The 144,179-nt window shown below is 36.5% G+C and overlaps 2 protein-coding genes and 1 long non-coding RNA gene across 5 annotated transcripts in view; 1 reads left to right on the top strand and 2 right to left on the bottom strand.

The window, feature by feature from the left end:
* Nucleotides 1–41,147: 41,147 nt before the first annotated feature.
* On the bottom strand, nt 41,148–129,546 carry HIBADH (3-hydroxyisobutyrate dehydrogenase). Of its 2 annotated transcripts, none has more exons than XM_039342002.1 (8): nt 129,374–129,546; nt 116,669–116,829; nt 113,828–113,937; nt 111,494–111,615; nt 64,285–64,418; nt 59,856–59,932; nt 46,453–46,609; nt 41,148–43,677 (listed from the first exon to the last, which is right to left on the bottom strand). In XM_039342002.1, the coding sequence occupies exons 1-8, from the start codon at nt 129,453–129,455 to the stop codon at nt 43,528–43,530; spliced, it is 993 nt and encodes a 330-aa protein (XP_039197936.1). In that variant the 5' UTR covers nt 129,456–129,546; the 3' UTR covers nt 41,148–43,527. The 2 variants fall into 2 exon arrangements, with proteins under 2 accessions (XP_039197936.1, XP_039197937.1); XM_039342003.1 differs by having other exon boundaries at nt 129,297–129,436.
* On the bottom strand, nt 62,343–64,278 carry LOC120307331. Its single transcript, XR_005556493.1, has 2 exons — nt 64,052–64,278; nt 62,343–63,964 (listed from the first exon to the last, which is right to left on the bottom strand). It is a non-coding gene; the product is annotated as an uncharacterized LOC120307331 (long non-coding RNA).
* An 11,587-nt stretch (nt 129,547–141,133) lies between the features above and the next one.
* The window catches only part of TAX1BP1 (Tax1 binding protein 1), a 53,168-nt gene continuing 50,122 nt past the window's right edge, over nt 141,134–144,179 (top strand). For both annotated transcript variants that reach the window (XM_039342001.1, XM_039342000.1), the window contains exon 1: nt 141,134–141,289. The gene's annotated coding sequence lies outside the window, so the exon portion shown is untranslated. The remainder of the gene's footprint in view (nt 141,290–144,179) is intronic.

The raw sequence follows: 144,179 nt of genomic DNA, 5'->3' as shown, positions 1-144,179 counted from the left end.
TATCTATCTATCTATCTATCTATCTATCTATCTATCTATCTATCTAATTTTTGATACATCTCACTCTTCGAGTGACTCTGGACTGTTTATTTATTTATAGCACACCTTTATTAAAACTTTTCATTCGCATTGAGGCCAATAGAAAGCAAAATTATAACTTGCATGTCATTAAACCTTTATCGGCATTTTCCCCACCCATTCACCAATTTTCAATGGAGAGGAAAATGTTAATAAAATTATCAGAATGGTTGGTTGGTTACAAGATGGTTAAGAGATGTGTGAATGTCCTGACTGTGACTGCATCAACATGTTTCCAGCTCTCTGCAGCTTCCCTTATTTGTCCCCCTTCAGTTATGTCTTAAAGGCAGATATGATGGGGAAATGCCTCACATGCAGTTTTCTATCATCACAATACTGGAACAGTTAAGAAGGCTGAAATATGGTCAAGGGAGGGAGGGAGGAGGCTGCTTGGCATTTTGCAGCAATGGGAAAGGATCAAAAATACCTCCAAAAGAAATCAGAAAAAGCAATGAAAGCATTCCTACAATAAGACAGAAAAACATGTCTATTTTGCAGGGGAAGAAAATGTTGAAGCAACTGAAAGATAAACCCAATTTATCAATAAATCATTAGCAGATTGGTATAATTCATTAGCTTAATCAAGGGCCATCTTGGGGAAATAAATCCAATAATTCATTAACCTGATCAAGCACTATCTTGGGGAAATAAATCCAAGATCCTAACTTACTTCGAAAATGTTCTGGCTTTCAGTAGGTGTTAAGGATTCTTTGGTGGCCTCCCAGTCTATGTCCCAGACAATATGACACATTAGGCTTAAAACAATTGTTTCAAAATATTCACCTATTTGAAAAGTTAAGAATAAAAATGTGTATTAGTTCAGACTGTATAGGTTCTGCATTTTGTTCCCAAAATGGCAAAAATGTGAGACTTAACATTTTGCAAATGTCATAGCAAATGAAATTGAATGGTCTGTATTGCTTAAAGTAGTAACTACAAAGATTTAACAAATGTAATAATTTAAGAGTTAAATCTTTAGCAGTGAAATTGTGCCATTGTGCATTGCACAATGCTTGTCTTGCATCAAGAGTTTATGAAGTTCAAATGACATTAGAGATAACAATCCTCCCCATCATGTCTTTGTAATTTCAAAGATAAATTATATTTCTTATTTATTGCTTTGTCTCCAGAGGCAGTTTTGTACTTTTACCTTCAAGACACATTTATAATCTAATTAACAGGACCTTTGATTAATTTTCTGACTAATTTAATTACTTAACATTAACTAATTTCCTGCCTCTTTGTCTAAACAGTTGCAACTGTCACTAGAAAAAAAATCAGTATAATGGTAAAATATTGTCTTTTCAAATGTATTTTTGTTCTTACAAATATGCAAACTTAAGGGAGGAAAGCATATTCAGCCTTGCTTCCAGCATTTTAACTGCAAACTGGTCTACATGCTGGTCTTGCATTTAAATTCATGAAAATTCCTTTTAAGCAATGTCATGTTTGTAGGAAAACCATTCCACAAATTGCTTGTGCTTACTTCTAAACCAATAGTCCTCAGTGGTACCCAGCAACAAGACAGGGGACACTAAGGCTTAGGAACCAAATATGACAGAGAATAGTAAAAATAGTATGTATCTGCTGGAACAGTTGAAGTGAAGAAAATAAATATAACAAATCTAACAAATCTAACAAACCCCATCCTGTCTTTTGGACATGAATAAAACCCAGTACATCTCATTGCCTAATTCATCAGATCCAAATTGTCTCTACCTTTCCCAAGCAAAGGGAAATCTTTGAATTAAAGTCTCTCCCCCTCCCCCCCATAGATCATTCCCCCCCCCCCAGGGCAACCTTTACAAGGAAATTGCAATCTCCAACCTTCCATCTTCTCATCATTACATCTCCTTTAACAACGGGCTTTCTCAGCTCTGCTTCCCTTCTGAAAAGCCCATTTTGCCTAACAATAGAACTAAGCCCAGTTTTGACAAAGACATGCCTAACTTTTTCAAACTGGCCAACCAATTAGATCCTTCAGCTTTTTTTGTCTCTATAGTTCTCAACTTCTATAAAAATCCTTGTTGTTCCACTTTATCCTTAAAGGTTTGTAAGGAATCATGAAATTTTCCGGATAATAGATGGGATATAATTATTTGCAGTAAATAAAAAGTCTAAGGCTTCCAACTGATCCTTCCCCATACAATTTACCTTATCTATGGTTTAGAGATAGAAAAAGGATGATAGTTCAGGCAGGAAAGAATCAGTGTCCTGTCATGTTAAGGGAAGGAGAAGAGGAGGCACATTCAGATTTATAAGTTTATCTTATTGTAATGTTTTTAAAAATAGTGATGGCTTTTGGATCTTTGATTTCTAAGTTTTATTTGCCTTGGACAATCTTGCATCGATTTTGCAAACCACTAAGGTTACCTGGCAACATACAGATGTGACTCTTCACTACTTTTTTCTGGGATTTAAAAAAGATAGTCTGTTTGACAGCATGAAAATTTTGGGTGGTTTGCAATCCAGATTCAACTCTGCTTAGCTTTTTTTTTTTTTTTAGATCAACTAAAGTCAGCTGGGGGTACCATATGCTGAGACCTTAAAACACATCCAACAATTGAAAAACAAGCAAAGAAACAATTGAAAAGAGCAATCCAAAACCAAGGGACAAATAAACAACTGTGTAAAGTATTCAGATTTACAGGAAATACCATTTTCAGATGAGCAACAATTAATTTAAATGTGTAAATGAATTATGTTCCTTTTGTCTTTTTCTTCATTCGTTTTTAATGATCTGAAAACTCAGCTTCACAATTTAAACAATCTCCTCTTTTTCCAAATATAAGTTATAATCAACAAATATATACTGAGCAAGATGATGATGATGATGATGATGATGATTTTGCAGCCCAAAGCTCCCTACTATCTCATTTACTTAAGTCTGTGTTACAGACACAGTGACTACCATAATCAAAAGAATAAATTTTGCAAACCTTCCGAATTTATGCATTTGGGAAGCAAAAAACAAATATGCTGTAGACCCAAATTTTGTCATAGATAAATAGCAAGCCCAGGAGTATTTAGAGCAACCTTGCAACATCCAATGAAATGTCAGCTTAATATGGCAGCGTGATCATTTATTGTCAGCTAAGCCTGTCATCATTTACAGCCATCATTGGAAATATTGCCAATGATTGATACTGATGGCAATGATGATTACTCTTACAATAAGCTTAATTAAAATAATGAAGTACTCCTGCACGTAACTTGGTTGGTGCTCAGTCAGGATAATGTATAAAACAGCGCAAGGAAGTCACAAGCTCAGGGAATGCTCATATTTTAAAGCTGACAATAGAGAAGCCAATAAGATGCTGCAGGTTCTTTCCATCCATTCCCCATATGCATACATGTAAACATAATTGCTAAAAAATGCACAACTAGAGAACTACATCAATATTAATCTCATCGCAACAAAGCTTATGAGTAGTTGTGGATTGCTGTGAACTAATGTCAGTCAGCAGGTTCTCTTAAGAGTTTCTGGGCTGGCATTTTTAAAAGCAGATTTAATGACAACTAAAAGTGCTTTAGTTTGAACAGCCAACATACTTTGGTTCCCAAAAGTACAAAGGAACAGCAGAGATATTTGATTCCTCAAGTCTAAAGTAAATGTGAAATTAATTATGTTAGTACAGGGTTCCCCAACTTTTTGGGAATGGGCTTATACTCAGTAGTGTGAATGTCCCCCCAAAATATGGCAGCCTTTATCATGTATTCATGGTCACTATCTCATGTTCCCCTCCTGTGAAAATACCACTGTGGTGGGTGGATGGGACATGTGTCTACAAAACTGCTATAATTGTGAAAAAGAACAATCATAAAACAATCTGGTGAAGATAAAATAATAATTTAAAAACTTGCTGAAAAATCTATTTAAACTTTAAATCTATATTTCACTAAGGTAATATTAGTAAGAATTACAACTATTTTTTTTTATTGAAAGTTTTATAAATTTTACAAAAAAACAAAAACAATACAAAACAAAAGACAACATATACAAAAAAAAAACTAAACATTACATATATATATAAAAAAAAAAACCCCATCCCCCACCCCTCACAAAAACCCTCCCTTCCCCCCCCTGAGCTTCCCAGAGCAGAATATAGGCTTAATTAAAAATTAAGAAATAAAAATAAAAAATTAAATTAAAAAATTTATATTTATATATATATATAAAAAATATCTATATATATATAAAAAAATAAAACTTATAAAAAAGCTATGTGATATTTTTGTATACCCAATCTAAATTGCATAAATTTTATCCATTTGTCCCAAACAGCAAGGAACTTCTCTTGCGTTTGTTGCTTTAAGAAAGCCGAAATCTTTGCCATTTCCGCCAGATAAGCTACTTTAAGAAACCATTCCTGCAATGTAGGCAAAGATTCCTTCTTCCAATATTGTCCTACTAACAGCCTAGCGGCTGTAATCAAATTTAACATCAATACAACCTCCTTTGTATCACAATCTGTAACAATGCCTAACAAAAATAATTGCGGAGTAAATTTTACCCTCCTTCTAAAAATTCTCTGGATATTCCACCATATTTTGATCCAAAATGCTTTTATCTCTCTGCATGACCACCAAATATGATAATAGGAAGCATCCTTATAACCACATCTCCAACATTTGGGTTGCACGTCAGGGTACATAAGAGACATTTTTTGTGGATCAAGGTGCCATCTATAAAACATTTTATAAAAATTCTCCCTAAGGTTCTGTGCTTGTGTAAATTTGACATTTCTCACCCAAATGGTTTCCCAAATGTCCAATGAGACTGGGACACCAAAATTCTGCGCCCATCTAATCATACAATCTTTAATTAATTCCGTTTCTGAGTCCATTTCAACTAATACCCCATAAATTCTCTTGATATGGGTTTGTCTTTGATCCTTAACTTGCTTAATAAGATTTCCATCTTCTCTAAGAAAACCCAATTTACAATCCACCTTCCATTTATCTACTAGTTGCCTATATTGAAACCAGGAATAAATAATATTTTCTTGCGCTAAATCTTCCCGTATTCTTAACTGCCAGTTTTGCCCATCCCATCTAAGTAACTGACTATAAGACACCATGTCCATTTTTACTCCTCTTTTTATTCCTTCTATCGCATGCCAAGGTATAGCCCATAATGGAACTTTAAAATCACTTTTATAATATTTTCTCCAAATCCTAAGTAAAGAAATTCTTAAAATATGAGATTTAAAGACCCAGTCCATTTTTTTATTAAATATTAAATAGGCATGCCACCCATAAAGTAAATCCCATCCCTCTAAATGAAGTATCTCAGGATTTGTCAAATTTACCCAATCACTGATTAGTGTTAAAACCACCGCATCGTAATATAATTTCAAATTTGGTACCTTAAGTCCACCCCTCTCACGGAAGTCTTGCATAATTTTAAACTTAACCCTTGGCTTTTTCCCTGCCCAAATAAATTTATTAAGACCCTTCTGCCACTCACTTAAATTAATCTCATTTTTCAAAATCGGTAACATTTGAAACAAAAAAAGAAACTTGGGTAGAATATTCATTTTTATCACTGCAATTCTTCCCATGAGGGATAATTGCAACTTCTCCCAATTCTTCAAGTCCTTCTGTACCCTGACCCACAACCTTTCATAATTATTTTTAAATAATTTTACATTAGAAACAGACAACATCACCCCCAAATATTTTACCTTATTAACAATCTCAAAACCCGTCAAGTTAGCCAAAATCTGCTTCTCCTGACTAGACATATTTTTAGGTAAGATTTTAGTCTTATTTACATTAATCTTGAAACCCGAAACCAAACCATAATGATGAATCAACTGTAATAAGTTTACTGCAGAATAATCAGGTTGCGACAAAGTAACAACCAAGTCATCCGCAAAAGCTCTCAACTTATATTCTTTTTTGTTAACTTCTATTCCTTTAATTTCCTGAGACTCTCGAATTTTGATCAATAATATTTCCAGTGTTAAAACAAACAACAATGGCGATAAAGGACACCCCTGTCTAGTACCTTTCTCTATTGTAAAAACCTCCGACAAACCTCCATTAACAATAAGTTGTGCCATTTGTTTTTGATATATTACCGTAAGAGCTTGTAATATCTTTTCGCCAAAATTCATTTCTTCCATTACTCTTAGCATAAAATGCCAATTCAATTGATCAAATGCTTTTTCAGCATCTAAAAATATGAGCCCTGCAGGAACTTGGTTGTTCTTGTCTAAATATTCTAATAGATTAATAATTTGTCTAACATTATTTTTCATATACCTTCCTGTTATAAACCCTGATTGATCTTTATGCACAAGATGATGCGCCACCCTCATAAGCCTATTTACCAAAATTTTTACAAATATCTTATAATCCACATTTAAAAGAGATATAGGCCTATAATTTTTTGGTAAAGTAAGATCTTGATCCTCCTTTGGAATCAATGATATAAAAGCACTACGCCATGAAGGAGGAATCTCTAAACCCTGTAAGATACCATTAAAAAGATCATTTAATGGTTGGATCATCTCCTCCATTAAAGCTTTATAATAAACAGCTGTTAACCCATCCGTACCCGGTGCTTTCCCTAGTTTCAATTGTTGAATTGCTGAGGCAATTTCCTCCTTAGTAATTAAACCATTAATTTCATGTTTCTGATCCTCAGTCAGTTTAGGAAAACTTGCCTCAGCTAGATATTTATTTATATCTAGCAGTTGCACATTAGTAGATTTGTATAACTTTTGATAATAATCAAAAAAAGATTTTTTAATCAATTCCTTCTGAGAAACTAATTTACCCTTGTAATTTATTTTCTCTATTATTCTCTGTCTCTGTTTCTTTCTTAATTGATAAGCCAACCATCTCCCAGGCTTATTAGCATTACAAAATGTATTTTGTTTCATAAACAATAAATTGGTTGCCGCTTGATCTGCTATCAACATATTAAATTGTGACCTTAGTAACTTTACAGATTCTTTAATACTTTCATCAGAAGGATTTAAACTCAAGGCCATTTCTTTTGATTTAATTTCATCTTCAAGTTCTCTACGTTTCTGCATCTGCTTCCGCTTATGACAATTATTCATTTTTATCAAAACACCACGCATAAATGCTTTACCTGCATCCCATACCATTGACATTGAAGTCCCCTTATACATGTTCAAAGCAAAATAGTCCTTTAAACACTCCTTTAACTTTTGAACATTCTTCTCTTGTCTGAACAAATTTTCATTAACTCTCCAGGATCTCCTTTCCTCTTTCTCTTGAGTCAGCTCCATCCAAACTGGGCTATGATCCGTCAGTGATCTAGGAAAAATCTTTACATTCTTTACTTTATTATACAAATCCGTAGTAATCAAAAAAAAGTCAATTCTTGAAAAAGATTGGTGTCTATCAGAAAAAAAAGTGAAATCTCTCTCCTCTTGATTACATTCCCGCCAATAATCCCTTAATTCCCAGTCTTCCTTCATATCAAAAAAAGCTTTAGGTAACCTTGCTTGTTTAAGAAAAGGAGAGGAACCTTTCTTGTCCCTTTGTATATCTAAGACACCATTCCAATCACCCATTAATACCACTGATCTATAGTCAAGCAATGTTATTTTTTGATGTAACTGCTTATAAAATTGTTCCTGTTGTTGATTTGGAGCATAAAGTCCCACTATAAGTACTTTCTTACCATATATACCAAGTTCAATCATCACATATCTCCCCTGGGGATCTGATTCTACCAGACAAGCTGGTAGGTTTTGTTTAACATATATAACAACTCCCCCTTTCTTCCCAGGAGCAGAAGATATAAAATGAGATCCCAAACGAGCATTGACTAAATATTTCTGATCTTTAAGTAAAATATGAGTTTCCTGTAAGCAAATAACATCATTGGTATGTTGCTTCAAATAATAAAAGATTTTTTTCCGTTTCTGAGGAGAATTCAATCCATTAACATTCCAAGTCAAAAACTTTGCCATCTCCCTTGGCACGCAGCCTGGAGAAGACACCATCAAGATCTGAAAGAGCTGCATGTGTTGCATAACTCTTGGGTCTTGCTCCTCCCACCGGCGATGATGCACTTCCAGAAGAATTCTCTTTAGGCTCTTTTTACGTTGCTCCTTCTCTTTACGCTTATAAGCTGCACGAGTCATCCTCTGCTCTTTAACCTCCATCTGGCGTTGCCTTTCAGCTTGTATCATCCCAGCGGAAACCAAACCTAATGCCTCAGATTGCTGCTCGACTTCCTTGCCACTCGGAGATTTCTGACCAGATGGAGTTGAGCCTGCACCCAGGACCGAAGTATAAAACTCTCTAGCTTTGTCAACTGTATTCAATCTGTAGCGTGTCCCCGCATGGCTCAAAACAATACCCATCGGAATTTCCCATCTAAATGGCATCAATCTAGCTTTGAGCTCATTGGTTAAAAAAGCGAAGTCTTTCCTGCTTCTTAAAATTTTGGATGGGATTTCCTTTAGAATGATAACATCTTGGGCAGCAATCTGAAATCTTTTGTTGTAAAAGGCTTGTATAATCTCATTCCGCAGGGACTTCTTTGTAAAATAAATCACCACATCTCTAGGCAAATTCTTCTGCTTAGCAATCCAGGAGTTAAGTCTATAAATTTTTTCCACTTCTCTATGTAATTCTCCTTTATCCATATCCAAGGCCACTGCCAGATCAGTAAGGACCACCTCCACCAAATCTTGATTCATATCTTCCTTGAGGCCTCTAATCCTCAGGGCATACTCCATCTGTCTGTACTGAAACATCAAAATATCTTCTTGTGAGGACTCCACCTTCCTTTCCACATCTTGAATTTTATCATCAAAGGAATCAACTTTGTTTTCCACTTCCTCAAGCCTTGCATCGAGCTTAACCACCACAGTAGCCAAGCCTGAAACTGCTGCAAGTATATCTTGTCGTAAATCATTATTATTTTCTTGCAATTTAGTCTTTATCCCCGTTATCTCTTCTTTAAGATCAGATTTAATTTCTGATTTAATCTGTGAGGCAAATTGCTTCATTTCCTCTCTCATTTGAACTACAATCTCTCCCATTATGCCTCTGACCTCTTGTGCTGAAAGTCCAGGCAGAGGGGGGGAGGGTGGTGGCTGAGCCGGTGGTACATGTTTAGATTGTTGTTGTAATTGTGCAGTGGAAGTTATAGGAGAAGAAACAACCTTAGGTATTGAAGCAGGCTGCTGTCTCTTTGAAGCCATTTTAAAAAGCGCAGTTCTCACTTCCCTTTCCCCTCCACACAAGAAGGGAGGAGGAAAGAAAAAGAAAAAAAATTTAAAAAGAGACAAACTATAGTCCTTGAAAATCCAGAGAAAATCCAAAGAATAAAAGATAAAAGAGCAAACAATTCAAAAGAAAAAATTCTAAGCCAAAAGCAAAAGCAAAAGCCAATCCTTAAAAAGGGAAAGTAAAACAAAAGGGAAAGGAAAAAAAAACTCCGACACTTTCAAAACGCCATCTTAAATCCTTTCACTAATATAACAAAGAAAAGGAGGAAAAATAGTAAAAATCAAATAATAAAAAAATAAACACCTAAAGTATATAACAAAAATCCTTTAAACTGCTCCGTCCGTTTAAAAATTACTCACCAAAATACTATAAACACGGAGATAGAAGCGGCGGTTTCTTTTGCTTCCTAGGAAGCAAAAACAGCTGGGAGGCGGAGATCAGCAGGAGCTCCGAGGGAACACTCCTTTCACCCCCTCTAGAAATAAATCCAGAGGGGGTTTAGGGGTTCTACCTCTATTCCTGCGTTCTCTGTCCCTTCCCTTTGCCCGGGAAGGGAATTCCGAGCCGCGGGCCAGCTGATGCGCGCTGTGCTCCGCGGCTCTGACACTTCCCCAGCTGGACGGCTAAAAGATAGCCGCCATCGCCGTCGCCTCGTACCGGAAGCTCGAATTACAACCATTTTAATAAGAACAGTAAAATCTATGAGATATAAAAATACTTAACTGATTGTGACTAAAATGCTATAAAACCTAAATATAATTTAGGGATGGGTCTGCATCAGATCCCCAAATTATTACTTTGAAGACATCATTTTATTTCCCCAACAGAAAATCCATGCCATGAAACACAAAAAACGATTGTTCAAATAAAACTATTTATTGATAGACATGGGTAAATTACAAATACCACTTATTCAAGATCATCACAGACTTTTGCTTCTCACTAATGTCATGCTGTGAACACACACAAACAATCTACTTATTGCAGCTCTGCAAAACTTTGAAACATGCTTTGGTCTCAAAAAAGCTTTGTGTAAAACTACTTCAGAATTGCTCTATGAAGCAATGCATTCCTTTGCAACTCTCTAAGACACTCACTTGGAAGTTAAAGTGGTTGGAAGAAGAAAATTTTGTTATTTTGCATAAAATGCCTCACTGAGGTGAATCACTGTTATATCACAATATCTTATAATTATTAGTCATTTCTTTTTCATACACACACCCACACAAACACACAGGCAACTACCACAAGTTTGCATATATGATAAAGACAGATTTTCTCCTCATATGTTGGTTTGTCTCATAGTCTCACTAATTCACATAATTGCTTTCTCTGGCAATTTGCTTGTTGATATAATTTTTTTTTTTTTTGCTTTCTCCCCTCACTAGAAACTCAGCAGTTAATATACTTCCTCCAGTGGTTACGCTGGATAATCCCAATATACCCCAGATCATCCACATGCTTTGGTTCCCCTGCTGCCATTTCCATACAGTTTGATTGTTTCTTTTTTTCTGATCATTGAGGAGTGCTTCAAAGAGAAGGGGGTCTTCCAGTTCTAATCAAACTTTATTGTAGAGGAATGCTTCTAAATTGACACGTGTCCTTTTATGCATCCTAAGTAATAAAGATGGCAGCCTAAACAAAGTTGTGAATAAATGTAGAATTGATAGTCAAATTAAAGAAATTAGAACAATGTTTAGTGGGTGGTTCACATGGTCATTACACTGGCTATTTGCAGCTATTCCAACACCTATCATCCCCAGGCAATATGGCCAAATATTGAGAAACATTTGAAAGATACATGTTCCCCCATCTCTATCTTACTTTGGCAACCTATACTTCTTGTAATAATGGATTATAGAAATCAGTTCTCTGAAAATAAATAAAAATAAGAATATTAAGATCATATGTTATTCTGTTTGATGGTACAAAATTTACTGCTCGTGTTCTTGACCCAGAAGTGTACTTTATGCATATGCTTGTATGAATTTAGTTAACATGCTATATCAATCATGTCTATGCTTACATAAATTAGCAAATCAGAGCCACAATATATCTTAGACATTGATTTGTGGCCAAGTTGTTAGTTATAAAATAAATATATAATCAGTGTATACAATCTCTGGCTCAAAAAGCATTCAGCGTGCTATCCTGAAATTTGTTATCCATTTTAAGAGCACAGAAAAAACTCTTATAAGGTGCACAATATGGATAAAATGCATCTAGGATTGGCTTTTAAACAAAACCAAAAGGATTTTTCATAAATTACAGAAAAGCCTCATGGGAAGCTCTGTAATTATTTACTAGATGCTATTTAATCAGTGTTAAATAATCAAATGAAAGAACTGAATGTTTAATATTTAAATTGAATCAGTTAATTTATACTATAATTGACATCTCATTGTTCTAGAGCTAACTATATTTAGAATAGCCATCAATATATAAAATCATTTAAATCTGCTAAATAAAATCAGTAACTACAACAAAAGAAGCAGATACAAATAGATGTAACTCAAATTATTGATGTTATTTTTAGAACAGTTCTTCCTTGTAATGGCTACAAAGAGAATTAAAAGACTGAAGTGCAAATAATGAAGATCAGCTTGATTACATGATGGGCTAGGGATTCCTATAGGTCAGGGGTCCCCAACCTTGGTCACTTTATGACTTGTGGACTTCAACTCCCAGAATTCCTCAGCCAGTCATGCTGGCTGAGGAATTCTGTGAGTTGGAGTCCACAAGTCATAAAGTGACCAAGGTTGGGGACCCCTGCTCTAGGTGACAGAGGGAAAATCTGCAGTTACAGAACAGATCTTAAGTCATGCATAGCCTATACCTAAATATTGGACAGAAGATCAGCCTTCCATTTCTACTTACAAATGTCCACTTCTTGAGCACTGAAGGGGGAAATTATTGCATGCAGGTATAGTGATTACATTACTGGTATGTCATCAATTCAATTTTAATATTTTGCCTTGATTTCACACACATCTTTGATTTGGTCTCACCTATCTATCTGGACAGCACATTTAAGGAAAAACAAAGGATTTGGATATGTCGAATCCAACATCTACCATAGCTTTTGCAATAAGGAAAATTCATGGAAACTTGCTGGAGATGAACTTATTTAAATTCAGTGAATATGCTACTAATATGGACTGACGGATCTCCATTATGATACTATTTAAATGGTGAGAGAAAAGCTCTTTGTTATTCAAATATCCTACATTTTATTACTTTTACATTATTTTGTGGGATGGGGTTTACAGGAAACTAAAATTAGTTTAACAGTGCCTATAATGAGAAGGAACTACCCTGGGGAGGCGGGGAAGAGATTTGACAGATTGAATGAAAATGGAAATAAGAAGGTGGGGCTACAATCCTTTATGTTATGAGGGATCAGACATTGGGTTAAAGCCTCACCTCAACATCTTGGAGCCACAGAAATTGTGTGTCCTCCTCCTCCTAGCCTAGGGCATGAGATATCCCTTATGACTTCCCACCAATTTTCACAGTTGACATTTCCAATACTAAAACCCCCCTGTACCAGAATGATGTAAAACTGGGCACATGGTGATTGGTTAGGCCAGGGGTAGGCAACCTTGGCTTTTTTATGACTCGTGGACTTCAACTCCCAGAATTCCTGAACCAACCATGCTGAGGGAAGTGAGAGGTTTCCAAGCTGAGCCATGCTGGCTCAGGAATTCTGGGAGCTGAAGCCGATGAGTCATAAAAGAGCCAAGGTTGCCTATCCCTGGATTAGGCAAAGAAAGTCTGTGGATCCTATGGGCTACAATGATTCTTCCCCTTGTTGTGGTTGCTTATAACATTTATACTATTCCTAGAGCTGCTTTAAATGTATTGAATTCCTGGTAAACTTTTTGTTAGTCCTTTTGGGGAAAAAATACAGTAGGATCATGAATAACATACTTCACTTTCCTGAATTCTAACATGCGGTCTGTCTGATGATAGGACTTGTCATCAAGTGTTCCACCACAAGTTTACTAGCTGTAATGTGATTGTGATGCTGCCACCTTGTGAACAGGAGAAACAGCAGAGCAAGTAGCTTTGATAGGGAAAATCAAACATCTAAAACAATGGTGACCTCATTTGATATGTCTTTTTAAATACCATGGACAGGACTTGTAAGAAAATAGCAAAATATTGCATATACTGGTGAACACTAACAGAAGACAAGTTTCATAACAGGGAAAAGAACCAATCAGAAGAGAAGATGTGGAGAAATCAAAGCATCAGGGACAGAACAACCTGCCTCCAGAAGTGGTGAATCCTCCAACACTGGAAGTTTTTAAGAAGAGACTGGACAGCCATTTGTCTGAAATGGTACAGGGTTTCCTGCCTGAGCAGGGGGGGGTTGGAGGATGACCTCCAAGGTCTCTTCCAATTATCATTAACATTATTATCATTATCATCACCATCATCATTTATTATTATTGAAGTGAAACGTTCCTAGTGTAAATAACTAGAACTATAGAGAAGTCCTTAAAAGAGTTTATATCATAGATCTAAAAAATTGTTTCCTCAGGAGTACAGAAATGTTTTGTAGGGCAGGAGTAAGAAAAGCTACCCAGTCTTTCCATTGAAAGGCATCACTTGAGTTCTACACTTAGCAGATCTTTCTAAGACTTAACTAACACCTTTTCAGCCAAGATATTAATTAATAGTCTGCCACTGAAGCATGGTGGCTCACTTAAGAAGTAGGGTTAAACAAACTTAACAGAATGTGTGACCCCAATAAAAAAAATCTAATCTGGATATGCTCAGCTAATAGAGTCTCCACTGTGATATTTCAAAAGCAATCATAGCCGTATTAGTCCATTGGGAGCAAGATTTAAATTTAAAGGACTAACAAAATAATGCAAAAGGATGTGGAAACTTTCCAGTTCTCTGAAAAGTTTTATCAAATAAGAGTACTGGAGAAGTTGAAAATATCCCCATCCTTTTTTTTATTAATCTGATTGATCTTAATTGACATCTAACATTTAAATAGAAACATAGGAAAGGGCAAAAACACTTGCTTTGTGATAAATTGTATGCTGGAAAAAAACTTGTTTAGAGAGAGCGTTTGCGTTCCAATTAATCAACCTGTAAGTGTCTGTCGATAGTAGAGTATACACACTGTTATAATCTGCTACTCTATGCTCTGTCTTATGTCTAGTATCCAATAATGGGTTTTAAGAAAATAGCTGTCCGCTTTTATTGAAACTAATCAGAAGGCTTGAAGAAAGAAAATAACTCTTACATTACTGCAGCAGTTCGGGGTTTTTAGCATTCTTAAAACTCCTGGATCAGATCAAATTTTAAAAAACTTCATTGATGAGTTCAGCCTCATTTTTGAAATACGGATTAGTCAGAGGACCGTGAATTCAGCATTTCTAAGTAATGTTGTTCCATTGATTCTCAGCCCAGTTGGCCTTAATTTTAGACAGATATTAAAATATATATTTTAAAACTTTACTTTAAAAATAAGAGTCTTTTAAACCTTTCAAAAATAAAAGGCACAGCTTGCCTTTTGTTCTTTTAAACTTTTGTTCCCTTTTTAAGAATCTTTCAACTTTCCAATTAATGCTCTTAATTTTCACCTTGACCTATTCACTGTTCTTTCCCAAATTTCTTTTGCAATTCAGTCCTTTCTCAATATATGACCAACCCACCTTAATTTACTTCTCTTCTATTGCCATTCATTTTTTTATTCTATCCACCTTCATTTGTACCCCATTCATTCAGAAATGATCCAATCCTTCTTGAATCTCTTTCACCTGATATATTTCTTGTGTTCCACTATAATCAAGTTATATATCTATGTTTCCTCTGACACATCCACTATCATTTCCAGTATGCAGAAATATTCTCTCATACCTAGTAATTTTTGTTTCTTTCTACAAATACACATTCTATTCATTCACTTTGTCACTATTTTTAGATGGAGATTCTGTGCCTAGCCCTCTTCAGCTGCTTCCAAAAAGTTTTAATTGAAATTGTTAATTTTTAAATCTCATTGATATTAAAAGCTAAATCAATGGACTCCTATTAGCCATAATTGCAGTAAATCAATGAGGCTTAACCATACCTAATTTATTTTCACTTGTTTTAAATTTGTCTCCCAAATTAATGAAATCTAGATCTATCCTGTTGCATCTGTCACAATACCAAGGAGAGAGGGACAGAGGGAGGGAGGAAAAAAAAGTAATACATACTTAATATGTACTAGCCATTTCTGTAACTACAAACTTATCTAATCTTATCTAATCAGCAAAACCCTAAGCCAACATTTTATTTTTTTCATCTCAAGCAAAAATCCAGGACCAGTTTCCAAGTAGAAACAAAGATGTGTTCTTTTCTTGGCTTAAAACAATTAAATTACCCATCTCTGCTAGTTTCATCAGTTTTCCCATTTTTCCTGTTTAATTTTTATGCCTGAAATTTTCTCATCATTACTAATATATCTATTCAAAACTTCCAGCATCAATATAAGCAACAAAAGATATAAGGTATATCTTTGTCTCATGCTCTTTTGAGATTTGAGAGTTATTTTTGGCTTGACCCATTTTATTGGTGACTCTTTATATAGCCTTTTGAGGAAGTGGACAAGGTCAGAGCAGAATAACAGAGTTGAAAGGAATCTTGGAAGTCTTCTAGTCCAATCAATTGCTCAAGCAGAAGACCCTATAGAGTATTATTTCAGACAAATGGTTGTCCAGTCTCTTTTTAAAAACCTCCAGCGTTGGAAAATCCACATTTCTGAAGGCAACCATTCCAATGGTTTATTGTTCTTACTGTCAGGTCCTTTGCAATGGTTGTAGATTTGACTATTGTCATCTGAAAGTCAAAGGCAATGAATATTCTCTGCTGGAATATCTCATAGCATTAGAGGAAATGTTGCAAAACTGCATTCACAGGGTTTCTTCTGGAGCAGAAACATATTTAGATAAACTACATAGCATCATGGAACCAAACAGGCAGTACAGATTCAGTGGCTACTGGGGGGGGAAAGACCTAATATGACTTCCTCATATCTGCTTCTTAAAAGATAAACCTATTTGTGCTGATCATCAACCATGAAACAACATGCCTGAACTGCAACAAAGCAATGGGTTGTATTCAGCTTTTGGACTGAAAAAAAATGTGGAAGATGATAGATTGAGCTGGATGAATCCCCCAAAAACAGGAGAAAGCAGATAGATTTATGTGACAAGTTTCCATGGTAGCTGGCAGAAAACATATGTTTAATTGCTACTTCCTGCTTAACTTTGCAATGCCTTTAAAAGCTAGGAGGCTATTGAATACTGTATATTGACTAATGAACTGTAATTTTCAATGGATCAGAAGGAGAAAATTAAATTATTGCTATGTTATGATGCACATTCAATCATATATTATTTTGACCTAGTCCAAGCTGCCTTTGAATGAGGTCTCTGGTATGGGATTCTAAAGATGCAATTCTAGGATTATGCACCCTTAGTCTAAATCAAATTTATGCTGTCAATAAATGCCACCTTTTACTAGGGTTATCAGATTTGAGCTGCAGAAATGTGGATGAACACTAGATGTTGACCAAAAGATAAAGTCATAACTTTCTGTTGTCATCTAGTGGTCACTGGTAGTTGTACTATCAGTAGCATTGAGACTGAGAATTTGAGAATCTCCATAGATGATCAATAACATAATTTAAAATAAAGCCAGTTGAATGTTCCCCTTCTCGTGCTTTATTTTATTTGCACTCTTCACCTCTTCCCTTTGCTTCAATGACTGTTATGGAGTGATTAATGACAGGTCCCTGCCCATTATACATAGTTCTTGTATGTATGTATGTATGTATGTATGTATGTATGTATGTATGTATGTATTTGATAAAAACATTCCTTAGTACAGTACTGCCTATGTTCATGCCAGGATACATACTATCATTCCTGAACTCATTTAAGCCAATCTCAGTGGAGAACAGTTTAATTGTTTAATCATATAAATTACAATCACATAATCATTTTAATCACTAGCAACGAATTAACTCCCAGTTATGGGCTCTGAGGTAACACTTATGCAAATGTTACCTCCCCTGCAAATTATTAATAGCCATATTTTAAGATTAAGTTGACAGTGACTGATTTTAAGAGGGAAGCAGTAGGAAGGTTGCATTTAGTGACCAGACTAAAAGAGGCTGCTCTTTAAAGAGATTACTTAGCCTCTCAGGAACTTAATAATTCTCTTAAATATCATAATAAAATCTAATCATTTGTCGAAGACATAATTTTAGATTTCAAAACTATAGATACACAATTTCTTCTTTTTCAAATGCAAAGAGAAGAAAAGGTATTAGACAATTTCCACACTGTCAGGGTTGTATTCCAGCATATCTTTGAGATGCCAACGTGTTTTTTTTTTTAAAACTTCATCCAATAATTTCATCAGAATATGTCTGCTATGTTTATTACCTAGAATTGAGAGAAATTGGCCCGTGGTCATTCAGTTGATTTTTGTGCCTAAGGCAGGACTAGTTTTTAGCCTGATGGCTTGTAAGCACTAAACCAAACTGGCACTCTAAAGGAGCTTTTTAATGGATCCCTTTAGAAAGATTAACTTCATCCACACACACTCACTACTATATACATCATTGTTCTATCTACTGAGATTTTATGTCCCAACAAAATCTTAAGTATATGGTTGGCCAAAGAGTGACCAACCCTTGCTTTATTTGCTCTGTGGGTACTATGCGAAGCTCTGCTGACATTACTGATATAATTCCAATTTTATATAAGATATTGATTTAGGTCCCAGTTAGCAAATATGCACTTGAGATTCTCAAGACATCTCTGTTTTTTCTTTTTCAGTCAATGGAACAAAGGAGCAGAACATTTTGTAAGTTTCGATTTCTTGTTTTTTTTATTATTGCTCATGAGTGTATTTAGGATTTCCAAAGATATTTACAAGCAAAAAATCATAGAGAAAAATATACAAAAGCAATGCCGGTCATTCTCTTAACCTCCTACTATTTTGATTGTTTGGGAGATCATGGATTAGCTAGAACTTTGACATGTATAACAATGTTAGGTTTATTCTCAAATGTATACAAAATAATTTTGTATGGTGGGCATCTTTGGTGCATAATGTAGAAATTCAGTGTATTATAATGTGTAGTTCTTAGGAGGGAAAATATTCTGGAAATATAAACTTATGGAAACTGATGAACTGTAATAATTGTAGTTTGCACAAATTGTTCTACCTTTTGGGTGGGCAAAGTCACTGTCAGTCACATGTACAAATTTCATTAGGGCAATTTTGGACTGATGTAAATGATTGGTTTTACAACCAATCCAATTGGCCTCTGGGAATTCAAGAAAAGCTGTTCCATCTACAAGATTGGCTGTTTTCACTTTGGCAGCCCTGTATCCAGATTTATAGTATTCCATTAAAGAGGAATGCATTAAACTCTGCAACTGTCACGGCACCTTGATATCAACAGAAATGCAGTGCATGGCTTTGCAGACTTGATTGATGGAATGGGTATATCACTCTAGCGCAGTGGTTCTCAACCTTTTTAATGCCACGACCCCCAACTGATTGTAAGTCAAGGACTACTCAACCGGTCGTAAGTCGAGGACTACTCTACTGGTGCAGCACCGTTTGCAGAATGGGACTTTTGGCAGGCTCAGCAGGGCAGAGACAGCCTGGACAATTCCTATTGGCTTTTGAAAGCCAATAGAATTAGACTCTATTCAAGAGTTTATTCAAGAGTCTATTCAAGCCAATAGAATAAAAGGGAGAAGCACAGCTAAGGAAAAGGGAAAAAATGGCGGACTGCATTGTTTGGCGACGCCCGTGAAATGGTCGTTCGACCCCAAATGGGGTCCCGACCCACAGGTTGAGAACCACTGCTCTAGCATCTCTCACAGATGCCCCAATATGAAAGGCTAGCAGCTTGATCTCCAGCAAAAAGTGAACACTGATTTGCATTATTGGCAAATACTTGTGATGTTCTTTACAAATATAACTAAATATCTCATTTTCTCCTCAGAAGAAGAATTTACAGTTTGCATGTGTCGTGTTCTTTAATGCAAACCTGAGCAACATTTACAACCCAGGAACAGATCCAAATGTCAGAGTAACTGTTCATACCTCATAACCCCACTGATGGCTATCTCTATTCTAGCATCATGTTGATTTACTTATTTATATCTGAGCTGGTCTTTGCCAGGCAAGAGGTAGCAAAACCAAACTGCATAGCTAATTTCCATCCCAACTTTTCATTTTCCTACTCCTTTTTTTTAACAATTCACCCTGAATCATTTGGTGCAGTTGCCAAAAGTGGACATTTCGTATTTGGGAAAACTCTTTATATGCTGTAATATCCTTGATGCTTTCTGAGTTGATGCTTTGCTTGCAGAAGTTTCATTACCCAACTAGGCAACATCATTAATGTGGGTGAATGTGGAGTTCGCTCCCTGTTTATATATAGTGGTTTGCCCTATCAGTATTATTAGTAGGGTTGTGAATTTTTCCATGATAGTTCCTTGATTAGGATATCGTTTTCTGCTTGATTGTTTGCCTGATCTTAATCCCTGCTTATCTGGATGTTGGTTGCTAGGCAGCTTTATATGCTTTTTGAGCTCTGAGAAAAATTTTATTTTGCTAATCGTTAAATCACACATTCTACTATAAAAGATCAGAAGTAGGACTAGACAGACTTGGCTCAATATATTCCTACAGTGTTCAGAGAATTTCGTTCATAATACCTGCAAGTTTCATTTGAACATATTACACTAAAACCACATTTTCTTTTCTATTTCATCTGAACATAGGGAAGCCAACATCCTTTTCATTATTCATGCCATATATAAAAGTTCATAAAGAAAGAGAGGAGTCATGTCTCTGGATTCTCCCCACTGTACATTAATTGTCCTTGCATTGTGCGCTTGCACAAGTGTAGATACACTGGTTGAGGAAATCTGGGAATTAAAGTCCACACATCTTAAGGTTGCCGAGGCTAAGAAACATTGAATTAGACTGACCAATTAACTCTTTCATTTTTGAATCTCCATGACTTCACTATAAATGTACATTTTAGCTTCGGTTTTCAGTTCAAATGAAGATTCCACTAGTTCAATGATATTGCTTAGAAATAGATATTTTTAAAAAAGAAAATATATGGAGAAATTAAATTGATGCAATCGTGTTCACCAAAGTTAAATTAAACCTTCTCCCTAAAAAGTTAGCCATGTGAAATTAATTTTGATTTTCTAATGTCATATTGATAGGATCCATCTCCATGATAACTAAGTGTTCAGTATTAGAAGACATTGGATACATCTTAAAGTAAAGAGCAATGTGTAACTAGGATTCCATTGTGTAACAGATGAATATCTAATAACACTGAGGAAACACTTTCTACATGCAATTGGAAATTAGAAATAAAAGATTAGAAAATTTGGCAACAGTTCAACAGCAAGCTGAAGGTTTTACTGTTAATGTTTCGCTGCTGGGAGACAGACAGACAGACTGACTTTATTTCAAACATATAATGATTTATGCAAATTGGTTATTCTTTGAGAATTTCTCTGCAAGTCATAAGATATTGTAACAATGTCTTACGTTATACATCAAATAGATGCTATTATGGAAGCATCAATTAAGGAATATGTGAAAGATTTTTAAGGGCCACTCAAAGTTTTAGGTTTGAAATTAGAAATTTTATTAGGCCTTTGCTTTTGCTATAACAGTGATGGCGAACCTTTTAGAGACTGAATGCCCAAAAACCACCCTGCCCACCCACCTCACCCCACTCTGCGCCCACCCTGCACCTAGCCCGCCTACCCGCAGGGCTACTCACCACCTCCAAACAGATTGCCCAGGTGCCCCAGCAACACCATGGTGGCCACGCCTTCCACTCACGCCCCGCAGCATCAATTGCATGTGACAGGGCACTTGCCCCACTGCCTAGCTGCCATGTCCTTGTCTATGCTGCTCCACACGGGCCACGCTCAGAGGCGATGCTATGGGGGGCTGCTGATGAGGAGGGGGTTGCAGGGGAAGGCAGGGCTGGGGCGATGGCACATGTGCCCACAGAGAGGGTTCTGAGTGCCACCTCTAGCATGCATGGCATAGTTTCGCCACCACTGTGCTATAGGGTCTTATTCAGACTATTCAGAGTCTAGTTTTGCTTCTTATAGGAGGACTCCAGTAGATCTCATCACTTAATTTCACCATTTCCTTGATCTTCTTCGGATATAATGCTAAACGTAGTTATAACGGTAATGTTGAGCTGCAACAATTCTTAGATACTGCTGTTAGTGTTTAGTTGAAGGAGGAGAATAAGAAAGAAGCTGATGTTTCCATTTTCAATTAATCTCAGTTCCACAATGGTGTGGGCACTTTCTACAAATAATAATTAGCCTCCAAAGGAACAGGATGGTAGCAGTAATGAGTTGTTGTTCGCAGACAGTACAACTGTTATTATGGAGGAAGGGGAAGATTTATTGTAAGATGGAATAGCATAGTGACATGTATCTTAGTCTTTAATTGCTTTTTTAATATTGCTTTTTAATGTTAAGTGTTCTTTTATTAAAAGTGTTTGGAAAAAGTATTATTATAGATTAAATTATAAAATACCTATCTGGGGGATTCCCAGACATGCAATTGAGGGAACTTTTAAGGGGACAAATTTTGATAAAATCTCGTATAAAGAATTGTTAATTTGGTCTGGTTCGAATTGGCATTTGAAATCCCTAGATGTATTAAGGCAGGAAAATATCTACAGTCATGGTTTCAATATTTACAAATAGTGGATAGATGGACTATTGATAAGAAAGAGGGAATAACATTAGAAGACAAACAATTGGTTATTCGGATTAAAAATCAGAGTCAGGCCCATATAAAAAGAATTTATAATGTTTTACTAGAGTTAGACTCGGAAACAGAATTGGTTAAAGACTGTATGATTAAATGGGCTCAAAATATACAGGAACTGATTTCATTGGATTTATGGGAGACAATTTGGACTAGAAACGTTAAATTTACACAAGCTCAAAATTTGAGAGAAAATTTTTATAAAATGTTTTATAGATGGCATTTAGATCCTAAAAAATTATCTTGTATGTATCCTAATATACAGCCCAAATGTTGGAGATGTGGCAATAAAGATGCGACATATTTTCATATTTGGTGGAATTGTAAAAAGGTAAAGGCTTTTTGGATTATGACTTGGTGGAACATTCAAAAGATTTTTAGAAGGAAGATAAAGTTCACTCCTCAACTATTTTTATTGGGTATTTTTGTGGACTTAAATGATAAAGAAACTATTTTGATGTTGAATTTATTAACTGCCGCAAGGTTATTAATAGGTTTATACTGGAGGAAAGATTCTTTGCCTACTTTAGATGAATGGGTATTTAAAGTATCTAGTTTTGCAGAAATGGCAAAAAATTCTGCTTATTTAAAGGATCATACACAAGAAAGATATATTACTGTATGGAGAAGATGGATAGATTATATTCAGAAAAAGTATGGAACTAAAAAGTTTCATTTATTTTATGAATGAATATTATAGTAAATATTATAGAGAATTTTCTTATAGGTTATTGGAGTTAAAGGTTAAGTATGATATTTTCTTTTCTTTTTCTTTTTTCTTTTTTTCTTTTTCTTTTCTTTTTTCTCATTATTATAAATCTTCTTATTATTAACCCTGTATTCTGCTCTGGGAAGTGAAGGGAGGGGGGTTGGGGATGGGAGGGAGGAAATGTGGGGGGGTAAGTGTAATATAGATAATGGTTGCTTATAGGGGTGCGGCCTGGGCACTCCCCTTATGCTGCGTTCATGGGTTTGATAGGGATGAGAGGTGAGAAAGTGTAGAGAGGAAGTAGGACAGTGAGAGGAGAGGGGGAGGGGAAGAGAGTAGGATGGGAGGTGAGAAAGAGGAGGGAAGTAGGGAATGTTTTAAGAGAGGGTGGACGCGGCCTGGGGGGAGTGGGCAGGTCGTACCAATGGTTATGAATTTATCTTATTTCAAAATTGTATTGTATTTTTTTTTAATGTTTACATGGAAAAAATAAAAAACTTTTAATAAAAAAAAGTGAAAAATGATTTGCAACCCAATATCAGTGATACTATTTTGGAGTATCACAATAAATAGGGCTGCTGTGTCCTCCAGTTCAGTTTAGAATGATCATTGTATAAATCCTAAATTGTGATTCATTTTAATAATATAGAATTAAACCATATTTATATCCTGTGTTTTGAAATTTGGCTTAGTTTCTCTAACCATAGTTAACTGGATATGTATAGGTCATTCTCACAACAGTTCATTAGTGACTATTTGAAGTATAACGGCACTGAAAATATTGACTTATGACCATTTTTCAGACTTATAACCACTGCAGCATCTCTATGGTCATGGGATCAACATTCAGATGCTTGGCAACTGATTTATATTTATGACAGCTGCAGTATCCAGGATTCATGTGATCACCTTTTGCCACCTTCTGACAGGCAAAGTCAACAGGAAAGCCAGGTTCATTTAACAATTGTATTACTAACTTGACAACTGTAGTGATTCACTTAACAACTGTTGTAAAATGGGGCAAAATTAATTTAACAAAGTCTCAGTTAGCGAAATAAATTTTGGGCTCAGTTGTGGTCATAGCTGTAATTCCAGTTGTCAGGATCAAATTCCTAGGCAAACTGCATTTCGTACAAAATGACAACCTGAAAAAAAAAAAAGGAAGCATGTGATGTCAAGCTGCTGTGCTGATCATTCTTGTAAGTTTAAACTGTGGTTTATCTGTAGTTTGCATGATTTTTGAATGAACCCCCCTTTAATTATTACAAACCATAGCCATCTGTAGGAAACCACGGGGGGGGGGGAAGAAACACATGATAAATGTGGGCCACAATGCAAAGATGGCTTTCATTCAATCTTTCATGCAATTGTTAGGAATGAAAGTCTATGCTTCGAAATAGCATGTCTTATTAACAATGGTCCACATAATTTGGAAACCAAGGAAAGGATTAAAGCTGAATGTTCTATTTCTGATTTATTTTAGATAGAAACTTTGTGATGGGGGAGTCTATCTTAACTTTGCTTCAGTTGCACTTTACCAATTATTATAGTATATTGACAAGATTGAAATGATTTTGAATTTTTTATTTTTGCTTTGAGCATAATATACAATAGCAAATACAACAAATGGGTTACTTTTTCTAGTGCCTAGTTGTTGAGCCCCTTTTAATTTCTTTGATTGTAAGGTAAACATAAGAGTATTGCTGCAGTATGAAATTCAAATCATTAGCACATAAACTGATATCAATAAATTCCATTGACAATTTTACTGTTCTTATCTCCTGTTTAATTTCTTTAAGCAAAATCCATAACATAAGCTACAAGGCAAAGTATGGATTTCAAATGATAACTAAATTATAGCCAAGAGACATTCTGAAACTCCCAAAGAAGCCATGGTAAGTAAATGTCTTATTAGAACCAACTAAACAGGCTCAGAATGGTAAGCAAACTCTTCAATTTTTTTGTCAAAGAAAATGGGAGGAAGGGAGGAAATTCATTAAGAAAACTGAATTAACTGCTTTGTGTGCGCTGGCTTGAACTGATGGATAACTAAGCCAAGCATTTAGTAAGTGTCCACTGATCTACCAGACAAGGCAGTTGCCTTGTACATCTGAAGCAATTACCTTGCATATCTACATCAATTCTATAGGATGGCTCTTTAGCTAAGCTGGATAGTGAGCAGTGGCAAAATTGCCATTGGAGAAATGTGTGTGGAAAGGGAATACACAGTGAGAAGGAACCACAACTGATTCTCCTCTCTTCATGTGGCACATCATTTTTCCAGCCATGCGTGTGGCTGAAGCCCCAAAATGTGCTGTATGTAATCTTAATAATTCATGCAGTTACCAACTGAGGGTTAATTTGAAGCAGATAAGTGTTACTCTACCAACAAGCAGGCAACTAATAGCAACAGGCTCCATTAGTTCTGAAGGATGTCTTCAATATTCTGACAGACAGATATCTGATGTTGTCCTATTTTTCTCCTGTTACTAATGGTGCTAGACTCTACTTGTGTATCTCTTATTGGTGTAAAAAGGAAGGAAGATAAATGCTTATGTAAAATGCCCATCTCCTCAGTTGGCTATAGTGAGCTACTAGGACATAAGAAATGGTATTTACATTGTTACAAAAATCGTGCAGCTACCTCATCTTGTTCTAGAAAAGAGATCAGTTATAATCCAGATTAATTATAAAACAATATTCATTTCTTCCCAGAATTAGTCTCAGTTTCAGGCTGGAAGCCTAGTTCCAGCCTGAAAATAATAGAAAGCTAATAGAAAGCTAATGACTACTCACTATACCAGAGTTCTCCAACCTCTTCGGCTTTATGGACTGAGGGGGGGGGGGAAAGAGGGGATGGTTCCGTGAGAGGGAGTGAGATATGCGTATGCCTGCATGCACTCTCCCATCACTTCTGCGGCCTGGTTCTGAAAATCTCAAGACCTGGTAGTGGCCCTGGCCCAGACGTTGGGGACCCCTGCACTATACATTACATCTCAGTTGTAGGTTATTACCCCTCCCCCCAGAAATGGAGGCAGAGGTTTACTGAAAATCAGACAAACTGCTGAGGAAGAAAAGCCTACATTGGTTAATTACATAAAAGACAGGCAGGAACAAGCACTGATGCAAATTAAAAATTGGGACTTATTAAATGTACGGGGAAAAAAATATTGGAATACTATAATGAAGACAAGAACAGAATGTTGTCAAGGAAAAGTATTATGTAGTCATTTTCAAATATATAGATAAATATATATTGATATCTTTATTATATAGATAATAAAGATAATATCTGGCAAGACTTACAACCGGAACCTTTAAAAAAAGGCAAGCTATTTGAACTAGTGCAATCAAGGCAGAAATGAAAAACTGTCGAATGATTCAAAGTGCAGATTGTGCAGTAAAGGAAACTTCAGGATTACTGGGATAATAAAACTAATGGTAAATTAAAAACTCCCTTGCCATATTTTCTAACCATTCTCTTCTAATAAGATTGGGTCATTTTTACCTTGGGGAATTTTGTTTTGATGAAATTGTCAATGATGCATATAGATTTTTAAATTTATCTTATAAGGTGACCAAGGGATGAGTATAAGTAATGACAGTATTAAACCAGTTTTCTTCAGATTTATTTTTCAAAAGTACAATAATACAATGGAATACAAATATATTGTAAACTATCCTTAAAAAGCTATATGCATAAAAAAGCTGAAGAATATAAGAAAAAATAATCAGGGGAAGAAAAAAGTGATTATACATTATATTCTCTAATATTTTACTTTAGCAAAAATGGTAAAATCATAATAGAAATATTTGAACATCATAATTGAAACCATATGGAATCATAGTGTCCAATCTTGCCTCTCCAGCAATACAAAGTCACTTCAAGGCAAAGAATTAGCCAATTTTGTTCAGACATTCTTTAGAGATTAGTACGTAGCACTCATGCTTCTAAAGGTATATGGTTCCTTCTTTGTAACAATCCAGATATTCAATAACCAAAGCTCATCATAATGGATACATTTTTAAGTTTTGGAATATAATTCAGCAGCACTTCTGTATCCTTTCATTTATTACTCTTCCAAAGAATCTGGTTCACTTTTATAATAATATATAATCAAATAATGTCTAATCTAGTGGACATGACCAAAACAAGCTGATGGGGGAAAGACAGTAACTGATATGGGATGAGGTTTGGGAAGTCTGAAGGAGTTTCCTCACCCTCCATCCTTGCTGCCCATTGGTTGGGTTAATATGTCTTTCAAAATTCAAAAATCTGGTAGGCACAAGAAAAAGGCAGTTTGAAAGATGTAGGTTCTTCTAATGTCCAAATCAGCATGGCACCAAATGATAGTGACTAGAGACCAAGAAGATGGAGATAGCCTCACTTAAAATGACCATAGAAACTGGGCCAACCTCACACCTGATCATGCCTCCAATAGACTGATGAAAGTGTCAAATATGTCTGGATAAAAAGGAAACATTCCTTGATCATCAAAGTAGTTATGGAAGACTTAAGGCTGCCTCTGATATGGCTTGGTGACCATATGAAGGTAACATTATGAGGACTTGGGAGAAAGAAAAAGTTGCTGGAAGTTTTTAAGAAGAAACTGGACAGCCATTTGTCCGAAATGGTATAGGGTTTCCTGCCTGAGCAGGAGGTTGGACTAGATGACCTCCAAGGTCCCCTCCAACTTTATTATTATTATTATTATTACTATTACTACTACTACTACTACTATTATTACTATTATTATTATTAGCCACAATTCAGTGCAAGTAAGTGAAAGCTCTGCATCATCAACATGTATATTTGTTTTTTCCTACTATCAAGTAATTGTCAATACTGTTAATATAGGATATTATTGCTTTGACAAAATATACAGAACTGTCTGGTATTTTTAGAGTTAATTCAGATGACAGAGAATGGGAGGAGATTTATAAGGAAAGCGGGGGGAGGGGGGGAGGAATGGAAGTGAATCTTTGCCCTCAGGACTAATTGACTTATGACTGCAAAATAAGGGAGGGGTTTAGCAAGGAAAGCTAGACACAAGCAAGAGAAATTCAGATTCTGGCATCCATCCATCTGAAGTGCCGTCAATCTGTTACACTGTTAATAAAGGTTTTTAGAGTAAACATTGCCTGGAAGTTCTTTGAAGTGTTTCATTAGTCGGAACCATGACAGTAATTATAACTGTAGGCATTTATTTTAGACTCAAACATTGTGAAAAATATCATGAAAAAATATAGTGTTCACTGAAATGCTCACTACTTCAGTTGTTTTGTTACTATTGAATTACAATAGATTTATTATCTGGTTAAGATTAATGTGGTGCATGGCCTTTAAAACTTTTCAGTTATCCAAGATACAGATCATACATAAAACAAAACTTTCTAAACTACCCAACTGTGGGCCCAATCCACTCTAGAGTTCATTACCATCAACAAATACTCTTGAAATAGTCTTCGGAAAGTTACAGTATATAAAAGATTAAGGTTTTAACCTTTGTTGGCAGGAAGGCACCTGTCCATATTAAAGTTATGCTTTAGCTTCCCAGTTTATCCTGGGACGATGCCACAATAGTTAGCATGTGAGAGAAAGAATTTGTATAATATACTTTTAAAAAAGGATCATTTAACTGAACTGAATATGCTTTTGAGCCTTCCTAAAAGTTCTGTGCTAAAATCTCTGGGTTTAAAAGCCAAGAAGCTGAAATAGTTTAGAAGTGGCAACAAGCCACGTGCAGCAGTAAAAAGAGCTGTTATGGTAAATAAAGACATAATGCTTCATCTTACAGGTCCTTGCCAATTACAAGAAAGAGGATGTCTGCCAAGGAATGTGTCTCTGCCTCCAATTTAGGACCATGTATCTTTCTTCTATTCTCCAGCACTAGTTTCCTTGTTTTGCTCTGGAGACCTGCTCAAATGAAGAAAAAAAAAAAGGGGGGGGGAGTCTTATATCCTTATGTAGCTCTAAAGCTAATTAGCCCCTTCTGTGTAAGTATGATGGCAGCTCATATGTAATTGTCACTGTCTCCTTAAAAGTGTTTGGCACTTCCCTCTGATGTTTGGCAAAAGCCACACATCTTTCTTCTCTATCCGTAAACCACATTTTCCCACAGTGGTCATTTAGCAGCTGGATTACAAAGATTAGAGTGCTTGGTTTATTTTGAAACAATTAGAACCCATTGTTGCTGTAGAGGTGTATAACATTTATATTGGAACTAAGTAATTAATTTCTGAGAGCTTTGCATAGGTTAGTAAGACCTGTCTCAACCATTGTTTAGTTCTTGTCTCCATTGGTGGAGGATATTTGAGTTCTAATGAAACATAATAGATCCTGGAAATGTAATATTTGATCAATCCTAATATATATTTCAATTTCATTGTGCCTAATGCAGAAGTGGGAAGTTAAATGTTCTTAATGAACCTTTTCTTTGTTACCTTCCCCATTAAATAAATGATAAAATTTATTGAATTTCAGGGAAAACTGACAAGAAAGTGGATGAATTTTTCCACTTTAGCTAGGGAAGAAGAAAAAGAAAAACTGATATAGAATCCTTAGTTCTGATTTAGTACTTAAGCACATCCACCCAATGATGGTGCCATCTCATCCAATGTTTTAAATAGCTTGTTTTGTTAGCAAAGATTGTTTTCTTATGATTGGTCTCATACACTGTGATTATCAACATATTTTGTTTTTATAAAAAGTTCTTTTCTAAATCATCTCAAGTTCTTTTTTAATAAAACACTTGAACAAATTGTTGCTTGAAACCTGCAATTCCTAGACTCAGACAGTTATCTAAATATCAATCATGAGAAAGTTGTGAAGTTCTGGTTTGTTCCAGCCACTGCAGTTATGTTGATAGAAGTCTGGCAGGGCTCTGGTTTTCTGCAATATGTTGACAAGAAAATTTTCAGGGAGTTCAATCCAGTTTCTCTTGAACTGAATTTATATTGTTTGGTTGTGTTTTATTTCTGCTTGCCTTTCCAGACTTGTTTTAGTAGACAGGAGTAGGGGTCTATAAATTTAATACATAAATAAATAAATAGTACACATATACTTTATTTGCAGGAATTCCAGGGTTAGAAATACAGTTAAGGATAGTAATAAAGTTATATTTCTGTAGACTGGAACAACCTGCACATGGCTGATAATTGATTAGTTGGAGAATGAAGAAAGACAAGCAGTTCTCCAGGCCACATGAGGAGGGCCCTACACAAAGATTAGGGGTACACCTGTAATATAGATTAAAGGGAAGCCACATAGTAAATTAGTCTAGTCTTTCTAATGAAAACTAATACCTGTTTCAATTTAGTTTAGAAATACTATGGATTAGATAATTACACAGTCTCATCCTGAACTACTTATTAGGACTCACATTATTGTCTTCTGAGAGAAAAAGAAAAGTAAGAATATGGTAATCATTGCTGGCATATTAAAAATGAATTAATAGCACAGTTTAGAATCTGGCTTAAAGTTGGAGCAATGATTTACCACAATGGAGCATACTCATTTGAGGATTGTTTCTATGCTTTCTGTTAACAGAAAGGCACCATTTTGAATGGAAGTTGGAAGAGATAATTGACCTACAATAGCATAAAACAGGATTCTTGGCTGTGCAATTTTTAAAACTGTTTCAATTTAGTTTAGAAATACTATTTAATTTAGTAAAATAATTTCTCCCTTTCCCACAATACATTTCTCTGAAAATCCACATTCAGTTACCACAGATGGTTTCTAGCAGCTGATCTGCTTTCCCACTTAGGTGAACAAAATAATTTGGATTGGGTTTCAGTCACATAGGTTTTGCTGTTTGTGTGGAGAAAAAGAACCTCTGCTAAAATAAAATGTACCTTTAATTCCTTGTCAAAGTTTTAAGTATCTTGGTTTTCCAGAAGACATGAACTTTGGCCAAGCTCTCAATGATATGTTCCTCACATAATAAAAGTGTATATTGGGGTTTAACTGACTTACTAGAAAGATGATTAAAAACAAATAACTGAATTCAACCATTCTGCACTTTATATGTAGCTTAAGGATTTTCAGTTCTCTCAGGCATGACATTCAAATTCTGAGCATGAAATTGTACAATTGTGTATATATATATATATATATATATATATATATATATATATATATATATATATATATATATATATATATATATATACTAAGGCAGTGGTTCTCAACCTGTGGGTCGGGACCCCATTTGGGATCAAATGACCATTTCATGGGGGGTCACCAAACAACGCAGTCTGCCATTTTTTTCCCCTTTTCCTTAGCTGTGCTACTCCCTTTTATTCTATTGGCTTTCAAAAGCCAATAGGAATTGTCCAGGCTGTCTCTGCCCTGCAGAGCCCACCAAAAGTCCCATTCTGCAAATGGTGCTGCACCAGTTGAGTAGTCCTTGACTTACGACCGGTTGAGTAGTCCTCGACTTATGACCGTTTGGGGGCCGCAGCATTAAAAAGGTTGAGAACCACTGTACTAAGGTGACCAACTTTTTTACAATAAAAAGGAGGACACAAATAAATTGAAGAAAAAATATCATAAAAGCTGGCTTGGCCCATGGAAGGTCAACCGCCCGCTGCGCCCCACCTGCAGCCACCCCACCAGCACCGCTGCTGTGCCGTGTAGAGCAGGCCCCGTGGCTCCCAAAGCACCAGCCATGCCGGCTCTGGCCCTGGGGGGGTAGCCCGCCATCGATACACCCAGCCTGCATCACCGCCCACCCTGCACAGTCCTGTGTAGAAAGGGCCCCTGCACAGTCCTGTGTAGAAAGGGCAGCTGGCCATTGCCGCCCCTCATGCCCCCAGTCGCAGCACTCCAGCCATCCCTGCCTCTTGTGCCCGCAACCATTATTGCCCTAGCAGAGCTGAAGATCAAGAGAAACTTACCGCTCCAGTCTCTTCCAGGTATCTTCGGAACTAACTAGGAGATGGTGTAGTTGGGTAGCAGGGAGGGGTGCTAAGTTTCTGCCAATTCGCCTTCGCTGCAGACAACTTGCATGTGCAAAGTTTGCCGGTGGGTGTTTTGGTGCGCTCAGCAGCAATTCCTACTGGCTTTCAAAAGCCAATAGGGGGAGTAGCACGGCTCATGCAAAAGTTGAAAAAAAAAACCAACAAAAAAGGTGCCGGAATGCCGTTCTGAGCATTCTATGAGAAAAAAAAAAGCCCTGCAGATTAGTCTTCAAATATCAAAAAGGAGGGCATGTAGGCGGACACTTTTCGAGGGAGGACAAAACTTACAAAAGGAGGACTGTCCTCCCTACATACATAAACTGATACAGAATGAACTTATCAAATAAGTTTATTTTTAGATAAGAATGAAAAGTATTTCAGCCTAAATCTACATAGGAGTGAAGTGTAAATTTTGATAAGCTGATTTCTAGGCTATTTTTAGTTTGCTTTCTCATAAAAGATGTAAAATGCTGTACAGTGTTGCCAGATTTTTCTCCCATTAGGCAGATCTAACTCGTGTTTTTTGTGATTCCTGATTTTGTAAGTTTTTCAAACTTTTGTAGCGTTTTTCTAAACTTAAATTTCATTACACAACAATTTAAATTTCATTACACTTGCATCTTCTTCACCAGCACAATAATTATAGCAACTATTTCAACTATGTCAATTAAAGAAGCATGCTGAATTGGCAAGATCCTGGACCAAAAAATTCTCATATTGCCATAAAGCTAACAGATTCATTATACCATACGCTTTCTCACACAAAATCTTTTGGAAGATTCTGTTGCTTTTGATATAATATAAGGAATTCTTATATTAGGTTATTCTTCAATTTCTCATATTTACAGTGCTTGTTCTGAAAACAGATGGGGCCAATGTATGACTACAGACTGCTTGTCCATGAGAAGTCCCCACTCTGAATTCCTTTATATTAAATCTAGAGAATGTTCATCTACTTCTCATCTAGCCTCATCTGATTAGCTGAATTCAGAAACAGATCAACATGCATCTATGTGATATAAAAATGGTTTAAATACAAGCTTACACATAATATGTACAATATATATATATGTAGGGAGCACAATTTCTATGGATTCCTTGAATGCCTGCTTTTCCCCTGGGTACCACCACTATATTCTGGTATCTCTTCAGATGGTATAAATCCCTTGTGTGCTACATATTGATATTTGAAGCACAAAATGCAACTGTTGAACTGAAATTTTATCTAGCTCTCAGTTTGAGAGGAGGTTACTCCATATTCTCCTACCAAGGGAACAAAGACTGTTTTGAAAATATGGGAAGTGTTCCACTATATTCATAGACACAAAGAGAATGAGTAAGTCACCAGTGTTTCATTACTCCTCAAGGAACGTCTGAGAATCACTTTCCAGTCTTATGTTTTTAATGAAAGCATTTTTTGAAGATAGCTGACACTAAACTAATTACACATATGATTTACTTTCATATTGTTATATTCAACAATAGTTAATACATTAAACCCTTTTCTACAAACTAAAATGTGTGCATGTTATGCTTTACATGTCCCATCTATCAAAAATACATAACTACTATGATTATCATTCCATGTATAATAATAATAATAATAATAGTAGTAAAGTTGGAAGGGACCTTGGAGGTCATCTAGTCCAACCCCCTGCTCGGGCAGGAAACCCTACACCATTTCGGACAAATGGCTGTCCAGTCTCTTCTTAAAAACTTCCAGTGTTGGAGCATTTACTGCTTCTGGAGGCAAGCTGTTCCACTGATTAATTGTTCTCACTGTCAGGAAGTTTCTCCTTAGTTCTAGGTTGCTTCTCTCCTTGATTAGTTTCCACCCGTTGCTTCTTGTCCTGCCTTCAGGTGCTTTGGAAAATAGCTTAATTCCCTCTTCTTTATGGCAGCCCCTGAGATATTGGAATACTGCTATCATGTCCCCCCTTGTCCTTCTCTTCGTTAAACTAGACATACCCAATTCTCGCAACCGTTCCTTATATGTTTTAGCCTCCAGTCCCCTAATCATCTTTGTTGCTCTTCTCTGTACTCTTTCACCATATTATGCTGCCTGCGAATTCCAGCAGATATATTGTCCAAATGCATTTGGTCTGGAGGATATCTATCATAGTAAGATTTAGGATAGAACCTCTTATGTTGAAGGAGTCAATTGGAGAGCCCAAAGAAAATATCAAAAGAATTATACCAAGTTTACCCATTATTTTTGGGTGCTGAAAAAACTGTGTTATTCCTCTTTCTTTATATATTTATTGTTATAGGTTTTAAACTGCCTAATTCAAAGATTATGCCACTGATGTCCGTAAGTCCAGATATAGAGGGTTTTTAATTGCTCAGAGTCTAGACTATCATTGTTCTACTACAGAGTGCAAAAGTGAATATAAGCCCTGTTGTATTATTATGATTTAAATGACTGGAATCACTGTCTTAGAATACTAAAAAAAACTAAATCAATGTGGCAATATAGTTAAAATAAACCCATTAATATCCCTCTGGATTTTCTACTGTGTGGAACAAAAAATGTAAGTGAGTATATGCTTTTAATATTAATAATTTATATATTTATGGTTTTATTTTAATTATATTGTTGGTATTCTGTTTTCCTTGGTTTGATGAAGAGAGTGAGGCATAATTTTTTTTAAAAATCACCATGAGCATGACAAACAGCAATCGGAAATGGCTGGATGACAAATTTAGTAAATAGTATCCTAGAATTATTTGAACAAGCTGAAAATGGGACTTACCAGCTTTTGTATCCCAGCTATTAATCTCAGCTCAATAGATGACTATTTTTACTTAAAGATATTAGTATCACTGGAATTAATAATAGAAACTCTCATATTTGTAATGGTTTTAATAAACCACTGTAAACCAGTGTTTCTTGGCCTCAACCACTTTAAGATATATGAATTTCAACTCCTAGTATTTCTCACCCAACTGGAGTTGAATTCCATATATCTTAAAGTTGCTGAGTTGAGAAACACTGAACTAGACAGGTATGAATCAATCATTGATCAATCAATCAATCATCAGTGATTTCTGTTCCAGAAAACGTAAGGTAGGTGTTAAAATATAACAGATCTTTCAAAAGGGCTGCTGTCCCATAATCTTCTCAGTGTTTTATGGAAATTCTCAATACACTGTATTCAGATTCTGGTCAATTCTCCATTGTTCTTTTTTAAAAGAAAATACATTCATTCTCAACACAGTATGGGATACAAATGTATTCACATGTAGAGACTTGGAGACAGATTAAAAACAAGCAAAATGAAGTCCAAGTTTTATTTCAGACAAACTATATTTAGTAAAAAATATGCTTTTAAATGTTGCACCACTGTGAAGATTTTGTGAGTTTTTGTAAATGAAAATGAATGTAGTTAAATGCAGTTAAAATAATATAAGCCTTTGACTGTTCCCAAGAACACAGTGTTGGAGAACCTAAACTGGGACATGGTTTTCTGACACAGGGAAATATTTACTTACTTATTGTTATCCTGACTTTTATTAGTTTGATAAATAATTCAAGGCAGTGAACATACTTAATACACTTAATAACTCCTCTTATTTTCCACCACAACAATACTGTGAGGTGAGTTGACTTGAAAGATAGCGATCCACCCAAAGTTATCCAATTGGCTTTTCAAGCCTAAAGTGGGACTAGAACTGATAGTCTCCTGGTTTTTAATCTGATGCCTTAATTACTAGACTAAATTGGCAATGATGTCATATACAAGTAATTTCTTGCTCAGGGGCAGGGCATATAGATCTTGGTGGGAATAATGAAGTATAACTATTAGAAACAGAACATGAATTTATTTTTTAAATGTTTCCAGTTTTGTGGGCCCATTGTTTTTTTTTAAATCAAATTAAATCAATGACTGAGAAAATATATTTAACTATACTAGCACACTCATTTAAATTCTCAAGTGGTGAACAGAAGAAAGAGTAAAATTACTTTAATGATGCATTGTAACTAAAATATCCTATCGTGTTATACATCATGGTATTTTTAAAAGTCCCTCCTTACTGAATCAAATGATAGCTTTTTTAAAAAAGTTGACAAGAGTAAAAGTGGGGGCACCGTGGTAAGTGTATTTCTTTTGCTTCTGTTTTCAATGAAGAATATAAAATGTTCAGATTACATGCCATTTCAGCTGGGGAAAAATAAAGAAATTGTTCAGCTTGGTTCTTTATTATAGCCAATATGAGGTGATAGCTAGCTGACAGGCTATAGTTTCCCACAGCTGAAATTCTTTGCATCAAAAGAGCATGTCACTGTGCTAAAACAACATGTTAGCTTCTATTTCCAAATTCCAACACAAGGTCAAAATGCCTGGACATCAAAAATCCCAAATATAAATATTCTATCAGGCTTTCTTTTAAAGCACTGGAACATATGAGTAAAATGGAAAGTAAACAATTCCAGTCTTAAATATGTCTATTTAACTTTGAGTATAATTATCTAATAGCCCTTTTTAGCTGACGGAAATCTGCAGGACATTGCACAGCTCATTGAGGCTAGCCAATAGGCTAAAACATACTGCTTTAAACAAAGTAAATCAGGGCTACTGAGTGTTTAAAACTAATCTGTTTACAAACCAGCACAGCTGGACAGGCCTTGGCAACTTCCTATAAAAGAAAAGAATCCGTTTTTATGGGCATCTGGTTGTTTCTGAAAGGGCAGTTTAACCTTGTACTGCTGCTTCAAAGAAAGATCAAAAGCATTTATTACTTCTTTTCAGGAGCGAAATGACCAATATATTAAATCTTTTTGGTACCATATTTGTATGCACTTTTTCTGCATACAATTATGTGCGTAATTTTTAAAGTAAAGACTGCAGTGTGCAATCCAAATGATGTGCTAGAAACCTCTGTGCTAATCAGTTAGAATTGTTTAAAAATTGGCCTAAACTAAGTTATCTCTCATCTCCAGATCAGATTGGTAAATGAAAATTTAATGTTTAATGGCCCAAAGAGACTTGGCTTTGTGCATATTTATTTTATGAAAACTCATCTCTCATCTTGTATTTAAGAATCTTTTAGATTTTTTTAGAATCTAAAAGCTTCCTTCATATGTACTTACTTGGTCCAAGATCTTTATCTCTATATAATAATAGAATCTGGAATCTGGACTGCCCTTTGTTTCATGATATATTTTTCTGCTCCTTTCTCTTTCAAGAAACTGCATCAGAATCTGAGTTGTATGATGTCCTGAGATTCTGCAGATGACAGGAACTCAATTTAATTGATTAAAGGCAAGTAACTGGAAAGTAATTATGATTCACACTAGACAATATTGGGCTGGCTAAATTGGCAAATAGCCAGGCTTATCATAAAGCAAATTATTATATAATTCTGTGATGTTCAAATATTTTCCATTACCCAGTTCAGGAAGGTCATTTCAACAATTTCATTTCACCTTGAGACTGAAGTTCATTTCAATTCAAATTCATACCAATTCAAATATAATCTCCTTCCTGGTTGAAATATGTATGAAATTGATTTGAAATGAAAACAAGCACTAACACTGTAACAATCTGAACAAAGAGTCATTGTTGCTCAAGGGACTTACAACCACTATGGATTCTATGGATACTATATATGATTTTTTTAAGCTACCAAGCACATGTCCAGTAATGCTTACAATGACACCTAGCATGAAATATAGCAAAACCGTATGTCTATACATTTCTGTGTATATGCGCATATTTTACTGATGTGTTCAGTGTGGTATCTAGATTTTCCAGGTATAATTAAAGAATAAAAAGAAAACAATGCCAAGTCCTGCAAATATTGTGGATTCTCCCCCCACACTAAATTGCATTGCAGTGTATGTTAAGAAGCATAATTCTGGTTTTTCATAATTGTGAAAAGATTCAGAAAAGTAGTAACATCAAAAAACTGCTGAATCATGTGCAAACATAACTATCATGCATTCATTGTGGGAAGTTTATTTTGCTTGATGATGCATCAATCTATTCACCAATGACATCTCTATTAGAAAAAAAAAGAGAGGAAAACTTGCTCCTGCTCAAATCTAACAAGCTTTCTTGTGTTTCTTTTTATTTTCTTTTGAAGGGCCAGAGATAGTTTCTTAAGAAGTCCTCAATTACCTTTCCATTCTTTTGGCTCACAGCAGATTTGAGTATCAGGCATTTTCCTGCTTGTCAGGGCAATACATTAAATGCCCCCTTGTCTGGTTAGCTGTGTAATATGCAAAATAGTCAGATGCACAAATGTCAGTCCAAGTGGAAATCTGGAGAGCTACATTAGGTCATAAAAGCAGAATTTAAACAAGCACTAGGGTCCTGGCAATAAAACTACAAAAATCACACTGTGCTGCCAGAACTAGGGCCTCAAGGGGCTTCTGTAAAATCTGGACATATTGGCCAAGAATTTGGTATCTCAGATTGCAGTCCTAGATTTTTTTATTTATTGGTTTGATTCATAGAGCAGCCCACATGTGTTCTCTTGCAGAAAAATAATAATAGGGATCACTAGGTTCTTTGTGTTTTTTCAGTAGAGCAAAAACTAAAAAATTTGAAGAGATGTAGTCTCATATAAGCGTGCATTTTTAGTACACTTCTATATATGCTTTAAATCTTACATACTGTTTTTAAAGAGATCACTCCCAGATAAGCAGGAACAGAATTGTGGTCTTATTTATTAATGTTCCAGAAGATATAATTTTACAATTGACTTATAATCATTCATTTGGTGACCGTTTGAAGTTACAACAGAACTGAAAAAAATGACTCATGACTATTTTTTACACTTACTACCATTACAGCATCTCCATGGTCACGTGATCAAAACTCAAGATGATGGACAACTGGCTCATATTTATGACAACTGCAGTGTCCTGGGGTCACATGATCCCCTTTTGTTATCTTCTGACAAGTAAAGTCAATGGGGAAGCCATAAATAATCATGTTACTAACTGAACAACTGCAGTGATACACTTAACACATGTGGCAATCTTAAAATGGGGCAAAAGACACTTAACAACTGTCTCATTTAGCAATAGAAATTTTGAGTTGAATTATGATCGTAAGTTGAGGACTACCTGTATATTATGGGTTGTCTACAAATAATCAGTTATGCCAAACAAATGAAAATCACTATTAAAGCTGTACAAAGTTTCAATATCAGAAATCATGGTCAGCATAGTATAACTGACAGAATAAATTATGAATTGCAATAAGCTGAATCCATATTATTAAAAATCTGTTCTAGCTCAGAAAGTACATAAATTTTAAATATAGACAGTATGCACAGAAAAAGATATATTTTGTGCATATTGAATTAGAATCTGGGAATGTTTACTTTTAGATATGAAGTTATTCTGAACGGCAAAATATATTTTGACAGCTTGGTTATTCATTCTTCCACAGAGTTCATAAAACATTCTTTCCAATAATAGATATATAGTATTAATGCAACAGTTACTATATACCAAGCCAATACTTTGATGTTTAATAAAAATAATACAAGCTGAAACAGAATCTGAAATTTATTCATTCTGGCATGAATCATTTCCCAAAACTGTGAACTTTACAATATTGCTTCCAAGTGTGAAAGAATGATCCAACCTGTTAATTACATGTCTAATTATATATTTAGAGAATAAATTATTCATTTTAGCAATAAGGACTAAACTAATATAATAACAACAAAATATCCTATACCAATTTATTTTAAATATGACATCTGGACTATTATTCTTCAACTGAAATTCCAGTTATTGCATATCTATTATTGCCTCTAAATTCTTCATCCATGCAATCATACAATCTTTGACTTTTTGGTTTCCAAACCATACATTATCAATAATTTATAAATAAGACCCAGCATATGTTCCATGTTACATTATAAGATTTTCATATTTTGTACTTTCAGTACTATGCTGTTTATTTGAAGATAGTGAAACCAGTCAGGTGAATTAGACTCCTGAGTTTCAGAATATATCATCTTATTAACAATCAAATCTTGCAATCTAAACTATTATCTATCTACTGAGCAAATATCTTTGTATTCTCATTGTAAAAACAAAGCAGGCAGGAGGAAGTCTGGGCTTATTTCTTTTCCTATTGGCATTCAATACCTTCCTTATTATTTCATGATTTTTTATAAATAGTTTCTGTTTGCATTAGTTGTATTTATGCAGACTGCCTGAAAGTCCCACTGTTTACATAGAGGTAGCCCAGGCATGGGATAATATTTTTTTCTGTGCTTTTGAGGGATTGATTTAACATGAACTTAAGCCACTTAATGATTTCTATGCAAAATTTTAACTGAATGATGATAATTTGAACTTTAATTGATTATATACCTCAGTATTTTGGAGTTGCTTTTTTTTCTTTCCTGATTTTGTTCAGTTACTATGATTTAAAAATTGTATAGCTTCCTTGTGAATGCTATTTACTCAAAATAAAAAGTGGAGTATCTATCATATCTTAAATAATTTGAAGTGCTGAATCTGCCTCATGAGAAATTCTCAAACAAGAGCAAACCACAGTGAATGCTGGATCAAAGATATTTAACACCATTCAAATGGTATACTTGGTATCTCTTGGTATCAGATTAATTTGTTCCAAATTATATCTCTTTTCCACCTGAAATCTAAATGTAATTCACATGTAGATTTGAATTTATTAACCTGTACTCTTAACTCTCCTGCAGGATACAGACCACACAATCCCTATCTTCATTTATAATCTGCCTCTTTTTTTCAGGTGGTCAAAAACCAAGTGAGACAAAGTAGGCCAAGAGAGTGACTGGGCCAAAGTAACCATTCTTGGGTATGAATTTGCATGGAATCTCCTTGATCTTAAAGGCTGGAATTGAAAGCTTCAGAAGTGAACCCCAAATCCCTCTACGCAATAGTTTTCCATACGTTTGCATTGAAAAAGGGGAAAAATATTTGCAGAGACATATTCTCAGATAATGTAATTTTTCTCATCTCCAGTGGAATGATTGTTGTCATTCAGCAATTGATAAGCTCAGCTTTATTTTCTGTTAAGATTGGGTACATTTTCTGGTTACTAACAGAATATATATAGTTATTCACACAAGCCTGGCTTTTTCTAAGAAAACTCAGCAAGCAGATGTTAACTTAATTAACTCTGTGTTACATGATTAGCAAGGAGAAGATAAAGAGAAAATAAAAAAGTGTTTTTCTTTAACTCCATTTATGAAATTCAGTAGTCAAAGCATAGTTTTTACTCCAGGTATCAAAAAATAAATTTCATGGTTAAAAAAAATTGCAGAAACAAGGACTGAGATTTGAAACCTTCAGTATCTTTTTATATATTTAATAAATCATGTGCTTCTGTTATGATACAATTTATGATAAAGTGTAAAATGCAGACACAGGAATAGACACACGTGTGATAAGTCTATTACAGTAATGATCTATTTTCTGAGTGTTCACATATCAAGACTAATATATGGGTATTTTCAGTTTTTGTTATTTCAGTAAACCTATTGCCACAAAACGGATGTTTCAGTTACTAAATCGTGCAATTGTGTATGTATTGACCTGGGATGGAAACATGGAACAGAACTCAAAGGAATTTTAGGGGAATAAACCTCTCAATTTACTTATGAGTGGACATGCATATGACTACACTTTTTTGTGTTAAAATGTTTAGCAGCAAACTCTACCCTATGTAATTAACTGCAATTATGCCAACAAGGCTGCATAGCCATTCTTTTTAATGAAACAGTAATACTATATCAGTATTAAATTTTGGTTTGTTTGACAAGAATTTTCCTTGCTCATTTTTTCAGTCCCTACTCCACTAAAATGACTTTGGAAATTTTTTCAAACTCTTGAAGAGTTGGAAAATGTTGACTGTAAGAAGACAGACTCTTAATCTACTATGGGATTTGCAGGGTTTTTTTTTATGATACCACTGTAGAAAATAAAGCACTTAAATTTACTTGACATTCATAGCTGATAGTATAGAATAGCTAATCATAAAACAAAATAAAACAGAAAAAACCCATGTAGTGCTTGGGAAACAAAATCCAGCCCTCCCAATAGAGTAAGAAAACCACTCCATGAAAAAGAAGTCTTCTACCCCTGTCCTATGTACCTTTACTTAACAGGCTGATCTTCCTCCCTTAATAGCCTTGTCTATCGAAATGAAAGAGGAAGCTTCACCCATTTCACATTTCCAGCATTCTTAGTTGGAACACTTTGATTGCTTACTTTCCAGAATTCTCCATGTGTTTATGTGCTATTGTTATCACATCTGTCCTATCATCTGTCAGCTCTACAGAATCAGCAGAGAACTTTCTTCAGTCTTTTTGACTCAGCAATTTTTCTGCTGCCATATTGTTCATTTTGCTCACACTTAAAACCTCACAAGAGTGATCTGAAATCACTTATATAATTATAGCTAATTATAAAAAGGATTATATAAATTTTCTATTTCTTCAGTTCTGAATAGATCATGGTGACAGTAACAAAAAAGATGAACATGTTCCAAAGTGATCCGATTATGTCGATAATTCATTACACTTTTTATAGGAGAGTCCATAATTTGTAGGTTGATCAACTGCCCTGTTAAAAGCTATGGTGATCAGGCAATTCTGATTAATGTTTATTATTTCTCTTCATGCAGAGTTTCAAGAATTTCCGTAAAAATAAAGAAAACTGGTCGCATGCTCTGTTTATGATACCAGGTGATTAATAGTCTTAAATATATTCTGTATTGTGGTTATCCATTTTAATAGTTGTAGACTGTATTTTTAACAAGAATAGAAATTTTAATGAGCACACCAATCTACAGACCTTTACGCGATGTCCTCTTGTTTATGCAAGACAGTTCTTTAATTCTCTATGTATTTTTCAAATGCATTTTTATTGGTATGAGTATGCATAGAATCTGATCATAATAAAGCAAGAAAATACCCACTCACAGTAAACCATGTATCTTTTCTTCTGATCATTACTTTAGATTCCAAAGTAGTTATTTAGATTTATAACAATACAAGATATCAGCATGTCAGTAAAGAAAGCAGGCATGAATCTTTTGAAAAGATGTGAAAATTAAAAATGTATAAAATTAAGCTAGTGAAGAAAAAATGTTAAACATGCAGCAGTTATTTTTATTATGACTTTCTAAACCCATAAGCACCAGATTTCAAATAAATTGCAAACCATTAATTAATATAATTTTTATCATTAATTCTTCATTATAATTTTGTTTTTAAAATCAAATTGAAATATTACTAAGGAAGTTCAGGATCAGTCTCTTTAATCCGTTATACTTGTACAGTTCAGAAAAACTTTTTCCAATCTAGTAGCTCCTGTCCATTTTGCAATGCAACTAAAAATCCATCCCATCTGGAGATACGAGTTTGGAAAAGGATTGTTTCAAAGTATGTATGTAAATACAAATATACTGGGTTTTCTTTAAACCCCATTACTGCATTTTTTAATAATAAAGTAAGTTATATATAAATTATTAAAAAAAATTTCCACAGTATTTGAAATGATAGGAAATCTTGGAGTTAGCTGTGACTTTAGAATACAGAAGTGGGTGAGATCATGATTCATGATCTTTGATTAAACTCATGTATTTATTGATTAATCTGAAAGAGGTTCTAAATACATGTTTTTTTTAAAGAATGTCTCTAGTTAAAAGTCAATAAAGGTTTCACCAGTTTTATTCTTCCCGTAAAAACTGGAGTACAGATGAGAAGTCTTTTTGGGCATAGCCCTTGGCACACATGATCCTGTAAATCTGATGGGCTAGGGATCCAAGTGGAACTGGAGACTTGGTGTTGGTGGCAGAAATCTGAGCCAAGCCAAGATCCTAAAAATAAGGACAATATTTTGAGTGAGAGAAGGAAAAAAGTATATTTATTACAGAATGATGCCTATTACCAAATATGACAGTAATATCAAGATCCACTGTTCCTTAGGAAATGATTTAAAAGGTTTGTGTATGAAAGGACTTAAGTTTCAATATGTAGGTAGAGCTAGAAAAATTCCTTCTGAAAATTGGGAAACTTGCTCATGGACATGCATTAGATGAAATGAAGTAAAATAATATCAGAATAGTTGGATTACTGCAATGAATTCTATGTGGGGATCCTTCTGAAGACCACCAGACGTGCAACTGGTCCAAAATGCAGTGGTACAAATTAATTATTGTTATGTAAGTTGCACTGGCCCCCAGTTGCTTTCTGCATGGAATTCAAGGTGCTGCTTATTATTTTTAAAGATCCACATGGCACTATACCTTGCCTTCAGAATATTGGTCCATCTTATTATGTCAGATAGAGTGGATATATTCCATGTCCTTTCCCTTAAATCAGGGGTGTCAAACGCAATTTCATTGAGGGCCGCATCAGCACTGTGGTTGCCCTCAGGGGGCCAGGTGGGTGCGGCCTACCGGGTTGGCACGGATAGAGTAGGTGTGGCCTACTGGGTGGGCGTGGCCAGCTCTACATTGTTCATGTGAAGGGTGCCTGTGGGGACTTAGGCAGGAGTGGGACAGATCTGAGGATCTCTGGCAGAAGGGGGTGGGACCAGGGCAAGTGCCAAGGCATGGTCCACTGGAGGAGCCTCACTGTTCCTCTCAAGCCATGCGGGGGGGGGATGGATGTGGTGTAGGCTGCCCGGAGCCCTGGGCAGCAGAGATCAAATGCCCAGCCTGGCCCTTGAGCACCTGCGGCACCAAGCCCAGCCCCACTTCCTCAAGGCTACTGCTCAAGGTTCTTCTGGTTCTTCGCTGTTTCCAGACAGCCTTGTGGAGCTAAGACTGAATGTGTTTCAGCATAGATGGCCACCACAAAATTGTACATTGGCTCCCGGCTAGCCTGGGCCAGGGCCAAGGGGGCCGTTCCCTCACTGTTTCCAGGATGGCTTCGCGGGCCACATGAAACCACTTCGCGGGCTGCATCTGACCCCTGGGCCTTGTGTTTGACACGTCTGCCTTAAATGTTAGTAGAGGTGTGCCTTCTCTGTAGCAACCCCAGCTTAGAACAGCTTCCCATCAGGGATATGAGGAGTCTAGCCTTCCATAAGGCAATGAAGACTTGAATCCGCTAGTTCTAACCATAACACAATCATTTCTGAAGAAAGCCGGAATAAGGGACTTATCTCTGAAGGAAAGCAACGTGACTGTCAGCTTCAAGGTAAATTAGACTAGGAATCCAATGTCATGTGTAAGCCAGTACTACTTTTATTGTAAAGCTACAATAACAAAATCTTCAAGTCTCCCTGTCTCTCCTTATCTTTGTCTGATATGCTTATTCAGGCTGCATTCCTGCCCTGAATCCAATCCTTTTTTATCTAATTATTGTCTTGATGGAAAACCAGCAGAAAACTTGCAGACGACTAACGTGACATTTTTTTCCAGTTAGATCCTATGAAATTTAAGTTAAGACCTGCAATATCAAAACAGGGTAATTGTTCTCATGTTGAATGTGTTCAGAAATTGGGTTGATGTAGCAAAACATTCCCATAATTACTTTAAGGCGAGATTTCTAAAAATGGCTAAAAACTGAAAAGCTGAGGTGATTTAGGAAGCTATACAAAAAGAAACACATATACTGATATGTGAATCATCTAATTTTTTCTTAACTAAGAGTTTTAGCATGGATTCTCACTCTTTTGGGCACGGTAGGCACATCTGGATCTTAGATAATCTGTGTGGATACTCTTATACAATGGCTGCTGCTTTGTGTCCCCTAATTCAAACACCCAATTTATCAAAATGTTCTCTGCTATTCCCTACTAGAAATGTCATAAGATTATCCCTGCTACTTCTGCTTATGTGGATTCTTTTAGAGGCAGACAAACAAGCATTAGCTGTAAATACCTCTCAAGCCCATTTTGGAATTTGGCATTTAGCAGCATGCTATCTTCCAATTTTATATAATTAAAACACATTTTAAAAAGTAAAAACTTAGGTGGGAAGAACAGTAATGGTGACCAAAAAGGAAAATATCTGTGGGCTTACTGGCATTCTAAAATGTTACAATGTGGACCCCAGATTCTAATATTATTAAGTTTTCTTTTCATATTTTTTTTAATTAATTAACATTTCTTGCTTTGCCATTTAGAGAAAATTCTCAAGAAACTTCCCAAGAATGTGAAATAAAAATATACACATATAAATACACAAATTCAATGTAGATCAAAGAAAAATAGCAAAATCTATTAAACATTCAGAGTGAAATCATCAAATTATATAAAAAGGCCTAGTAATATAAAAGTTTTATTTATCACAAACAAATGTAAGAGAAGACATGTTCCTTCAAAAAAAATCTAAAATGAAGATCTGTTACCATGATCCTTTTATTTTTTTTAAAGCTACTTTTTCAATATTGTATAATGAGAGTAAATTGCACTAAAACTGTGTTTTTGTGTATATGTGATATACTAAGCAGAATAATAACGGGCCACAAAATGTAAAGAAATAGACATTAATTCATCTTAGGTATGTCAGCATAGTGGATAAAATTCTACATACTACCCTGAAGTTCAGAAGGAAATACTCAAAAGAAACATTTGTTTGAAACAAAGTAACTCAGTTTATTACACCAATATATGTTATTTTTATATACATATAGATACATACCTTCGCCATAAGTGTTGTTCCAAAGCCTCCTTGATAATTATTATTAGATGGTACCCCTTCCATTACTCCTGGCACCGGGTTGTATGTATCACTTGACCAACAACGGCCTGAACTCATATTTAAGACTTTGGCCAGAAGCTTTGGGTCAAGCCCTAACCTGTCAAAGGTCAAAAGAAGAGAAGTGTTCATGTCAAAATGCACATTGCATGGATGACTTCTTTTTATATGTTGACACCATGTTGTCATTTCTCAACATTCATTGGGAGACTTGAAAAATGATCTCGAGGGATGATATTGAGAGGAAGACTCTTCTTTAAATTAAAGGTCATCAATCCTCAATACTGGTCATGCATGCTAATTATTAGATGAATTGCCAGACACAAAATAAAGATTCTTCAGAATTAATAGCTCCCTTCTATATAAGGAAATATGATTCAAAGAGTATTATCAGAAGCATAAGCTACTATATTAAGACAAAGGGAGATTCTTCTACAGTAAGCTTTCTTTTTATTAAACAGTTATTATATTCAGATGTTCAAGAAATAAGTCTACTGTGATACATGTTTCCTATCTATTCAGAGACATGCATTACAGTTCTGGGTCAACTGATGAGAAGGTTACAAATCCTGATAAAACAAAGCTTGTCCAAGCAGAAACATCATTTGTTCTATTGCTCTCACCAACCGATGGCACAAACCTCAGTGCAGTTGAGACAAACTGAAAATATAGTGAAAAATATTTCAGCAGATTAGGCTTTTCTTTTTTTAAACAATGGCATGACGGTGGCTATCAGCTTAACTGAGTGCAATTTTGTAAGAATTATACTTCTTATAGTGAAAAGCAAGAACTTTTAAAAACTGAAATATAACTAACTATATAAATGTAAACATTTTTAAAGATGGATATAAAAATAAGCATAGAAAGGAAATGTTATAGGATGCAATCCAACATATAAACCCAGAGGAAAGTAAGTGAACTAGACACCTAAATGTACACCTTTATAATTTACTTCACAAAAAAGCAATGCATTCACACTTACATCATCATTAATACAATATAGTAATGAATGGAAACTTCTTCCACCAGATTATTGTGAGAAAATAACACTTTCTTCATTTTAAAAAGATGGATTTTTCAGTGGCTATGTTTATAGCATGCCATATAAGAAGAAGCAAAGCTGAAATACTAGAAATACTAGAACAATAAATTATATTATCCCTTATTCTAACAATTTATTTCTCTACCTTAAATGTGTGTTACCTGTGGCTTGATTTCCAATTATTGTCTCCAACAGAAAATATTAATTACACCTTGCTGCTATTGTTCATATTCAAGGATACTGTTCATTGATGAGGTTGATTTACAACAGAAAGAAAGACATGATCCAAAAGAAAAAATAAACACTATGCAAAAAATTTCTGTTGTTTTTCCCACCAGTTCTGAAAAACATTCTGACAAAAAATTGCTTCTGGAATTTCCTTCAAAAGAGAGAATTTCACTGAATTGAATGGAGCATGGTATTCTTATGCTTTTTAAATTATAAGGTAGCCAAAGAGTGTGCCTGAACATTATTGTTCATTATAAACTAAAGAATCTGGAGCTTCCCTTGCTTGTCATTCTTCAATTAAATCCCCAAAGAAAACATTTTCAGATAATTTCTTCCACTGCTCTTTTTCATATTGGAAAGCCAGGGAGATTGCAGTATAACAGAAAATATCAACAGTACTAGTGTTCTTCACTACTTCTCTCTATTTAGTAAACCACCATTAAAAAATTCATTAAAAAAAATTCAGAGAATAAAAGAGAAGTCTTTTTTCAGGTGTAGAAAATTTTTGACAAATTGCAAGACAAATATAAAAAGTTCTTTTATCAAATGTCCTAAATGTTCCAGAAAACTCTCCTTGTGTAAGATGCACTAGATGAATGAAGCGTTAGATTTGGGGAAATTTCACACACCCCCCATTGTCCCTTCTTCATTCTGATAAATAGAATTCTAAGAGGAATCTTTGTGAAGATTATCTAAATAAATAGGAAGCACATACTAGTCTTGATGGATATACCTTTCAAGAGCACATTGAAATGGACTAGTGCATGTGAAATGCAGTCCTAAATGTTCAGCTCCAGTAACACAAAACAGATGCCAAGTTAAGGATGCATCCCACAAAAGGAGCCTTATCTTAAATGTATATAACACCACAATGCCTGTAACTGGCTTCCTGTTTACATTTATTTCTTTAATTTATTGACTGCCTGGCTCCAAAATGCTCTGCACTTAATAATAATTTATTAAACTGGTATGCCACCAGAATCCTAATGACTCCATATCAACACTGTTCAAGGACTTCACAACATTAGAAATATCTAGATACCCATAGTTAGACTAGTGGATTGGAATGTTAATTTAGCATGACCTGAATATTAACAAGCACTTGAAGATATCAGGATGCTTTCACTCAAGTTTGCAAATTAAGAATTTAAATGTTTGGGCATCATAATATCTCGAGAATCAAATTCTATTGTAGAAGGACTTAGACAACGAAGACACTTATACTGTATTGCGTGACTTAGCAACATGATATCTTAAGATCAACAAAAAAATTATAATAGTCTGTCAATAATGCCTGTGAACCTTCTTATTTTTACTGCTTTTTAAAGAAGGATAAAGTTCCATGACATGACCAGATCTCATGTTAAATTTGAATGGATTTCTCTAAGATTTTGTATAAGATTGAAATCTTATGTGAGTTTTCACAGGATAGGAATCTTATGAGATTTTGTTAATTGGATGGGAGGAGGGACTAAACATGCCTAAACCATATGGGAAATCATTCAATGTACCCATACATTCTGCTCATGATTAAAGTCCAGAGCACAGTGAAGTCTTCATTAGAAATCTGTATCCCTCAGCCGAACAATATTGTTTATAAGTTTGCTTAATTTAATATACACTTGAAAATCACAAGATGATCTAGATATAGTTAGTATATTTCTAATATTGGTTTCTAGAAGAAAAAGTCAAAAATAAAATCACCCAATGCAGTTTCCTTCAAGATACTCAAGACCTTCTTCTCCCTCCCTGTTGCTTTTATCTCTTGTAGCAAGTATATCATTAAAAGGAGCAAGTTGGAGGTGTTTTGCATTTTATCTTTCTGAGGATTCATCTACTGGTGCATAGATAACTGACAGCTAGAATTAAACACATATAAAAATATGTTACTGCAGAAGTCCTCTGTCTTCCACTGTGCCCATAGCTGATAATGGTCTGAAAGCAATAGAATATGCCGTAATTGTCATTCAGTAAGAGTCTATCCTCAAAAGTCATGCTTCAGTGGAGAAGACTGAGTTTCCATTTGAAATCAACAAATTAATCCAAGACAGGTATCTGAAAGGGCAAGCTTAATAGGAAGCAGCTACGGGGCTCTCAACCATGATAAAATGTTATTGCTGTTTCCCTGTAAATTGGTTCAGAACATAGAATACTTTCTGCATAAGAGCTCTATTGCTGTTCAAGAGATATACTGCTCAAGCTATCAAAACAATGACAGTCTGTCAATCCACATAATAACTTGCTATTGGACATGGCAAAAGGATGAGCATGCACACATACATTTTACAACTGCCAAGGTGTTTCATATTTTGGAGTGAGGAGGGGGAGTCTGAAGAGAAGGAGACAGAAGGAATTGGGACATAAAATCAACACTCAGCTTTTAAACACCTCATAGGACATTTTTTCCCTCCCCTTTCCCTCCCTCATGTTTCATGTTTTAGTCGTAAAATGTCAAAAAGCATGGGACCCCAGAAAAATCCACAAGTGACCAGGTTTAGACATTTGTGTTAGGATAGGGCTTCTTTTAATCATGGTGGTTTAATAAACAACAACTGGCTGAGTTCACACCTTATACTAAAGCAGACATGTCAAACACAAGGCCCGGGGGCCAGATGTGGCCCGCGAAGTGGTTTCATGCGGCCCGCGAAACCATTCTGGAAACAATGAGGGAACAGTCCCTGCTGCCTTCGCCCTGGCCCAGGCCGGCCAGGAGCCAATATACAATTTTGTGGTGGCCATCTATGCTGAAATGCATTCAGTCTTAGCTCCACAAAGCCATCTGGAAACAGTGAGGAACCAGCCCCTGCCGCATCGGTCTCACCTCCTGGGTGCATGCAGGGGAGGTGTCACCCTTTGTGAGGAATGAAGAAATGCACCATGGCCTGGAAGTGGTTAGCAAATGGCCCTTGTCTACTTCACATATCCAGCTTGATGGGCTCTGGGGGAGGGGTTTTGGCAGACAGCAGAGCGTTCTCCTCATAGCACAGAGAGGCTGAGCCAGGCGGTGCAAATCCAAAAAGAAACGTGAGGCCGCCCAGCTCCCAGCCTGCCTGGTTTCAGCAGCCAGTGGGGCACTCTTGTCACAGCACAAAGAGCTGAGCTGGGTAACGTGAATCTGATGAGAAGTGCAATGCTGCCTAGCCTCCAGCCTGCCCAGTTTCAACAGGCAGTAAGGTGCAAATCTGGTGAGCTTCGTACCGCCCTGCTCAACCTCTTGGCTCTGTGAGGAGAGCGCCCCGCTGCCTGCCGAAACTGGGCTGGCTGGGGGCTGGGCGGCATCGCGCTTCTTTTTGGATTTGTGCTGCCCGGTTCAGCCTTTTGGCGCTATGAGGAAAGCGCCCCACTGCCTGCTGAAACCAGGCAGGCTGAGGGCTGGGAGGCATTGCACAGGTAACATTGACTCTCACGCTGCTCATGGAATCCCCTCCCCAGAGCCCAGCAAGCCAGATATGTGAAGTAGGTGAGGGCCATGTGCTGGGCACTTCCAGGCAATGGTGCATTTCTTCATTCCTCATGAAGGGTCACACCTCCCCAGCTGCGTTTCTTGCCTGTTTTTCTCCCTCCCTCATCTCAAATATTTTCCCACCATTCTGTACTTAGGAAGGAAACAAGGAGGGGGAGGGTCTAAGGGAAGTCTTGCCTTAGTCCTGCCCTGCTGCCCTTTCACCATCCCCTTGCCCCCTCCTCCTGGCCTATCCTGGAGGTCTCCCATCCTATTGCTAAAGAAGCTTTGGCTACAAAGCCAGGTCTCCTCCCATGGAGAGGGAACGGACCTCCCTCTGACTTTGCCCTTGTACCCATCATAAGCAACCTGGGTAAGGAGAGCAAGAACAGCAAAGCAGCCCTGCTGTCCAGGGCTCCCGGCAGTCCACACCACCATCCAGCCCCCCTGCATGGCGTGAGAGGAACAGTGAGGCTCCTCCAGTGGACCATGCCTTGGCACTTGCTCCAGTCCCACCCCCTTCTGCCAGAGACCCTCAGATTTATCCCACTCCTGCCCAGGCCCCACAGGTACCCTTGACACGAATGATGTAGAGCTGGCCACGCCCACCCAGTAGGCCACACCCACTCCATCCACGCCCACCCAGTAGGCTGCATCCATTTTGGCCACACCCATCCAGCCCCCCCGAGGGCAACCGCAATGCTGATGCAGCCCTCAATGAAATTGAGTTTGACACCCCTGTGCTAAGGCATAAATGATTTTGAAAAGAGTTACATGGACTCATGCAATACCTTAGTCCAAATTAAAAAATCTTATAATAGGTTATTAGCATAATGTAAGAATTTAAATATTGTGATTTAGAGTATATATGGATTATTCAATAAATTATTCAACAGAATTCAATTGGACTGGGTACAAATATATTAATGCTAGTTACCTCATAGCAAACTTTTGATGATTAAGAGACATAGTTCATATATTTCGGGGGGGAGGGAGAACTACAGTGAATGTAACCATACTTACATTTACATTTTACATATAAAAGGGCAGGAATTATAAAAGAAACCATATGAAATAAAGATTCATGGTTAACTATAAACAGGAAGTTGGACTGCTTAAACATATACTATTATATCTGAGAAGCTCTTTAAAAAATTTCTCTCTATTGGAAAATTACTCTAGAATGACCACTGGGATCCACTTCTGCAGGTTTCCTGGGTTTACTGAGTAACTCCAGGAGATGAAATGGAAGAAGTGATGACTAGATGGAGCTGGAGAAAGAGAAGTTAACCTAACCAAGCATGGATTATTAGTTGAAGTTTAAGTTAGTTTTGAGAAAAATGGCCATTTTTCTGGACACATCTCCAGCATATTCTCAAAATTCTAAATGTATGCATTAGTTCCAAAATGTTGGCTAAGCCTACTTTGCAACAATTGCGATTTAAAAAGCATCTGAAAATGCTCTGAAGGGATACTAGGAAAAATATGGCAACAAGGAGACAACGTGCCCTATATTCATGTAGTTCTGAACTTATGGCTACAATTTTCATTGCTAAGGTGGCAATTGTTAAATGAATTGTGCCTCATTTGATGACCTTTTGCCACAGTTGTTAAGCAAATTATTGCAGTTGATAAGTGGATCATGCAGTTGTTGAGCAAATCTGGCTTTCCCCATTGACTTGGCTTGTCAGAAGTTGGCTGGGAGATTATAAAACATGATCACATGGCCTCAGGAGTGTGCAACTATCAAGAATACATGCCAGTTGCCGAGCCCCCAAATCTTTGATCATGTGGCCATGGAAATGTTGCAATGGTTGTTTAGTATGAAAAATGGTCATGAGTCACTATTTTTAGAGCTGTTATAACTTTGAATGGTCACTAAATTAATGGTTGTTACTAGAGAAGTACCTGTAAGTAACTTCTTACTCTGGATTAATGGAGCTAGAGGGGACTAGTTGCTACTTTACCACACTTTACCATAACTCAGGTACAGAAATTCTCTTTACAATTATTTGTTCAGTGACCACTCAAAGTGCTGAAAAAAAATTGACTTACGAACTGGTCCTGAAAGTTACAATTGCTGCAGTGGCTCCATGGTCATGTGATAACAGTCTGGGAGTTTGGCAACCATCTGCACTTACTGAACACAGAAGCGTTTCAACTCCCTCCATCCCCATCAATGCCCTTTTAGCCTCCTGCACTCTGTGGCCCCTGCAGTACTAGATGAACTTCACTGTCTTCTTGCTCTAACTGTTGACCAAGAATACCTGGCCTGGCTGTTTGGGATGCAGCTATTGGTCACACTGGGTCTTTCTGAGGCTATATGACTGAATTGGATGCAACTTACAAAGCCCGAAGAGAAGGTCTCATGTAATTATGAGAAGGCTATGCATTATTTGGAGAAAGTGTTAGGGCTTATCAAGCCTTGATGCTTCCTGTGTGCACCTCAGCCTGGCTAGGTCACCTACTGCTTTGCATTGCAGTTCAGGAGCTCCTTGCAGCCCCAGAGTCATGGCACACCAAAAAGATCCCAACCTGCTATGTATTCTTTCCCTTGCCTCCACGTGCTTATGCCACACACCTGCAACTTGCACCCAGACTGCACAGCATCTCCTTTGTCCTCCAACACCCATCTTGGTTCCCCTGTGTTCCTTACTGGGATTCCTTCCACTTTCCAGTTAACACCCTCCATGTCTGGAGTTATAGCAACTCAGAGTGCCAGGATTGCCATTCCTATCCAATGTGGCCATGAGTTATCATGCTTTATGACTGTATTGCTTAGTGATTAAAATTTGGTCCCAACTGTGATCATAGGTTGGAGACTACCAGTACAGAAATTACTTGCTGCTTAATCTGCAAGGTATAAGGGTTTTGCTAGACTGCAGTTCATGAATTAAAAGGTGCTCTTGGAATACATTACAGAAAGCAAATCAAATTGTTCTTTACATTTTATAGGTTGCTTATAACTTTGGATTTAAGAAAATAGCATACAATGCATACAATGCAACTAAAGAAATGGAACTATTGGGTTTTGAGGTAATAATTAATATATTATCAATTTATTTCATGTTTATAAACTATGGGATGGAATTCAAAGATTATTCTATTATAATTGAAGGATAGAATAGTATTATTAAATTATAAATACATCTACCCATTCACCAGTTTGTTATGATCTTAATAACTTTAAGATCCTGATAACTTCATTGACCATATTTTCCATTAACTATAAGTTTTCATGTATGAAGTGCTTTATTATACCAAAGGAAAGAAGGAAATAAATTATTCTGAAGCAATTTCTTAAATTGTTTTGTTATGTCAGATTCAACATAACTATTGGCTCCAGAACTACATAAACTTTTACCTTGTTGATGGCAGTCATTTTTTTCCCATTCTTAAGCAATTGTAATTTTAGTGCTGTTTCAAATTCATAATCATTTCCCAATATTTTTGTAGTAACAAAATGAAAACTGCAGCAGATGATATGATCTTATTTTACTATTATTTTTTCCTCAGATTGTATTATTTGGATAATAAAGATAATCTAAATAACTGTATTTACATCACTGAACCTTAAGATGTGTATATTTACAATTTAAGTTTTTTAAATTAAAAACCAATTTAAAAATAAATGCATAAGAGTTCTTCTCAGATTCCACATACTGATTTGTAGTTTTGGGTTTATCATGCTTCTAGCGGATCGGGAGATGATGATGATGATGTAGAAGCGAACTGGAATAAATTTAAAAATGCAATAGCAGAGGTAACAAATTCAAAACAGAGAGAGGGGTACCACAAGAAACAACAGTGGATGATGGAGGAAATTCTTCATCTCATGGATGAAAGAAGATCTTATAAAAATAAAAACAAAATAAAATTCAATGAATTGCAGAAAACAATTAGTAGAAAAATTCGACTGGCAAAAGAAAAGTGGTTTGCAAAGAGATGCAAGGAAATAGAAGAGACAGAACATATACATGATAATTTCAATTTACACAAAAAGGTGAAAGAAGCAGCAGGCCTCTACAAAAAGAAAACCAACAACTTAGTTGACAAAGAGGGGGAAATTATCTTAGATGAGAATGAAAAGCTAAAAAGATGGAAGGAATATATTGAAGAACTTTTTGAGGACACTACGGATGATATAGATATGGGAAGTATAACAACTGGACCAAATATCACTATGGAAGAGGTTGAACATGCAATAAAAATAGCAAAAACAAGAAAAGCCACAGGACCTGATGATATCACAGTAGAAATTTTAAAATTGCTGGAAGACAATGGGAAGAATTTTTTACTGCAGCTCTTCAATCAGATTTATGAAACAGGAAAGATACCAAATGATTGGCTAAAATCAACCTTTGTGACAATCCCCCAAAAAATAAATGCAAAGAAGTGTACCGAATACAGAACAATAAGCTTAGTGAGTCATGCCCTGAAAATATTCCTGAGAATAATTCACACAAGAATATACAACAAAATTGAAGAGCATCTAGGTAACATACAATTTGATTTCAGAAACAATCTTGGTACACGAGATGCGCTGTTCAGCATTCAAGTTCTTGTACAGCATTGTACAGATGTCAATCACAGTGTTTACATGTGCTTCATTGATTTCAAAAAAGCTTTTGATAAAATAAGACAAAGCAAACTATTATAAATCCTGAAACAAGGGGGACTAAATGACAAAGACATCCAATTAATAAAGAATCTGTATTGGCATCAGGTAAGAAATGTGAGACTAGGCCAAAAATACTCAGCTGATGCAGAAATAAGAAGAGGGGTCAGACAGGGATGTATTCTGTCTCCACTGTTGTTCAATATCTACTGTGAGTCAATCTTCAACAAGGCACTGGAGAACATCAACCCTGGCATCAAAGTAAACGGTGTTTGGATCAACAACTTAAGATATGCTGACGATACAGTTCTGCTTGTCAGTAAGCATGAAGACCTTCAGCTCCTCATCAACAGAGTCACAGAAATATCTGAAAAATACGGCTTGAAGCTTAACACTTCAAAAACCAAGATCATGGTCGTTAGCAAACAACCCGTTAATTTACCACCAATAAATTCAGAAGGAATACCACTAGAAAAAGTTGAAAGGATCATGCACCTCAGTTCTAATTTACATGAAAGCTGGGACATAACCGTTGAAGTAAAGAAAAGGATAGAAAAAGCTCGAACAGCATTCTTCAAAATGAAAAAGGTCTTCTGCAGTCACGACATAAGCCTAAGACTTAAAATCAGGCTTGTCAGATGCTATATTTTTTTCTATCCTGCTCTATGGAGAGAGTTGGTCTCTGACAGAAGGCCACCTGAAGAGACTAGAAGCATCTGAAATGTGGATTTACAGGCAGCTGTTACGTATAAGCTGGGTTGACAAGTTCAGAAATGAGGAGGTGATAAGCCGCCTGGGAAAGCCAAGGGAAATCATCAAACAATTAAAAAACAAAAATTAGAATATTTTAGACAAGTGATAGGACACCCAGAAAAATACGGCATACTCAATTTAATCCTCCAAGGAAAGACTGAAGGCAAACGAGGTCCAGTCAGAAGAACATCGTGGCTTCAAAATCTAAGGGACTGGTTAGGACAAAACTCAGCAGCACTTTTTTGTGCGGCTGCTGATAAAAACATGATCACCAACGTCCGATAACAGATATGGCACAAGAAGAATAATAAGAGTTCTATGGAGATACATCCAATCCTCCTTCATTCTGCCTATCAGAGCATCCTAAAATTGCACTGAAAGATGTCCTAAGCTGCAAGTTGCATGATGGGCATATACATAAGACTCCTATTCTTTTAATAGACATTGTTCTGTCAGTGAACAGGCATTGCAGGATATAACTTTCAGTTTTCCAAGGAATACTGTCTTAGCTCCATTTGCAGTCCCACTTTCCAGCACCTCCTATTCTTATTCCCATATAAGACCTGTCTAATCTGCCATTGGACAGTAATTTTTACCATGCCATGGATTCATGCAAAAATTTTCAACATGCACAGGCTCTGAGTATGTACTATGCTGTATTCTGCCATAATTTATTATGTGTATTGACAAATCTTATGTTGACAACTGTATCCCTCCCTTCTTTTATAAACAGAAGGTATTAACATTGTGTATTAAATATGAGCCTAAATATTCATAAAATGTATATATGATGTGTTATGCATTTAAGTGACAAAAATAGTACATTACACTCTTCAAAATTTAAAATTAAAAAAATTAAAAGATGAAGAAACGAAAAGGATTCTAAAAACAATAGACTATTTTAATTAAACAGTCTACTAACATAAACAGAACTGAACATGAATGTAGTCATATCATGATAATTTATTCATTCCAAAGAGAATTTACTACAGAGAAATTCATACTTGCAAATACAATTTACTTTTTTCAATCTTGTGAAAGCTCTATAAATTGTAACTGCTATATGAATTTTATTAGAGGAGAATTCTGTCACTTCAGAAACACACACGTCAGACTGAAAAGAAATTGATAGCAGAAGGCTTCATTTCTAGTGGGCTTTAAACTACTTGAAGAAAGTAGGTGAGTGCTCATGTGCATAAATGCACATCAAACTATTTTGCACTATTTTTCTAGTGAAGGAAATTATCACAAAGTTCTAGAGTACTTTCTTAGAGTTCAGAATCAAAGTAGCTAATTTTACAACATGGATCATTTGTGGATCAGCAGAGTTCTTCCTCCTCATCAAGGCCCACAGTTGAATTCTGCACTTTAATTCATCTATGCCTCACCCCAGCTGACACTATCATTAAGGAGAGTATGTATTTGGTATTTTACAGTGAAAAACAATGGCTGCATGTAAAAGGCACACATATGGAAAGAACTATAACTCGGTTTTGTAGACTGGGAAACATATATTAGAGATGAATTAAATTCTTGTGTAATAAAAAGAAATACAGTGGGGAAAAAAATCACAATCACTGGCATTGCAACAATTACAACACAAGTGAAGTCCGATGTGAAAAAAACTAAGGCAGAATTTAGATTTCAGAAAACATTCCTTGTGCTATAGGTAGGTCTTACAGGGTTTGTGCATCACCTAAGACTGGAATGAATCAGACCATTCAGAATTTTAATAGACTGCTGAATTCAAAGAATTAATATAAATAATGGGGAGGGAAAAATTCACCTCAAGTTACAAAATGAAAACCAAGAAAGATCCTGAATGTCGCAGTAGCTGCAAACATCAATTAAGATTGCATACGAGACTGTCAGACTTTTTAGTATTCTGTGCTAGCTGAACATTTTCTTTTATAGCTGACAATGTGAGTTTCTACTTCAGCTAAATACACTGAAGTCATAGGTGATTGATTTTTTTTATTAAGCAAACTATGTCTTAAAACTGACTATGATACAGCTTTACGATTCTCAATTACAGCAGAAGTAAACCACCTTATGGGTTTTGTTATGGCTTGTTAAAGATACGTTTTTCTACCTTACAGAAGCTCAATTTTAAAATGTAAATGATACAGGTTATTGATAAACCAATTAGCACTGATGCAAAGCAAATTCCTCTTTTATCTCAATTACAACATGACAACTTAATAGGTCAAGATAGTCTAACATCTGAGACAAGGGCAATTCAATAAAACAACTGCATCTTGATATGGTAATTAAGAAGAAATGTGAATCCATTATCCTGTCTTTTGGGTGCATGTCTGTTTCCATATATTTATAACATTCATGTATCTTTTTTAAAAAATAAAGCCAAACCAGATATTTATTCTTTAATATTCTCAGAGTGTTGTAATGTGTTCAGTTTCTAGCAAGTGGCTGAAAGGATGTGCATAAGTGTAGTAAAATCATGCTGTGAAAATCCAGAGATACCAAAAATAGGACCCAACAACAAATTTCAAATCGAAATGTATATTATATATACCCACATTTATATGAAAACAAATAAATGAAAGCAAAAGTATTTTGGCAAATATAACCAGCCTTTTAACAACAATATAACTTTTTAATTAAACACCCTGAAGTTGTTTTTAACAACAAGAACTTATTATAGCACTTTTTTTTGGTACACTCTGTTAAGACTATAGTTCAGACTATAGTTCAGACTCTGTAAGTGATATTCTTGGCTTAACTCAGTGCTGGGATTCAGCCAGTTCGCACCACTTCGGCAGAACTGGAGACTAATTTTTTGTTGCCCAGGCCCAGAAGACTTCCAGACGTGGCATCCACAGAGAACTGGTTGTTCACATATTTGAATCCCACCACTGGCTTAACTAGGTACCTTAACAGGATCAAGCTTAACTTAACCCTAATTTTGCATTCAAAAGATTGGTTCCTGATGGATTATAATACATGCATGAACAGTATGCGACCTAAACAGAGCTACATGTTTCATCTGATAATAAAGAAAAGGAGTTACTATATATATATTCTACCAAACTGAAAATATACTTTTATTTTGCAGCCCTGTAAAGAATGTCACTGTTCATTGAAATTTCTAATGTAAGAATGGTTTTAAAAAAACATGAAATACTAAACTTGTGCTATGTTGACTACTCTACATTTCTAAAACATTATTTTATATCCCTTTATATAAAAGGGTTAGTCACTTAAATGTAATCAAGATAAAGCAACCGTAAAATTCAACATACCTGATTCCAAGATTCATGGTCTCAGCAGTTCCAATCATACTGATGCCTAACAGCATATTATTGCAGATTTTTGCAGCCTGAAAATAAATGCATAACTCATAAATTTTTCAAATTTACAATAACGATCTCTCAGGAGCCTAATTTTATTAGAAACTAGTCAACCCATGCCCTGCTGCATTATTGTTTAAAGAATATTTTCTTACCTAAAAAACAAAAAACAAAAAAACAGAATGTCCAAGGATGGGCGAAAAAGTAGTGGGAGCAGAAGTGACTTCTAATATTCTACTGACTTCCATACTGAGTTTCTTTGTGAGAAACTGGCAGAGAGCATTGGAAGCCTTCCTTCCTTCCTTCCTTCCTTCCTTCCTTCCTTCCTTCCTTCCTTCCTTCCTTCCTTCCTTCCTTTCTTCCTTCCTTCCTTCCCCTCTCTTGCCCTCTTCTCCTTTGTATAATTTAACAATCTTGTGTTGAATTCCATCATTACAGAATATACCCATTCTCATTTCTATACTGTCTTAAGGATCCATGAAGTAAATCTGAATAAATCTGGATTATTGGTTGACGTCTGGCATTAAATATCCAATATAAAGATGGATTTGCCCTTGAATAGTCAGTCACAGAAGGATTTTATTAATTCCTTGCTGGAAGGGCTTCTTGGCACCAAAGAATGTCACTTGGGAGAGGCACTTGTATGGTCTGATATTTTTCTTGAACTAGTTTGCAATAGGTAAACTGAGGAATTAATTAGGTAGCAGTTGCAAATTGTCTGTTCTGACCTTTCCCTTAATACATAAAAATCATGAAAGTGAGTTCAGATTTTGGCCATGGCACCAATATCAGCAGAAATATTACATTATGCAAGCCATGCATTTTGCTTGATTCATTGTGGATATTATAACATTAAGGAATTTTTGCCAATTAGTTTGGCACATATTCTTGACCTGATATTTCCTTTGCTCCTCCAACTTTTCTTGTCTCCTCATTATGGACCCTTCCTTGTGATTCTAGAGATGCACAACACTATCCTACTCCATTTCCCGTCTTCCTGGCCACATCCTTTGATGATAAGTTTGGTGTCATCTCTTGACCATGACATCCCCTTCTCTTTCCCCATGACATAATTATGCTGATCATATTTCATTTTAATTTAATTATTTCCAGTACGATATTGTATGTTGCTGTTCTCATCAGAACAGTTTAAATTTCCTGCCAGATTCTCCATTGAGCTGTAGGAAGCTGTTAAAAATAGGATCACATGATCCTCCCGAGGGCTAGGTCAGAGCCAGCCTACCTGATCTCCAGCCCCTGAAAGAAGGTGCTGGTCTACACTTAATTTCAGAGTAGAAACAGTTGTAAAATGAAACAGGATGGGCAAAGACTAAAGTATAGTGACTAGTATATTTGTCTGACATCAGAAGGATCCAATTTCTACCCTCTCTGTAGCCATAGCATCTCACTTAGTGACTTTCTACCCAACCCACTCCCAGGTTGTGAAGAAATATAAGAGGATGGAGCACTATATTTGTGCCTTGAGTTCTTGAACAAAGATAGGATACAAATACATGTTTGTGTGCCAGTGAAGGGAACATAATGCAATAAAAATATACAAGCCTTTCTAGGCAGCTTAAAGTTGTTGCTTCTTTAAAAGACAGATGATGCATCAATTCCTTGCTGTTGGGTGGGGGAGGGAGTGAGGAATAGTAAGAGTGGTTAAGAAACTATCATATTCAAAATGAAGATAATTTTACCAAAATGAAAATTATTTCACCAAGATAATTTTACCACCAGCCCAACTACAATAGCAGTCTGAAGCAGTCACAATTTTTCAAATTCCTTCAAGAGTCATGGGTCCCAGATTTTGGAAGAATTGTCTGTGTCATCCCATTTGAGGCAGTTTTGTACACAAATTCTTGCTCTATGATGGACCGTTTTGTCTAGTTAATGCTAATAACAGCAAGAGTTTTAATATTATATAGAAGTTTTTGTTCCATAACCACTCTATAGAACACATATTGGCAATCTTTTGGGGGTCACATAAATGGTCACCTGCACTCAATTGCCACTTTTCCTAGGTTTGGGGGAGTGTGTGGTCTAGTTTTCAAAACAAAATAGGTTTTCAAAATTCTATGTCACTTAAATTAACCAATAAAAGTCATGAAAAGCTCTTGAAATCACAATTATTATCTTTTGGTAGAGGCTACCATCACTACCAAACATCTTCATTTAGAGCCTTCTTACATATGTCCTTAGGAGAATTAGCCAGTAATACTTGTATCATTTGAGCTGATCAGGCATTTGTGTCATACTGTGCCTTACCCTGACCTACTAAGCAACAAATTTTTCTTCTCTCTAATTTGTGCTGCTAGAATACGTAATTTTTGTTTTTTATTTTAGGCTTTACTAGTATATTTCATATTAGTATATTTTTATTAGTATATTTCATAAGCAACCAGAGGTATACAAATAATTTCACATTCAATTGTATCATTTTCAAGTAAAAAGAGCTGTTCTGCATTCAAAATGAATTGTTTGCATCATTTGGGAAGTGTCTTAAGGTTGAAAAAATGTTTCAAACTTAAAACAGAATATTTTATATTTGAAACACTTAAAATGCAAAACATGTTGTCTCTATAGGCAATCGTAATCTATCTAGTCAGTTTCACTCTTTCTTTTTGATTGAAAAAAACCTATTTAAATAACCACACTTACCAACTTCTGCCCCTCCTTCCCCACATATTTGTCAGGTTACCGTTATATTTTCAAAGTATGTTGCAACCTACAATCATCATTGCCATTATTGAATAAATCAGCTTGCTGCATGTCACAGTTTTCAATGGGAATTTCTATCTAGGAAGAGATATGCCTTTATCTTCATAGCTCAACAGCTCTGAACATTTTGTAAAGGACCGTATGAATGCACATATCAGATACTGAAAATATCAGGCCTTGGGCAAGGTAGAGGACATAACAATTCATTTTCCCCCCTTTTTGTGTGGACTGAGGATAAAGTAACTTTTGTTCCTTCAGAGTTGTTGTAGGTCGGGGCTGGGACCCTACCTAAATCCCATATTCTCCTGTTTGCCTATTGAATGGCTCACTGTGTTACTGGCCCATTGTTATAGGTCATCAGAAGTAAAAATATTGTCATGTGGAAGTGCCCATACTACATTCCAAACAACTCATAGAATTATAGGTTTGTTAGACTCCTATTCAAAATTTGTATTTTTCAGTGCAATTTTAACAAAATAATGTAAAAACACTGCAATATTCCCAATCTCAATGATGCCACCATTTAAGAACCAGCCTAAAATGAGTAGAGTTGGCAAGCCATAACAAAACACTGTTCATAAACTAAGTTGGGGTGGATATCCTTTGGTTATTATGACTGTGTTTAAAATGTTTTGTGGTGACAAAGCCATCAGAGCAGCAGCATGATAACACAAAGCAAATACATACACAAGATTTCAAACCTATTTTCTAGCAGGTTTTAGACAATATAGTTGGATAGTATTCTAGGGGAGACACATACGATTTGGTGCTGCATATGACCTTAGAATACAAATTTCCTATTTAATGAAAACCCAAGGAGTTGAAAACATGATGAGGTTTGATAAACATGAGTTCAGTTGTATATAATAAAAGGGACTAAGAAAGGCAGAAAATGTGCATTTCATATGTAATGTTCCACATTTTTGTTTTGGTAACTTAGTTTATTTTTCATTTTATATTATTTCAGGTTGCCAAAGGAGATGGAGACTTTTTCTTATGACAAATCACTTTGCATACACTAGTTGATTTATGAGCTACTTTCCTCAGTTTTCTTATTCATTTAGAAATAGTATAAGATGCTTTTCAGTAAATCTAAGCAAAATTATTGTTAAGTAACAATCAGAATACAGATGGCTGATATGTAGCCCTCCAGAGGCTGCTGCACTCTAATTTTAACATGAACAGTTTGATGGGTTTGAGTAGTTGATTTGAATAGTTGCAATCAAATTTCTAGAATACCACATCTACATACCTACCTTCTAAACAACTAAGTCACAAATACAACTAAAAGAAAAACAATGTGATACTTGCCCGCAGCACACTGAAAAAGACAAAAATGTCTGCAAAAAAAATGCAAAACTGCATTTTGTACATGAAATTTGCATGTGAGCCCTACAAATTCACCAGAAAAGTTTCAGTTTTCTTACCTATGCTTCAGATAAGGTGGCATTATAAACAGGGCTACAGTAGTATATCTTACTGGAAGTGGAGAGAGGATAGAACAAATGTCAATTAATTACCAGTTTAATGAAGAATTTCAGTTTGAAAGTAAGTTTCAATACGTTTGGGAGGTATTTTTGGCTTATGAAGCACATTAATGCAATGTGAAAGGGAAGAGACACTAAAGCTTATAACATGCCTAGGAATGATCTGCATTTACCTGTCCAGTTCCAACTTCTCCACAATAGACCACATTGGAACCCATACATGTGAGCAGCTCTTTTGCAGCATCAAATTCCTGCTCTACTCCCCCGACCATGAAGGTAAGATTTCCTGCACGAGCAGCTCCAACACCTACCATTAAATTAAGAATAACATAGTCATTAATGATTTTTAAGCTTCTTTTCATATCACTCCATTTGAAACTTCCTTTGTGCTTATCATCTGTATGGGAATGAAATTAAACAGCTCTCATCACTATCTTTTTTGGTCCAATCCTGTATGCATTTACTTAGATATTAATCTTTGATTTCTCTGCGGCTTACAACGATATCTATCTCTTTGGTTAGTTTAATAGTCTCTCTTTCTCTCTCTACACACGCACACATACACACACACACGTATGCATATATATACATACTCATTTACAGACACACACGCACACATATGCATATTACTACAGGTATCTTTGAAAATAGTCAAAGATGTCAGAATTTCCATTTCAGATTTAAAAAAATGCACTAGCGAGTTTATTTGTGAAATGAAAACTAATTTAAGATTAGATGATTATCATAGTAGACTGTCATTTAACAGCAGGTAACAGCAGTCCACTATGACAGTCATCTAACAGCAGGTAATGTCACTTTTTAATGGAAGGAAGAGTTTATTCATACATTCTCCTTTTTATAAGGCATTGTTACAATGGCATTTGCTATAAATGTTGTAGCCTGACCTCTTACCAATAGGAATTAAAAGTTAACAGAAGCTCTCCAACATTAAATATTATAAATAGTGTTTATCAATTACAGTTTTTTAAATTGTTCCAGAGAATCATTATATATAAGAACAAAAAAAATGTGGTAATCGTTTTTAGCTGGTTAATATTTTGATGAGAGCCAATTTGGTATTTATGAGATCAAATACCACCTAGAGTGACCTTGGGCCAGTCACTTTCGCGACCTTGGGCCAGTCACTCCTCACTGAAGTGAGGGAGCCCTAGAAGGAGGTAAGGTCAACCAATTCTGAAAAACCTTGCCAAGAAAATTCTAGGACTTTTCTAGGCAGTTTCTGAGATTCGGACAGGATTGAATGGAAGAAAAAAAAAATATTGACAAGTTACTCTCCCATCTGTCTAGCATATTTTATATTTCAAGTTGGCACAAATAAAGCATTTTTTTTAAAAAAAGAAAACTGAAGTATTTTGTTTATAAGAATTTCCAAATTTTGTCTTATTGAATTAGAGGCCTCACATAAACTCAAGGCAAACTCTCACAGTGAAGAAGAATGTATTTCTAACTACAATTAGTGCTTGATGGCATGTTATGCTGCATAAGAAAAATATCTATGATGCTCAGGATTAGGAAAATTCTGCCCCATCAGTTCAGAATTGCTGAAGAAACCTTGTCAAGTTTCTTGACTATTCCACTTCTATGCTAAGTCGAAAGATGCTGCTGCTGCTGCTATATGGTGGATTTATTTTTCTCAACTCAGTTCATCTTCTTTGCAACTAGGCCAGGAAAAAGCCATTCTATCCAGTTTAGGGCAATATCAGACAGACATGGTAGATATAGTACACTGATCTGTCCTACTATTTTTACAGCAATGTTTCCCAATTGTCAAGCTGCATATACCAGAAATACTATATGAAGTGAGGAAATCTAACTTCAAACTCTACTAAGAATATGATTCATTAGTTAATCTGATCCTCACTCTACTTAGCTGAAAGTTTACTGGGAAATAGAACAAAATTGTGCATTGTTTTTTAGAGGAGAGGGAAAATATTAATCAGATAAAATGAATAATATATATATATAAACTATATATATATATATATGAGTTAAATAGTGATCCAAGGTGGAGAACACACTTTTCTTTCCACCACAAAAAAGTATTATATCTATAGATTAGAAATTCGTTCTTTAGTCTCAGAACTGAAATAAATGCCTGTGTACCCATAGAGTCATTGCTTTTCCACAAAGTTTCTGAGTTTTACAAACTTAAATTGATGTATTCACTGTATTGTTAAATCACCAAAATTCACAATTCTGCATCCGAACTTCTCCAATCACTCTGAATCTAGAGGTTATTCAATTACTTACAGCAAAAGGGATTGTTCTACTTCAAAGTGCTGGCCAACTTCTTTCAAGCAGTCTTTTTTAACATGATAATGGTGTGTGAGAAGAAATGAGGTCAATGAAAAGCCCGAGATGAGATAGGTCTGCAGCAATAACAGTACACACAGTTGTCAACTGGCCCTCCCACAGAGAAATGAACAGCTTTCAGTCTGCTGGGGCACATAGTATAGATCTAAGATATGAACTGGAGATAGACAGGCAGATATGACTTGAGTCTTATAGTTGGCAATTTCTGGCTCTAATTAAGGCTTTCTAGTATCTGTAATAAAACTATTTTATCAAAGAACTGTGTACTTGAATCTCTGCTTGTTTGTTTTCACATTCAAGTAATGGTCTGGCTGAATGAAGCCTGACAGTTAGCCAGTATGCAATTTCCAGAATTTTAAAAGAAGCCATCACAGGGTATACTATTTGATGAAAATCCAGGATTTAATCTTTGAATTTATCTTTATGCTGCGTGCCTGTGTACTGATTCTTTATTATAGGTCTTGCTACAAACCTTCAAGTTCAGTGGCTGTGGTATTTTTAGTTGTGGCATGCTATCATTAAGAGGGAAATGAATACACTGAGCAGGACTGGAAATGGACATCTGCAAGGAGGAAAGCTTAACGTTATCTCTTCCCAGGCAATCTTGAAGAGATTAGAAATCTAGGATATGGCCAAATGCTTCAATTCTGCCTGCTCACACAGCTCTAATAATGGTCCCCAGACCCAGGGAAATGCTGTGTTTTGATTTTTTTAAAGACTTATCCATACATCCATGATATACAAAACATGCCATTTTGAATAGCATCAGTCCCATAGGATATTTTTTGCACCACAAAAATGAGGCTGGAAGAATGGTTAACTAGGTGGTTAGTTGTCATGTCCCAACAGGTTTTTAGTGTAAAGGATAAAATTTAAGCAGTATCAGTAATAAGAACAAGAGGGGGAAACAAATTTAAAAACCAACATTCAGCTCTGGTCGTTAGAATTCAGCCTTTTCCTCTTCTCCATATAGCAGATTTTCCCTGTGGCCACTGGTGATTTTCTGATCATAAGACATGGAGCCATCAAATAGCGCCAGTGACTTTCCATGTCCGTATCTAAGCTCCTTTTGCTTAGTCCTTGGACAGAAATCTGATGTCAAATTACTAACCCTCCTCCATATTATTTGGCAATTGTTTTTGCTTTATGAAGATGCTGCCCTAATACAATTTTTGAATTCTTTTTAAAGTTAATGGAAAACATTTGCTTTTTAATATAAGTGACACAGACAGGAAGAGAGAAATAAAATCCTAGGCATATCATGACAGCATTTATACAATAAATGACCAATCTGTAGAATAAAAGTTATTGGTGTCTAAGTCTCTACTTAACTATAAGAATACTAATATATTAGTTTTTTGTTAGGTTGATAACTCTAGCCCCCCCCCACCCCCTCAAATCACCTCATCCAAAAGACTGCTCATCTGTCTATCTAGCAGTCAGAGAAAAAATGGCATAAGAATCACAGAAGCTAAACGGAAAGGGACAGTCTTACAACAGGTCAGCTGGAACCCAGTAGGTCATTGACCTTTCAAAGACGATTTCTGCATACAACATAGGATGTTCACATAAGAAGGTTTCCATTTTTCTCATAGAAAAACACTTCCCCATGGATAACTTTGCTTTCTCTTCAGCCTACCTCAATAGCAGATTAGTAATAAAAAGGAGGCCCCGTGATAATGACATATTTCCAACAAATATTATGTGGGCTTTAAAATGTTCCTAGGAACAGATTTTGTTAAGAACTATCAAATTGTATTTAAAATTAACATGTCAATTTTTTTAGCTAGTTTTTGGAACAAGTCAGCTTGTCAAAATTCATCATGGAAATTTGCTTAGGTATTTTTTAAACAAAAGCCCACATTAAAACTAAACTGGAATGATTTTCTGATCCAATCTTAGGTCATACTGATTTTCCTATTAATTTTAATCTTAAAAAAAGAAGTCACATACATTAAATTCCACCTGAATTGTTTTCTTGGAAAGGCAATATCCATAAGTCTCTTTTGAAATGGGCTGAAATTTTTTTTTTTGTCTAGTTTTGAGCATACATTTGTTATAGGAAAAATCAAGAAATAGAAATAAATTTTAATTTTTTGCAATGCTAAATAAAGGGAGATTAAAGAAATTCTCTTTGCTATGCTTGTGGAAGCCAAAGAAAATATATGATAGTGATAACACTTTTGCAAACAGTTTATTAAAATAAATATGATGTTACTATTTATAAATAACAACCTATTCCTTTCTAAGTGCTATTGAAATTATGTCATTACTTATCCAAACATTTTGCACAAGGAAATCAACAATGAAACATAAACACTGAAATGAAGTATTTAATATTATGCTTGAGGAATTAATGTGTAATATGGTCTAGATCTAATCCTTGCTTACACATTACTAAACTGTAAAATACATTCATAAGTTCTTTTAGATTCCAATGTGGGATGCTATACATTTTGTGCTGAAAACAGTATGATCCAAAACACTATTTAAAGGTTATTTCATTTTTCCAGTAAATCATTAAATGTACAAACATGTACTAATATGTGGTTAAATGTTTTAAACAGTCTTCCCTAAAATGAGATAAAGGAGAGGGCTAAGGGGACCAGGCTGCTGTGGGAACTACCTTTAAAATGCAATTGTTTTAATCATTTTCTACAGATGCCGCCTCACAGGGTCTGCTGTCATAGGGACCATTTATGACTTGTTATGGTGTCTCTATTGTTCACCAAAGACATTCAGCTAAAAAGGGGACAGCTGGGACAGAAAGCTGCTACCCAAAAGAACAATATAATCCTGTGAAAAGTAATCAACAAATTTAAGAGTGTTAATTAACTTTACACTTTATCATGTTCAATTAGTTGTCTTTTCTCAGAAAAGATTGCCGTGCACAATCGGTTTAGAGCATGCCATGTTTGATTTGTAAGTGATCACTGTTTCAGTTTCAAAGTCGATATCAGCCACTCTCTTGGGTTTTAGTGATACAGATGAATGGCTCTACACATGTTTCAGAGGTGATTTGGTTTAATGTAAAGTAGCACAACATAACCTCTTTAATGTATGGTAGTTTCACACAGAAAGAAAACCAGCTATTTATGCTCGTCTCATTTGGACATTTATGCAAAATTTCTAATTTTGCCATATTATGTACTATGCACAAACATGCTTTTTACATTACATGTAATCTGCATTACCTTTAATAATGGCAGCAAAAATAAATGTTGAATAGTTACACTAAGCACTGCAGGTATAAATATGATGGTAGAGTGGGACTTTTACATTTCTAGGATAAATTTTTAAGTCTAGAGTTCTTCTAAGAAATTAGATTCATCAATGATTATAGTCTCTTTCTACCTATTTCCTTTACTATAGCCTTGCTGCTTGCTAATGGGACATGAGAAAACATGACAAAGTGACGATGTATTTTTAATGAACACCAACATTTTGTCAGTGCTGACAAGCAGGGTTGAAGATTATAATTATTTTTCACTTCGCTATTATGGCCAAAACTTTAAAAGAAAAAAAAAATATCTTCAGAGTTTGTACTAGCACTGTGAAAATATGTCATATCATTAAAAAAGCTGCTAGTTATTGCAATTAGCTATCAATGGGACACATTTGTATTCCTCTAAAAACAGTGCTCGAATTATATTCAGACAAAAAAGTAGCCAGTTGAATATTTCCATTATATCAAAATATATAAAACATAATAACATGCAATTATAATTGTTGACCAAATCTTTCTCCTAGGAGAAATTAGTAAGCTTCCAATCAGAAAAAGTAAATTCTGAAAGCTAACAATTATGTAAGTTAAATATTTAAGGGAGAAAATTGTAGTATACTTCTATAAGACCTGCAGTGACAAATGCAACATCTGATAGTATTAAATTTCTGCAGAAGATCTATAGGGAAAAAAAGAGAAGCAGTCAATAGATCTTTAAATTGGGTAGCAATAATTGTTCTTCTATCCCAAGTTGGCAGCTGCTACATTTGCAGGCTTGGTTCATTATTTACCCATAATGACCATCAAGCTCCACTCAACGTCAGATCACAACAACTGTCAGCAGCTCTTTTAATTAGCCTTGTTTGAATTCAGATAAATATCACAATGGCCCAACTTTTGTTGAAAGAGCAACAGAGTACTGTAAACAATGAGCTGTTCTGGCTTTAGATCTATCCACATGGAGATGCCTAAGGAACTATGATGTGGAAGCAAGTTTAATTAAATCTCATATAAAGAACAGTGAACACAAGATTTCCATAATAGTTCTTAGTGTTCAAAAAGACTTGTATTTCAATTCCCTCTATGTACTGTATTATATATAAAACTAAATATTCATAACATTTTCCTTTAAAAAGCATAATTATCAAAATTAATTAAGAAATAAAAGAATTAACTCGTCTATTTCATCTTGTTAATTCTCCTTAGAGATCATAATCTTTACTGTATGATCAGCTCCCTTTCTTTGTGCTCATGCCATCAGGATAATGATTTCCTTACCAGTGGCGACACAACACAAATTACGACTGTGTCACCACCACAGACCTGGAGAAAACAAACATTTGCATAAAAGTATGAAAGGCAAAAAAAGAATATTATATGTCAGTTTGAGCTTATGACATACTGTCATGTTAAATCTATAGACAAGTATCTATAGCTGAAGCATGATAATGTAGATATATATATCCTTTGCTGTAATAATAGCACCAACCTGTTTTCCATTTTAAAAACTCTTTTTATTACCAGTACTGGTATTTCTCTGGGAATTATGGGCCAATGCCCACTCTATTATATAACTGCAGCTTAATGGTGATCGGCTTCTACATCACCAATGTAAACAGTGCTGTAAAAAACCATCTACAAGTCAAAATGTAGCCAGATTTTATCAAGAACTAACCAGAACTTCATTGCTGATTTTCTAAGTAAAAATTCTAGGGCATATTGCTTTAAAATCCGGCACTATTTGTATTCTGTATTCCAAGAATAATTTATGTAAAGCTAAAATTTAGGTTACTGTTTTGCAATGGGTAGCTCAAACAGGAAAGTGCCAACTGTCATTAGAAAAAGCTGCATAAACGTGCACTCCTATTTTATAGTCCTCTAGTACATTTTTCTACTCTATAGGGGGGGGGGGAATCTAGGATCATTATGAGACACTTCAAAGAATTGGGGGATTTGCCTTGCAATCATCACACCATATTGTAAGCCTAAAAAAACATAAAACTTGTCATTCAGTTTAGTGCTCATGGGAGGAATAAGAATGTAAAGATTTATGCTTCAAAATAAGGTGATGAGTGGTCGTAAGAGTTGAAGTATTTGAACTTGGCCATGGACATAAGTGGGAGAAAAAAAGTAGAGAGGGAAGCCAACAAAGCTGCACGGGAAGTTAGTTGCATCTTGATCCTTGGAGACAGAAAACAGATCTAGGGAATGAAATATTCCAAAATTAATATGAGCCCAAAAAAATAATTCAGCAGAAGAATAAACTCTTCATCGTTGTTCTAGATTCCAGAATACTACAAAAGAAAACTGGCAAGATATTGTAATATATACTACTCATCATTACCACATTAATGAAAGGACAATTTATAAGGTAACATACTCTATCCTGGTCATGTTAGATAATGGTAAAAAGAAATTATAGCACTTGAAAAGTTACTGGATAGAGTAAGGAAAGCCAAGAGAAATGGATATAAAATTATTTTAACTAGTAAATGAAAAATCTCTCTGGACTATAATGATATGCTATATTAGAACTGTACTCTTTTGTATTCTCCAATCATGAAAGCTGATACTAAAATACGAATTAAGTTGATATTATTATTGTTATTGTTTCAACAGTCAAATCACAAAACGTGGAACTAGGCTATATTTTACAGCTCCAAAAGCATTCAAAAAAACCAAAATATTTTCCAAGAGTAGCAGAATTAAAAAAAAAATTCAAGCTAAACCTTGCCAATTAATGCTGGCTACACAAAACTATTTTAACAAACATATGCAGTCATCCAGAAATATCCGAAGACCAGATATATATGCATGTTGATAGCTTTAATATTATTTTTTTCAGCAGCACTTCTACAAATTACTTTCACAGTACTTCAAGGATTTAGTAACAAAACTTCTGAAAGTGAAACTGATAGAAAATTTTTACAATATAAGCCCAGAGAGTCCTCAGCTAACAATCCTAATTGGTACTAGACTTTCTATTGCTAAGCGATGAGGTGAAACACAATATGACTGAATCACTAAGTAATAGGAGGTTAGGTAATCTTGGTTGTGTTTGTTAGGCCAGGACTTAGACATTATTAGCAAGGGCTTCATGCTTCTCTTGCCCTCTTTGCTTCAACTTCAATTTCCCCATTCATCAATTCCATCTCTGCCCTTTCGGCCGCCTAACCCTCTGCTGCTCCATGCTTACCTTCACTATTTTTATCCTTCTGCTGCTGCTGCTGAAGGAGGCCTGGCCCTTTGTGAGATAGCTGCTGCCAGTACAAGGTCTTTTTGAGGCCTTTTTAAGGACCAGTAGGATGCGTCTCATCAGCAGCAGGAAGAGGAAGACAAAAGGTTGATGGTGGTGGTGTGCAGGATAGCAAAGGGCCAGACAGATGCCAAGGCAGCAGGGGCAGTGGAATGAAGTGTAGTCAAAAGAGCAGAGATGGGACGGATATAAGCAGGCGGGGGAACTGAAGTGCACCTTGTGGTCATAAAAGTGGACAAGCTGCCAAGTGTCAAAATTCAGATCCTGTGACCACAGGAGTATTGCAATAGCCATAACTTTGAGGACCAGGCAAAAATAACATTCATTCAGTGCCATTGTACAACTCCTGCAAATGGGAAGGGCCTCACCTTATTATACTGCTTTTCACAAGTTTTGAAAACCTTTTCCATTTCTGATACTCATTCTCCTTTCTGACATGCCTTACATCAGCGATTCTCAACCTGTGGGTCGCGACCCTTTTGGGGGGTGAACGACGCTTTCACAGGGATTGCCTAAGACCATCAGAAAACACATATTTCCGATGGTCTTAGGAACCGAGACACCGCTCCTCTATCTGGCCGCTGCTGCTGCCCTCCTCCTCCTCCTGCGGCTCCTCCAATCTAGGGCGCCCTTCTCCTCCAACAGCGCCTACTCCTGCCACTGCAGCGCCATCGTGCGTGCCCCCGACGCCGTCCCAGGCCAGCTCAGCTGCGTGGGCAGTCGGGCTGAGCCGGGTCTTAGCCACTGCTGGTGCTGCCGCTGGACTGCTCCGCCACTGCCGCCACTGCTGGGTGAGCTGAGCTGCGGCACCGAGCCGGTCCCCATGCCTCCTGGTTGCCCAGCTGCGCTCCGTCCCCAGCCGCCCTCCGTGCCGCGCCGGAGCTTCCTCCACGCCGCCCAGCCTGCCTCCCTCGCCGTCAGAGACCACCTTGGCCTTCTGGAGCCCAGCATGGCCCTAGGGCTGACGGGCAGGAGCGGTTCTTTCCCAGCTCGCTGGGCTCCGGGCCTCAGAAGCAGCCAGGTGGCAGCGATGCCCGCATGTGTGTCGGAGGCCAGCCGGCTGGGCCAGGAGGGGAGAAGCAGCAACTTCGGAGCGGGAGCTGGCACTCCTCTCCTTCCTTTCCCCTTCAATCTCCTTTCTTCTCCATCTCCTTCCTTTCCCCTTCAATCTTCCTTCCTTCCTTCCTTCCTTCCTTCCTTCCTTCCTTCCTTCCTTCCTTCCTTCCTTCCTTCCTTCCCCTTCCCTCTTTCCCAACATTTTTGAGCAAGGAAGAGTAAGTTTCTCCAGTGAGCATTTCTATAATGTTTTTGTGATTAATCACTATGCTTTAATTATGTTCAATTCGTAACAATGAAAATACTCCCTGCATATCAGATATTTACATTACGATTCATAACAGTAGCAAAATTACAGTTATGAAGTAGCAACAAAAATAATTTTATGGTTGGGGTCACCACAACATGAGGAACTGTATTAAAGGGTCGCAGCATTAGGAAGGTTGAGAACCACTGCCTTACATTTTTCCTCCTTAGTCAATGAATTGCAGAGGGAGAATCATTCGTGGTCTACTGAAAAAAGGCTCTTGAAACTGTATTTCATTAGATAGCTTATTCTTCAACTTGTGAACATGATCAATAGCACGGTTTGACAATGAATTCAAAGATACTATTCACTTAAAATATGCAAGGTTCATGTAAGTGTTTGCTTATCCAAAGTTTTCATTAGTTTAGGGAGCAGCCTTATCATCTAACACAGGAGTGTCAAATTTCTGGCCCACAGGCTGGACGCATCATGCGGAAGCTGTGCCCACCCCATTGCTGGGAATGGCAAAACTGTCCCGATTTGTTGCACGACGTCACGTGACATCGTGAGTTTGACATGTCTGATCTAACAGATATTCTTATAAGCAACTGCAGTGCTCTTAACTGCAGTTAAGAGCATTGCAGTTGTAACTGTTCACTAACTGTTTTTCTGAATTGACTTTTAAACCATTTTTTGCATGGGTCTGAATCCAATTGAATTTACTAGCATTATGTGTACTACCAGAAACTTCACAGATGCTTAAATAAAATTTCATATCAAATTATCAAACACACACAAAATTATATTTTTCTGAATGGAAATGCTTAAGCTTTATCTACTCAATTACAAAGCAAAAAGCGGCTTTTATGGCCAAACATATTTAATCTGTGCATCTTTCCACATTAATTTTAATCACAATATTGAAAAATTCATGTTGTGGTTTATCATTCGAAATCCAATCTATCATATCAATCTATCATATTGAAGATTGTTTTTTATATCTACCCCATCATATTTTTAGTTTGTATACATTTTATTACATAGTGAAAAGTCCTTTTTATGTAAAATATTTCATTGTAAAAAATCTAATTTGTTGATAAGGGAGGATGCTGCATTTGCTGGGAACAGAATCAAGAGGGTAAGAAAGTTAATTATTTCCCATAATAACTAATTATGACTAGATAAGAGAGTCTTTGGTAATGACCTACTCTATGATTAAAGGCCCACATCTCAAGAAATATAATAATATATGAGCATAACTATATATGCAAAGTACATGGGACTTAACTTGTCAGTGAGTGATTAAATAGGAATTCATAATTAGGAAAGTCCACTGTGTAATTTATTAGCTTTTTTGACAGGTCTGGTTCATTAAAGGTTGATTGCTAAAGACTGACCTCTAGTGGCAAAGTAATCTCTGATGGTAGTTCGTATTTCTTTATGGAGAAACAACTCCATATAGTTAGCATTTATCTCCCGAGGGAGTGAATAAAAATGATTAAATCTGTATATTTTCTTCTGAGCATTCAGATCAGTTTTTGATACTGCAATCATACAATGAATGCATTAAGTATTTTATTTCAAATAATAAAAAAATCATTTATAAAATTGAGTCGTATTGTTTGACTTCCAAATAATAACCATATTCCAAAATCCATCCATCCATCCTATATAAAGCACATAAAACATGTCCTTAGCTATAAGTGGATGATGCTATTCTTCTTTCACATATTAGATTGAGCTTCAAATGCCTACTTGATGCATTAGTTAAATATTACCAAGAATTTCAATTACAAATCAATTGCAATATGTGAAAACTAATTTTCTGGATGTTGGGGGAAAAAGTTAAAAAAGTAGAACCTAAATATTCAAGATCATGTGATAACATGGAACATTTTAGTTATTTCAGCATTTTATTTAGTCATGCTCTATCCTGGCAACATAATCGTAACACAACACTTCTAACAGCAACATATACTATGATGGCTTTGCTTCAATATTTTTATTTAAAAAGATTTGTTCTTGGAGCAATATAGATTTTTAATGCAAAAATTGCATCTCAAATTCTATATGAAGCTCCAATTTGGATTATATTTATTAATACAAGCAGTTCTCATTGAACGAGGAACCAGAATTTTCACTGCTAAGCAATGTCACTATAAGATTGCAACATCACAAGATTGCATTCCTTAGCAAATGCAATCCCTACATTTCCCAAAGTTATTGTTAACTGAAAACCTCTTTGCAGCTTCCTACCAGCTTCCAACAAGCAAGTGGAAAAGCCAGCAGGAAGTTGAAAGTCCTAATTGACTTGCAAGTAGGCTCTTGAGTCTGCCTGCCGGGTGCAGAGCGAGTGTCACATGGCATGAGAATAGGGCAGGCTTATAGTGGCTACTTCAGGTGGGAGTGTGCGAAGAGCTGATGTGACATGACACAAATGCAGCAGAGGTGGCTGCTGCAGGATGCATGAGGGGCAAGAGCAAGACCATCTTATGGAGGCTGCTGGAGAGTGCACAAGGGCTGAAAAGGCATGGCGTGAACATGGCTAGCTGATGCAGGATATACTGTTTCCCCGAAAATAAACCCCACCCCCCAAAAAAGACTTACCCTGATTTGTGGGGTGGGCCCAACATAAGCCCTACTCCAAAAATAAGCCCTAATTAGGACCCCGCCCACTCTGTCCCACCTGGCTGTCACAATGGGGCAGTAGGCTGCATGACACATTGCGCCATTACCGCCACGAGGCAAGGCAGAGGGGGAGAGGATGGAGCTGCCCCATGCACCCCGCACCTGCTTCCTTCAGCCCCTCCAGCCAGCCATTCCTTGTTCCCTTTCACTTCCCTCCCGAGCCGGACTGCCATGCTACCGTACGGATGATGGGCGGGGTAGGCCTGATCGCCCTCTGCAGTTAAAGGCTCTACTGCCGCTGTGTACCACTGGAGGGCCTTTCTTCATGCTTTGTCCCTCTGATCATCTGCCCAGCACAGCCGCTTCCTCCTCCACCACCAACTCTCCCGTGGTTTGTGCCATGACAGCGCAAGCCTCCCGTGGCCTCCTTCTGCCAGCCGTCCATCACCACCACTGGAGAGAATGGAGAACTGGGAGGGGAACGGCTCTGCACAGCGATGCAGGGCAGGGAAGAGCATTCGCTTGCCTCCCTGCATCGCCCCGCGTCTCCCTTCTCCATTCTGGAAATGGCAGCCCCGTTTCCTGCCGCTTCTCCTCGTGGTGTTATTATAGAGCTAGGAGTACCATCGCCCAGCTTCTCCCTCTTCCTGAAAGCAAAAAATTCAGCACTACCCTGCTTTCCAGCTCCGGCGCATTTCTGTCCTGTTGCAAGGAAATGGAGTTTATGAGACTAAAAAAAATTCAGTCAGACCTTCCAACTTTGCGAGATCTTTTTTTTTTTTTTTCACAAGAAAAAAAAGGAAGCAAGGAATGGCCTGGTTGGGGGGGGGAGATGAAGGAAGTGGGTGCAGGGTGTGAGAGACAGCTCTACCCCCACCTGCCTCGCCTTGCTGTGATGGCAGTGGTACGATGTGCCGTGTGGCCTCCTGCCGCAAGCGGCCGCAGAAGTAGGCAAGCAGCCATGCTGGCTCCTGCTGGATGGGATTGTTGGTGCCGCTGCCACGAGGCGAGACACATATCACAGAAAATATAAGACACCGCCTGAAAGTAAGATCTAATGCCTCTTTTGGAGGCAAAAATAATATAAGACTGGGTCTTATTTTGGGGGAAACAAAGTAGGAGTGCATATAGCACTGTAAGCATGGTGGGGTTTGTGGTAGTTGTTGTAGGATGCAGAAGGATGTTCAAGGGGTGGGGAGGAAGGGCACAAGTGCAGTGGGGTTAGAAGTGGTTGCTGCAGGGTGGGGCAGACTTACTCAAGCAGTTTCAACTTTCCCTGTCCACTTGCTCACTGACTCCCTGTGGAAAACTGGTAGAGAAGGATGCAAGTGGTGACCATGAGATGGCAGGACACTGTAACCTCTATAAGCACCAACCAAGTACTTTGATTGTGATCATGTGATCAGGGGCTACTGGGACAGTCATAACTTTGTGGACCAAATGTAAGTATCACTCAATTAGCATCACTGTAACTGAATCAGCCGTTGTTAACTGAGGACTATCTGTAATAACGTAGCCCAATTTCAGGTGAAATTTTAAACATCTTTTTAAATGTACTAAAACATGTTACTTTCCTGGAAAATGGGCAATGCCCTTTGAAAACAAAAGCTTGACTAAGGACTATTAAGTTTTGTTGCAAATATATGTTTTTTAAAATAAGGAAGGATTGCTTCAGAAAATATTAAATGAATCTTTTGTAGATATGTGGGATAGATAGTCATTGATATATAACCTCAATTGAACACAAAATTTCTATTGCTAAGCAAGACAATTGCTAAGTGTGCTTTGATTATGTTTGTCGCCACATATGTTAAATGAATCATTGCAGTTGTTAAGTTAGTAACACAGCTGTTAAGTTAAACTGACTTTGGTTGTCGGAAGTTGCAAAAGGTGCAAAAGACCCAGGCATACTACAACCATCATAGATACACGCCAGTTGCCAAGCATCCAAATTATGATTATATGACTGTGGAGGATGCTGCAATGGTTCTAAGTGTAAAAGACAGTCATAAGTCACATTTTTTTTAGTTACATAGACACTTTGCATGGTCACTAAATAAAAAGTTGTAAGCTAAACTTCCATATTTACCTGTAGCTTTTGAAATTAATTAGATATACATTACATCTCCTTAAATAGCTTAATAATTTATATTTAAGTAAATACAGAATAGTCTTTGTGCCATCAAATATGCTATATGGTAAATTTCAAAAAGTCCCCATCTCAATGATTTTATCTCTATAATGCTATTGATCTTGAAACAATGGGTCCTATTTTATTGTACTGTGAATTTCATAAAAGTCGTTGACAGGATGTTATTTGGCCCAGTTTAAAATCAAAACCAAGAAGAAATATTTCTGAATATTTCAAAATTTTATTTATAGATGAAAATACTAAAATTACAGACAACAGCTATATTTTTAATAGTATCTATAAAAACAAGATTTTTAGTAATACATCAATGTAGGGGTTTTTTAAGCATATTATATAACATTTGTCAAATATTTTGGTAAAATGTTTTATCTAAAGCTAAATTTTAGATTATATTTGAAATTTGTTATCTGATTCTTTAGTAAATTAATAGTACACAGAATTGTATTTTGGAAAGCCAATGTAAGAGATTGCCATGTTTATTCCCAATTTACTAGAAATTAACAAAATTATTTAATAGAAAATATAAAATTTATATTAATAAAATTAACAGAAAATCAATTCTATTGTTTAATAGAAATATCATAATAATTTTGTAGTTTCAATTTAATTTGAGTCTTCTTTGTATAAGTATTTATACAAATAATTCTTCCTGCAAGAAAAGATTAGCTTGGTTTCAAAATGCCAATTCCTTCTTTTTTAATGGAAAAGGTTAAGATAAGCCGAGGTGGCGCAGCAGTTAGAGTGCAGTACTGCAGGCCACTTTAGCTGACTGTGTTCAGCAGGTCAGCGGTTCAAATCTCACCGGCTCAAGATTGACTCAGCCTTCCATCCTTCCAGGGTAGGTAAAATGAGGACCCAGATTGTTGGGAGCAATGTAAATATATATATACATTGCTTACTGGTGTATACCGCTTAGAGAGTGCTTGCACTTAAAGCGGTATATAAGTCTCATAAATAAATAAATAAATCAGTTGCTACTTTTCTACACGTAGCAATAACAGATTGATTTAGCTAGTCTGCAGCAAGTCTTGTATGAGGATTTTTAAATGCTATCTGTGCTGCTTCTTGAACTAAAAGTACTGCTATTGACAGGACAGTTTTGATGTGTTCTTAAAGATGAAACCAAGATATAAATGCTGTGTAAGTAGACACTTGTTACTCTGGAAGTGTGCAAAACAGATGGGTAAAAGTTCCAGTTGTTTTTCATGATGATTTAATGTACTTGGCTGAATAATGAGTACTGCTTCCCACAGCAGCTGAATCACCATTTAATTCTATTATCTTAAATTCATGACCCACCAGCATGAAATGTCAACCTGATTAATCTCAGCTCAACATGACTGACCTCAGGAGAGACAACGAAAGCCTGCTAGCAGAATATTGTTATTAATGATCACTTTGTTTTCATTTCTACTGGTCTCTCTTATTCATATCTAAAATAATGACATTAGTAAAGGAGAACTCTAAAAATAAATATCTAACTGAAATTTTCTTTTAATTCTAATTAAGTGGCAACACAACATATTGTAGGTACTGTAAATTCATTTGTTTGAATATAATGGTTTGTGATTATCACTCACTAAAATCAAATGCATAAAAATGTGGAGAAACTAGAACTGCAGCTAAAATTAAGAGTACTGTACATTTTTTCAGCTGAAGTGAACTCAATATATAGCATTGTAAGTTATTTTACATGAGCTATAGTTAAATGGATGTTATTGTGACAATGAAGGGCCCACTGCTTAGTTGCCATGCAAGATCCAAAGTGAAGGTCCTTGGTGATCTCTGACCCTGGTTATTTTGCAAACATTTCATTAACCAAACTATCATCAATGCATTGTAGCCTGTAATTTGCATGAATAAATCACAAGAACTGTTTGGATGATCATTGGGACACTGAGATCACTAGATGATCTCCTGTCTGTCTGCCCTCAATCTGCAAATAGTTCAGCTTTGTACATAAGTAGCTTTATGGGTGATAACAAACATCTTTAGTTGTATCTGGAAATCTATTGGAAGGCAGTGCAACTCATGAAACAATTACTATACCATACTGAAACCATAACTATCTATGCTGCTACATTTTGGATCAATTGTGGTTTTGGAAGATGTTCAAGGGCAGCCCCAAGTAGATCACATTGCAATATGTAGGAGATAACAATGGCACAAGTAGCCATGTTCAAGCTTTCCAAGAGATCCAGGAATGAGCATAACTGGCAGACAAGATACAAGTTTGACAAAGATCTAGTTGGTTACAGCTGCCACTTGGTCAGCAGTTGTGATCACAAGAGAACTCCAAATTGTACACCAATACAATACACCAACAGCAATTCTATTGAGTGTAATGGCAGAAAGATCTGAAATCCTGAAGGCTCTTCAGTTTTGTCTGGATTAAACTGAAACAGATTTATCCTCATCTGGATCCCATAATACCAGACACTGAGAAAAACCCTGATGCATCTCTTGATCATCCTGATATAGAGATATACAACTGGATATATAATCAGTACATGGATAATAACTAACTGCATATCCAATGGCTTAATGTAGCTGTGAAATAGAATTGGCTATGGGATCTGTTAATAGAAGTAGAAAGAATGCTGAGCCTTAAGGAAAGTTACAAAGAAGAGTCTAAGGCTAGATCACTTCCCATTTACCAGCCCTATTTGGAACAATACCAGTAGGAAGCAGAAGAACCAATGTTTCCCCTAATCCTAGCTCCCAAAGACAATCCAGAAAGATACCATGTTTGATAATATTGAGGATTTCTGAGACATCAAGGAATGTTATACTACCCCAATCCTTGTCCCGCTAAAAGACATATACAAATGCAATCAATGCATTTTAGTGATATCTGGTCTGAAAGCTGACTGAAAAAGGTTCAGTTAATTTGTTTCTTTTTCATCCTTGGAGTTGTAAACCAACTATCTTCTTAACAACTTTCACTAAAAAGGGAACATTAGAGACAGAGTGATAGTTGTCTAGAACCATTACATCCAGAAATGGTTTCTTGAAGAATAGATAGATTACTGTTTCTTTAACAGCTGGTGAAGTGTCATGTTCCCTCAGGAATCCAACTGCACATCAACTCCTGGGTGATCAGAACCAATCAGGAGGGTCATGAATTTAACACATTACCATACTTACAGCTTCAAGAACACTGTCTGCTTTATCAAGATCCTAAGGCTTGAAATCTTTTCAGATAACTACGCTAATCTATATTGTCAACTCCAAGGGATAGTCGGGAGTCCAATTGAAATAGATCTGAGCAATTTTCTGACAAATCCCTTGAGCAGCACCCACAGTGGTTCTGTAGATTTTTCTTGAGCCCAGGAAGAAGACTATCCTGAATAGGACTTCTGGCTATCTATCTGCATATGTGAAAAATAATTATGTTTTGCTGGTGTTATTACAATGAAATAATCCTTAACAAAGATCCTTATTTGTGTGCTCCAGGGGTCTCTTCTACCACTTCAAGTTCCTCTCAAAATCAGAAGGCTTTCTGAGATGTGTACAACTGAATCCAAGGCAAATGTTGCTCCTTCATTTAGACAGCAAGCAAAGCCTCACTTAAAAGATTTATCAGAGTCTCAAGAATGATTCTAGGTTTCCTCTAGAATCCAACAGGGTCCATCATGCACCTGGACAATATTATCTGTGGTCTGTTAATACAGTATCTGTTTTAATAAAATCTATCCTCTTAATATTTATCCAAGTTTTCATGTTCTGTGCTATGGCTCATTCAGGTGAATTTTTAAATGTATGTCCTGTTGGGTCTAGATTTCCGGTGTTAGAGTTTAAAGAATTATTCTTTAAAAAATATTCTTTTAAAAAGGTAGTAAAAATCAGAGTTCTACATGGAAACAACTTGAAGGCAGAGTATTGCCATCTAGATTTGAGCACTAAAAAAGGTTCCTGCAATGAATGCATTTATATAGATATAAATCTTCATATCATGAAAATCAGAGACTTTATTGTCTATTGTAAAAGTCAGTCCTTCTGTTCAGCAAAATATAATTATTCCATAAAAGAATGTAAGAACCAATATTATAAGTAATATTCTAGGAATCCATGTTCATAGGGATTGGCTTAGCTACTAGAAGAGTAGTTTTACTGAACAACTCAAACAAATTGCTCTATTTGGCAAGCAGGGTTGCCAAATTTGCCCACTTTCAATAATCCCTATTTTTCTACAAGAATATTGCACAGGACAGATGTTCTAAAAAATAACTTTTAAAATGATTTACATGAAGACAAACTACAGCAGTTTGAAACATAATCGCCACCATCTAATACAAAGAATAGCATCCATCATTATATCCAAATTAAAAAAAAATTATATCAATTCTAAACTTTGAAAAAGTAATCTGTAATTGTGATGGAAAAGAAGGGAGTTTGATTTATTTACAAATATTGGTGCTCGAAGAGAAATTGTATTCTGCATTATATATAATGTATACATTTAATACTGCATTATAATGTTTTCTAAAACAAACCAAATTGTCAAATTGATATCAGTTACTGAAGAGTTAAACACAACATATTTTAATCTAAGTGTCTAAACTAACCTGCATTCAAACTAAGAATGTTAAATATCAATATATTCTGCATATTTTTCATTAAAATAATGAAAAACAAGAGGTATAAGACATTGGTTGGTTTCCTGATTCTGTTCAATCCAGATGTTTTCATGGCAACTTAGCAATAAAAAAGAAATGAAAACTATTGATTCATATAACATTCCAAGTGAAAAGGGATTACAAGTAAAATTATGGAAGTTTCTATAGTTTAGAAAATATTTTAAACATTAAAAAACATTTTAATCACATAGACAAATGTTCTGAAAGAACTTAACTTCCATTTGGAAGTTGATGAATGGAATGGGACAATCATTTATGCAAGCAACAGCTTTATTATCTGTAATTTCCTAAGAAAGCTGTATAATTTTTTTACTTTGAACCTATTATATTATTTCCACAGTACCATCTAATAAGGGACCTTATTAATACTATCTAATAAGGGACGCTGGAATGTGCAATGTGCAGCGGTGGCCAAAAAAAATAATACAGAGGTTCAGAATTTTAAAAAAAGTGAACTATTAGTGCCCCTTTATAAATTCTTAGTAAGATCACACCTTGAATATTGCATTCAGTTTTAGTCACTATATTACAGGGGTTCTCAACCTTGGCAACTTTAAGATGTCTTAAAGTTGCCAACGTTGAGAACCCCTGCTATATTACAAAAAAAGATGTTGAGACTTTGGAAAAAGTGCAAACAAGAGCAATTAAGATGATTAAAGGCATGGAGACAAAAACATATGAAGAATGGTTGCAGAAATTGGGTAAGGCTAGTTTAGAGAAAAGAAGGACTAGGAGGGACATGATAGGAGTCTTCCAGTATTTGAGGGGCTGCCCAAAGAAGAGAGGGCCAACTTGTTTTCCAAAGTACCAGAAGACAAGAAAAGAAAACGGATGGAAACTAATCAAGAAGAGAAGCAACCTGAAATTAAGGAGAAACTTCCCAACAGTGAGAACAATTAACCAGTGGAACGGTTTGCCTTCAGAAGTTGTAGGTGCTTCATCACAGGAGGTTTTTAAGAAAAGACCTGTCTGAAATAGAATCAGGTCTCCTGCTTGAGCAGTGGTTGAACTAGAAGACCTCCAAGGTCCTTTCCAGTTCTATTCTGATTAATTCTAAGCAGTTTTGGTGAAAGTGCAATATATGAGAAAACCCTGAAGATATAATTTAGCATGCCTCATAATATAAACACATTGTCAAAATATATTAACTAAAAGTGAAATTAATTATGGATAATAAGTGTATTGAATATATTACCTGAGAATATGTTTTAAGAATACTAATATAGTATTTCAAATAAAATCAAACACAAAAATGTAATAGTTCCTCTTAGCATTTCTTCCTTACCCCAATTATAAGTATGTAAGTATGGAAACTACTTCAATAGTAAAATTTACATCTCAGCTGGTAATTTAATAGTAAAATTTATCATCTCAGCTGTCTCATGAATTTCCCTATATTAAAATAGTTATAGAATGTACCTTTAAAGCATTAAAACTGTAATGGATAAAGAAAAATGAGCTATGGGTTTTTTAAAAGTTTGTATAGCAAATATTAAAACATAAACAATTTGGGTGTTCCTCATTTGCTTATTAGAACTCACTAATGATAGTTCTCTATTGAGTTTATCTCATATATATATATATATATATATATATATATATATATATATATATATATATATATATGTTTTCTGAGGTTTTCGCGTGTGTTTGTATGTAGGTCTTTGGTTGTTCGGGTTTTCTCCCGCGTAAAATTGGAAGTGTCTTGGCGACGTTTCGACGAAGTCCCATTCGTCATCTTCAGGCTGGTGTTTTCAGCTTCGTGCTTCGAGCAGCAATGTGTGGTCTTAGCTGTTTCTTCCTTTTAACTGCCAGTGGGGGTATGAACTGATTGGGTGGGAGCTTGGCTGTGTTCTGATTGGGTGGAGGTGTGTTCTGAATGGTTAGGGGCTTGGCTGTGCTCTGATTGGCTGGGGGGTTGGCTGTGCTCTGATTGGCTGGGGGAGTGTTCTGTTTGGTTGTGCTCAGGTTAGTCTGAGTTGCAGAGGGGTTTAAGATTTTGGGCTGCCTTGCTATTTTTTGGCTTCGCGTTTGTGGTCGTGCCTCATTTTCATGGAGGGTGTCAGTTTGCTTCATGTATGGATTGGAGGGCTTTAAAGTGGCTAATGATGCAGCTCTGGTCTGGCTTCTGGTTTGGGGTCGTGCCTCATCATCGGTGTGGCTTTGGGTTTGCTTTTTGCGTGGATGTGTGGTGGTGGCATCCTGTGTGGTTTTTGTGAGTGTGGGTCTGGTATCATTTTTTGTATTAGGGAGTCGTTTGTCAATAAGGGCGGGTTTCCAAATGGCTGGTAGGCGGGAGGTATCATCTCGCTTGTTCATGCTGTGTGGGCGTTTTTCTATCTCGATGGCTTCTCTGATTATTCTGTTATTAAAATGTTCACTTTTGGCAATGGTTCTGGTATTTTTAAAGTCAATTTCATGTCCTGTGGCTTTAAGGTGTTGGACCAGGGAAGATGTTGGTTCCTCTTTTTTGACTGAGTTCTTATGTTCTTCAATGCGTGCACTTATTCTTCTGTTGGTTTGTCCGATGTATGTGGTGGGACAAGTGGTGCATGGGATTTCGTATACTCCTTGATTTTCTAATTCAATTTTATCTTTGGGGTTTCTAAGGATGGTGGATATTTTTCTGTTTGTGCAGAATGCTGTTTTGATGTTGTGTTTATGGAGGATCTTACTGATTCTGTCTGTGGTGCCTTTTATGTATGGGAGGAGGGCTTTGCCGTTTTCTTGTTCTTGTCTTGGATTTTAGTGGGGGTTTCTTTTTGGATTAGGTTTGTAATCTTATTTCTTTGGAATCCATTGGATGTTAGTACATTGGTGAGAGTGTGTAGTTCGGTTTTTAGGTGTTGTTCGTCAGCTAAGCGTTTTGTTCTGGAGATGAGTGTCTTGGCTACAGAGTTGATCTGTGCTGGGTGGTGGTGTGAGAGAGCGTGCAGATAGCGGTTTGTGTGTGTTTTCTTCTGGTAGATGGTGTGTCCTAGGGAGCCATTGGATTTCTTGTAGACTAAGACATCCAGGAAGGGAAGTTGGTTGTTAGCTTCTGTTTCCATGGTGAACTGTATTTTGGGGTGTAGGCTGTTGAGGTGTGTGAGGAAGTTGTCCAGTTTTTCTTTCCCATGTGGCCAGATTATGAAGGTGTCGTCTACGTATCTGAGCCAGAGTTTGGGTTTGTGATCCGATTTTTCTAGAGCTTGGGTTTCAAAGTGTTCCATGTAGAGGTTGGCAATGACAGGTGAGAGGGGTGATCCCATGGGTGCTCCTTCTGTTTGTTTGTATTTTTGTCCATTATAGATGAAGTATGTGTTGGATAGGCAGTGGTTGGTCAGATCTAAGATGTGTTTGGGGGGGTTATATTTGTTTTGGATAGCTGTCAAGGCTTCTTTGATAGGCACTTGGGTGAAGAGGGATATGACATCGAAGCTCACGAGTAGGTCGCTGGGCTGTAAGTTTTGTTTCTTTATGATCTCTATAAACTGGAATGAGTTTTTTACGTGTGAGGTGATGGATTCTGCATAGGGCTGTAGTTGTTTGGCGAGAAATTTGGCTAGGTTTTGTAGAGGTGAGCCTATGGAGCTGACTATAGGTCTGAGTGGGGTTCCTTCCTTGTGTATCTTGGGGAGACCATAGAGTTTGGGGCATCTGGATGATTTCTCTCTGGGAATGATTCTTTGCTGGATCTCTTCGCTAATGGGGGAGGCTTTTATTTTGGATCTGGTGGTTTTTTCCAGGTAGGTGGTGGGATCTGTATTTAGGGGTTTGTATGTGGAGTCTTGGAGTAGGTTGGTTAATTTGGTTTGGTAGTCAGATGTGTTCATAACCACCGTGGCGTTGCCCTTGTCTGCTGGTAGGACATCCTCCATGAAAATGAGGCACGACCACAAACGCGAAGCCAAAAAATAGCAAGGCAGCCCAAAACCTTAAACCCCTCTGCAACTCAGACTAACCTGAGCACAACCAAACAGAACACTCCCCCAGCCAATCAGAGCACAGCCAACCCCCCAGCCAATCAGAGCACAGCCAACCCCCAGTCAATCAGAGCACAGCCACGCCCCTAACCAATCAGAACACACCTCCACCCAATCAGAACACAGCCAAGCTCCCACCCAATCAGTTCATACCCCCACTGGCAGTTAAAAGGAAGAAACAGCTAAGACCACACATTGCTGCTCGAAGCACGAAGCTGAAAACACCAGCCTGAAGATGACGAATGGGACTTCGTCGAAACGTCGCCAAGACACTTCCAATTTTACGCGGGAGAAAACCCGAACAACCAAAGACCTATATATATATATATATATATATATATATATATATATATATATATATATATATATAATTTAAATTCACTGTGTATTGATAGAATTATAATTTAGTGTTACATGTCACTGGAAAAAGCAATTATGCTTGGAAAGTTAGTGGTAAAAGGAAATCAGGTTGCCAAAGAACATTGTGGCTCGACACCATCAAAGCTGACACCAGCCTGAGCATAGAACAACTCAAAGTAGTGCAGGATCGGAAGACATGGAAAGATCTGGCTCACAGAATCACCAAGAGTCAGACACAACTGAAAGGGCTACATCATCATAAAAAATACATAATGGCTATATTACTTCTGAAAGCATACCAAGGATGTTAGATGATTCCCAAAGTATTTTTGTGTAAACAAGAAAACAGAGGGAAATGTCTTCACTTTGCAGGCATAGAGGAAAAGCTCTTCAACTTGCAGGAATCGCCTCTGTAGACTCAAACATGGTAAAATGAAAAAAGAAGTCTCAGCAAGTCTTTTTATTTGTATCAAGAAAAGTGCATAAGAATTATATTGTCAGGGGCTCCACATATCACCATGGGTGATCATCCTCTTGGGATGATCCGTCATACTTACTTCCTTAACTTTCTGCATTTTTAAACAGACTTCTAATGAAAAGAAATGAAAATCCACATACTTCAAAGTGAGGTACTAGCCATCAACATTACCTTAGTTTCAATAATATTTGGATGACCCAAATGTCTTCTTGAACAATAAAAATGGAAATACACCACCTGCCCTCAAGAAGAACAAAAGTAATTAAGAACAGCACAAATGTGTTTGGGAATAAAGGAGGTTTGGAGGAAGTGATGCTTATTATTCTGGTAAAACTATTTATCTACTTTCTAGCCATTTATCTACTTTCTGTAATAGCTATTTTGTGAGAATATCTAGAACGTATTCTGATAATTACAAGTGGGTCAATAACTACATTATTGTTATAAACAATTTTACACATAGGTTCTATAAATGAAAACATTTTGTTGATATTATGCCTGTTTCTTCTTTAAACAGAAAATAATACCGTAATTTGAGATTGCATAAGAAATCTGCTTACATTAATTACAGATTACTTACTAGTTGAAAAGTGGAAAATTCACATTCTCATATTTTTAGATTGACTATCCTTTAAAGCGGGGAGACAGGAAAATAGTCTTTCAAGTGAACATGTAATATCTAATGACATGACCAAGCTATAATTTAGCAAGCCAGCCAAATAAATTTCTTTCAAATTTAGTAAAAATAACTACATTCAATTGAACGTATAGCAAAAGGCTATGCACTCGAACATCTTTTAATTAATTATACAACATTAGTAGCAAAAGTGAAAGAATTCTAAACTACAAGTGGGAACTGTGACATGTTATAACGCTGAGTGCTGCTGCTGAAGATAATTGATATTCCCTTTAATTTGTCACTATGCATTCTTTTATGGATGAGCTTATATATTTGTTTTATTTTCTACAGCAGAAATGCATAATCATTTTAAGCACTGTACTTGGCCTTTCAATTGTGTGCTTGGTCTGCACTCCAAAAAAAGTAGACAAAAACAGAATATTAAATAAAATTTCATATTTATATTCATGTTCATATCCAACTTTAACCTGACTAGTCTCCAGTTACACATATAACTTCTACTTTCTATGCCATTAAATTTTACAATTACAATGTGGCAATTACTTTTAAGATCTCCAGGGGGGGTATTGATTACATACCTTTTGTTCTACTATAAAAATTTAAGCTGAGAAGACACTAAATTGTATTTGCATATGGGTAAGATTTTAAAATATATACCTTAATTTCCATTTTGAAATTTCACAATCCTGTGACATTATGGCCTCTAAATGTTATGGTACATGTCCCGCACTATTTCGGTAATACAAAACATGTATTTGGTCAGAAGACAAGGTTATGCAAATACTAGCAATAGGTGTGCTTACTGCCAGAAAGGGCATAAATGTATCCTATTATCATACCACAGGGATAGAAATTGTTATACAACTAAAGCAGTTAGAACCTAAAAATGGGAAGTTCTCTGATTTTAGACGCCATACTTGGAATGGAATGAAATTTGTTCAAGGTTATAATGCTTTTTAGGTTCAGTTCTTCCTTCTTATACTGGCTAATTTCAGTACATGTCTTCAGTACTGTTTCATTGAGGTTTTTAAAGATGCATCTCAGAGAGAAGGAAATAACCATATACTGAAGAAATAGCAAGAGAGGAAATGGAGAGATATTCTAGCTTAGTTATTATAACAAAAATGTAATAGATTTGCATCTTCCTTCCCTTAAGGCAGTGGTTCTCAACCTGTGGGTCGGGACCCCATTTGGGGTCGAGCGACTATTTCACAAGGGTCGCAAACAACGCAGTCCGCTATTTTTTCCCCTTTTCCTTAGCTGTGCTACTCCCTTTTATTCTATTGGCTTTTGAAAGCCAATAGAATAGACTCTCTTGAATAGAGTCTAATTCGATTGGCTTTCAAAAGCCAATAGGAATTGTCCAGGCTGTCTCTGCCCTGCTGAGCCTGCCAAAAGTCCCATTCTGCAAACTGTGCTGCACCAGTTGAGAAGTCCTCCACTTACAACCGGCTGAGTAGTCCTCGACTTACGACCGGGTGGGGGTTGCGGCATTAAAAAGGTTGACAACCACTGCCTTAAGGTGGCAGAGAAGATAGATTTCTAATTTAAAATGTTTCTTTTTCAAAGAGTGTCTAGGAAATAAGTGATCATCTTGGATTGATTTCTGAATAAAAATATTGCTTTCATTTATTTAGTTATTTTTATTTATTTATTAAATTTGTCAATCATCTTGCCACTAGGCAATTCTGGGCAGCTTACAACATTGAATATGTGTCAATATTAGATGTTTGATTCCTTTAATCTTCATGGGCTCAAAGTTGACTTAAACTTCCATTCTTCCGAGGTCAGTAAAATGAGAACCCAATTGTTGGGGGCAATATGCTGACTCTGTAAACCATTTAGCAAGGGCTGTAAAGCATTGTGAAGCAGTATATATGTCTATATATGTCTATATATGTGCTGGAGAAGACTCCTGCGAGTCCCTTGGACTCCAAGACGTTCAAACCGGTCAGTCCTAGAAGAGATCAACCCTGACTGCTCTTTAGAAGGCCAGATCCTGAAGTTGAAACTCAAATACTTTGGGCACCTAATGAGAAGGAAGGACTCACTGGAGAAGGGCCTAATGCTGGGAAAGATTGAGGGCAATAGAAGAAGGGGACGATAGAGAATGAGATGGCTGGATGGAGTCACTGAAGCAGTAGGTGTGAACTTAAATGGACTCCAGAAGATGGTAGAGGACAGGAAGACCTGGAGGAACATTGTCAATGGGGTCGCGATGGGTCGGACACGACTTCGCAATTAACAACAACAACAACATATATGTCTAAGTGCTATTGCTATCCCAGAGATCTGGCTAAGGAAAGAGAATAATTTGTCTCACTCAACTGTTACCAGGTTAACCTATCTAAGGTTGGAGACTGGGGAAGTAGAGTGATAGCTATTAACAGAAATCCCAGCTCATTAAAAAGATTAGCAGATTGTTGGAAAACTGCCAAATGTCTTTTGGAAGCTGCCTGTAACTCTTAGACACTGGGATAAACCATCTTAATGGGCTCTGCAGAGAGTTTGAGTAGCCATAACTGATATCTGGTCCAGAAAGTGACCTGACCATGCCAAAGAATTTAGTCTAATATTCTCTATACCTAGATTATAATTCAAGCACATCAAAGTAAAAATGAAGGCTAATATGTGCTCATCTCTATGTATTGGGTCACATATTATTTGGATTCATGTAAATTCATTGTTGCCATCGAAATCTCCCAGTTTAGTTTCCTACTTTTATAGTTTCCCACAGTTTCTACCCTAATACCTTATCTTCTATCATTCATTTATTTGAGTGTTTTATAAGAACAGCATGCAGAATTACCAAAACAAATTTTAAAAGCATCTTAGCTATTGATGAAAGGAAAAACCATCTGTTAACATAGATCAGTATTCTACAAATTATGGATCTTTAAATTTGTTGGGACACATCTGTAGGGCACCATGTTGAAAATAGCTATTACAGATTGTGTAGTTCTGTCATTTTAATATATACATATTATTCCTGGATCTTAGTATCTCAAGTATACCTAGCAACTCAGTCACCTTAAATTAGTCTTACATTTGTTGGTACAGTTTGATACTGCATAATAAAAAAAGGGGGAAATGAAGGGGTGCTTCTAACAAGAGGAAGAGGAGGAGGAAAAGGAGGTAGAGGAGAAGGAGAAGGGAAAAAAGTACATTTTAAAAATAATAGTTTCGTTCAATGTTCATTAAAACTTTACTCTTACATTTACAAGCTGGAGAAAGATCCAAGTCTTGACATTATAATAATGAAAATATCATCATAAAAATGAGAAAAACAAATAGTTCAGTTTTTTCAAAATTAAACAGCAAATGAAATCTCTTTCTTGAGAATTACAATAATTTTGAAAAAGAATGGGAGGTATATAATAAATTAGGAGTGATATTTAGCATGCACACAAGAAGTTTTCTCTATCTTTGTTCAAGCATTAAAGGCATTTTTGGAAGTTTGTCTCTCCTGTAAAAATAACATCAATAGAACAAAAACAGATTTCTGAAGCATTTTAGCAAACCTCAGAGGCAATGTGTTATAGTTTCTGCTGATAGTCCCTGCAGGTTCTGTAAGCTGACAAGCAGTGTACAAACAGCAATAACAAGAAGATAGGCTGTCGGAAGCCACCAGCTGGCCTGCCAGGGCTTTGCAGCTGAATGGGGCAGCTGACAACCTGGATGTTGCTCACCATGCTGAGCTACGTACCACCCAGCTGCTGTGTAGTCATGTCCATCTGGAGATCTCTAGCCAGACAAATCTCTATGCCTGTCAAATCCCCTCAGTGAGCCTTGTTATGCAAATTCAGTTACTCAAGTGTACCCCATTAATGCTCCTTGAGCCAATCTCACACTGACAGGGGCACTCACTTTTTGACTGACCAAAATATCTCATTTATTTCCGCTTAACAGTGGGCTTTATTAATAAAGTAGAAGTGTCAAAGTCCACAATAATGTAACATCTCTATAATGAGTAACTGTTCTTGGGAAATGATCCTATCTTCCCCAAATGATATATGAACTGCTAAACCCACAGTTAGTTTATTATATACGTGGACTTAAATGTACACATATTGCTGGCAAGAATATACCATTGGTTGATTTAATTTAAAAAGTTTAAAATAGGGTTATGTATTAATTACAGCAATTCAATCTCAAATCATCTACTCAGAAATAAAACCTTCCAAGTTAAAAAAAAAAAACACCCCACACTATAGACTAAAAATATGCATATAGTCTCTCCTGAATCGATTTCTTTACATTACAGGTGGTCCTTGATAATGGGACTATAATGAGGCCTGCCCATCAGTCACATATTGCAACATTAAAGCAGCTTAACCATAAACTTCATCCCTGGTCTCCCTAATGAATCATTAAACAAATGTGCAGGTTGTTAAGGGGTGCCTCAGGATGGCAGAGGCCCTTAAGGCCTAGCACAGGCCTAGAGCCATCTGCCCTGGCCCTTCCAAGACCTCCCCCACCTCCAAGATGCCCTGTGCTCTGCTTCCTGCCCCCCTTCGGTTCCCATAGGCCTTTACCCACTCCCAGTGGATAAGGTTTAAGCAGAGTTTAAGTCTGCTTTCCCACCATCAGGTCAAACACTCTCCTCTTCACTAACCTTTGAACAGCTTCAGGGCCTTCCAGAGGGCTGTAATGGATTGCTTCACTACATAACCACATGGCATGATTATGGAACCGGCCATCACGTTTCCAGAAGCCAAATTGCATTTTGACATTGCCCCACTGCTTCTGGAATCACACCATGTGGCCATGTAATAAAGTGATTCATTTTACTGCTTTAACATGATTTACAGGGCTGCAGAAGCTTTCTGCAACTTTCAACTTCAGCAGTGCTGGGTAGATCTCATTAAGGCAGCAAAACCAACCAGTTTTTCTGGCAGCCACCAATTTGTCTACACCCAAAAGCAGATCGGACAAAATGTCATCCATGTTCAAGTTGGCCTAGGCAGCCCAGGGATCCTTGGCTTGACTTCTTTCCCCCAGGATGAGGTCTGGAAACTTCAAAAGGTAGGTGCAGTGGGTGATGAGCTTGTGGGAATAGGCCCAAGCTGCTATTGGATCTGGGTGAGGTAGGGGAGAGGGTGCTGCAGTGTCCCTTTGGCCAGTTGTAAGGGAAGTTGCAACCCTTGTAACTTTGAAACAGGGTCAAACATAATTTGTGGGCATTTATTGTTACTTTGAACATTTATTAAGTGGCCTGTCGCATCTCTAGGACTACCTGCACAAAGAAAGGAGTCTCTAAACAAAATGTTTACTGACAGAGACTAATGGCATTTAACCACAGTGTTGCTTCTGGTTTGGAAGTAGACATTAATATTAACAATATGTCAGAAGACAAAACATTTTATCTATTACTTGTTTACAATTTATTTGTTTAAATGGCTAGCTAGAGCTTTTATTACAAAAAAGCCAACAAATAAGTGTGCATATGCAGAGATTTTGTGTGTGTGTGTGTCAGAGAGACAGAGAGAGAGAGAGAGAGACAGACAGACAGACAGACATAGAGAAAGGTCAAGTCTTTAGAAACAGACTCAAGGATACTAAAGCCTGAAGCAGATTATGGATGGGAAAGGGATTCTTGTTTGAAGAAACATTACTGATTTTTACTCAGCATGCTATTTGACTGTGTAATATAACCATAATGGATTCATCATAATGTCAGTTTTGGTTTGTGGAAGTAAGGCAACCTCAAACTTATATTACTAAACTAGTTTGTGTCAAATGAAAATAGTATTAACGATGTTGTATGTGATATAGGCAGAGTTCTGCTGTTTATTAAAATGTAAAAAAAGTGAAAGTATTCTCTCCACTATTAAACTGTTTTGATAATCTTTATGCTCATGTTAACACTCCATCCTGATATACATTCTGATACTCACAGACTACAATTTCATTTGCTCCCATTTGTCCTGTTTTCTCCCAGTTGTGAAAACACACATTTTTCCAGTTTTTCCAGAAAAGCTTCAGTAATACATTTATTAGTGAAGAGCCAAGAAAATGCTACTAACAATAAACAAACAACTGACGTGGAAAGAATAAAAATGGAAATAAATGCTGTAATTAAAATCAGATCTTTCCGAAATTACACCACTGAAATGTGGCAACAGAAGTGCCAATTTTGAGGTCCTATGCAATTAGAAAATAGTGTGTTAAGCCTGTAAATTATCTTTAATCCCCTCAAATGCTTGAAAAAAAGCATACAGAAAGGCTAGGCTCATTCCCTTGTGACATCACTGCATAACCAGTCAACATATCCTTTTCAAAGCTTGGAAAAAAAGCTTCATCATTACTAAACAAAATGAGCTATTTCCCTGCTGTCAAGGTAAAACCTATGGAGTTTAAATGACAAAATATTGGGCCTGGACTTCTAAATTGGATTCATAGCCTACATGATAATGACGTTCACTAGGTAACTTTGGGGCTATCACTGTTTCAACTTTACTTATCTTAGGGAATGGGATACTATCCTACACAAAAATTTTAAGCATTTTTTAAAAAGAGGAAAGTAGGATTCTAATGAAATAACACAAGTATATAAGGCACCAGTAGTATTTGAGGTTCAAACCAGGAAGTCAAATGAATGTCTAGGGTCATTAGTAAAAAGTCCAAGCCCCACCTATAAAACTTGAAAGACTACTTGTAATATCATACTGTATAAAGACGATGTTCTATTTTAAGGTCTTCTCTATTTGAAGAGCTACCTTTCAGAATTTTTTTATTTTTTTATTTATCATATTTTAAAATCACCCATCCCCCCTCACAGAGTGATTCAGGGTAGTGTACAGTTAAAATATCACACCATAAAACTAATCTATAAAATGCATCGGGCAAGGATAAATTAAAAATCAGTATGAAATTTAGTAAAATAGCAGGGGAAGGCTTTCAAGGAACTCACCAGCCCCATATCTGCATGCTCCTATGTGAGTGAGCCTTAAGCAAAGCCAGGGGGTGGAGGCTGGCCTCACTTCCAGGGGGAGAATATTCCACAGGCAAGGGCATTAGCAGAGAAGGCTGTCTTCCTGGCCCGCGCCAGTTGGAATTCTTGATAGGAACTGCAACATGCTTTTCTTGCCTGACCCTACGTGGGTTGATTTAATGGTGCAGACACAGTTCCATAGGTTACCTGTCCCCATGCCACGTTAACGAAATTAACAAATAGGCCTGGTGATATTGTTTAAAATCTGGAAACATAAACCTACGACATTCCTTTAAAAGAGAATTCTTGGTGTTAAAATTCCATTAAAAATCATGATTAAATTAACTAATTATCTACAGTAACCAAATGCAATTAACATAAGCAAAATGTTTAAGTTATATATCAATATTAACAATTTCTTCATTATCCCATGTTTTATGGGTATAATCAATTCACCTGTTAAGGGTACCTACTTCTACAGGTTATGAAATCAAAGTACTTACACAAATGTCATATATAAAGTAACAGGACAAAGCAGAGATAGGTATCAGTTTAAGAATTTGTGGCGGTAAATGACAGAATTTGAGAGCATGAAAAATCTGAACTTTTACCACTTTGCAGTTCCCCACAGACTGCACACCTATGCTTTATAGAGTTTGTAGCTAAATAAGTTATTTTGTTAATTACCATGAGCCTTTACCTGACTCGAGTAAAAATGAATCAGCTATTCTTGTAAGTATCACTAACATTTATACCAATCTGTTAGTCAAAGACAGACAGTTATAGCTTTACACATTGGAATATTCTAGAGCTCGGATACATGCTAGTAGATTTTGACTGTAGTATACATATATTTATTCAAAAATTAAATTTAACATAGCAAAAATCTGTTAATATGTTCTTTTATTTTAAACAAATCTATTTTATTTTTCATCTCAATGCAGAGGTTCCCATTGTAACACACAACGGAAATAAGTGTTCTCCAAATAAAGTTGAGACAAATCAATATTGTAATGCTCCATTCTATATAATTGCAATTTAACCTGACATGTCTTACCTCTAGAGTATTATTTTTAATGAACTCAGTTTACTTTGGAAATCTTAAGACAAATCTCTTTTATCCCAGGCCTTAAGCAACATTTTTTTCAAAAACTACATTAAAAATCTGTATACGTGTCATTAGCTCCAAACCTCACTAAAGCTTCCAAGACTCAAATAGTTTAATGTGTTGACAAACTGAATAGTTTCTCAAGCATCACCCCTGTTGCATCAGAATGAAGACTAATGTGCTAGCTAAAATCTTGCTTAGTAAGGAATTGCTAAGAAAATATGACATGTTAAAACAATGAACAGTTCAGTGACAACAGGAAGCAATTCCAGCATACAGGCAGAATCTATAAAGGAAACCATCACAGCTTTTTGATGTTAAACAACTAACAACTATTTCACATGCAGCAAAGCTTAGAAACAGATGGTTGAATCATATTTAGAAGTTTAACACTCAGGGTCAAAAGGCACAATTGCCTTATATTGCTGATGTCTACCAGTGTATATGTCTGCTTTAAGTGAAAAGCATTAACAAAACAAGTATTTAATTATAATAACTTCAAGAAGTTTAGAGTTTTAGTATTATTTGAGATATAAATTTTTTTTAAAAAACCCACAGGATGACCAGAAGATTATCTTTGGTTGGAGGACAAGGTTGAAGGTCAGAGACACTTACTTTGAAAGTGTATACATTTTGCAATCTAGTATACACATTAAATACTTGAATAGAAAGAGCAATGGTGTAAGATGAATAGCACTTCATAAACCTGTTGAGAAAACTATCATCACCATGAATTAAGCAAGGATAAAACCTGAAAAGGGTAGTAATGTGTCACCAGAAAACACTTTCTTTTTATTTCCATATGAATTAATAAAAATGATTTCTCAAATTATATGGTATTTTTTTAAAAAAAATGATATGGAATTTGTGAAACAACAAATCTATCTTATTCTATATTATAATTAGGGCATTTTTATAAAAAATAATACTATACCGCTTAGACTGTTTATTTCAATTACAAGAGATGAAATTCAACGTCTTTGGGATGACAGACCTTTGGTTTACAATAGGCTGATGTAATAATATCTCCTTTTCAAACATTTGGTCTAGTTTTGACAACAGCTGCATTCAGTGAATTGATACATATAGAGATAATAAAATGTTACATTCAAATCTGTCTTCTTCATTTTTAATGGATGATTGATTAATTAATGTAGGATGCATATAATACACCTAACTACTCAGATCTGGTTAGTAGCATTATTTTCCATACCGGTATATTATTTATCCATCCCCAGTAACATCTTGCACTATATGTTCTGTATTCAAGATTCACTGCATTACTTTTTTCGCTTATAACAGTAACCTGAATAATGGAACTGTTGCACTCTCTCACACACACAAATCACACTTTATATGCTTTTATTGTCTGATTTGGCAAAATACTTTAGAGAGGAACAATCTTATGTTGGATAATTACAGCATTTTCTTCATCAAAGTTAAGTTTAAAGAGAAATCTTATTTTTATACACCAAGAACTCATTTTCTCTACTAACACATTGTGACTTCACAATTTACCTATCAGTTCAACAATCAAGTAATTATACTCTGCTCACATATGAACATGTTCAGATGATTCCTCAAAAGATCTGCAGTAAGGATTTTATTTTAAAAGAATATTTAATTTACTATTTTTGTCACTTTTTTCAATTTCTATTTTTCTGCTTCAAATGTTTCTACAAATAAGCAACTATTTTAAATCAGGCTTGGTTGCAATGCCATCTGGTGGTGCAAAACATGAATGAATTTATTTTGAAAAGATTGAAAAGTCCAAGATTGGAAAAAAAAGAAAAAAGCACATTTATCTCCATTACTAACAATCTAGAAAAATGTTTAACATTTCTGTATATAGGAGACACTAGTACCAGGAATTCCCAATTAGTTCAAGCCTTTTGAAGTTGAATATCTGTATTAGATGGAAGAAAAACATATTTTTTTCTTCATTCAACCCCCCCCCCCCAAAAAAAGATACCGAAGCCTTAAAGAAGAGTTCCCAAATGGCTTTGTAAAATTACACTGGATAATTAATTCCATAGTAAGAATGTTTTTATGGTGTGTTTTGGTGACCTCTTATTACCATCAAGTTCACAATGCTGGTGGGCTGCCTTTTAATCCTTTTGCAGACAAAGACCCTAAATAAACACAGAACCCTTCCTGGGAAAAAAAGTCCATTCTGGTTAAATGGTAAGGAAACGAGTAAATCATTAGTAATCTTTAAAGCCTAAGCTATAAACTCAGGTTACCTTAAAATGAAAGTGTCCTGCAAGAGTTTCAAAGTTCTGTCACAGATAGAAATCTCTAGCTTTTGACTCCAGACTAGGCGCCAGCTTATAAACAAACAATTTAAGTTAAGAACTGGAGAATTCCCAGCTTTTGGGTTTAATGGCTTTGACCAACAGTATTTATTGCCTTCAGTTTTATTCTCACTTAGCTCTAAGAGGAAATTTAAACTCATCATCTTAAAATTCCATATGGGAAATGGTCAATTCACCTGATACAGTGCCTTTTACCAAGTAACTTTTGGTCCTCAGCTGAAGTGAGGTAATAATGTAATTAACTGCAGTTTAAGGCTGACTTTTTAATTATTAAATACATTTTGTTCAAATTGCTTTAACATCTTTTTGGGACAATATTAATAATGAAAAATGTAGCTATATAGAGCTTTTCAACCTAGCTTTCTAGGCTTGAGTAAGTTTTAGTGGTAGTGATTCATAAGCCTTAGCCAGTAATAATGAGTGGATACAATGTTAGATTTTGGTCTGGAGATAACTGATTTCAAAGATCTTTCTCAGCAAAAGACTCACTAAGTGTCTTTGTAAATTTCTGTCTTTCAATCCCGTCTACCTCAAAAGGGTTATTATGACAGAAAAAAATAAAAGAAATGTAAAAAATTGAAAAGAAAAAATTAAATATTTGAACATTGGGCCCTATCTAACAAAATGAAATTCAATGTAGAGAAAAGTAAAGTCTTACACTTAGGCAAGAAAAATCAAAAGTATACGTACAGATTAAATGAAACCTGGCTTAATAGCAGTAACTGTGAGAGGGATCTTGGAGTCCTAGTAGGCAATCAATTAAATATGAGCCAGCAGTGTGTGATAGCAGCCAAAAAAGCCAATGCAATTCTAATTTGCATTAACAGTGTGAGGTACCAGTACAACTCCATAAAGCCTTAATAAGGCCGCATCTAGAATACTGCATCCAATTTTGATTATCTCACAATAAAAAAAAATGCTGAGACTCTGGAAAGAGTGCAGAGAAGAGTAACAAAAATGATTAGGGGCCTGGAGGCTAAACATATGAAGAATAGTTACAAGACCTGGACATGGCTAGTCTAGTGAAGAGAAGGACCAGAGGCGATATGATAGCAGTCGTCCAATATTGAGGAGCTGTCACAGAGGGGAACAATCTATTTTCCAAAGCAGCTGAACGCCAGACAAGGAACAGTGGATGGAAACTGATCAAGGAGAGATTTAACTTAGAAAAAAGGAAAATTTTTCTGACAGTGAGAACAATCAACCAATAGAACAGCTTGCCTTCAGAAGTTGAGGGTGTGTCATCACTGGAGGTTTTCAAGAAGAGACTGGACAGCCACTTGTTAGAAATGGTATAGGGTCTCCTGCTTGAGCAAGTGGTTGGACTAAATGACCTACAAGGTCCCTTCCAATGCTGTTATTCTATTTTAAATGAGGGTGGAGATAGCTCTAAGCTCCTTAGAAAAATACTATTTTGTATGCTGGAATGAAATCTTGTATCTAGATCACAATTACTGCTTTGCTGTGTCTTAATGTTCACTATATATTGACTGAAAATATTGATACCTTTCCTTTCTTTTATATACGATAGGGTTGAAGGTAGTCTGCAATTAACATAATTGAAATAATCGAATTTATACCAAACAAAACTATAGTAAAAAGTGATAGATATAATGCATAAATGTAAACTTTAGTTGCCTCATTCCAGGTTAGTTGGAGTTTTAAAATGTAATGATAAATACTTTTGATTTTGGCTTGGGACTGTATTACCCATATAATTCTGGACTAACTGGAAACAGTTAATGAATTAAATTGATTTGCAACTATATATATCATATTAACTATAACTTGAAACAATGGCTTACAGGAGAGGCTGCTTAAACCATTTATCTGGAATGATGTATGGTTTTCTGCTCCAGAAGTGGGTCAGACTAGAAGACCTCCAAATCCCTTCCAATCCTGTTATTCTATCTCCTGTGTTGTAAATACGAACATACAGATAATGCTTGGCTTCATCAACTTCAAGCAATATGAATAATAATCAAGAATTAGAGTCAATTTCAACATTTGATGGTCAGAAAGTTGCCATCCATGATTAAATACTATTGGCAGTTTTGCAGTTAAGTGTTACAAATAAAACCTAATGAAATTGATCGTAAAATGGTATGCTGTTAATATTAATAATCTTCCCAAAAAACCCTACCAAAGCAATAGATGCTACTATAGCAAATAATAATAATAATATTTTCCCCCCACTTTCTTTAGTTAATACCACTCTGTGTTTGGTTCTCAAGGCTGTAGTCTACCATAAAGAAAAGCTGCTGTTGACAAAAAAGAGACAATATATGGCATTCTAGTTTAACATTTTGGCAATAAAATGTTGGAAAGGATAGGATTTTCTAAGATATACTCTTATCCGAAAAATTCAGCCATTTCCTGTATTACACAGAAGTCAATCAGTATTCTATTGGTAAAAGGCAGCACCCGCTACAGGCATCCTTGACTTACCATCACTGATTCAGCAACTATTTCAAGTTACAAGGATGCTGAATAAAGGGATTTACAATCTGTCTGAAGTTATTGCCATTCTATGCAATCAAAATGCATTTACTGCAGGGCTCTGAATCCCCCCCCCCCTTCTTTCTTCCATCCATGGTGTTTGACTCCCTACCACCCTGCACTCCACTGTCCCAATTTACTTTTTTCCCCGTTATCTACCAGGCTATATAGGCTTTGCACTGTGAAAAAGAATAAAAAGCAGCTCCTCCATGCCAGAGTACATACCAAAAAATGCTAAGGACTGCAAAAAACAAGAGAGAGAGAGAGAGAGAGAGAGAGAGGAAAAAAGCCAAAAGCATCTCTTCTCCCTGCAAGCCCTATACATTCCAGCAGTCAGGCTGGGCATGCCTCAGCAGCATCAGGACCAGGAAGTTGGCAGTGAAAATCAGGTGGGAGGGAGGAGCAGAAGGCAGTAGGGCTTTGATACTGTATCATGACAAAGACAATTGGGACTGGGCTGGGGCAGCTATAGCTTCCAGTGGTGTAGCATGCTGCCTCAAGGCTGTCTGGGGCTGTTTGCTGCCCACATATAGCCCCAGACAGCTGTGCAGGGCAGCCAAAAGGGGGGGGGGAGGGAGGGGGGAAGATAGGCAGGTGGAAGGAATTGGAGGCATTCCCATACCTTATTTTGAGGCTTGGGCTTGGGAGGGACTAGGCCCAGAACAGTGTGGATTGGAGCAACTCCTCGCCTAACAACTGGTAAAGTTGTTCACTGCAGTCACTAAGCAATGTAATCACATTGCATTTATTTTATGATTACATTACATAGGGACTGACATTCTGGTCCCAGTTGTGGTAGTAGATGAAGGACGTGTACTACAGTTGAGGATAAGTCTAGGTTTGTGATGCAAGTCAAGGCGCATAATACAGTTCATTTACAGGCAGTTGATGTAAGAGTAGAACAAGATATAATTATTGTAATGTCATGAATATCCATCCATCTATCCGTCCATCCATCCACCCAACCAATCAACATATAGCTGCCCATTTATCCCAAGGAATTCTGCCTGGTGAACAGAATAAAAACACTGAATTCTAAAAACAGACCATTTAAAATAATGAATAAGGGAGAGATCCTGTTATGAGATACAAGATTTTGAATTCAGACAGTAATTAGATAATTCGTGTAACACTGGAGATCAAAGTGAAGAATCACACAATTCAAGTTTAATACTTTTTCTACATTTGACAACTATGATTGCAGTATGTTACATGTAACAATACTTTTGCATAAAGACAGAACTTCTACTTTTTTAAATGAAGCTCACACACAAGCCTGGATAGCCTGTTTTTCACTGGCCTTTTTATTTCTCCATATTACAACATTTATAAATATCGTATAGATTTTTCAGCAGTAGAATGTTTTCAGTACTAAGCAACTTCACTTCTTTTCTAAGAAGTTTCCATTATTTACAACACAGTTATGCATACAAACTCAAAATTAAGATATACTGAGTTCAACAGACTTTGCTCTAAGGCAGAGGTGCCCAAACTTTCTCAGTTCAAAACACTCTTAGCATATCAATAACTTTTTTCACAGAACTCCAATGCTCCCCAAACAAGGTACAGTGACACCCTTGGGCATCACAGCTAACCTACTAACAGTTTCATTTAATTATTAGTAAAACATTATGCAGCTCCTCTGTGAGTTTGTTGAAATGTGTTGTGGACATAGTTTTGGAACTGTAGCTCTAAATGGGCTTAAGTTTGCTACTAAAGACCAAGCTACTTGAGTAACAGTAACTTAAGAACTTAAAAAACTTAAAACTTAGAACCTGAATTTCAATTAAAGATGCTCATCATTGGCAAAATAATATGTTACACTTTTATTTGTGGGAAAACATACAAAAATAATGACTTTATATACTAGAGAAAAAATAATTGCATACCCAGATATCATTTTCAGTTTTCCAGGAAAAAGCAGAACTGAAATTAATTGAATCCAATTGATCTTTTATATAGTAACGCCCCTAAAATATAATTTGTTTTCTGAAACTAATAATATAGTTGTTCTGGATATGTATGTATGTATGTATGTATGTATGTATGTATGTATGTTACACACACACATACATGCATACAAACACCCATAAACATGCACATATATAGTAAGCTTCTTTAAACTACAATATTACATTTCTTACAAACACTCCTAAATATCTTCCAGAATATTAATCTGATTCAGCAATAATATGAAATATGATTCCATCTTAAAGTTGTCAGATAAAACTATTACATGCAATATTTCCTTCTTAGTCAATACCTGGAGAGTGATAGAAATAAACAAGTGGAGGTTGAAGAATTGCCTAAGGCCTCTATTGATAATTTCCCCAACCTAACTTCGAAGAAACATCTACTGTAAGAGTTGACTTCCATTTTATTCATGTACCATGTGAATAATATAGCACCACTTTGAAACATTATGGAAAATTACAGTGGCAGTACCCACTTACCCAGTCTCTACCACTGCCAATTAAGTCCATCAAGAGGAGAATTATCAGAGCCTTTCTCCCACCAGCAGAAGGTGCTTATGCACATCAAATCTTTTTAAAGAAACCAAAATCTATTGGGTGCTCCAAAAAAGAGGTTAGATTTAGCATTTTTCGTTCCTAGAGCTGCTAAGTAATAGCACTGTATGCTTTCTGGAAGTATCTGCCAGTTAATTAAAGTCTACATATTCAAAAACATCTTAATTCAATATAAAAATACACCCTATCCTTTTAGGGTTTTTTTTAAGAACCTACCTTTAAGATTTTTTTCTTTCATTTTGACCTCTTTATGTTTGCAATACTGCAATGCTGTGACTACTTTAACTGTCTTCTATATAACTGCATTAAAAGTTGAAGAGGCATACATAAACTCAATTATTCAGTAAGCATGGCACTGCCATGTAGATTCCACCATTCCCTTTATTTGGAGATATGGAAGCTGCAAGTTTCACAATGAATCAATATACAAATGACACAATATTTCAGGAGACCCATGTTAGGCAATGATTTCTGGCATCAGCCCTCAGATTAAAACAGATATCTTCTGACCTTAGTAAGCCTGGGCAAAAAAAAAAAAAAAAAGCTGCAACTGCAGTTTTGCACCAAGTTCTACAAATAGGAAATTCTTTCAATACATATGGATGTATGTTGCTTAGGAAGAAAGTCAGATGATTTAAAGCCACACTGCTATTTGTTATTAGTCATTGTAGTATAAAATCAGATTGACTTCCAAATTTCTTTTGATCTTGATTACAATTTATAGTGCTAGCTGACTATCATTTTTTAAAATACCCGAAGCCAAAGATTATTCTAATAATCTGGAAAAGGCTGCGAGTTTAGAGCTGATGTTAGATTTACAGTACAATTTTGCTGCTTTTCTAATATGATTATATACCAGATCTTCTTGTGGAAATGTAAATGTCGTTGACTCAACTGCAATTTTCCTGCTATTGCTAGATATTTGGCAGAAAATAAAATGATTTGAACCTTAAAGAGAAATTATGTTTTCCTCTTTTGGGAGGAAGGTGTTCAATTTTACGCTTCACTTATAGCTGGAAATATTAGAGGTAGTTTTGAACTTAACATCGACCCCAACACCATATTTTGAATATTTTTAACCATCTTTTTCTCATACATTATGTAAAATCCAAACCCAAGTTTATGAGTAGGTAGTAGTTCTACTTGCAAAATGTGGTCAAAGATACAGTACAGCACAGATTTTCCCTAACTCAGGGTGAGTAAGGTGATGAAAGAAGGCAGGACAGGAAGAAAGTCAAAGTTATACAAATCATCCTTTGTTGACCTGAGAAAGCCAGAGGAGCAGATTTGAACTTCAAAATGCTTAGATATATTTTTCTTGTCTTTTGAAATTATGACAGATCTCCCAAAAGGTACTTATGACCCAGTTTTTAAATTCCCATGATTGTCCCCTTGGGCTCATGTAACTGTATTTTGGCTCTTATTAACTACCATTTGCAACATGATTAGCTCCAGAAGATAGAAATAAAATTTTAAATAATCTTAATATGTTATAATCTTATAATCTAATATGTTAAAGAAAGGGGCTGAAAATAATGGAATGCAATCTACCAGAGTTTAAAAATAAGTTTTACTGTAGAACAGTAATCCCCAACCCCCAGGACTGTGGCTCGCTACAAGGCCTTGAGCCAATCAGAACCAGGCTGCAGAAGTGGTGGGTGAGTGCATACATAAATGCATCCCCTCTTGTGTGAGCAGTGGGTAAGTGCGTGGTCCATTTGTGAGTGGTGTGTGTGTGTGCCTGCCACTCACACAAATGAAGCAGCATGCACACTTGCACACTTGCCCTCTGCTTGCACAGAATCATTTCCTCTCCCCCTCCTGCCAGTCCACAAATTCAGAAAGTTTGGAGAGCTCTGCTGTAGAACACCAAATGCACAGATATAAGAAATAGTTTGCAAATGTATACTTGCAAAATAGATCTTAAAATAACAGTTAATTGCAAACTAAGTTATGAATCAGTGGCATTTGACTAAAAAAAGGGGAATTATAAATTCCCAGAAAAAGAAAACTCTGCACTGATCAGATTCCAATTTGAAATTTGTGTCCAGTTCTGAAAACCAACAATTTAAAGAGAGTTCATATAAACTGGAACTGGTTGAGAAGATGGCTAGGATAATAGGAATCTGGAAAATAAGTCCTGTGAAGAGAAATTGAAGGACTCAGCATGTTTAGTCTTCAGTAGCATAGATTAATGAACAGAATTCATTAAAATATTTGGAAGGATGTTCTAGGAAAAAGGTAAAACGTGTTTTCTACTGTTACAAAATGGAAAATATAGATGAAATATTCATTTTAGCAGATTTTAACGGAAAATTAAAATTATTTTGGATGATATCTGAACCATTGTTAATATGAATGTGCAAAGAGAACATAGTTTAAAGATAAAATATGTTGAAGAATATACTGAAAACTTGGAATGTATCAGGGAAGAACTTTATACTTGAAGTATAGCCAAACAGATGGTTTTATTTTCTTGGAAAGAAAATCCTGATTTACAATTGTAGACTGAAGATTTGCAGTTGCTTTGAATTGGCTCGCTGTCAACAAACTTTTGTATGGGTAAGTTTTAAGTCATTGTTTAAAAGAAGGATCACCACTTTCAACCCTTCAAATTAGACCAGTCAGGAAACAGACTGCAGGAATGACTATTACTATGGCTATAATAACAGAATCTTGAAGTCTGCTAGGGCTTCCAACTGTCCTCTTAAACCAAACAGAATCAAGGGGAGAGTATGTTGGGTCTCTTTCTCATGCCCCTTCTTTTTCCAGACCTGAGTGGTCATTTACTCTCCCTCAGCAGCTTATCTAACAATTCTTGCATACTTTTATGAATTCCCCTACACCAGTATGTATAATATGTATACAGGTAGTCCTCAACTTACAACAGTTCATTTAGTGACTATTCAAAGTTACCACGTCACTGAAAAAAGTGACTTATGACTATTTTTCACATTTACGACCATTGCAGCATCCCCATGGTCACATGATCAAAATTTGGACACTTGGCAACTGACTCATATTTATGATGGTTGCAGTGTCCCAGGATCTCATGATGCCCTTTTGCAACTTTTTAACATGCAAAGTGAATTGGGAAGCCAGATTCATGTAATAACTGTGTTACTAGCTTAACAACTGCAGTGATTCATTTAACAACTGTGGCAAGAAAAGTTGTAAAATGGGGCAAAACTCACTTAACAAATATTTCACTTAGTAACAGAAATTTTGGGCTCAATTGTGGTCGTAAGTCGAGGACTACCTGTAGTTTGTTTGACTATACGTGTGTGTTTATTTTGGCTTTTTAAAACTTTTGTTCTGTGCACCAATGCAATGCCTGTGCATTGTTTTCATTTGTTTTCATTTGTTTCTGGTCATTTCTATATTATATTTGTATATAAAAATAGATTTCCACACAGTAGGAATAGTTTGTCAGAGGAAACCTATAGAATCTACAGAAGTGATAAATACCTTTGCTGATTTCTGCACTAAATTGGAAATTGGATTCAAAGCAGCTTAAAAGCTCTTCCACATGTATGATCCTATTATCACTGTCACAACCATGGCAGTTGAAGAACAACAAAAACAAACTAGAGATTTTTTTTTTGCAGTGTATGTGGAAAAAATTAACTGTTCCCTAATGGAGGAATGGGTAAATGAAACATCTCCTTTCATCACTGTAAAATCCACATACTCATCCTGAATTTGTGTATGCTAAATAAGGAGACTGGCAAACTGATTTAGCTCCTAGACCTGCATCTAGGCAACTACATCTGTGCATTTAATATATCATGAGTTTATTTCCCCTGATCCCCATCCTGTTAATGTCAAAGACACATTTTAAGATGCTTCTCGGTTGAAAGGATTAGCCGATGACATCGCCATTGCCTGGGGACACCTGTGGAGGCTCCTTTCCTGTGCCTATCAAGGAACTGGAGCAAATGACAGGAGCTCACCCTGCCATACAGCAGCACTCTGGTCTCAAACACGGACTTGCTAACCTCCAATCCTGCGTCCTAATTACATGAGCATCACTCTTCACTTTTCTTGGTTAAGTGGATATATAGTCAATTAAATAAATTTAGCCAGGTCTTTAACTGGTGAGTGAATGAAGGAATGTATGTATATACATAAATAATATAATTTCTACTACATTAGTTATTATAATTAGTTAAAAGGTCAGCTTGCTGCAATAGGCAAAATGAATCTGGAGGGATTTGGAAAAGAGGCCCAGAAGCTTCTTTTTCTCTAATAAATATAGAGCTTCCCTTTGTTAAATAATGGCTGGAGAATTTTATACTTGCTACCAAGTCATTACAGAAAAGGATGGACATTATTATATTCAGGAACATTAACAGATTACTTAAACTAAAGGCAAGTAAACTGTAATTCTAATGAAAAACTTCCCTTTTACATTCTTAAAAATGACTGATGATTCCAAAGAAATTTGGTTCATTTGGATCAAATCTTTCAATATGGATTTATAATATTGTACGGTATTAGAAATTAAAACTGAGAAATTTTAAAATACTTGTTTATTTAACTTTGCAAACTTTCCCCCTAGACCACACTGAGAGCCACTGATTAAGTAGTACTGTCTATGGAATAAGTCTATCTGGACCATGGATATATTTGATGTATTTTTTAAAAATCAATTAATTTTAAATTTAATATTTATTAAGGAACAAGACCAATCACCTGACACACCCTCCCATACATCAAAAACATTTCAGAAGTTTTAGAATGCAGCTTCCAAGATCTGCAAGTGGGCATCACACACTGCCCAGAGGCTACCATACCAGGACCAATTATGTACTGTAAAGATCGACTGGAGGTGAGAGATACTTCCAAATGTAATCTACTGGATTCCCTGCATGGATTGTCCCTGTAACTATGTAGGACAGATGGGGAGGAAGCTAACCACCAGATTGCAAGAATTCAAGCGAGCGATCAGATGAGGAGACCTGAAAGTTGGTACCTCACACTGCAATGAACAAGGACACATATTCAATTTTGCAGTTACTAAGATTGTTGGACAGGCAAGTGCAAAAACAGCCAGGAAGTGATTAAAGCCTTGGAAACAGGCTCCTCATCAATTTACAAGAGTGCCGATTTACCACCAGCCTATCAAGAACTTAGAAGGCGAGGGCTGGGCAACTCAAGCAAATGACAGCTAATCACTTAAAAGCCAGCCATCAACATACCCCAATCAACATCTTAAAAAGCCATATACAACAGGCTATAAATACTACACATTGAACAGCACACCATACACTCTTCTAGAAAGAAGTTGCCTGAAGATGGGCTCCAGCACAAGTCCAAAAGCTCAGTGACCGACCCAGATTGGATCCTGCAACATTATCCTGGGACATGTATATATTCACTTTCATCTGTGAATACTTATTAAATGTAATTTCCTAATTTAAAAATTTATTCAGAAAAATGGAAATGTTTTCCCACAAAAAGTGATTACACAAATAACTACCGGTATGCCATTTTGCAATTTGGGGAAGGGCAAACATTCCAATTATTTTAGTTGATTTCAAGAATTAATCAAATAGTTATAATCACTGCAAATAAAATCAACAAAATTTAGCATAGAAGTGACCCAATCTTACTGAAATTAAATTTTGAAACAAAACAAAGCCCACAGCTACAGTTGGAAACAGCATGCCTAGAACTTGAAGAAGAGGAAAAACATGCCAACTTATAAATTTCTCCAAGGGAAGGTTTATAATGGAAATGGCAGCAAACTCTTAACTACAGTGGTGCCTTTTTATGCCAACATATAAATAATTTTTACTTTTATAGTCACGTCATAAATTAGATTTAGCACAAGTAGAAACAGTAGAGTGCTGATTCAGTAAATAGAAAGACCAGGAGCACATGTTTCCATTTTTAAAAGACAGGCACTGACTTGATGGTGACTCTGAAATGAAGTCTGTAAACAGTTTTGAGCTCTTTTTTTAAAGTACTGTACTGTAGGCAAGTCATAAGTTTTTGAAGCTTATAAAAATAAGCAGCCTTTGCAAGTTATAATGCATGTTCAAATCTTCTAAGAATCATTTAGGTAGGTTAGCAAAAATGGCTCCATTCAACCCATTGTGGAAAAAAAATTACACACAAATCTACCCACTTACAATCTCTCCGCATTCCAAGAGGAATGTTTTAGTTTTGATTTTAGCAAGTGTTGCAAATGCCACTTGAGTAACAAAGTTTTTACAAAGAAACATATGTGCTCAAAGATTACTTTCTTTATTCTAAATTTACACTTAGAACACAATACATGCCAGATTCTCTTTTCACAGAGTTGTAGTAAGAAGACAACTGAATCTAGGCAGGGCTTCAAATTACCTATACATCCATATATTTGCTGCTTACTTAAAAGTACCTAATGGAACGTACTGATCATTTAATCTTTATTAAATGTTTTTCAATCTTGGTAATCTTGTGTGGACTTCATGGCTGGCTGGGGAATTCTGGGAACTGAAGTCCACACATCTTGAAGTTGCCAAGGTTAAGAAACACTGCCTCAATCAAAATAGATCAAGTACAGTATGTGGATAAGGTGCTTCTTAAAAAATTGAAACAAAAATACTGATGACTCTTCTTAAAATATCACTCAATTTATGGAGGTGTCTGTCATAACTTTGAGTGGTAGCTAAGTAGCCAATTGTAAGTCTAGGAGTATCTGTAGTTTCTGTCCCTTGGGTAAAATATAATAGTAACACAATAATATATAAAAAGTATCTTTTTTAAAAATTAGAGGTAGTGGTCATAACATTGATTCATTCAAGCGCCATCACAACTTTGAACACTGAACAAATGATTATAACACAAGGACTACCTTGTGAATTCATATGAATTTGTAGGTGGACTTTAAAAAAGGTTTTAGGACTGGAAAGATAAAACATAATTTTTTCATATTCAGCAAACTGTACACCTCATCACAAAGAACAGGTCTGACCAAACTAGTGTGCAATTAGCCAAAGGATGCAACTGAAAAAAGATAAAAGACTTACCACCAGAAACAGGGGCATCCATAAAAACAGCTCCCATTTTTTCAGCTTCTTTGGCTAGCTCTTTTGAAACTTCGGGATCAATAGTACTGGAATCTATTAATAAAGAACCTTTCTTCACTTTCCTGAAGTAAATGAAGACAAAAAACAAAAACAAAACCCACAAGTAGGTAAAATGCAGAGAATTAACATTACCTCTTTGATGTTACTACAATTTGCTCATAGAGTTTAACTCCAGAAGAAGTCACAATATTCAAGCCAACTTGTAAAACTTCTCATGAGTAAGATTTTTGATATTGATTTCATAAATTCACAATAAATCATCTGTAGCTCACAAAAAGATATATTTCTTAAGTTATTTTTATAATCACTGATCATTTTCTTTCAGCAGAAGTGGGAGAGGGCTATATTGCCAGGGACAAAAATACTGGAACTCAACAAATGATTACTCAACTACACAGCTTCATAGAATTTTTATTTATCTATATAAAAAATACATTATTAACAATATGGGAAAAAATAAAATCTAAAATATATTTGAAAATTCCAGGATGGTTGTCAAATGGAAGCATTTGTACCCCCAAATTTGGTGAACCTTGAAAAAATCTGGAAATATAGAGAAATTCTAAACTCTGAAAGGAATTTAAAATCTAAACAAGAAATGGAAAATCAGGGTATCAATCTATCATGGTGGGCACATTTACAAATACAAGCTAGATATGATAAAGATGTTAAACTGTATGGATTTTATAAGGAACAAACTATGTTTGATAAGACATTGTTAACTTCTGTTGAGAAACTATTTAAGAAAATGTATAATTTTCTATTAACTTTGACAATGGAAAGCGAACAAGTTAAAGAAACAATGATAAGATGGGTGAAAAATTTTGGATATAATATAGAATTAGAAAAATGGCAACATTTATGGGAAAGAAATTACAAACTGACAATGTCAACTTCCTACAAAGAAAATTTATATAAAATGTTCTATAGATGGCACTTGCCACCAGCAAGACTAGCAAAAATGTTTAAAAACATGTCAGATAGATGTTGGAAATGTAAACATAAGTCAGGCACTTATTATCATGTTTGGTGGACATGTGACAAAGTAAAGCGTTATTGGAAAAAGATACATATCTGGCTAGAAAAGATGTTGGGAGAACATGTAGATTTTAAACCTGAACTTTTTTTATTAGGTATAATGCCAGAAAAGACTAACAAACAAATCTTATATTTGATTTTGCATGTCACAACAGCGACAAGAATTATATTTGCACAATTCTGGAAAAATGAACAAATACCATTAGATGAAGAAGTAATTAAACAAATATTAGAATGCGCAGAGATTGACTATGAGACTGAAAGAAGAAATGGAATATTATTAAATTTGGGACTTATTTTATCGATGGTTAGAGGAAAGAATAAAGAATTAGGAATTAAATATGTATTAGTGAATGTAAACTCAGACAGCATGTTTGTTGAAAAATTATTACTGAATGTATGGGGAAAAAACAATAAAAACTTTTACAAAAAAAAGAATTTATTTATATATCACCCATCTCTGATGAAAAATTCTGGATAGCCAGTTTCAGCCAGTTTCTCTCTCAGCCCGAATTTTCTCACAAAATTGTTATAATGTAGATATAGGTTGTCTTCAAATTATTAAAATTGAGCCCAAAACTTTTGTTACAACTTTTCTTGCCACAGTTGTTAAAAGAATCACTGCAGTGGGTGAATTAGTAACATGGTTGTTAAGTGAATCTGGTTTCTTCATTTACTTTGCTTGTCAGAATGTTGGAAAAGGTGATCACATGACCCTGAGACCCTGCAACTATCATAAATATGAACCAGTTGCCAGGCATCTACATTTTGATCACATGACCATGGGGATGGTACAACAGTTGTAGGTGTGAAAAACAGTCATAAGCCACTTTTTTGAGTGCCTCTGTAACTTCGAACAGTCACTAAACAAATGGCTGTAAGTTGAGGGCTACCTGTAATATTAAGTATGACCTCTACATATGAACTCTCAGAGAAAAGTAGGATATAAATGTAATAAGAAACAAGACAACACTTCTAGATAATGCTAACTAAAATCCTAAGAGTCCTAATCAGCATAATCATTAATAAGGTATGCTGGGACTTGCAAGACATCAAGTTGCTCTAGAAAACTGTAATGATAATTAACTGTGTGCAATGAAACATGCACTCTTCTCTATTATGATGGCTGGTTACAAACACAATAATGTATTTGCCTAGAGAAATTGCATGCATTTAATAGCATTCAATAAAAATACAAGCAGAATATTAATATAAAGAAAAAAGGAGGAATCTTACTTGAGAATTCCATTGGTACCTATGTAAACTTCTATTGCATTAGGATTTGATGGAAGCATTGTAATAATCCTATCTGCTTTATCTGCTACATCTGCTGGAGAATCAGTCACCTTTTAAAAAAAAAAAGAAAAGAAGGTTTTTGAAGAGAGATTTCAAAAGAAAAACTAGTGATTCAGAACAAAGAGCTATGAAAATGCAAAAAAGGAAACTGAAATACAGTTGGATAGTTACAGTTAAGTTTCACATAAGGTACATGACAAAACAACATTGACATAGATTGAGTTTCACATGAAAAGCTTCCCAAAAGAAGAAAAATTATCTAAAAGCTTATTTAAAAAGGAGCCGTAGTAAAAAAAAACAAAAAAAACATGTTTTAGGACTACTAGTTTAGAATTAATTTGTCATCAAGATTATGCTTTTTAATTCTAAAACTAACTGGACCCCTTTCCAGTCAGGTTTAAGGTCTGATTATGGGACAGAAACAGCATTGGTTGCACCTATTAATGATCTCTGGTAAGAGTAGAATGGGGGTAATGCACCCATCCTTGCTGTCCTTGACCTCTCGGCTTTCAATACCATCAACCATGGTATCCTTATTGGATTGCCTGCACAATTCGGGGCTGAGTGGTGCAGTCTTGCACTGGTTCCTGTTGGTATTTGTAGAAACTAAAGATCCAATCTATGGCTGGATCCTTTGTGGTGTACTGCAGGGTTCTGTACTCTCTCTGCTTGTTTTCACCATGAAGCTGCTGGATAAGATCATCCAATACTATGGGATGAAGTATCATGATTATCAACTTTATATCTCTAACCCTGGCAACCCAAGCATTGCTGCTGATGTAGTGTCATGGTGCCTGGAGGCTGTGGAGTCCTGAGTAAGGGGCAAAAGATTTCAGCTAAACCCTCATAAGACAGTGGCTATGTGAGTCTCAGAATCTAAGAGCTTAACATCTTTAGTTCTGGATGGGTTGCATTGCCCCAGACGGACCCAGTTTGCAACTCTGGGAGCTCTCCTAGATTCATTTCTACTTGAAGAGCAGGTAGCAATCATGGCTAGATGAGCATTTGTGCAACTTTGTGTCCTACATCATGAAATCATGTGCTTAGTCACTCATGCCCTGGTCATCTTGTGTTTGGACTACTGCAATGAGCTCTGTATCAGAACCCCCTTGAAGAGTATTCAGAAGTTACAGCTGACACAGAATGCAGTTGTGCAGCCAGTTCTAAGGCGTTTAATGTTGGTTATTACCTTTAAGGCCCTTTATGATCCAGGTTACCTGAGGAACCCCCCCCCCCACAGAAATTGGTCCACATCACTGCTTCAATAGAAGGGGCATACTACAGGCCCTGCCAGCTAAGGAAATTTGTTTGGTGGGTGCAGTTTCTGCCATGGTTCCTGCCCTTTGGAACATCGTGCTCCTCAAGGTGAAATCTGCCTCTTCCCTCCTGGCCGCCTGAAAGAGCCTGAAAACATGACTTTGCCTATTGGGTTGGGGATGTCCCACACGGGAAAAGATTAGTAGACAAGAAGACCTTACCTCCACCCTCTTTATACATTTGTTCCTATTTTAATCAAAGTTTTGTTAACTTGCAATGTTCAATGTTTTAACATTTTAATTTTTTATATTGCTATTTTTATCATATTGTAAGCTGCCCAGTTTTGCTCAACAGTGAGAGGGGGGTATAAATGTAAGTATAAATAAATAATACTCTGATATACATCCATGCAAAGGATCTATTTCAAGGAACCTGTAGCAAGATTTTATCAAGCTAGGTTTGTGTTGTGTTTTCTTATGGCATTTAAAGCAAGACACAAGGATGTATATTATCTTCAATTAAAGGTAAGAATGAGTAGAACTGGAACAGACTTGTAGATTTTTCATTGTTACTCCTATTAATTTATGACCATTCATTTAAAGATGATTCAAAGTAATGGTGGCCTTGGAAAAAGTGACTTATGGATCATTCTGTTACCACTGTCATGCCATCCCACTATGGTCAAGTGACCTGGCACTAGCTCACATTTACAATGGTTGCACATCTTGTGGTCATACGACAAAGTCAATTGGGAAATGGATTTGCTTAACCATGTGATTCACGTAACAACCACATGGCTCACCAAAAAATCAGTGATTCACTTAACAACATGGTAAATGGTCATAAATCACATGATTTACTTAATGACTGTTATTACTTAGTGACCAAAACTCTAGTGCCAATTGTGGTAGTAAGCAAAGGACTACCTATATCATAATACTTTACATTATTGTGTCTTTATAGCTAGCATATTTATAGTCTTTATTCCATATTTTCATTCCAGTACATACACAAAACAATTTCAAATAAGGCTCAGTATAATTCATGTGGATTAAATATTTATAGTTTATCAGCTTAAGTGTGGGGAATCTCTAGCCTCCAAATTATTCTGAAATGGGAAGTTCACAGTAACTGTCATATAAACCTAAAATAAAATTAAAGCAATTTCAGAAATAAATATTTTCCCTACACAGAAACCATACACCAATGTTTCCTTCTATTATTTAATGCAGTTCTGTAAGTTGTAGTTTCATACCATTCTACTGTTTGTAAATATTCATCTGGTGGCCGGCTCCTTATGACTACAGAAAAAAATGGTGCCAAATAAGGGATAAGATCAAAGGTCACCAAGGCACATAAAGCTTTCAATTCTATTAGTGTTTCATTTTGCTTTTGTCAATATGCTGATTTTAAAAAACAGGAATGTTGATCATGATAAGGGAATTAAAAAATTTCACAATCATATTTTTTTCAAATTTCACAGTCACTTTTTAAAAATAAAATAGCAATAAAATGTTATTATACCTGAGTACCCAGCTCTTGAAATTCCTTACATGCTTCTGGAAATATATCACATGCGATAATGGGGTAACCATGTTTCACAAGATTTTTTGCCATTGGATTTCCCATGTTTCCCAAACCAATAAATCCAACTGGAGTTTTGGAAGCCATTGCCCTATAAGACACTAATTGATATGCAAATGTTTCAGTGAAAAAAGTTTTGTAATCTTACATCAAGCAGAATGCTAACTTCTTAATGTTCTTTTCTGCTAATTGCATATCTTAGTTATACTAAAAGCAGCTTATACTTTAAGACAGGTAAGAAAATTGGCAACAGCAGAAAAATCACTGTTCATTTTATTAATATATTGTAAAAATGAGGCATCAACACTGAATTTTAGTGTGCTACTCAAATGACTGCTTGGTATCTCTAACTATCTACATCAGATTCCCACATCAAAAATAATATAACTACACAATGATTTTAGATTCTGTTAAAAATGCTTCAGACAATCATGGGAACCAATCTAACATATATATCTCCATGTTCTAAAGTAGCTGTGTATTCTTCTAGGATTACTCAGAACTCCAAAGCACCAGTTTTAATTGAATCCAAAGCATCCCATGGCTATAACAGATTATAGAAAGGAGCTGACACAAAGTCTGATGCAAGTTTGAATGGAATACTATACTGATAAAATTTTATGAGTGAAATTTTGTCCTATTTTGTGCTTGAAATAGTTATAGCAAAGTAAGTGCTAAGCTTTTACACTTTGGTCTTTGCTTTTTTAAAATTATCAAAAACTGCATTACCAAAAGTCACCATTTTCCTGCTGCAACTTTCAAAGCTGCAAAAATCAGTTGGTGAAAATCCTAAGCTGTTTTTGAAGTGCCTTACCTTTATGAATTCAAAATCAGCTTAGAATCAAGCATTCCTTTTACATCGGAATAGATTTTTAAAAAATAAAAATAATCACAAAAGGAATAATTTATTTAAGCTATTGCTTCTTCATTTTAATGGCAGTTAGTTTGGTCTTGTGGTTAGACCAAAGGCTAGAATCTGGGAGACCATGAGTTTAAGTCTGGGCTTAGCCATGAAAGCCAGCTGAGTGGCATTAGGCCAGTCGGTCTCTGACAGCCCAACTCAACTCACAGGGTTGTTATTGTGGGGAAACTAGGAGGAAGGAGTACTATATATGTTAGCCACCTTGAGTTGTTTATAAAAATAATAAAGATGGTATATAATTAGATTATGGTAAATGAATAACAAGATAATCTAAAGGGTCACTGTCTATTTTGGTTTCACAAAATTTCAGATTTACCCATTATTTTTGCTTACAAAGCAAGGAGCATACAGTATACTCAAAGGAAATTTAGAAAATTAACTTTCTTAAAAAGGAAAGTTAATAAAGAAGATTCAGTTTCCTTCTTTTCCTGTCTACAGATTCAGCCAGCTGCCAACAGCTGTAATTCAAAGCAGTAACAGCTCTCTACCAGAAATTAGGATGATCACATGGCAAATTTACTGGATCTAAAGATGATTTTTAGGGAACATAATGAAAAGTCCTTGCTATAATGTGATTTGATCCCTTTGTCTAATTGTCTGAAAATTATCCTGTGGTATTTACTTGACTATTTAAGCAGACATTCATGAGAAAAGACACTTGGATGTGAATAAAAGAAGAAACCTAACATAATCCCATCTGTACTTTGGGGTGTGTGTGTGTGTGTGTGTGTGTGTCTATATTTATATATGTACATATCTATTTATATTTATATCTACATTTATATGCCTTGTCTCTATATCTATATCTACATCTACATCTTTATGCCTTGTCTCAACAATCAACTATTCCCTTAGCACATTATAGGACACACAGAAAAGGAATATAAAATAGTAAGGAAAAGATTAAAGATATGAGATACTGTAATAAAGAGTTTATTACATTAGTTTATACTAACTATTATATTTCATCATATTATATATATATCCTCTCACTCTCTCCTAGTTCCATCATATCCATATATTGTCTTTTATGTTACAACCTTGTTTACCATGGTTGTTAATATAATAAATATAAATTGGCAACTAATATGTATTTATTACAGTTGAAGCATCCCAGCAAATCACTGTAGTTGCTAAATGAATCATGCAGCCATTAAGCAAATCCAGTTTCCTTTATTGGTTTTGCTTGTTGGAAAGCCAGATGGAAGTCACAAATGGTGATCTTATGACCTCAGGACACTGCAACCGCCCATAAATACATGCCCCAGTGCCCACATTTTGATCATGTGACCATAGGATTCGGCAATGGTTATTAAATGCAAAGACTGATTGTAAGTCATTTTTTTTCAGTGCTGCTGTAATTTCAAACAGTTGCTATACCAAGTTGAAAGTCAAAGGGCTACCTATATACATCTGGTCTGCAGAATCACACTACTTTCATCCTTAGATTCACACCCAATGTATCTGTTTCTGTTTTATTCATTCATTTGTCTGTATAAAATAATTGAAAAAAAGAAATTTGCAACCAGTCCTCACACTTATGGCCAGAGCAGCATCCCCATGTTTGGCTACCAATATGTATTTATTACAGTTTTAGCATCCCAGAGTCATGTGATTGCCATTTGTGATCTTCCCAGCCAACTTCCAACAACCAAAGCCCATGGCAGAAGCCAGATTCTCTTAGTGACCACATGATTCACTTCATAACTATGGCAAAAAGGATGGTAAAATTGGCTGTGATTCACTTATCACCTTGCTTAACAATGGAAATTCTCATGTCAAGAACTACCTGTAAAAAAGATCCATCCTAATACTGCATATGAAAAAAGAGTTAATTTGGTTCTGTTGTGCAACAACAATATGCTTTTCTAGATGGATACCAGAGATCTTGGACAGTTTTCACTGCTATTTTTTCTGACAAATATAATAAATATTTTAAAAGATGAATAATACTAGGAACCAGAATCAATAAAGTTTACTGAAAAGATATTTACTTTACTATTCATGCTCAGCAGCTAATCTAAATAAAAATACTGTAGACATGGTAGCGACAAAGCATCTAGAAAATATTCCTCAACAAATTGGTTGCATCTGATGTTTTTATAGAAACTATGATTTTAAGTTTTTTGTCAACATAGATAAATCTGCTTTCCACGTAGGATTGTTAATGCCATAAGTAATGCAAATAAAAAAGCATCATCATGATAAATTAGGCCACTGAAATGAAAAATTCTTTATATAAACTCAGAGTGCTTTGAGGATAAAAGAGTGTTCGTTCAGTTCTGACATTAAAATAAATACGAATGAATCCATACTCAGAGGTACCATCCTGTTCATTTGCTACTTCTAAGTTTGGTATCTAAGATACCATTTTTAATGGGGCCAAATGGTAGATCTTACAATGATAGGGGGAGTGGAGAAATCAAATAGATCCTTTAAGTCTGCAGTCTGGTTGCAATTCAGAAACATATACACTATGAATAAAGATCAGTCTGCATGAGTGGGTATACTTGTACTAATTTACCCAATAGATGATTTGAGTTATTAAACAGCAGCTGTACTGTGCAATGTCTCAGTTTCCAAGGTCTGAGTTTCTAGTAACAGAAAATAGACATGCAACAACTTTCTCAGTAAAAAGAAAAAAAAATCTAGCAACAGATTCAAAAGATGAACCATCTTTTTAAACAAATGGAAAAATATGAATTGCTTTCTATAAAAAGGAAAAAATGTTAGTACAATTTTCATTGCATAATAGTACAACAAAAAGTCAATATGCTTAATGACAATTAAGTATTAAGCCAATTATTATATTGGCTTATATTAACATTAAGGAAATAACATATTAATTATAGTTGTTCAGTCGCTTGGTTAGGGAGATGAATGACACATAAATTGAATAAATGAATATATTAAGCAGAATATTTAATATTCTATTTATATCTGTAAGCTAGTTTGATCTAGTACACGGGGTAGGCAACCTTGGCTCTTTTGTGACTCGTGGACTTCAACTCCCAGAATTCCTGAGCCAGCATTGCTGGCTCAGGAATTTTGGAAGTTGAAGTCCACGAGTCATAAAAGAGCCAAGGTTGCCTACCCCTGGCTCTAGTGCTTAAGGCACCAGACTAGAAAGCAGGTGACCATAAGTTCAATTCTAACCTTAGCCATGAAAACTAACTGGGTGACCAGTCACTGTCTTAGCCCAACTCACTTCACAGGATTATTGTGGGAAAAATATCAGGTGCATTAGATATGTTCGCCATTTGAGGTTATTTGTGAAAATAATAAAGATGGGATATAAATAAATAAGAATAGCATTTTCAATAATTTTCAAACAAGAAAATTGATTAGTTTATTGCTATATATGGAAATAATGTATTATAGCAATAGTTTTTTATCTTGAGGGTCTGATAAAGTACCTTCAAAACTGGACTTCCGGTGGTTTAGTGTCGGTGATGGCGGCTACTTTGTAGCCGTCCTCCTGAGAAAGCGTGAGAACCGCAGAGAACAGCAGGCACCAGCTGTTCCGCGGCTCAAAACCTCCCTCCCAGGCGAAGGGGGGGAGGGGAGTATCACCTGAATAGAGGTAGAGCCTCTTGAACCCCCCAGGAATTTTTCCTTGGGGAGTGAAAAGAGAGCTCCCTCGGAGTTCAGGTTGCCTCCGCCTCCCAGCTGTCTTTGTTCCTTTGGGAACAAAGCAAAACGCCACTACCACCTCCGCGCTTAAAGGGACCGGGTGAGTTATTTTTAAAAAGCGGACAGAGTTGGATAAAGGATTTTTCTTATTGGATTTTATTTGGACTTTAGTTTGAAAGATTGACCTTTATTTCTTTTTCTCTTTTTTCTTCGTTTTTTCTTGTGTGGAGACTGGAAAGTTTTTTTTTCTTGAAAAAGTGAGTGAAACGGAACGTTATGGATTAGATGGGGTTTTTTTTTCTTCTCTTTAAACTTTTCCTTAAGGTGGATTTGTGTTTTGGGAAGATTTTTTTTTTTTTTTGTTAAACTCTCCTTTGTTATTTTTTTTCCCTTTCAAGGGATTTTTTATTTTTTATTTTTTTCAAAGAAGGAGGAAAGAAGAAACAAGACTTTTTCTTTTTGAAAATGGCTTCAAAGAGGCAAGCAACTTCTACAGTACCTAAGGTGGCTTCTTCTCCTGCGATCTTACCGGCACAACAACCTAAAGCTACACCACCACCCTCTCCTCCTTTGCCAGTAATAACGGTACAAGATATGAAAGATATAATGGGAAATGCTGTAACTCAAATCAGAGGGGAAATGAAGGAGCTCTTAGAGCAGAATAATATTTAAATCAGAGGGGAAATGAAGGAGCTTTTAGAGCAGAATAATACTATCTTGAGGCAAGATATAGTTATGGCCTTAACAGGACTTGCTTCTGTGGTTGAGAAGTTGGATTCTAGAGTGGAAGAGGTGGCAGATAAGGTGGATATTTTGGAAGACAAATTTGAAGGCATGGAAAAAAAGATGGAAATTTCATAAGATGACATTGTTATGTCTCAGTACAAAGAGATGAAGTATGCTTTAAGAATCAGAGGCCTGAAAGAAGACATGCAGCAAGACTTGAGAGAGATTGTGGTAAATGACTTTGCTGCTATTTTGAAAAGAGAGAAAGAGGAAATACTCAGAGAAGTTGAAAAGATATTTAGAGTTAACTCCTGGGTTGCAAAGCAAAGAAATTTACCAAGAGATGTGGTGATTTATTTTGGGAAGAGATCTCTGCGTAATGAAATTATACAAGCTTTTTACAACAAGAGGTTTCAGATTGCTGCTCAAGATGTCATTATTCTAAAGGAGATCCCATCCAAAATTTTAAGAAGGAGAAAACAGTTTGCTTTCTTAGCTAATGAACTTAAAAAAAGATTGATGCCATTCAGATGGGAGATTCCTATGGGTATTGTTGTGATCATGCAGGGACGCGTTATAGACTTAATACAGTTCCTAAAGCAAAGGAGTTTTACAAGTTGGTCCTGGGAGCAGGCTCACCACCACCTATGATGCAGAAAGTCTTGGATGGTAAAGAGGTGGAACAGCAGTGTGAAGAAGTAGTATTGATGGATGCTGGAAAGTCACAGGTGGGGTGGCTGCAACAAGCAGAGATTAAAGAGCAAAGAATGACTCGCGCAGCACATAGACGTAAGGAAAAGGAACAACAGAAGAAAGAAGTTAAAGAAGTTCTTCAAGAAGTTGCTTCGGTGCCTGTGCGAGGAGCAAGAGCTCTGCAGCACATTCCTCAATGGCAGATCTTCAAGCAGTCTTCTCCAGGCTTCTGGTTAAGGGAGATGGTAAAGCTCCTGACATGGAATGCTAATGGCCTCAATTCCCCTCAAAAGAGAAAGAAAATTTTTCATTATTTAAAGCAACATAATAATGATATTATTTGCTTGCAGGAAACACATATTATATCTAAAGATCAAAAATATTTAGTTAATGCTCGTCTGGGATCTCATTTTGTATCTTCTGCTCCTGGGAAAAAAGGGAGAGTAGTTATCTATGTTAAGCAAAACTTACCAGCCTGTTTGGTAGAATCTGATCTTCAAGGGAGATATGTTATGATTGAAGTTGGTTTGTATGGTAAGAAAGTACTTATAGTGGGACTGTATGCACCAAACCAACAACAGGAACAATTTTACAGACTGTTACATCAAAAATCAACTTTGTTGGATTACAGATCTGTTATATTAATGGGAGACTGGAATGGTGTTTTAGATACACAAAGAGATAAAAAAGGATCCTCTATTTCTTTTAAACAGGCTAAACTACCTAAAGCTTTTTTTGATTTGAAAGAGGACTGGGAGCTGCGAGATTATTGGCGTGAACATAACCTGGAGGAGAGAGATTTCACTTTCTTTTCGGATAGACATCAATCCTTTTCAAGAATTGATTTTTTTTTTTGATTACGACGGATTTATATTTTAGGGTAAAGAATGTTAAAATTTTTCCCAGGACATTGACGGATCACAGTCCAGTTTGGATGGAATTGGTTGATGAAAAAGAGGAGAGGAGATCGTGGAGGATGAATGAAAATTCATGAATGACAAGAAAAGAACGTTCAAAAGTTAAAGGAGCAATTAAAGGATTATTTTGCTTTAAATATGCATAAGGGAACTTCAATGTCAATGGTCTGGGATGCAGGTAAAGCCTACATGCGGGGGATTTTGATACAAATGAATAGTGTTCATAGACAGAAACTGATGCAGAAACGTAAGGAGTTGGAAGATGAGATTAAATTAAAAGAAAAAGTTTTGATTTCAAATCCTACAGATGAGAAGGTTAAGGAATCTATAAAATTGCTTAAATCACAATTTAATATGTTGATGGCTGATCAAACTGCAACTAATTTACTGTATATGAAACAAAACACATTTTGTAATGCTAATAAACCAGGGAGATGGTTGGCTTATGAACTGAGAAAGAAGCAGAGACAGAGAACTATAAATAAAATAAATTATAATGGTAAATTGGTATATCAGAAAGAGTTGATTAAGAAATCCTTTTTAGATTATTACCAAAAATTATATATGAGTACTAAAGTACAGGTTTCAGATATAGATAATTATTTAAATGAAGCTAACTTTCCTAAATTAACAGAAGATCAGAAACAAGAAATTAATGGTTTGATTACTAGTGAGGAGATTGAGACAGTAATTAAAGAATTAAAATTAGGTAAGGCACCGGGTACGGACGGTTTGACATCTATTTATTACAAAACATTGGTACAAGAGATGACTCAACCTTTAAGTGAGCTTTTTAACAATATATTACAGGGTTCAGAGATTCCCCCGTCATGGGGTAGAGCTTTTATATCTTTGATTCCAAAAGAAGATCAAGATCTCACTTTACCAAAGAATTATAGACCTATATCTTTCTTAAATGTAGACTATAAGATCTTTTCAAAAAATTTAGCTAACAGGCTTATGAGGGTTTTGCATCATGTAATACATATGGATCAAACGGGTTTTATAACTGGAAGGTACATGAAGAATAATGTCAGACAAATTATTAACTTATTAGAATATTTAGATTAAAATAATCAAGTTTCTGCAGGATTGATAATTTTAGACGCTGAAAAAGCTTTTGACCAGCTGAATTGGCAATTTATGTTAAGATTAATTGAGAAAATGAATTTTGGAGAAAAAATTTTACAAGCTCTTGGTGTTATTTATCAAAAGCAAACGGTACAACTTATAGTTAATGGGGGTTTGTCAGAGGTGTTTACAATAGAGAAGGGGACTAGACAGGGTTGTCCATTGTCACCATTGCTGTTTGTTTTAACCTTGGAAATACTGTTGATTAAAATTCGAGAATCACAGCAAATAAAAGGAATAGAAGTTAACAAAAAAGAATATAAATTAAGGGCTTTCGCAGATGACTTGGTGGTTACCTTATCTCAACCTACTTATTCTGTAATAGAGTTATTACAATTGATACATCAGTATGGACAGGTTTCGGGCTTTAAAATTAATAACAATAAGACTAAAATATTGCCTAAAATATGACTAATCTGGATAAGCAGACTTTGGTTAAGTTGACAGATTTTGAGGTTGTCAATAAGGTAAAATATCTGGGGGTTATTTTATCTGTTTCTAACGCAAAATTGTACAAAAATAATTATGAAAGGCTGTGGGTCAATATACAAAGAGATTTGGAAAATTGGGAGAAGTTGCAATTATCTCTTTTGGGAAGAATTGCGGCGATCAAAATGAATGTTTTGCCAAAGTTTCTTTTTTTTTTTCAAATGATACCTATTTTAAAGAATGAGGTTAATTTAAATGACTGGCAGAAAGGTATTAACAAATTTATCTGGGCAGGGAAAAAACCAAGAGTAAAACTTAAAATTATACAGGATATTCGTGAGAGAGGTGGACTCAAGATACCGAATTTGAAATTGTATTATGATGCTGTGGTTTTAACATTAATAAGTGATTGGGTTAATTTAACAAATGTAGAAATACTCCTCTTAGAGGGTTAGGATTTACTTTTTGGATGGCATGCCTACTTAATTTTTAATAAAAAGGTTGATAAGGTCTTTAAATCTCATATTATAAGGATTTCTTTACTTCGGGTTTGGAGGAAATATTATAGAAGTGATTTTAAAATTCCACTATGGGCTATACCGGGGCATGCGATAGAAGGGATAAGGAGAGGAGTCAAGATGGATAGCATTTCTTATGCACAACTACTTAGATGGGATGGTAAAAATTGGCAATTAAAATCTTTGGAAGATTTAATACAAGAAAATATTATTTATTCATGGTTTCATTATAGACAAATAGTGGAGAGGTGGAAGATAGATCATAATGTGGGTTTGCTTAGAGAAGATGACAATTTATTAAAACAAATAAAAGATCAAAGACGAACCCATATTAAGAGAATTTATGGGGTGTTAGTAGAATTGGATTCAGAAGTAGAATTAGTTAAAGAATGTATGGTCAAATGGGCACAAAATTTTGATGAACTGGTTCTATTAGATACCTGGGAAATTATTTGGGTGAGGAATGTTAAATTTACACAAGCCCAAAATTTAAGGGAAAATTTTTACAAAATGTTTTATAGATGGCACCTTGATCCACAAAAAATGTCTCGTACGTATCCTAACTTACAGCCTAAATGTTGGAGATGTGGATGTTTGGATGCTACTTATTATCATATCTGGTGGTCATGCAAAAATATAAAAGCTTTTTGGATTAAGATATGGTGGAATATTCAAAGAATTTTTAGAAGAAGGGTAAAATTTACCCCACAACTGTTTTTGTTAGGTATTGTTTCTGATTGTGATACTAAAGAGACTATATTGATGTTAAATTTAATCACAGCGGCAAGGTTGTTAGTAGGGCAATGTTGGAAGAAGGAATCTTTGCCTACCTTGCAAGAGTGGTTTTTTAAAGTTTCTTATTTGGCGGAAATGGCAAAGATTTCGGCTTTCTTGAAAGACCAATCGCAAGAGAAGTATTTTTTGGTATGGAAAAAATGGATAGACTTTATACAATATAAGTTGGATATAAAAAAATATTATTTAGCTTTTCAATAACTTATATTTAAAATTTAAGATATTTTATAGACTTTTTTCCTTTTTCTTTCTTCCTATTTTCTCGTATTTCCTTGTATTTTTGTTTTTTTTATACATATATTATTGTTAACTAGTTTACAATTTGTTTAATTAATGTATTTAGATTTGTTTATGGTTTATATCTGTTTTAAGACTTTTTGAAAAAATATTAATTAAGCCTGTATTCAGCTCTTGGAAGGTCGGGGGAGGGCATGGGAGGGTTGGGGGGGGGTTCGGGGAAGGGAACTGTATTGTTTTGTAAAATTGAAAAATTTTCAATAAAAAAAAAAGTACCCTCAAAACTGGATTACTTAACAATAGAAAAAAGTAACAAAGTACACAGCAAAGAGCTGAAATTTACTAACCAATGAACTCTGAAACAAATTATTGCAGTAAAGAGCAATATTTCCAGAATCTTAGCACTCTATTCCCTTTTTTACTCAAAGTATAATATGCTAATATATTAGCAATTATATTTGGGATTGCAGTATTTGGAGCCATAATAATTGTATTAATCTTTTATTAATTTGCTAACTTATTATTAGTAGAAAGGCAATTTGGAGCTATTTAGAGCAGCAGTAGTGCAATGGTTAGAATGTAGTATTGCAACTAATTCTGCCTACTGTCAGAAGGAGTTTGATCAGCCCTCCATCCTTCCGAAGTTGATAAAATAAGGACCCATTGCTGGGGGCAATATGCTGACTCTGCGAACCGTTTACAGCAGAGGTCCCCAACCTTTTGGGCACCAGGGACCAGTTCTGTGGAGAAAGTTTTTTCCGCAGACCAGAGGGTGCCTGGTCTTGTGTGCTGCCTGCATCCCACGGATGGGGCTTTGCTTGTTTGTGCGGACCAGTTGCTGGTATGCCGCAGCCCAGTACTGGTCCACGGACCCAAGGTTGGGGATCCCTGGTTTACAGAGTGCTGTAAAGCACTATGAAGAAATATATAAGTTTAAGTGCTATTGCTATAAAAAGGAATGAGTAGCTTAAGGCAGATGAGAAATCAGAATTTATCTTAAGTAGTCTAATAACTATGTAGAGTTTTTTCCCTTCAGATATAGGCTGCATTAAACTATGCTATATACTATCTTGAAAAAGACATTGATGAAATTTGGACAACTAAAGCAATTTTTTTTTTTTAGAAAACTTGCTTATATAGCAGTTTTGTAATGTTTCCTGTAAATTTCCAGATAACCCTTACAAAAATATGTAAATCTTAATATTATTCGCATTATTTTTGCAGGCAGATAAGCTATGTTCCCCCAAAACATCATGTGATTTTGTATCCTAGATGACATGTGAATGAAAGTCATATTTTTCATTCTAAATTTTTTTTATGGAAAACAAATTTACTTTATTGTAAGCAAATAAAGCCAATTGTTTTATTTTTAAAAGGCTTAAAATAATTTGCACTATAGTCCTAATGATCATCGGCTTTTGAAAAATAGCATGCCCTGCTATTAAAGAGGTTAATTTACAACAGTAGAGTTAAGAATTCAAAATATATAAAGTATATAAACTCTCTCCATAACAAAAAATGTTTGGTTACTATATTGTCCAGCAAGAATAAAGATAGATATGTAGGAATGGACAGTATTGTCTAATATTTTATACTGCTGCTACAATAGTCACTCAATTAAGACAGCCATAAATAGAACATTGAATTACAATTCTCCCTTTAATGATGAAAGACAAAAGTTTAAGTCTTTATCTCCCTTTAAGAATATCCCTCAATGGGATTTTGAATTGACAAGCATAGGATTCTATTATAAGACTGTAGTCTTATAACAGACTGTAGAAATATATTCTATTTAACACAGAGATACACACAAATTTTGAGTAAACAAATATAGAACTATGTTCCAGGGCATTGCTTTTAAATTCACCATCTGGGAGCAAGATCCATTAAACTTTGTAAGGACTATTTTGTGAATATATGTAAGATTTTACTTCAAAATCATTTATGTTGCAAAAATCCATAAACTTGATACTTACTTTATTCTAAACAATTAGCATGTATAGTTCAACCCATAACAATGTTTTATACATAGGCAAAATATCTCGACTCACATCAATTAACCAAAATCGCCTTTTCTTCTTGGAAAAGGAAAAAGGTATTATGGGGAAAAGCAAATATGAACGTAAGCGTAAGCTAATTTTAGGATACTTTAGGATACAGATGTTACATAAAGTTTTGTGACTTGCATATGTTGCTTTAGACCAACAGCCACATAGCACCCAAAAAGTCAGATATGATTCCTGTATAAATTTTACAATTGGCGTGGCCTAGATATGTAAAGACTTAAGAGTGCAAAACCCGATTTCTCTAAAGGCATTACTCAACATCACCGCGCGTGCCAAGGCATACTTATAATGAAGATTTAAAAGCCGTCAGATTTGGAAAAGCATATCCCCTTATCCTGACATGTCCCTTTTTTTACAGCAATCCAATTCCTGCCCTGGCCGGTATCTACACACTAAAGGACTAGTAAGTTTGGCCACGGGATAGGAACCCCAACTTCTGCGAGGTGATAAGGAAAAAGGTTAACAGCTGCAACATGTTTGTCTTCCTGGAGGGCCGATCACCTTTTGGATTCTCCTACAAGACGCCACGAGCCAATATACGCCTTCGCGCCCAGTGGCGCGAGTTCAAATTGCCTTACCCCGAGCAAGCCAGTCTGCACAGACTTTCCCATGCCTGTGCATCAAACTAACGGAGGCTCGGAGAATTAAGGCTGCTGCCATGCTGCTTGCCCGCCTCCGTTCCGCGACCTCTAGTAAGACGCCACCACCTTCTCCACTCGCTTCGCTTGGCTCCACTGGCTGTGGCGGAGCACGGAAGGAGGCGAAAAAAAGAGTGACATCCAAAGCCACCAATCGCCGTTTTCGATTGGCAGCAAATCCCCCAATCAAACTAGACGTTCTCCAGACGGTGACCTGCCGCGGCTCCTCCCTCTTCCGTGATAGGGGTCGTTTTCTCCAGAGATATGTAATTAGTTTGCGATGCTATGTTTCTCCTTGGTTAACAAAAGTCCTTGCTACGAAATTTGTGTCGGTGGAATGCAAACTTTCCGCCTCAAGCAGGATTGTATTACAATTTTTATGAGTCCCAGCCGTAGCAATTATGGGAGTGGAAGTTCATTGCAGCTGTTCGGGGACAGCTATAGAATTAAGTGGCAAGAAAACAGAGAAAGTGTTTTTTAAAAATGGTTAAACTATTCTCTATATTCCCTATATTTGTGCGGTTTTTAAAAACCCTTTCTTTAATATGCAGCTGAGCCACTGCAGGGACAAAAGTGAGTCAAATATTTTTGTATAAACTACATTTTTACATGAAATTATAAAACATTAATGTAACCCATTACATTACCTAAAAGCTCCAAATCAATGTAACAGAAACTGACAGGGAGTAATATGTCTTTTTTTCACAATTTTTCATCCATATATTCATTGTAAAAAGGCAATATCCAGAGCACAGAACAATAAAAAACAATTTAGGTATGAACATAATAGTTCAGAAGGAAAAAGAATGGAAGGTATCTCAGCAATGATTTGCTCAAAATTCCAGGTGAATAGAATGTCTTAAGCAAGTTCCAACCTCCCAAGGATAACACCAACAATAACTGATTAGAGAAGGTACTTCACTCTAATAGCTGCAATCCATTCTTAAGATTGCCAGTAAAGGTTTTTTTGTTTGTTTGCAGCTGTCCTGCCTGCTAAAGCCAGGTTAATGCTATCCAGGAACAAGAGAAAAAGGACATCTTGCTAGATAACTTATGAGTTATAAATAACAATTCATAAGTTATAAATAACAATTCATCATTTTCATGTTGGCTGCCTTGTTTTGCTTTCTTTGAGTCACTAGTCATAAGGTGATCAACTTTTTTACAATGAAAAGGAGGACACAAATAAATTGAAGAAAAAATATTGTAAAAGCTGGCTCGGCCCATGGAAGGTCAACCGCCCGCCGCGCCCCGCCCGCAGCCACCCCGCCAGCACTGCTGCTGTGCCGTGTAAAGCGGGCCCCGCGACTCCCAAAGCACCAGCCATGCCAGCTCTGGCCCTGGGGGGGCAGCCTGCTATCGACACACACCGCTTGCAGCTGCCCTGCCAGCATCACCACCCACCCTGCACAGCCCCATGTAGAAAGGGCCCCACGGCTCCCACAGCACGGGGGGCAGCCGGCCGCTGCCGCCCCTCACACCCCCTCCCGCAGCACCCCAGCCACCCCGCCTCTTGTGCCCGCAACCATTATTGCCCTAGCAGAGCTGAAGATCAAGAGAAACTTACCGCTCCAGTCTCCTCCAGGTATCTTCGGAACTAACTAGGAGATGGTGTACTTGGGTAGCAGGGAGGGGTGCTAAGTTTCTGCCAATTCGCCTTCGCTGCAGACAACTTGCATGTACAAAGTTTGCCGGTGGGTGTTTTGGCGCGCTCAGCAGCAATTCCTATTGGCTTTCGAAAGCCAATAGGGGGATAGCTCAGCTCATGCAAAAGTTGAAAAAAAATCATCAAAAAAAGGTGCCGGAATGCCGTTCTGAGTATTCTATGAGGAAAAAAAAGCCCTGCAGATTAGTCTTCAAATATCAAAAAGGAGGACATGTAGGAGGACATTTTTCGAGGGAGGACAAAACTTACAAAAGGAGGACTGTCCTCCCTAAAGGAGGACGGTTGGTCACCTTACTAGTCAGTGACTCAGAAATGAAGCTTACAGCATAAACTGTCAAATTTTATCATTTTTTTACTTTTTAAATTTCAATTTTGATCTCAGTGAGACTTGTGAATATTGGAACTTGAGTTTCCTAACTTGAAAATTATAGTTTCTGATTGTTGTTATTTCCAGATTACTGATTAAATTTAATTTCATATTTCCATCATGACTATTTTGGCCTCCACGTGTAATAAGATATGTGAGAAATTGGGTCAAAAGTTTTATTATCCTCTGACTTTGTCATTCATGGATGTTTTCCTGGTCTTTTGTTTTTGTTTTAAGAAAACTGTATCTCAGACATGTCAAACACAAGGCCCGGGGGCCGGATGCAGCCCGTGACGTGGTTTCATGTGGCCCACAAAGCCATCCTGGAAACAGTGAGGGAATGGTCCCTGCTGCCTTGGCCCCAGCCCAGGCCGTCCAGGAGCCAATGTACAATTTTGTGATGGCCATCTATGCTGAAACGCATTCAGTCTTAGCTCCACAAGGCTGTCTGGAAACAGCAAGGGACCGGCCTCTGCCATGTTGGCCCCACCTCCTGGGCGCGCGCTGGGGAGGTTTCACCCTTTGTGAGGAATGAAGAAATGCACCATCGCCTGGAAGTGGCCAGGAAATGACTCTCGCCTACTTCACATATCCGGCTTGATGGGCTCCGGGGAAGGGTTTCAGCAGGCAGTGGGGCGCTGTCCTCACAGTGCCAAGAGGTTGAGCCAGGCAGCACGAATCCAAAAAGAAGTGCGCCACCGCTTAGCCCCCAGCCTGCCCGATTTTAGCAGGCAGCAAGGTGCAAAGCTGGCGAGCTTCGCACTGCCCAGCTCAGCCTCTCGGCACTGTGAGGAGAGCACTCTGCTGCCTGCCGAAACCAGGCAGGCTGGGGACTGGACAGCATTGTGCAGGTAATGTTGACTCTTATGTTGCTCATGGCTCCCCCTCCCCCAAAGCCCACCAAGCCAGATATGTGAAGTAGGTGAGGGCCATGTGCTGGTCACTTCCAGGTGATGGTGCATTTCTTCATTCCGCACAAAGGGTGACAGCTGTGTTTTTTGCCTGTTTTTCTCCTTCCCTCATCTCCAATATTTTCCCACCACTCTGTTCTTAGGAAGGAAGGAAGGAAGGAAGGAAGGAAGGAAGGAAGGAAGGAAGGAAGGAAGGAGAGGGAGGGTCTGAGGGAAGTCTTGCCTTAGTCCTGCCCTGCTGCCCTTTCACAATCCCCTTGTCCCCTCCTCCTGGCCTATCCTGGGGGGTCTCCTATCCTATTGCTAAAAAAGCTTTGGATACAAAACCAGGTCTCCTCCCATGGAGAGAGAGTGGGCCTTCCTCTGACTTTGCCCTCATACCCATCATGAGCAACCTGGCTAAGGAAAGCAAGCACAGCAGCAGCAGCCTTGAGGAGGAGGTAAGTGCAGCTGAGCACCCCCTTGGGGTAGTGGAGCTGGGCTTGGTGCAATGGGTGCTTGAGGGCCGGGCTGGGCATTTTTGACTTCTGCTGCCCAGGGCTCCAGGGAGTCCACAGCATCATCCAGCCTCCCCTCATATGGCCTGAGAGGAACAGTGAGGCTCTTCCAGTGGACCATGCCTTGGCGCTTGCCCCGGTCCCACCCTCTTCTGCCAGAGATCCTCAGATCTGTCCCACTCCTGCCCAGGCCCCCACAGGCACCCTTGATGCGAATGATGAAGAACTGGCCATGCCTACCCAGTAGGCCACACCCACTCCAGTCATGCTCATCCAGTAGGCCACGCCCACCCTGGCCAGACCTATCCAGCCTCCCGAGGACAACCGCAATGCTGATGTGGCCCTCAATGAAATTGAGTTTGATACCCCTGCTGTATCTCATGAAAGCTCTGTTTTAAGCTGACATTACAAACAAACAAACAAACAAAAAACGCCAAAAGGTCAAGGGAATCACTATATTGTATTGCTAAGGTTGCACTGATAATACAAATTCCCTAACAAAGTTGTTCACTTCTTTTCCCAGAAATTGTAGGATATTAAAATTAGAACAGAAGGATTGACTGTTAAACTGCACACCTTTTTCCACATTGTAACATTTCTGGGTCCCGTATATTAAATACTTATATATATATAATATTTTTAAATATCTTTCAGTATGAAAGTTTAAAACTATAAAAGGACACTTAAAATAAACTTACAAGCACTACTTAGGCTTTCTAAAATTAATGCTGAAATCATACCACAAAAATGACTGCAGGAATCAGATGGGATTGCTGCTGCTGTACCAAGGCAGTTTCCCTACTCGGGTTCCTAGACCTCACTATGGGCTAGTTCCCCAAGGCTTATAATTCTGGGGAATTTCAATCTGCCAACCCTGAGAGCAGGGTCAGAGGTACCTTGGCATTTCATTGAAACCATGACTTCCATGGGCCTATCCTTCTGGAGCAGCCTTGAGGGTTGGGAAGTGTGTGTGTGTCTGCAGTGTTCTGTTTACTTCCTTCCTCTGTAGCTGCTCTCAGTTGGTGTTGATAAGAAGCAAGAGGTCTAGTCTTATTCCTTTCTTTGTGGGGTCCCACAGGGCTCAATACTCTCCAGTTTTGTTTAACATCTACATGAAGCCGTTGGGTAAGATCATCTGCCATCATGGACAGAGAGATCAGCAATATGTTGATGACACCCAGCTATGTGCCTTGGCCCATGGTGACTTAGGTGATGCTGTGAGTTCCCTTTCACAGGACTTGGAGACTTAATGGGAAGCAATAGGCAGGAACCAAATCCTGGTAAGATCAAATGGCTCTTTGTTTGGAATTCTTTGGTCCATGGAGAATTTCCATCTCTAATCTTGGATGGGTGGCACTGCCCCATATAGCCCCAGTGCGTATTATCTGGGGATTCTCATGGACTCATGGACTCTGGCTCAAGGAGCAGGTGATAATCATGGCCATGAAGACCTTTGTGTACCTGCAAATTGTGCACCAACAATCTCTGCTCATAATCATTTATGCCTAGTCATCTTCTGTCTTGACTATTGCAATGGACTTTGCCTGGGAATGCTTTGAATAGCATCCAGAAGTTCCCATGGGCTCAAACTGCAGCAGCCTGCATGGTTTTGTGCAGACCCACATGTGCAATATATGTCACCTTTCCTGCAGGAGCTGCATAGGCTGTTGATTTGCTTCTGGGTATAATTCAAAGTGCTAGATGTAATTTTTAATGTCCTACATGGCTTGAGACAAGGTTATCTGAAGGACAGTCTCTTCCCAAGTATATCCACCCTACCACCAGTGTGGAGGCAAGGAATATTGCGGATCCCCTCTACCAAGGATGTACATCTGACAAAATCCAGAAAAGGGACCTTCTCCATGGTGGCTCCCTCCTTTTGGAACATCATCCCTATGGAAATTAGACTGGCCTGCACTTTGACATTCTTTCACAAGGCCCTGAAGATCATATTTTGCCAATGGACTTGGGAGTCCAGATGGGGATGGATTCCATTAAGTGGTTTGTTTTACTGCTTCTTGTTGCCAGGGGAATGAGGAGTATTGTTTTTACTCTTTGTTTACTGGGTTTTTATTTTTTGTAAGTTGCTTAGAGTCACTGAATGTGATATGTGGCCATATAAATTGTTTAAATAAATAAGAAATAACAAGCATTACTTTTGCAATAGTGATGATTGCCATTTTTAATTGCCTTTAAAGCTGTTATTCTATAAACAGGGCAATTGTTTTAATAGCAATTGTGCTAGCTTTGTAATTTTGGTCTTTCAATAGTATTAGAGAAGGGGAACCTTGTGTCAAAAAGAAAAGGATCAAAACTTTTCTATCACATTTACCTGATATATTATTTGTGTCATATTCTGGCTGAAAACATCAACCAAATGGGATTTGGTTGTCATGGGGACTCAGGGCCTGCTTCCTCATAACCATCCACTTTGAGGCTTTCTTCCAATAGATTCGGGGGGCCCAGCTAGGCCCAGGATCATGTCCTCTACCATTTTGGGGGCAACCATAAAATGAATAGTTTCTTGGTGGTCTCCCAAATCTAGCGTCCTTGCTTCCTATCAGCATGCCATCAATCTGTTCAAACTTCATAGGTGTCTTGAGTTTCCTCACATGTAGTCCTAGCCTCTGCACTGTGGCTTGACTAATTAGGTAATGGGAACAGTCAAAGTCTATGAGGGCCATAACCATCCCCCTCGCCTCTGAGCAGGATGCCTTGATGTCTGTCCTAACTTCAAGGTAATTGATATGTCCCCTCACCATTTGGTTGTCTTCTCCCTCACTCTCACTGTTGTAAAGGGTCATCAGTGGCTCCTCTTAGGTCAGAGTTCCATCCCCTTCACGCTCTGGAGGGGAGACCTCAACAACCTTGGTTGCTGGTCGTGACTTCTCCTTCCCCTTCTTTGGCAGCTTCTTTGGCTTCGAGGGGGCCAGTGCCGTGGAAGCCATCTAAGGGGTTGGTGCCAGGCACATTGCTGCCTGGTGTACCTCTTGGCCACAGCGAAAGCACATGAGGGGAGCGCAGTCAGACAGCCCTGCAGGAAACAGAAATGGTGCTGCTGGCTTTTTTCTCCCAACACCTCTCCTGGCTCTACTTTGATTGTGGTCTGAAGCTCCCACAGATCTAACTCTACAGTGGTGACTAGCTGGTACCAATCACTAAACTGATTTGGGATCCCTCGGGCTAGTCACATATGAAATAGATCACGGCTCAGCCCCTTTCAGAAGTATTGGGTCAAGAGCTGCTCTGGCCAGTACCTCAGCCTTCCTGCGATCCTCCTGAAGTCTCTAATGTATTGAGTCACAGTTCTACTCTTCTGCTTGATATTCCGAACCTCTACCTCTGCCCGTTGGGGCTGTGCAAGGTCCCTGAATTGGTCTTTGAGGCCACAGAAAAACGTGTCTTGGTCTGCTAGCTCAGGGGTGCCTTCGTCATGGAGAATTGTCACCCACTCCACCACCTCTCCTTCAAGGTTGGCTACTATGACATCCACTCAGACCTTGTCGTCAGAGTAATCTTCTCCATGTCAATTGAGGAGGGACCAGACTTGATTGAGGAAGAATGCCAGCTTCTTGGGGCTTCCATCAAATGTTGCCCTCAGTGGTGGGGGCAAAGGTGGTCTTGGTGCTGGCCCAGGTCCCGGCATCCATGGGCGAACTCCATATCTGGGACCTGGTGGCAGTCACCAATCTGTCCTTCCAGGCTGAGGAGCAGGCATCAATGGTGGACTGCAGGTTCTCTTTCCCAGACTGGGACTGGCCTGGGGAGGTGGCCCTGGCTGTGGGCTAACAGCTTTCCCAGCCACTGTGGCTGCTCCTCCTGCTGAGTGCTGGGGCAAAGGAGCTGCTGCTAATGCCAGGAATGGGGCTGAACCCCTTTGGGGTCTAGGATCCAGCTGTGGGACTGGCTGTCCTCCACAAACCTCTAGGCTGCCAAACATCTGCCTTAGTTACTCCACCGACTGGCTGCTGAACCTTGGCAAGTAGCACTCCTTGGGGGCTGTCCACTACGACGTTCCTCATTCCCACCATTCCAACTCTCTGCCTGAGGGCAATACAGTAAGAATTTGGTTTCTGCGGCCCTCCTTAACTCCTTTTGCCACTTTTCCAACTCAGGCCGGTTGAATGCCACTGCTCTACCTGTCCATTCCAGGGTTGAGGTCAGCTCCTCATGTTCAACTCCCTCCTTAGGACATGTCGAGACCAGTGGGGTTACAAAGCTGCTTTCGACATCAGCCAGAGTCCTGCTGGTTGATCCCGACCTGGCTTCAGCTGGTTTCTCTATTTCAGGCATCTTCTCCTGAGTCTTCACCATCGTCTGGAGGCCTCCAGAATGGCATAGGGCAAGGGTGTCCAACCTGTGGGCCATGGCTCACTGCTGGCCTGTGGCTTGCTGGCTACCAGGCTGCAAAACAAGCTGGCCAGTGTGCACACGTGTGCATGTACTCGCCCCACTCGCACTTGCTGAGTGCTAGCTGCTGCTATGCAAATAGGGCACCGCATGACAAAAATGGGGTGCTGTGTGGCAAAAACAGGGCACCATACAGTGAAAACAGGGTGCCGTGTGGCAAAAACGGGGTGCCATGTGGCAAAAACAGAGCAGTGCTAGTGCCCACGTGACACTTGCTAGTACTGCCATTTTTGCCACGTGGCACCCCATTTTTGCCACATGGCACCCTGTTTTCACTGTACGGTGCCCTGTTTTTTCCACACAGACCCCATTTTTGCCATGCGATGTCCTATTTGCATAGCAGCGGCTAGCACCGCCCTGTTTGTGTCGTGCGTGCTCGCAGTCCTATTTGTGTGCACGCATGCGTGTAAAATGCTTCCCCTTCCCTTTTGCTCTGGTCTGCCAACTGAAAAAAGTTGGAGATCTCTGCCACTGGGGCTCAGGATCCCTCAATTAATTTAGGAAGTTTTGGAGAGTTAGCTTAGTGTCATATTCCGGCTGAAAAGCCCAACCAAGCAAAACACCAGAGACATGATGAACTCCAGTGCTAGCTTTATTAGGCATAATCAATCCGGCAAGATAGAATGAGAGCTAACTCTGAAACTATGGCAGGAAACTGATAATTAAAAGAGTAAAACTTTCCCTCCCCTCTCTGACAATTCAGGTCGCATTGTCCAATAGATCTTCCAGCAATAGCATTTAAAGCTATATCACAAATTTAGATATGAAAAAGAATAACTAACTCATTGTTTCAATAATGATGTTTAATATTCAAACATATTAATTAAAGTGGGAGAGTACATTTATATACATGTGAATCTCAAATGGTCTGGGAGATGTTAAACTCCAAATTATATCGTCTAGTCAGCATGGCCAATGTTGAAAGAAAGTGAATACCATAATCTAATAAGAGTTGGAAAACCTCATATTACTTACTCTCAGCTGAACTGTTTAAGAGGATTGACTAGGACGTAAGCAGTGCACAATACTTGCTTCCAATCCAAATAGTAAACTGTTTTGTAACTGATACTATGAAGTCTTAGATAACTCTTATCTGAGACTATGGTTGATCAGTTTACTATGCTAAGACTCAACAACAAACTATGATTTATTTATACCAATAATTTGGTATGTCCATCCAATATACCTATTATTAGACATGGCTTAGTAGTAGGCCAACCTAGCCAGGAGGATGAAATTGGATCATTAGTTTACTTAATTTAATATTATAAAAGCAACTTTGCAGGATTTCAGGAGTCGTTTTCATTTCTGCAAAGAAGCATGGCAGACTGACTCTGGAATCATCTGCATGAAAAACATATGGAAACATTTTGTTCATGTATTCATAACTGACTGCCCAGAGTCAATTGGACTGAGATGGAAAGCTAGAAAAATGAAATGAAATGAAGTGAAATAAATAAATAACACTAGAAACATAGACATTAAATAATCCTGTAGTGGGATAGCATTTTAAAAAATGTACAGTTAATCTACATAATTTGTTTCCATGGGATGTGCTGATGACTTCCAGTTTAGACTGCTTTAGACAAGGATGACAAGGAAGGGCCAGTCTTGAAGCCTGAACATTGATCATTGTCAATAGTATGGACAGAAGTTTTCAGTCAATGGAGTGGTCTCTATTGGACCACAATTTATAAAACTGCATCTTTGTGGGTAATATATTAGCATGTTACACAAAACAGTGATGTACTTCTAGTGCTACTTTTTCTATGATATATAAATGGCAATATGTTCCTGTTGGTTAATAACATTCGGTCCTAGGGTAGTATGACTTTACATATTTGCTCTAACCATTCACGCTAATCTTGCTTAACAACATTCCTCTGAAAGGAATGAAAGTGTACTAAGAAATGAAAGTATACTAAGCATTGCTTGCATTTTTGCTATTGCAAAATATTATACAAGATACTAGTAGAAAGGTTTTAAAACCGAATTGCTAATGTTATGATTTTTCAGATAATATATATAAATCTTCAGAATTACTTCAATATCAGTATACATAAAATTGCAAGTGCATGTTTGTAAAAATGCATTTGGAAACCATCAAATATACTAAAATCACATTTTTTTCTTGTGTTTCTTTATGAGTGGTTTCGTGCAAATACAGGATTGTTAGAATTTATTACAGAAAATGTATCAACACAGAGCTTAAAATATGAATTCCCAGAAAAATAAAAAGCAATTAAAAATAGTTCATTGTCAGAAAATGTAATTTCTTATGTGCATTGTAGATTGTAAATATTTACTGTCTTTTTCCAAGAGCCAGTTCACAATTCAAATCATTGAATTCGCTCTAGCAGATTGGGCTACAGATCCCATCAGCCAAAGAGTGTCGGCTGGTGGGAATTGGAAGACAGACCTTTTCTAGAGTTGCCGCTGCTCTGTGCAATATCCTCCCCTCCGAGGTAAGAATCGCCCCAGCCCTGGTAGTGTTTCATAAGGCTTTAAAAGCCTGGCTATGTTCCCGAACCTCTGGTGCTGAATGTATCATAGGCCCCATTTCCTGGCTTTATTTTAATTGGCCAATTGTATATTTTTTGGGATTTTTGTTTTTGTTTTAAAATATTTTTATTGTTTTAACTGTAGTAGTTTTTTGAGTTGTAAATTGCCCAGTATCATCGAATGAGATGGGCAATTATGGAAATCGATTACATACATACCTACATACCGGTACATACCTACTTATCATAGTACCAGGCTGTTTTCCTAATTCCTGAATGATAAGCCATTCTTCAGAACAAATAATTCATCACTCTCTCTTGCCAGATATCCCTTGATCAAGACTTTTGATCACTTTCATAATTTCTGAATTCCAACTCGTTGCCTTGATGATGTAATAATAACAGATACTGGTTAAGATCTCAGAACCCTAGATAATCTTTTCTTAATCAGGTGCTCTTCTGGCTTGCAAATAATAATCTCAGGCACTAATTGTTCCAATTGGGAATTCTGCAACTGAAATCTAAAGCAGTATTTCCATTTTGTAGCTGAAATCTAAAGCCGTATTTCCAATAAGGAATTAAAAGAAAAATAAAAGAATTTGAGGCTAAGTATTTCTCTTTTTCAAGATATATCTGGAGGCTCTAATAACCCCTAAAATTTGCCCATATTAAACATGCTTCTAAAAATCTTCAATTGTATTATAAGCCAGCTAATGGACATCCATAGTTTCAACCAACTGTATAATATTTTAATTCAGCAGATGGAGATTTACATTATTAAAATATACATAAAATATTTCAAATATTCACTGGAGACACTGGAGAAAATGCGAGTAAACTATTTTCCCCCTTCAGTTTAATAGTCAATCTTCAATTATTAACAAGGGTATTATGATTTTTAAATGGTGTTTTTAAAGAAAACACTCACAGTTACTTCGTTTCAAAGTACAAGGTCTTTAATTAACCGCCTTCACGGAACTCTGGACTTTCTCGTCTGCAAATAAAAATAATAATCCTGAATAACAATCCAACTTCCTTAATAGTTCGGGTAAGAATGAGCGTTTAAGGAACACTTTTTAAAAAGGGTGTGTCTATTTGGTGTTTTGCTTTATTATTCAAACGGCTATAGTGACTTATCCCAAAGCTTCCTCGGGGCTTCGTGATCTCTGGGTGGGTTCGTCATAACAGGCTACAGATCTTGCCTAAGAGAGCCGATGGCACAATTCCGAGAAATCCGCAACGAACAGATTCTATTTCTATTCAATACATCAGAAACGTTAAAGTCGGAATGCCCAGATAGGCGGAGTCATTGCAGGCCTTTTACGCATATCGAATCTGGCTATGTCACGTGCGGAGAAGAGGCGGGCACTGGAGTGCGGAAGTGACTCGTGTAGGCCTGTCTGTGAGGCGTAATGGCGGCTGTGGGGTGGTGCAGATAAAATCTCCGACGTCTTCCTCGATAGGAGGCCTCTCCGGTGTCTTTCTTACCTGTGTTGATCGGGAGGTAAGTTTTAGAGGCCATGGTGCTATATGGGCTGCATTGATCGCGTGTCGTAATACGGCTAGCGCTCCCATCGCAGTTGAGAGAAGCAGGGTGGGAAGGCGTGAATGTAAATACTCGGCCTGTAGAGGCGAAGCTTATGTATTGAGACGTGAGCATACAGTACGCATGTATGTAGCCTAGAGGAGAGAGGTCGTGAGGATGGAGGAAACCGGATCACAAATTAAATTTGGGGTAAAGGTGCGGGTGATAAAAACAAAACGATTTCAGGTTAATCTGGACTGGTGAGGAGTTATGTAAACTGCGAGGGTTTTTTTTGAAACGGAACGCTGACTTGGAGAGGTTAAACTGGCGAAAGGTCATGTACTGTAGAAAGCAAGGGATTTGCGGATTAATCAACACGAGTTGAGATCGCGTGGAGTGGCAAAAGGACAGTGGGTTTCCCCAGTTGTGCCCTTTGCTTGGCATCACGCAACGCGTTACATTCCGTTCCTGAGAGCTAAGATGGTTTGCATTTCGGCTGCATTGGAGAGAATCTGCTAAATCGGATTACCCAGCCCATCTTGTTTAATCATAGCATGGTTTATTTGTTTCGGCATTGAGTTTACTTGGGAGCAGGAGAAAGGGCAAAGTGCATTCTTCCCATTTGTTTGTAGTAAGCAATAACAAAACTAGTGCAGAGTGATAATATCTTGTCTGAAATTCAGCTTCACCTTTCAAACCTGCTAATTGCATATAATACCTAAAGACATAGGTTTATTCTTCACCTCAGCCTGTTTTGGCAAGCAGCTGGTAGCGAAATCTACAGAAACCTTCAGTTGTAAACAATAGTTAAAAGGTAATAATTGAAAACAAGAATCATGTGATTTGTAAATGTTTCTTGCATGGAAATTATCAATTATTTGTCATTGGAATTAGTTTTATTATACAGTTCTCGCAGTTATTAATAGTAATAAATTAAAAAATATATCAAGTTTGTTAATTTTCAGTGAGATTGGAATTTTTCTCTTCAGTATTGCAGTTTCCAGTGGAAAACAAAAGATGTTATATTAGTATATATATTTCTTCTTCTGTTGTTGTTAAACAACAACAACATATACATTTCATAAATAATTCAAAGTTACTGGAGTGATTGCAATCTATGAGAGACAATTATTTATGGATATACAGTGTATAAAAAGTAATTTGCATTGCTGGTCATGCTGCATTTTTTGAAAACCATGGCTGTAATAAACCATAAATCTTAGTATACAGGTAGAGTTGTAATTTATGTGCAATAGTTATATAGATAAGCACTTGCTAATCACCAAGGCTTGGTAAGTACAGCCTATTAAAGAATACAACCTATTAAGCATATTTACCAAGGAGTATGCTGTTGAATTCATCTTTATTACTCTTCTTGTTATTTTAGTTTATTATTTTTGTTTATTATTTAGTTTTTTCCTTTTTTCCCTGATGGATATAGTTTCCAACAAAATGTTGATTGCAATCCTTTATTATTTTCTAAAATTGCTTTGAGATTTCTGAACACCAAAGGCATTCTTATAAATTAAAATGTTAAAGGCATTTTCTGCTTAATTTTTTATGCATAAAGAATATAATAAAAGTTCCATAAGACAGAGTTTGGTGAATATCAAAGAGTACTCCATAGACGCCTCATTGACTACTTCAGTTATACTGTACATATTGTAATGGATTTTCTGAATATGGATGAATAGTTACAAATTCTGTTGCTGAACAATAGGCCAAAATATATAGTGCTAGAAACTTTTTATCTCCTAATCAAATTGATGATAGTGATTTTAATATGGAAAAAATTGGAAAATCTATAACATAGAAAAAACAGCTGCTTGATTATGGCTTTTATAATGGAAAGTATTGATGAATAATTATTCAGTTATTGTTGAATAAATACAAGACAGCTAGTCATAGAGTTTAGAGAATCTGGATAAAAGAAGTAGTTAGAAATAAATTTTAAACTAACAACACAATAACAACTAACACAATATAGTTTTAGAAATAGCATTTCTCAATATCAAGTGTTGAGATCCTATGAACTCAAGCCATTTATAGTTCATGTTGCAATTCTAACTCTTATCTGGAAATAACCTCTTAATGTACTAATGTATTTCTGAGTAAATTATAAGATTACATTGCTAAATCTCTAAACCAGCATTTCAGATTAGGCCTGGAAAAAGAAACATAGCCCTTATTTGAAGAATATAGTTATTTCAATCCATTACAGTTTCCAATTTAATTTGCAACTTTTGAATGGTTGCCAAAGTCATCTTTAGGCAGAATGCCAACATAACTCTCTAAAGAATACAAATACAGTATGTTTCCTGCTGAAGTCTATTGCTAGCCTCTTGTCTTCAGACTTGTTCCAGTTGAAAGGTAATAGAAGATCTTGCAAAATTAATTACGTTGCAGAATTTCTGTTAGGTGCTTGCATTAGAAAGCTATATGAGGAGAAGAAAGCCGTTGAAGTATATGAGAACATAAAAACAAAAATAGATATTTTTTGTGTTAAATATTTTAAAATGTTATAATGCCAGGGTGGATTTGATTTAAATCATGATTTAAATCACTAGTACAAAGGCTTGATTTAAATCAACTCGATTTCATGCTGAATAAACCAAATTATTAATGTATCTTAAATAGAAAACTATATTTAGATAGATTTTTACTCCAAAAGCACATTATTAAATATAAATTTGATAAAAATAAAAAAAAATCCAATTTAAATTAAAAAAATCCAATTTAAATTAAAAAAAATCTGATTTTTTTATTTTTTTTAAAAAATCATCAGTTATTATCCACCCTGTATAATATAAGCCACTTTATAAGGAAAGAGTCTTTTGATAAAAGAAAAGTAAGAAACCTACCTGGTTTG

The sequence above is a fragment of the Crotalus tigris genome, unplaced genomic scaffold, assembly GCF_016545835.1.
Source record: "Crotalus tigris isolate CLP2741 ecotype Arizona unplaced genomic scaffold, ASM1654583v1 scf7180000017774.6281472, whole genome shotgun sequence".
Lineage (NCBI taxonomy): Eukaryota > Metazoa > Chordata > Lepidosauria > Squamata > Viperidae > Crotalus > Crotalus tigris.
The sequence above is the reverse complement of the archived record's forward strand: the minus strand, read 5'-3'. Positions and strand labels throughout refer to the sequence as shown.

Excerpts from the sequence above, each read along its gene's own strand:
- HIBADH (XM_039342002.1), bottom strand. The coding sequence starts at position 129,455 with ATGGCAGCAGCCTTAATTCTCCGAGCCTCCGTTAGTTTGATGCACAGG. Across the intron at positions 116,830-129,373 it reads TGCAGACTGGCTTGCTCGGG|TGTCTTATAGGGCAATGGCT; the intron begins GTAAGGCAATTT and ends CATATCAATTAG. Across the intron at positions 64,419-111,493 it reads GGATGCCCCTGTTTCTGGTG|GTGTTGGAGCTGCTCGTGCA; the intron begins GTAAGTCTTTTA and ends ATTTAATGGTAG.